The sequence below is a fragment of the Amphibalanus amphitrite genome, unplaced genomic scaffold (assembly GCF_019059575.1).
Source record: "Amphibalanus amphitrite isolate SeventyFive unplaced genomic scaffold, NRLGWU_Aamphi_draft 000444F_arrow, whole genome shotgun sequence".
In the NCBI taxonomy this organism is placed as follows: Eukaryota; Metazoa; Arthropoda; class Thecostraca; order Balanomorpha; family Balanidae; genus Amphibalanus; species Amphibalanus amphitrite.
In genome coordinates this window covers 396624-527667 of record NW_024881938.1, presented here as the reverse complement: position 1 = coordinate 527667, position 131044 = coordinate 396624, and the positions used below count along the sequence as shown (strand labels likewise).

Sequence of the window (131044 nt, the reverse complement as noted above, 5' to 3'; positions counted from 1 at the left end):
GAGAGATGAGAGAGAGAGGAGAGAGAGCGGAGGAGAGAGAGAGGAGAGAGCGAGAGAGAGAGAGAGAGAGAGAGAGAATTCCTTTATTGGCAGACTCTGGGCCCTAACTAAGTACACTCAATGAGAAGACGTGACAATCATATGATGATGACGGTATGAAGATGACATGTGTAAATGACCAACATCAGCAGCGCTCAACAACCACATAATTCTGCAGTCCACACTTCACGCATAGGAGATTGTGGGCGATATCACTGTAATACAGTGTAGACATTATTCGATTTTCTGACTTTTTCAAACGCGACATGAAATTCCCACAGCTCTACGGTAGGCCGCATCAAAGCCATCTATGGTAGTTACCCGGTCAATTTTATCATTTCTATTCGGCCAGGACCTCACCAGAATGACTACCTCATTCAATCCATTCATTAACCTTTCCGGTGATCCAGATAGTCCAAATGCATGTTGAGGCGGTAGATACGATTGAACGCTTTTCATTTTATCAGAACACGTCACATTGGCAGTCCTGTAGGCGGCTGTTCAGTTTGTAGAGAATATCGGACCTCCGTTGGTGATACTGCGAATCCAAGTCGCTTCAGCGCTCGATGCAGAGACACGTGACGACTGACGGAGATGGATTGTGGCTGGTGGGAGGAGTTGCCGTCAGCTGAATTCAGCGATGGAGATATACTGTATCCAGTTGTGTGGACACCCTAAACTGACTTATGCTTTATCTAGACGATTTAGAGGCAGAATTCTATAATCAGATGGTCGGTTCACGACTTGTAAAATTTGAAAATAGCCGCATGAATGACGTTGTTTTGGTTTTGTTGATCTGCCTGGTCAAAAATTGATTAGTGGAAGAAAAATAAAAGAGCTACTGCCACTGCCCTCCCTATTTCCTAAGACGCAGTCATCGCACAGTGACCCATCCAGTGACTAAGGCAATAGGCACGGCCGTTGTTGTTTTGCCTCATACCTGCCGTCCACGGTCCAGTAAATCAGCCGCAGCTGCTGATCTATCCAGAGCCCGGTCAGCAGGCTAGCTGACCGTCTCCACATGCTATGGCATCATATCCGTTGGCGTTGACAGAGAGCCATAGTGACGTCACCAATGACGTCATTGTCACAGTGACGTCACTTCCGACGTGTGGTGGTGTCCCGACTGTCCGAGGCTGTCGACGTGATGCCGAGAGAAACCAATGTCAAACAAGGGCTACAAAGCACAGCAAACACTTGGTTCGTATCCACTAATAGCTTTCCAGAAATTTGACCTTTACATACATAATCGCTACGACCACAAAAGTATTCTAGCACCCGCACATCTATATGCGTTGCTTTCAACTTTCACACCGACGCGGGTCCTGGGCAATCTTGGACTGATAAGATCAGATTCACTCTTCAGATCTGGAAAATTATTTTTAGACCGGAAATGCAACAAGAAGCATCCGTGGACATTAAAAAAAAGGTTAAAGAAAAGTACGCGCTTGAGTTTAGCACTAAACTACAGTTTAGCAATGTGGTTATGTGGAAAGCTAAAAGCTTGCCACGCCTCAGCTACCTATAGGTAGCTGAGGCGTGGCAAGGCACGCCTCAGCACGAGCCAAGGCACGACTGTATACAGTCGTGCCTTGGCTCGTGCCCCACCTGGTGCTATCTGCCTACCTATAGATAGTCGGCCCCTTTGTGGGTGGCCAGTCGCCGGCTCTGGCCCAGCTGAGCGGGCGCTCTGGCGTGCCAGGCCGCAGCGGCCGCCGTCAACACGGGCTCCATTCAGCGCCGCTGAATGAAATCAATGGCAGCCGTGTCGGCCGGCGGCTATTTTCAACCGGACCATGACCGGTGGGAAATTTGTATTCCTCGGCCGGCGGGCGGCGCCGTTCTGCGAGCCCTTCGCGCCGGATGAGGCGGAACGGCTGGCGGCCTGCCCGCCGAATCCGCCACCACCACAGCCGCCGCAGTCGGCGATCGGCTCCAAACGCGACAAATGTGACACCCTGTGCGACTTTTGTGGCGCATCCGCCTCAAACGGAGCTCAATGCGATGGGGTGACAGCGGCAAAGGTCAGTGAGTTGACTGAAAAGAGCGGATCCGATGTGTGGGACACGGTGGAACAAAAAGGCTCGGAACGGGCCACCAGGCGTGTCGGACAGTTGCTTGGGGCAATATATATCGATTGAGCTGTTACAAAGAAACCGACCTTTCGCAAGGAGGCCACAGAAAATCATCGCTGATAACCCCGACCTTTGAACATTCATTTTCTTTTTTCAGTTTTATTCCCTGTCTAGCCCTTTTCCGTTCGTTTGGAGAGAGCTATAAAATGTTTTTAGATTATTTCATATAGCCACCTAAAGGAAAAGGTATGCATAATTGCATATCGCATAAGACTTGCGACATGCGAGAGTGACTTCTCCTGAAGACGTAACAGCAGAGTATTACCGAGCAGGACATGAAGTGGATATGTCCTCCATGCCGTGAAGATTTGACGAAGCCATTAGCCGTTTTCACGACGGCCATCTGGTACACATTTGGTGCACATCCGGTGCAGATTAGGTGCAGATTTGGTCAAATTAGGTTCAGTGTGTCTCTTAGTAGCTATCACTGAGGTTGCACTAATTGCTTATATGTCTGCTTTGTCATTTTATCAGAGTATCATCGATTAAAACACTGAAATAAATTCATAAAATAAAGATATTTGCTGTAAACGAGATTAGGTGCGGATTTGGTCAAATAAAATTGCACTCGCCGGATAGCCCGTCGTGAAAACGGCTATTATCACATGATTCATCAAAGGCACAGACAAGTGATAGCCAAGCACGGCTAATTTTGTATCTAAAAAGTTATGGTCATTGCATGCTCTCTATGATTGCATGTCTTTGCTATTGCTTCTGCTTGCTGTTGCTAGGATGAATTCTTTTTTTTTTACCCATGCATGAAATCTTGAGAAGAACCGCTGTTTGTCTTGTTCCTGTCCCACCCACGGGTTTCTCAACTCACTTCGTTAGTCTTATGCATAGGCGGCGGAACGGGGAGGGCACCGGGGCACCGTGCCCCCCTTTGATTTTGGCATTTTAACATTAGCCCTATGGGCGTTGCATGGAAAGAATGGGACCAAAAGTCGGCAGTGTCCCCCCCCCCCCCTTAATTGAAGGTGTTCCGCCGCTACTGGTCTATATGCTCACATTCTGTGAGGCTCAGCTGAATCAGTATCCCCACCCAGCTATATTTGGTCTGTCGCGAGGTAATTTTCGACGCATAAATATAAACTGCAAAGTTCGTGTGCTCTATCAAGTTAAAAGAGCTGATGAAGGGCAACTTTACGATAATCGGGTTTCAATGTAATCTCAACACAGGAGGAGCGGGTCTGGCTGTAGTTTCCATTTAAGCAAAACTTGGAAGAAATTAGCTTTTCGAAGCTACACTTTTAGGCGTCTCTCGCACTCGCTTCTTTTACGGCAGTTTCAATTTCGAAACAGCATGAAAACTTTTATCTTCTTTTCACATCGTCTTCATCGCTTGATTGTGTAAAATATACCCCTGCTTTGTTCAAGGATTCGTGAATTCGGAAAAGAGAAACACGATAACGTTAACGAGTCTGCAACAAAAATAAGAGACTGCAAACGGTGTGAAAAGAGTGTGCTCATCTTGACCGTCTCGAACAGCATTGTCATACATTACATAACTGCACAAAACAAAGGCGCATAGCAGAAGCAATACCTCCGTACTGATTGGAAACACCTGAATAACCATTTCGAAAACCCTTATTTGCGGTATGTAGGCATTTGCTAACGTTTTGCTTAGGTACTGCTAGCGTACTTAGAAAACTGAATAAAGTGAGACAAAGCCGTTCAGCTCGTGTTATTGGGTCTGTTCCAGTCGCACTTCCTAATACCTTTAGACTCCTCCAAGAGCAAGATAGAGAAGGTTGGAGCAGGGCCCTCCTTGGCTTTGTAGGGGCTAGAGCTGCCACTGGAACAGGGAAGCTATCTTGGAGGGGTTCAGCGGTGTTAGGCAGTGCGACTGGAACAGACCCATAGTTTCGCAACGCATCCAAAAATACATGACTAATAACACTCTTAATGTCTAAATCATAATAACACTTGGTGGTTATGAGATATAGATATATGTACATATGACATGTATTACTATAGTCCTGCTCTACAAGGTCGTCCTCCAGTCCTCAGTCATGTATGCTCTGAGCAAGGCTATCGCTGACAGTCCCGTTATTGGTGGCCATCAGCACTAACACGTTAGTTGTATCATGTATGGGGGCTTAGGCTTCAAAATCTATGCGTCATGCTTAAGTACATTTCGTTTTTACAAAACACAGTAAAAGTAGAACACCATTAACAAATAAAGGTCCATGTTACAGCATTTACATGCAGTAGCGGCGGAACACCTTCAATTAGGGGGGGGGGGGCACCGCCGACTTTTGGTCCCATTCTGTCCATGCAACGCCCATAGGGCTAATGTTAAAATGCCAAAATCAAAGGGGGGTACGGTGCCCCGGTACCCCCCCCCCCCGTTCCGCCGCCTATGTTTGCATAATGCGCCTTTTGCGCTTTGGCTTTGTCGAGCTTCGAATTCCATCAGCACTGCGGTGTCTCACCAGAGCGATTTGTGGGCCCAATGTTTTTCATGAGCGTCCAGCGCTGGCGAGATCTGGCAGATCCAGTGAAACGTCCGACCGAAATTCCCCGCTCGGTGTTCCAGTCCACAAGGCGCCCATGCAACGTACTGACCTCCGATCAGTCGACGTCGTCTTTAGGTCTCAACAGAAACCCTATGCATACGGCGTAGGTCACTGCCAATTCAGTGTGTGGTCGATAGTGCATGAAAGTTCACCCAGCCAAGGTTTATGCAGGGTCAAGAAATATGACGAGCCGGATCAATTGCTCCGCAAGCACGTCATCCAGGGAGTAGTGAATGATGCAGGATGCGTGCTTCTCGCCAGTGATACTGTCACTGCTTTATTCAGGACTCTGTGAATAATCGAGGTTATGCAGCCGTTTCCGGTGCTAAAGTTGTCGCGACTCATAATATGACGTCATAAGATTCCGTGAGCGACATTTTTTATTGATACTGAAACCGAATACATGCCTTTAATGTGAGACTAACTGCCAGGGGGAATGCAACGTGGTCACCACTTTCGCCTAGTTATTTGGTTTCCAGAACAACACTGGTTTCCCAAACCGGCAGGATTTGGGCACAAATAGGTAGACTATTGTCAATGATATTACTAGATGCCGGCAGCGCTCGTGCGTTGCCTTGGGCCAGAATTGGAAGATCCATAGCCCAATGAAATGTGCATTATTTTGGAGGCCTTGCCTGGGACTACCATTGAACCGATTTTGAGGTTGATAGCTTAAAATTTCTTTGAGCCAGAGGACCTCACGTCAAAACGGTTTTCCGACCCCAGCACGTGCAGCCTGCACCCCTCGCAGACGGTGACCCCCCTGGAAACTGGTTCAAGGTGTTACCGATGTGTCCCGCCAGTATGGCTTTGCCCGTGACCTCGGGTTGACCTGTAGCCTTGACAAAAAATTTCGTGTCACCGAAACTTTGAAGCGGAATAGCAAGTGCCACGAAGCACCGAGCAAACCGAGGCCAGCACCAAAAGTTTACCTCGCCGGAGACGAATCAAACGGTCCCACTTTCGTCCCGATCGGTCCACCCATTTTGACTCCAGGTCCAAAAAAAGCTTGGACAAACTCACTCACATAGGGGAAGCCGGGGGAAGCCCGGCATAGTAAGCTCTTTTTCATTTTTATTACATACCATACGTGCTGTATAAAATGTTGATATCCTGCTAGCTAGCTAAGTTCATTGGCCGTGTTTTCCCAAAAATTCGGTTTTGTGGAATAAGTATAAGGTTGAGAAAATCGAGTTTTAAAAAAGTGTTGATTTTTCTGGGGTAAGCCCGGCATAGGGGTAACGCCGGCCACCTCCCCAGCGCTTTACAACGAGTTGATGAAACCATTATGTGTTTTCCAAATATTAACGGAAAGTGAAATATTAAGGTACTGATTAGCTCTGGACATCTTAGAGTTTATGCCACTACTGGTATTTTAGCTAGCGTCTACTACATATACAGTACAGGTCGATGCAAATCGTGATGCAAAATTGACAAAAAAATGTGTATTTCAAAATTCCTTAAAATTTCTTTTTCTTTTTACCTTAATGCATCATATTGCATATCATTCGACTCGGCTGATGAAGAAGAACACAACGACACCATTTTTGAAGCTCTAGCTTCATTGTCTGTCGCGTTATCTGCAAAAACGTAGTTTGACCCTAGTTGACCTTAAGTGACATGACTGGCTTTGTCTATGATAACATGTTTATTTTCGAAATTTATCTTTGATCTAGGTGTAAACCAAACCTGCTCAGTACCTATTATCTCATGGAAAACAGTGGTTTAGTGGCATTGCTCTCGGTTGGGGGTAAGCTTGGCCACTCGCCCGGGGTTACCCCAATGTGCTAATTTTTATTTTAGAACAGCGATATTCGAAAAAAATGTCATACGTAAGCCAGCCTGCCTCGTCACCCCTCACTACAAACTCTTAAACGGTACCTACATAACATTCGTATAAATATTAGTACTGTATGGTATAATATTAACAGTGCAACATATCTCACTTTTTAGCTAAAAACCCTTAAAATATCATTTTTGCGCTATAACTTAAACAATATGCAATTTTTGTCAGCCTTAACTTTTTTGCTGGCGTTACCTTAGCTGCCACGCTGAAAGGACAAACAGTTGAGCATTTTATTGTGAATAATTTAGCCGGAAACGGGGTGGCCGGGGTGGCCGGGCTTCCCCCGCGCCCGGGCTTCCCCCGGCTTCCCCTACTCACTCACTCACTGACAAACAGGTTCAGCCGAACTTTTTTTTCAGCGACCCACCAATGGGAATTTCCGGATGCAAAAGCATGCTATCGCATGCTTTTGATCCTCCAATTCTGGATGATCTCGTATCTCGATGAAATTGTTGATCAAAGGTTAACATGTGTCGGGTTACCATATCTATCGGTCGCATAAACTGTGTGCCACACATAACCGAGCTGATCAGTTTCCCGCCGTTCGTCCTAGACAGATTGCCGTCGCTCAGTCACACTTTCCAGAACAGACTAGGATAGTCATGATATGAGATCAGAGATCATGCCAATATATGACGAGCTATATGAACTCAAGTGACTGATCCACTACGGCAGCGTTTCCGTTACATGGAGGAGAGTTGCTGGCAAATTTACCACAATGCAACTGTTCAGACACCGAACCGAGCTACCTAGATATTCTGCCGAGTACCTGCAAAATAACATTATGAGAAAGTATACTATTACTTTCTCATAATAACGTTATTTTGCAAAAGAGAATAAAAGAGAATTCACCACCGTGATAGCTATCTACGAAAATATGTGGGTAGTATGCCGATTTTACCTAGCTTGAGCTAGGGATTTGGGTTTATGATGCCTTTGGCCGGCAGCGCAGCCGCACACTGAGGTGGTATACTGTCCCGCAGTGCACCCCCGCACGGCGGCACAGCATGGCAGCGCTGAAAACGGACGGCCCCACAACAGACCCGACACTTCAGAAATGGCATGTTTGGCGGCTAGCGCCTTGTTACGGCTGAGCACATATTTAATAACAGATTCGACACAAAATACCCTTTCAGAGACGAGCATTCGAATACAAAAGGCTCCTCATGGAGGTTATCCCATATCCACTCTATACAGCCTGAGCCCTCAGCCCTGAGCCGTCGGAGCCTGAGCCAACTCCGAAGGAAAATCGCAACGACTTTGCGGGAGGTCCACCCCCAGAGTTGAGTTCGTGCTTAACCTCATATGATTGTCCTGTTCTTTGTTTCTGTTCATTTTGGCTGCCGACCGTGTCGACGCGAGTCTTATGCATCCTCGGTCCTGCTCATGCCTCGCAACACTCAGTGCTGTAGTTATTTTTATCAGATAAGGGCCCTCGCTTATCAGCGGCATTAGCCGAGTTTGGGGACCACTCTGTTCAGGTGATCCGTCACAAAGCCTATTACACGTCCCCAAATAACCCACGATAGCACTTTCTCTCTTTCTTACATCCCGGCCTTACGAGCGCCTGACGTGCTTTTGTCCAAGGTTAATGTTAAGCAAAAACAGTAGGGGCTGAGCAATTAACATAATGCAAATGTTTCAAATGTATTGCATGTGGTATGATGATGATGTAAATAATACCTAAGCAAACTATTACAAATGCATTCAAATACCTATCTAATTATGCTGTTACAGAATTGAATGAGCGAGGTGAAACCGCCAGGCGCCAACTTTCACTTAAGAGGGGAAATGAAAAACCGCGTACGGCATGCCCTTCAAAAATGCAATTTTTGGGAAACAGCAATTCTGGGCCACGTTGGATGTTAGATTTTCTTGGCTAATTTTATCGCACTAGCCAGCCACGATAGCTCATTGATAACGCGTGTTATCCATACTGAAAGGGCCCAAAACAAAGCTCTTTTGACATCGTCACACTACAGCGCACCAGCTTGGCGAATCGAAACAGAATTCGCCTAATCTGAATTCAAACGCCAGATTGGATAACCCAGTTAGAGCCGACGAACGGTCGTTCTGTCGGCTGTTGAGTGACGTACGCGACTAGCATGGGCCGCACAATCGTGCATCAACAGCACAGAGATGACATTCTAGGGTTTTGGCGTGAGACAGACGCAGAGTGGAACAAAGCCAAGCTACCTTTCGTAAGCTGTAAGTTAGAGTGTCTAACCGCTAGCTGTCTTAGCAATGCGCGTGGTGCTTTCAGGCGAGTGCAATTTACGTATCCCAAGTAAGGCGTATTTTTCCTCTCAGTAAATCAGTTACCTGCAAATCAAAATAACGCCAACGACGGGCTCGTTTGCACTCCATGACCAACGGTTTGGTAGTGACTAGTGACCACTGACCACCACATTATTCATAATGCATCATAAATGGCGATAAAATTGCATTGCCTTGTGGCTCATACAACGCACCATTTTATCCACCCCCCCCCCCTAAAAGTCACAATGCAGCTGGCAATACCATCTTAAAGGGACTATCCCACCTTTAACATGGCGTTTGAGTTGAGATAGCCAAGTTTGCGGCGAGGTTCAGAAACCACTATCTATCTAGGTTGCAACCCCCGCGGCCTCTTGGTGTTGAAGAAATTCGTTCCCTTCATTTGAAAATGGGCCTTGTACAAGGCCCTATCTTCAACATGGAGCGACCGTTAGTGTGACGTCACCTCGTTTAGTCATTCTGATTTAAATGGGTTTGTTCGTTGAAATATCGCTTAAAACTTGGTCTGAACTTTGTTGTGGTGTCTACAGAGTAAAAAGAATCAGCTTTATGACAGTAATGTGGCCTGGGGAAGGAGGTAATTTTGGGCTGTGACGTCACATATTTGAAAGTTTGTGTTTGGAATATGGGAAGCCTAAGATGTTTAATGAAAAATAAATGCCAGAACCGTGTTCCTGGTCATCCAATCTATAAAGTCTGGCACAATTTAACTGGTTTTAACAACATTTTAGAAGGTGGGATAGTCCCTTTAACAAAATGCGTGGGAACTCCACTCAAATATGCTGCAGCACAAAGACACATAACCATGTCAGACATACATATATTATTTGAGAACTAATACATAGGGCCGGCATTCGTACAAGATGAGACCGTTAACTCATGGAACATAATATTAGCAGAGTTGCTTCGTATAACGCTACCGAGGATCACAAACACAATAAATACCAAGCCAAAGGCCACAGGCTACCAAATGTGTAGTAAAATCTGACTACGCGGCTACCGTACCAAGTAAGACTGCGACGCAGTATAATAAACCCACGTTTATCGTCGCTACACTTTGAGCACAGCAAAGCCTTTAAATATTCGCGAAAAATCGATCACAATCCAGCGTCACTGGAAGCAAATGTTAACATCACAATTGCATTGGCGCATGCATAATATAAACGAGCATGCTCCGAGCAGCATCCGACGCAACACGACGCGGCAGACCAGATCTTACTTCCGATTCCCCAATAAAGCTTTGATCACTCGAATGTTGTCCAGCGTGTGGACTTTGGCGGCAGTGGCGGCGGCGGTTTGCTGGGCGCCGGGAACCCGCCCGGGGCGGGGGCGGGGGCGGGGGCGGGGGCGGGGGCGGGCGGCTGCGGTGCCGCCGGGTCCCTGTGCGGTTCGTTCACAGCCAGCCGGCTGAAGTCGAGCCCGTACTCCCTGAGCAGTTCCTCGCTACTCTGGCTGGGCTGGCGGACCGGCTGGCGGCGTGGTGCCGGCGCGGGTGCCGCCGGGGCGGGGGCGGGGGCGGGGGCGGGGGCGGGGGCGGCCGAGAGCACGCTGGCCGCCGAGCGACTGCCGGAGAGCGGGTAGCCGCCGGCGCCGGCCACCAGCGGTACGCCCACCGTCTGGAGACGCGGCTGACAGAACGGATAGACGGGGTTGTGCACGGCCCCATTGGCCGGCCGCACGCCGTTGAAGGGGCCGAGGCCGAGCAGGGGTGCCGGGCAGGGTAGGGGGGCCGGCGGCACGGCGGCCGGACCCGCCAGGGAGCTCGCGCGATCTCGGGCCCGCAGCGGGTCAAACACCAGCTCGTCCTCGGCCGAGTCGAGTCGGATCAGGTCGGTCTCCTTGTTCTGTGGACACAGAGGTAAGGCAGCAGAGGTCAGCTCAGTACACTGTGTGCTGTGTGTGCGTGCGTCTAAGTGAGGGGGGGGGGGGTAGCAAAGATGAGAGGGTATTGATTCAGAAGCTTAACCCCGTCTGAACAGCGGCGAAAAAGAGAGAAGTAGATAGCACCGACTTCAATTTAAACGAAACGGAGAGATGAGCTCGGCAGTTTTCGTCAAGTGATTAGCGATACTCAGAAAAGATAACCAACCTGATGTAATGCAGCAGAAGAAGAAACCGATAGAAAAGGCCAGAAGTGCTTGATTTGCTATTCACACTACATCAAAACATCAGCACCTCTAATCACACAGCAGAAATACTTGATCACCAAACACCTCGTATTGCACACGGCAAGAATATAAGATCTATAAGATCAAAGCCTTGCCACTGTACCGAGAAACTACTACATCGCACACAACACGCAGGCATTCACTAAACACCACCAAAAATATCTGCACCTTAGAGCCGACGGAGAGCAGAAATGGCCTTTCACAAGCGAGACAAAGGCGCACAGTAAGGTGGTAAGGCAGAAAGCTAGTCGACAGAAAGATCCGGCTACACACCAAGTAGGTACAAGTAGCAAAAATAGCATGCCGAGCACCACGAAAGGAACAATGAAATCAGCGAGACAGCCTGCAAGGAGCTTTCAGCCATTAGCTTAGGCTGAAAAGGAGCTCAACGCGACCGTTATCCAGCTGGATCGCTCTCGAAACCCTTAAATAGCTATGATAATGTATCTTAGTATTTGATATTTGATAATGTTATGGTATCAATACAGTCGTTAAATGGCAGGTAACTTAGTTACTGAAGTAAGCATATACTGACTGTGAACTCATTGCCTAACCAATACCTAACCATTGCATGGATTGCCCAAACGCACCCGGCACTTTTCGAGGTCTTTCTGAGCACTTCTACCTAAATGTTTCGATAGTGGGCGACGGAATAGGAATTGTCAAATGCTCGGCTAGTGTAAAACGACCAGCATTGTGTCGTCTTTGGTGAGTTGGTCATCTAAGCATTGCGGAAAGGACACTCGTTTCATTTGGAAAGCACAAAAAGCGGAAGACAGCATCATGCACATTGAACACCTGCGTAGTCATAACGCGAACATGCAGGTGTGATCGATCGGAAACCTGCGTGCAGCCCTAGATGCTCCCTTCGCAATGACCCATACAATACTCAAAATTGAATATAATCAGCATGACGACAGTGACACATTGGCACTGAGTCCGTAATATCAACTTTTTGTCACTTTCAATCATTTAGATGAAACGCTTGGGTGTATAAAATCATCATCTGTTCTTACGAATAGCAAACGAATAACCTGACCGGTATATCTGTTCTGTTGGCTGCTGTTGAAACTTGAAAGGTCTAGGCCCTGGAGGTGTGTCAAACGATATCAAACGACTCGCAGGTCCCTTTGTCTCACACAGTTCTGTTTTCAGACTGGTCTCGGCGACCTGTTGGTACAGCACCGCCTGGGGAGCCAATGGCAAACACAGAACGGCGTATATTTCCCACTGGACGTGTGTCTGGTACACCGGAGTCCCAGTGACGCAGGTATCGCAAAAAGGAGCGAGCCTCCAGCAGCAGGCTGCACCGACAGGGTTCACTGACCGATGCCGGTGATACTAAACTAGCCAAAAGGCTCTTCACACAGCGCGGGTTAGGAAAGGTGCAGCATGGCAATGCACACAACAGCTTCGGCGTGGCATTCACAGAGTGTAGCAGACCGTTATCTGAGCGCGCGTGGTCCTCGGACAGACCGACGGACCAAGCTCGTAGCGGACCACAGCGGGCAGCGGAGAGCGCAAAACGCCCGGCCGCCGACTTCAACCAACCGAGAGCGTCACAAACCACCGAGACAGGGAGCTGTGGCCGCTGTGCACGTTAGCTGCCAGCCGGGTGTTGGTGCCGCGGGCGGGGGCGGGGGCGGGGGCGGCATGCGACACGGTACCTCGTCTCGGCGCCGCCGGAGTCGCGGCGGCGGCACGGGCGGGGGCGGCACGCTGGGCCGGGCGGGGGCGGCGCGCGGGGTGCGCGGACGATCGTCGGACGAGGCACGCCGCTCGCTGGCTCGCTGCCGGACGGCGAGCGTCAGACATAGACGTAGAGACATAGAGACATAGACGTCAGACATAGAGACAGACATAATACTGGAGCCGTCAGACACAGGGACAGACACAATACTGGAACCATCAAACATAGACAGACACAATACTGGAACCGTCAGACATAGAGACAGACAATACTGGAGCCGTCAGACATAGAGACAGACACAGTACTGGAACCGTCAGACATAGAGACAGACACAGTACTGGAACCGTCAGACATAGAGACGGACAATACTGGAGCCGTCAGACAAAGGGACGGACACGAGGACTGATAATACTGCACTGGAGCCGTCAGACAAAGGGACGGACACGAGGACTGATAATGCTGCACTGGAGCCGTAAGACATGAGGACGGACGATAGAGTCGTCGGCCATAGAGATGGACAATATTGGAGTCGACAGACTGGACAAGGTGCTGGAGCGGTCAGACCCAGAGACGAATACAATACACAATACTGTAGACATAAAACTGAGGTCAGAGTGTTGGAGCCGTCATCCAGGATAAACAGTGCACTCAGGAAAAATGTCATGTTCTTGCAGCGTATTGGGCGGCATTGGACATAACGGGTAATGAATGCCTCACTGCAAAACTGACAATAGATCGGGAAACTCTCACTTGAACCGCATTTTAATATCGTTCAGGAGCTGTATCTCATACGCTTATGATTCCTTGCATGCAGCAGTTTATCAATTCATTCACCAGGATGGCCTTACAAGTACTTTACAAATTCCCTTCATAACTTCTGTCGCCACCAGATCACAGCATTAATGGGACCAAAGAGCGATAAATTCACACATTAATTCACTCTGTTCGCTATGAGGTCAGTGTGTCCAGTGCCACAATCGCGACGAGGCTTTGGTGTCATCGTCTCGTTAAAACAGATTCATTTCGTTTTACATCGGCTGCGAGATGAATTATTAAGGCTTCATTGTTACGCGTATTGCATGCTAGCAGATGCTACTGGTCGCTGTAGCACAGCCTCCAGATATTTTCATCGCGCAGTGTTCTATGAACTCAAGAGAAAACACCATTACAATAAAAAGAAAATGTCATAATCTGGGCCCGCCTGCACATAACCTGAGAAAACACAATGGTTGAATAGAGAAACCGAGAGCAATCTTATACATACAGCTGAACATAATCACAGAAATGAAATATAAACATAAATATAATGCAAAATAAACAACCGAAAAAAATCCACAGACCCAGACATCTCGCTAGCAATGCCTACTCCATTCATATCATATGAGCTGCTGTGACTATTGCGAGTTCTTGCACGTTCCCTAGCACAGCCGAGGGCGGCTTTAGAGTCCGGTTAGGGTCGCCGGATGCAGCAGGGTGACCTGCCGGGCTGGGCCGGGCCGCTGATGAGATTGCAGCCACACCCGCGACTGTGGAGACGACACGCTTCCTACCGGAGTTACTCGTGTATGACAGCCCCGAGCTGGGGCCGGCAATAGCCTACCCGCTTTTCTCGGTCGGAGCAAAACAGACACGACATGCATCACAAAACAGACCTGATTAAATTTGCAGCATGTGAGATAGCGTGCTTGAGCGGTAGGTAATTACTTAAAATTGAATGCTTATTCGAAATCCTCGAGAAAGACAAATGCCTTGTTTGGCGGTCTTCGTGACAGTAGTATTCGTGCCTTGAATTTCAATTTTAAAATGAATCAACATTACGACCCTTCTATATCGGGCACATAGTCGACCTTTGACATCAGACAGAACAATCAACATAATCACACAACACTTATAGCACGGTCCTCAGCAAATCAGACCTTTTTCATACGGCTCACACTCAGCTTAGCACACGAAACACTACACTGCCTTCCACAAACACCAAAACAACGGTGACAGCGCACCACAAGTCTGAAAAAAAAACACAGATACCAGCCACAGATAACCTTATGCATACAAGCAGCGCTTGTCAAACGTCGGGCTTCTCGTCCTACATCTCTCCTTTCCGGTGACGCCTTTCTTTGTCGTAATTCCCGAACATTGCACTGTTTGCTGCCTGTCACCGCTGCTGCCGTTACAAATAAATATAGAGCGCGGGTACAGACAGTTTCTCTCTTCCTGTGCGTAAGGAAACTTGGAAATACGATAAGCGGGTTAGTTTTGTACGCCTTTTCGAAAAAAAATGAACATTTTTTCCAGAGTGCCTTAAGTACTTGATGTAATAATTAAGACTGCTAGGACAGTGGCAGCGAAGGAAGACCTCAGAAGCCATAACCTACATAAAAACGCTCGTGCTTTATCCAGAATACGGGTATTAGGAAAACTCGGGAGTTTCGATGGATTCCAGAAAGGTCGAATCATCTGCCTGGGCAGCTGTAACACTGATGGCCACCACACCCTATTCCGGGAGGCTCGCCAACATGACCTTTACCCCGCTCCCACCAGACAAAGACATAGCGATCAGTCGCACGGAAAGAGAAGGGGAGGACAGATAAGAGGCAGCAGCTGGCGTGTGAAGAGGAAGCAGAGACGTCCATTCGACAATCGACAGTAGCGGTCAGCTATACAGCGTGACGTTTATCATGGATGCTGAAGGCAGCAAGCTCACTACGATGCTTGGAAAACAGTGGGCGTCGTACGTTGGAAAATGCAATAGTGTATGTAGCAAACTGACAGCCGGCCGATCCCGATTGCCATTTAGCTGTAATAACTAATTATGATGAAATACCAAATTGTCATTATTTCATTTGTTAATTTACGAGTGAAAAGTACAAGTTCGGAAAAGAAATTACTACCAAAAACAGCATTTCTCTTAAAATTTGGCACTCGGCCGGCTAAAGCTTTATCCCAGGATGCTAGTTGTCCCAGAAAAAGAAGGAGAGCATACACTGCGTCACACCCGAAGCTGACCATTGGAATCCGCTCACACATACATACCTCCTCGATGCGTTCGAGCACCTGGTTGACCTCATCCAGAAGGCTGGGTCCGCTGGCTGGAGGAAACAGATTCTCTTCGGTGGATCCCGGCGCTGGTGGGTCAATTACGTGGTATTTGATCGTTCTGAAACAATGATATCGGCTGGGTCAGGGGCTTTGGGAGGTCAGGTCAAGGGGCGGGCACAGAACAGCGGCTTCGGACACGTCAGAGGCTGAGGCTGAGGTGGCTTAGAAGGGTAGACTGGTCTTAGCGGGGCTAACGAGATGCAGCACGACTGGGATGGGGTAGCTGTGTGAGAGCGCATTTTTGTGAGGGGATAGACAGATCTGTTTATGTATGGCTAAGGAAACAATAAGAATGGCTACAAGCAAACCAACGAGTAAAGTGAATATTGTAAAGTGAATATTCGACACACGATATAAGAAAAGCCGCTTAAAGCAGCGCCTGGACATAATCCATAATAATGGGATTATTACATAAGTAGATTGATTGGCCTGAGATTTAAATGCCATCAAGACTGAATACATTGACCATTTGGGGTGAAACATTGATCCGCAAGGCCAAGAAACGAAACAGCGAAAACCAACGGAACCGCACACTGCCAAACTAGGCGCCTAACCTCCACAGAAATTGATAGCAGTGTCACTTCCAGCGCATTCACTGCCCATACATAGCCATTGTGACCCACACAAACGCCAAACTGTCACTGCCAGAATAGAAAATCAAGCAGAATAAAGTGACCGCGTTTCCCTTCAACGTCAAACGGGAATAATTATAGGCCAAATTCAGTAGCGATCACCCAGTATGGTCGTAAGCCTTTTGCCTCCCACACGCTGCCATAAAAGAGGTTAATGAGCCCGCGGCTTAAGTGACTGTGCAGGACACCAACATGAAAAGTGAGGTGTAAATTTTAATGAAGTCCGGGTCGGCGCCGCCCACGGCGTGTGCTGGCCCAGGTGCCACAGCGGGAGTTCCGCTATAGACGGAAACCCCGGGGACAAAGCCGGATGGCGAGCGATTCTGTCCGTGTCTGCCTCCTTGAGCTTCGGCGTGTCTGCGTGTCTGTACCTTTTGCATATGTCTTAACCTCTCTGTTTGTTTGTTAGCCTATCTGTATCTTTCCATCTCTATCTGTTTGTCCGATTGTCTGTCAGTCTCTTCCTTCCTAACTCGCTAGTTGTCGGTCTCCTCGTACTCCTTTCCGTCTTGCTCTTTCTCCAGTGCAATTCTTCCCATTTACCTTTGCTCAGGTCAGGCCCCTGCAGAGCGCTTCTGAAAATACGGCCAGTCGATTGATTTAAGTCGTTTATGTCATACCCTTGGAATGGACAGGACTTATCCATCAATTGAATGACTTAACTACTGCACTTCATCGAAAATTACTTTACTACTGCTTGATCCTATCTATTTACTACTGCCTGATCCTAGGACTGGATATATCTAGGCATAAGACCGGAATGTATTGGGTAAAATAAACTTAATGATGACAGTGGATACTTATGCTAGTTGCGACCACAACAAACTGGCACTAACAATACTATCCATACGACAGCCTCGTAAACTACAATCCAACAAAATGTTATGCTTCAAGAATATGTGGATGAGGTTTGCCATTGAAATTAAACCTCCCAGTTATGTATCATTCATTTAGTGCTATCCCTACGCACCAAAACATGCCCAACTCCTTCAACCCACCACCGTTGCGCACATCCGCTCCAGTCTGCCGTTCCCTCCGTTCACACCCGACTGAGCCGCGCCCATCAGTGTGGTACAGCCACCATCCCGGGTGTCGACCGGGGGCCGGCGGCCGCCCCCGCGCGCCCGCCGCCGGCCATTACACAAATTAAAACGAATCACCGCCACGGCGTACACAGAGGGAGCCCCGCTGGAGAGAGCCGCCAAATGGTGGCGATGAATCAATCCGCGGCGTCCGGCATGGTGTGTGGAGTTGGTCCGACACACCGACAACACTACCACCACACCGCGGGAGGAGGAGGAGGAGCGTGAGAAAGAGAGAGAGAGAGAGAGAGAGAGAGAGAGAGAGAGAGAGAGGGAGAGAGAGAGGGAGAGAGAGAGGGAGAGGGGGGGGAGAGGGAGAGAGAGGGAGAGAGAGGGAGAGAGAGGGAGAGAGAGGGAGAGGGGGAGAGGGAGCGAAAGCGAGAGAGAGAGAGAGAGAGAGAGAGAGAGAGAGAGAGAGAGAGAGAGAGAGAGACAGACAGAGAGGGGAGGGAGAGAGAGAGAGGGAGAGGGAGAGGGAGGGAGAGAGAGAAAAAGAGCAGAGAAAAGATAGAAGAGAGATTGAGAGAGGGAGAGGGAGAGATAAACTGAGAGAGAAAGAGAGGGAATGAGATACGGAGAGCGGAAGAGGGAAAGGAAGGGGGAAAGGAAGAGGGAAAGGAAGAGCGAGATACCAGAAGAGGGAGCGAGAGCCAGATGCCGAGGCGGAGGCGGATGCAGAGGCAGATGCAGTGAGAGCGCGTACCCTCCTCAGCGGTGCGTCACTGCACCGGTCGGTCGCCGGAAGCCGGCCCAATAAAGCGACACAGAGCAGCATCCGTCTCTGCTGAACCGCCGCCGGTTCCAAACGGACCGTCCGATAGGCCACGGCCGGCAGCGACGGCGCTACGTGTGCCCCGCAGAGCGCCGCCGATATGGGGAAACCGCGCCCTGATTGGGGGCATTCGATTGAAGCATGGCCCATTCCGCAGGGCTTGCGTTTTTCTTATTTCGGACAGGCCGTCGAAAGTTTACCGAGGCCGGATTTAGCCGCGGCCCGCCGGCTAAGAATAGCGTGTTGCGAGCGGTCGGCCGGCATCGGTGACGCATTGCCACCGTCGCTCCGGTGATTTATATTTATTCGAACTGTTCGTAAATCGGCCTGAATGATCCGGGTAATATCGAAATACGATCACTCCATCGCAATAGGCCGCGACGATAAAGCTAAGCTGCCTCCTCACAAAATGGATCGCGGCCGTCGGTCGAATCGAGGGACGCAACAAGGCGTCCCCGTATGGGTCAGTGCCGGTGCAGCAAATGACCAGTGGAGGCTAATACCCATACGATGGCCACAGACCACGCCGTAGTGGATGCCGTAAACGGAAGTGATTGCATAGCAAATAGGTCCTTTAACGCAGCATGCATGCAGCTGATTTGTCGCAATTGTAAAGTGGCGGAAATGTTACATGTTACAGAAATGCCGCCAAAACCCGATTTAGAAAAGTTGTACATATATGCCACTGTTTTGGGGTACAAGATGACTTGCCGATGTGATAAAAGTTCCACTCAAAATAGACACAAACTGATTAGTGATAACTGACCATAAAAACATGGCACAATTGTCAATTATGGCATTACTTGTTTTGGCAAAGTGATGCTATTGCTACATTGCCGTATTGTCAAGTAGCAAATTCACGGCATTGCCCGCATGACCAAGCTATCAGCTCATTGAGACACACAGATATCTGAAGACTTTAAGTTTATACCTAGACTAAATTCATTGTCAGGTAGGTATATTTTTCTCTCCTTTTTTAAAAACGCCGGGCGAGCCAGTCTAGGCGGGGATGAATATAACTATATTATCTCCTGCACGCCAAATTAAATTGTGTACGCTAGACGTTCCTGTGTTGTTAAAACGGCTGTCATACTCGTGTAGCGGATTATACAATATACAATGATATTCTAATTCAATTGTGTTCGATGAATGTTTAACGATGACAAACACTCTAGGCTGATTAATGAAGCAAAATAAGATATATAGACAAACCCATGAATAAGTTTTATAAATGGCAAGAGGAAAATCCGCATCATATGCGATTGTTTGATGAACAAATAAACCGACTCGAATGTTAGTTTCCGCTTTTCACGGAAACAGCCTCCGCAGAGCAGCCTTACACATAGGTCATGGCTGCCCCCGCGGTCCCCCACGGGCAACGCAACAGCAATTTGGAAGACTTCCTTAATCATCGTAGAGTCAGCTACGAGACTAGGCCAGTTCGCAGTCGTGTAATGTCTTCCCGGCAGGTAACATTTACCGGCTTCCGTCTTGCAGAATACAAACCAATTTGTGAAGCCCACTCCCCGGAAATGTTGAAAATTTGACAAAGCTGAAGAGGAGAAGTGCGTTTTGTCCTAAAATCTTAAAAGGAGCGCCATTCAATTAGATAATTTAGAACATCCACTCAGTTGATTTCATTTATAACTGATATCAGGCACACAATCTACAGATGACAACCATAGATCAACGTCATGGACAGTACCTTGTTCCCACGCTAGTCTATGGAATGGAGTTCGTATGCCTCTGCCAATCAAACTATCCAAAAGCAACTGTGAACTGATCCAGCAGTGGGACGTATATGCTCTCTGCTGAAAACTGCGCTCAAACTCATTCTGTCGGCGAAAGATTGAATCGCCCGACTGAAGGCGGGGACGGGGGCGGCGGGGGCGGCGGAGGCTGGCCGTAACAGCAGCCGGTAATAGGGACGTTAAAGCTGCCGTAACAGCAGCCGGTAATACCGACCGGTAGCCGGTAACGGCGCCCGGCGATTGAGGGTGTTACGGGAACCGCGGTCGTCCCGCAGAGTGCAGCCGCTCGTAGAGCACCCCCAGACAGGCCAACGACGTAGTGTCGCCCCGAATAGACCCCAGGCGCCGGCTTAACGCGCCGCCCAACGAGCGGCCACTTTGTGCCGACGTGACCCGACAAACAAACAAACAAACAAACAAACAAACAAAACAGACATGCAGAGAAAGAAACGAACAAATACCGAAAATATTTTCCTCTCGAGAAGGAAATTCATGTCTCACGCCAGACTTGTCTATATAAATAGAAGTCTGTGCTCATGCAAAAAAGCAGTTCCTGTAATGCAAATGCAATGATGACTTTTATTAGATACGCTTCACAAACTAGTACCCTGTACCCTGATACACAAATTACCCTGACAAGGAATCATTCTTCTTGTCTTTTTCATCAGACGCAGAGCACTTGAAGAGAGTACCACATATCCCAGAGGAGAGCATTTACTAAGCATGCGACGTTGTGTGCCATATACACATTATCTTGGAAAACAATTACTTAAAATGGGGAGCGCGGTACATATTGAACCAAGCTTGTTGATGCTGATGGTATGATGACGATGGTGATAATGATATGCTGATGGTGAATGCACTATGTTCTTTCTCTCCCTCCCCTCCCACTCCCTCCACTCACTGTGCGCTCTGCGTCGCGGCGGCCGCCCGTCCTCCCACTCTGGCCAGCGGCTCGGTGGGCTGACGGCGGTAGGTGACCGCACTGGAGCCTCTGCTGATGCCGCGGCGGCGCCGGGCGGAACCCGGAGAGCTCGGAGCGGACCGCGGCTGGGACTCAGCGGGATCCTCGTCTAGCCGGCCGCCAGGCGCGCCCTCCGGTGTCTGCTGGATGTCCTTCAGACGTGACCTGAGGGACGGGGGGCGGGAGGTCAAATGGCAGACTCTGGGAGAGACGTAAGGATAGTCAGAGCGGAGATACGTGGGTGATGTCGGACGAAACCTGAATATACGCGAGGTCCGTCCTACCATTGCTTGCTACATACAGGGGTCCGTCATACCATTGGGATGTTGAAAATGATACACACTTAAACGATCTCGTAACACGTCGGCCTGGCGTCGAACAAGTCGCTCCAGGGGATCTCCAAATTAGCGTGCTTCATCTTTTTGGCGAGTATGACGAGTCATCCGAAGATAGTTACTCTGTCACCGATTAAACACGTGACTGGTCTCCCTATGTATCAAAATCAAGCTTGAACTATGACAAAAGAACCATCGAATACCTGTTGACCATCCCATGCCAACACGCCTTTTACATCAATCCCGATTCATTCAGATCCCGCCCCAGACGGTTATATGCACGAAAACATTTCCCGCCGATCAGAACACATCTCGAGTTCAAACCAGACCCGAGCATCAGCTGCGGGCCTGCCCAGTGATCAGGTGTCAAGGTAGTGCCATATATACCTCTGAAATTAGCAGGCCGAACCCCGGGAAACCCAGCCGCCAACGCTGATGTAACACCATCCCAAAGCGGGCTCCCGAACGTGGTCTCATTATTATCAAACACCCATAAATCCTAAGGCGGATATCGGTCCGACCAGCACACCGCTAAAGGTTAGCCTGATGGTCCTACGGGCGGCCCCGATCCGTCGCTGGGCCGGCAATGGGCTATCAGGGGTGCCGTGGAGCTGATATCACCTACCGGACCGAATGGAGTAGAGCGACAGGGCGGAGCACGGGAGACGGAAGAATGCGGGAGATGTTAGGGGACACTACACATGAACCAAACCAACGCAGACCTGGAAAACCAAGCATGGATACATGATACTGATATAACACCAAGATTGAACTGCCATAAATGCCATATTTAATGATCACGTGTCAGGTTAGATTTCAACTAAATCCATTCATTCAGCACAAAAACAGTTCCATATACAAGCACAAAAAACTGATACTCAAACAGCCAAAAAGGCTATACTCGATAATTTGATGCTCTACTGATAAAAGGGCCCTAAAACCCATCTAACCCATCTCGTCAATCTAAAACCCAACATCCATTCAACTCGCAACTCACTTGATATTTTTGTAGGCCGACCTCATTTGCTTGCTGCCGCTCTTGCCCGTTTCTTTGACGCCTTTGACAGCGCTCTTGAGTGCCGGGTTGGTCTTGCTGCGTACTGTCTTTATGAAGGCACCACCCTCTTTCCGCACGTTGCTCGCCCAGTCCTTGTACTGCTGTGTGAGCCGTGAGCTCGACTTCTCGCTGTAGAGGCACGCTTCCAGTTCAAATTCGTCCGAGAAGCCCTGACCCGAGTTGAGCATCTCCAGACGTTCCGTTATGAACTGGGGAAGACGGAGAGCAAGGTTAGCCATAGAACAATGGCGGAGGTAGGGACGGGTAAAAATAAAAGCCTCAGTGTGGAGAGTCAACGAAGCACACAGGAGCACAATCGGTCTGATAAAAAAGCGAGAGGGAGGAGAGAGAGAGAGAGAGAGAGAGAGAGAGAGAGAGAGAGAGAGAGAGAGAGAGAGAGAGAGAGAGAGAGAGAGAGAGAGAGAGATCCAAACCGGATACAGACCGGATTAGATGCAAACTGGTAGCGCGATCGCCCAGTTCCCATCAGACTTTTTCAAACTTAGGCAACTCGTCCGGAAGGAGTGGGATCAAAAGAAGATAGACGCAGCGAGAAGTGCTCCTTGAGTTTCGGCAAACGAACGATGCTTTACGACAGGATTAAACTTGTTAATAGTATAGCGATGACACATACTAATGAGAAGGTTTAGCTCGGACGACGCGAGCAAGTTCTTTGAAATTTTCTTTCAATGTTTTTTTTTTTATAAAGCCATCTGTGTTTAGGATCGATTAACGAAGTTCAAACGAGATAAACCTTACTGAACTACGTTGAGCATCAGAAATTCAGCAAATGATTTCAATCTCAATGAACAGAAAAAATCGCTTATGACCAATCAAGTATTGAATCTGTAAACCGATTTCCCGCTATCTGCGGTAATTTGATTGGCTACCCTAAACACGTTTCTCAAATACACAAACACATCATCGCTAAGAAAACATCCGACCGAGATGGCAAAGGCTAAGCTAAACCTTGGCTCTGCGCTCACGTCCGGCAGCATTGAAATATGGCCGGCCTCACCTTTTGGCCTCGGTACGTGGGCCACATGAGAACGGCTTTGGCGGCCGCCCGCCGCCGTCGGCTTCCGACCGAAATAGGATGGCGATGTGGGGACAGAAAAAATGGGGGAAAGCACCGACGCCATTCAAATAATGACAAAATATTCAGTCATTATCGATATCCCAAATACGGAAGGAATATCAGAATTGAGATCTGCGGTAACCGATGTTTTATGAGAGGAATTTATTTAGAGGAGAAGCATGTCATTTCCCAAGAAATTCCAATGAATGAACTGAATGAATGGTAGAAATTTCTCAGTCAGCGCCCACGCAGGGTGGAACGTGCCTAGTTGGCCTTTGAGCTCTGACCGTCCAGTCGAAAAAGCGGACAGAATGTGGAATTTGGTGTTCAACGCTGAAACATGTCAACCTAGCCCAACGCATTACGCGATGGCCACCAGCATCGTCTATTCTATTACTATTTCATGTTCACTGGCACTGAACATAGGCTGTTCCTGCAAACAGCATCTACCGGGCGCCGAAACGGTTCAAAACGGACTCTTGTCACGCACGTCCGGTCGAGTTACAAGGCGCTCTCGCTAATGACGTACTATGACAATGATTAACTGAGTGAGAAACAGTCTTTGCACCCCATAGGACGAACACACCTTCCGTGATTTAGAACTAAATTTAGAACAAATCTGGTCAATAAAAAATGTTGGTCTTTGCGATACACCTTTGTTCCCAGTCTTGAAACAAACATCGTTTGGGTATCAACACGATGAACTTCATCGTGAGCTTGAGATTTTGTGACATGAAAATCGGCTCCGAAAACAACCTATGGTGCAGTTGTGAAGATGAGCCTGCTCTAGTAAATTCCGTTTTATGATGAGTATTAGGTCAACCTGAAAATCTCCTTCACTTGATTGCAACCTTAAGATGAAAAGATCCGACGCTGCCCTTCTGGAACACGCATGAAAGACTTACATAGGTACTTTGATATTAATTTTCATATTTTTTGTATGGTGCTCTCGTAATTATCAAACGCTCCATTATACATCAAAGCGATGCACATACCTGTAAGGCACGGGGAACTAAGAAACCATCACTCACAGCCACCCAGGATTAGCTCGTGGCTGGCGGCGGACGCCCACCCACCTGATGGAATATTTGCAGATTTAGCATCTCCTTCAGAAACGGCTGTATGTGCGCCGGCCGGCTCTGGATGAACGCATCCTTGTCAAATGTGATCTTGGCACAGTCCTGAGGGAACCTGAAACGACGCCCACAATAATGACTTCACGGCTCTTTGGTAATGCAAAAGCACTTCAGGAATTAATTCCAAACTAGAAGTTCAAAGAAGCTTGCTCGATTCATCTTTCTCCGCAACGAGCAGTGAATAAAACATATTTCAAAATAAAAATAAAACAGAAAGAAACATTATTGTTATCTCGATTTATCTTTATCAATTCCGAGAAGTTATACACCTCACAATTTATTAACCTTTTGATGACTGACTATCCCGCCCAATCAGCCTCGATCCCGTTTGATCTGTAAAGGCCACACTAGTTCATCAGAAAATCAGTCAGTCGTGGCCATTTACATTGATCATGTTCTGAGTCCTATAGCCTCGCGGCGGACAGCACAGGGTGTGTTACCTGAGGGCGTCTCTGTAGCCGCCAATCAGCTGAACGAGCGCGCGCAGGAAGGAGCGGGCCACACCGTCCCCGAGCATGTTGTTGGGGTTCTTCAGCTGCCGCTTCAGTGTGGACACCTGGTGGCGGATGGGAACGATCCGGAGTCAGGGCAACATTGCAACCGGTGGTCGCAATGCAGGTCTACGTTTCATTCTGTTGGGGGTCTCGCCAGGGTGGTCACAAAATGCAGTACTTCGAATCGAGACGACCAATATTGCAAGGAAGAAACACGATAGGCATTGAGCCTGAATAACTCAGGCACGTGTCGGTGAGTCCAACCTATCAAATCATATGCCTAGGAGAGCGGAAGCTTGCGGCAAAGCTCGCAAAAAAATGACGCACATGATCCAAACGTGAACTAAAATGTCATTCAGGAAACATAGCAATGTATGTATCAACCAGTGAGATCCACCGCCTTTTATCAAACGTCTATAGTATACGCTGGCATCAACCAAATTCCTCCAGCTGACATGCTGCCACGTATTCCGAACTGAACAGCACAGGGACTGCCACCTACCGTTCAGGAGCAGAGCCCTCCCTATACGCTCCACCAGAAGCCTTTTCACAGTTGACTCGGGGCAAGGACCACGCCGCGGGACTATGACTCATTGACTCATAGAAATGTTTGATAAAATACCCATCACTAAGCTACTATCTAATACAAAAATTTATTAGATACCTATCCTATGAGATGCTCATCTATGATAGACTTACCTGAAATACCCATCAGTGAGATTGCTATCAATGAAATGCCTATGTATCGATATACCCATTTACGAGATCGCTATCTACGAGATATCTTTCTATGATATACCTATCTACTATCTAGGCATCTGTATCATCACTCACTACTTCCTGCGGGAGCGTCTCCAGGTCGTTGAACGGCGAGTCTATGCGGTTGTTGTCTGCGTCTAGGATCACCGCGTCCCCGATATCAGCCAGCTTGGTGCGCTGCATCACCGAAGTTGTGGCGCCGATCACGAACGGCATCGGCGCCGACAGGTAGTCCAGCAGGCTGGCCGGCAGCACCGGAATGAAAATGTGCTGCCACGACATCGGGTAGATGACCGCGTTTGCTGCCTGCGGGTAAATCGGGGACGGTGTCAGTGGTTAGAGGGTCATCAGGGGCTCGATGAGATAAAGCTAGAGGCTAGTGGTGCGGTGATGGGCGAGGGTTCAAACTGCGCAAAACGGATAAAGGTTGACACATGTTGCTGGCATATGTGCGACAATGACAAGTGTGTATCTATGAGACAGGGGAATAACCCACAGACGCGATTCACAAACATTCGGCATTTCTAGAATTCAGAAAATTCGCTCGCGGACGTTCGGAATGACAGTGACACTTGGTCACATGGGTATGCATTACGATCGGAAACAAAGCCGCCAATGGCGGAAACCACCAGCATGTCACGGATATGGCACGGCCACAACCATATATGACGTCACTTGTTGCTATCTATCGACATTGATGACGTCACACTAGCATTGCGACCGCCGCGCGGCGCCACGCTCGCCAGCGTTACATCCCGCCAAGATTTTACGTACGAGCCAATGAATTAATCCCCAGTCGGAATATTTATAGCCGTCAGCCGGACTCGCTGTGACTGATTTGTACCATAGAATGACGTCATATCCGACTCGTGACGTCACAGCGGCACCCACCTGCACGCAGGCGCTGAGTCGCGACAGCTTGCGTGACGTCACGACGATGCGTCGCTCGTACAGCATCGAGGCGAACATGATCATCATGTTGTTGGTGTCCACGGCGTTGAAGTATTCGGTCAGGTTACGCTGATGGTGAAAAAATAATTACATTATTAGCTGACGCACGTAAGTACAGTTGCTACTTGCTAGGCAGCAGTTGATCAACTAACGAAGATACAAAGTGACCGCGCCCATGCGAGGAGCATTTCTGATTTTCAGTTACACTGTTGATGCGTAACATGAACCTACAAAAAAGAAGAAGATGGAAATGTGATGATACCAGTAAAAACAAACTAAATCGAGCTTTTACCCAAGGTACTTCAATTGAATGTGTAACAGCAAAAACGAATTTTTGAAAAGAAGAAATTCGTCCAATATATCTATTGACTTACGTCCTGAGGTATGCATGGAAGACTAAGGTGATCTGTGGAAGCCACTGAAAAGCTCTGAAATGAAAGAAACGCACGCTAATGTCAAACCTGCAACAGGTAAGCTAGATCGAGCTGCTAAAACGACATCCACCACACAACACCGAGGCCGGTCCCGGGACCATACGATAGCGGCATCCCTCTCGAGAAAGGAAGTGGAACTCGGCTGTAGTATAGACAGCGAAAATATGTTCCGCGACCAGGCAGAGCGCGAAACACAAACAGGAAACGGAGGCAGCGGTAAGGAGAGGCGCCGGTGAACTGAGCAGCTCGTATCAGCACTGAATGATGAAACATCCTGTGTCTTTTAGAAGACCTATGTCTGTTATGTACGCCAAGGAATATAAAACCAATGCGCGCACTTTAAGTGGTTACAATAAGAGGTGAACTCAACATTGAATCAACAGCAGCAAAGAAGTAGGCGGAAAAGCTGCTAGGCAATCACGGTTTGGGATGAAATACAATTTATTCGGGAAGATGTCTTTTTAACTTTAAATCATGTCTATCTACACTTTATAATGGGTCAATATAGAGAGTATCTTTACCTCTGAAAGAATCCCACGCTGGACCTCTTAATCCAGTACCATTAAGGACTTACCTTGCCCTCAGGTAGAGGAACTACGACGGGCCCGCCCCGGTCGGGGACGGGGCTCCGGTGTAACGCCTGTAGACAGGTCCATAGCTGCCCCTGGTCGTCGGATGCCGTCAGGTCCGACAGACAGTTTAGCAGTCTGACGAGGGACAAATAGTGAAAACATGGTCAAATTCGGTCGGGCCAGATAGTTTCATAGCATGCCGATGGGCATACACAGTGAACATTGTCGTAAGATCACGTCTGTATGTTCAGTAGTCTGTTGAAGAGCAATGCAACGGTGACAGACGGTCCTCGATCAGATCATTGCAGACGGACTCCTTGATCAGATCATTTCAGACACTTCAGTCCGTCGAGGAGCAAAACAACAGCGCCAAGGGTTCAGGCGCATTTTGACCGAAGGCACACGTTTCCTAGTGAAAACACTTGGAATACAGCGAGCCTCCTGACACTAATCACAGCGCCGCAAGACACCTGACGACATCGCTCTAACTCACTTGAAGAACGTGTCGTGCCAGGGGAAGGCGCTGAGGAGCACCAGCGCCGTCTGTTTCTGAGGCGCGTGTCGGCAGAAGCCGAACGTCCACTTTGAGTCGATGCTGGTCAGCACGAACGAGAAATGCTGTACGGTCGTGCTACGGGCGAACGAGGGACGAGTTAGGTCTAGGCCATCAGTTGAGGCAGGGAGGGCAGTTGGCATTGGGCTGGTCAAGCGCGTGTGATCATTCCAGTGCTTCTGGGAAAAGTAAGGTTGGCTAACGCTTGGTCAAGCCAGAATGCGTACACCGAAGCTAAGTGAGATAAATAGGCAGAAATATACAGAAGAATGGAAAGGAAGGGCAAGGGCTCGATTTCGCATTTGTTCAGTTCGAACTAGACAATTTAAAATAAGTCACTTGGACTTCAATGATCTTTAACAAATGTCCAGAAAGAGGTTCAAATGGCTAATCCAGATAATACTACCTACACATCCAACAACACTTCGGGGGAAAATTGGAGAAAACCCAGGGATTACAATGCAAGCCAAGTGAGCCAATCATGCAGCGTACTGCGTAGTGTTCGTGGGGAAAATTAATGTTCGCACAAACCCCACAAGAATGGCTCCTGGAAACTACGACATCACTAGAAGCGTAAAAATTCGAAGTAGAATAAAATGGATTCACAAACACCACCCAATGAAGCATCATATGGAAAACGTCATCCAATAAGCCATGACTTGTTTTAGGACGGAGTCAATTCGGAAACACAGCACCGGAAAACCCATCGGGTGCGATTCACTCCACCCTCCGAGCCGGCCAGATATGTGTCAGGCAAGTGACACTGACTGAGTAGAATACGGCTACCGGGCCGCAACAGGTGTTCCCCGTCCGCTCGCCCCATCGCGGAGTGTCTCCTCCCTCCCCATACGCCAATCACACACGCCAGTTCCACGCCAATGCTGCAGTGACGGTACAGACTCCCCACACCCTCCTAGCCCCCATAACCCTAAACACGGAGGCGCCACGGAACAGTCACGCTCGTGAGTCGTGACGTGAGTGTCCACACGTCGCTACAGTCGAGCACTTCTGTATGTGTAGTGGGTCAACACAGTCACAGCCACCGCCCGCCCGCGCCGCGGCGCCGAGCGAGCGGTGGCGGGGCGGTGGTGGCGGTGGCGGCGGTGGGCAGAGGAAAGTTCCTGCCCTCTCCCACGCTCCACCAGACCGCAGGGACCGCACGCCGAGGGCGGGGTTACACCGTGTGGGTCAGTGAACCCAGAGGACTTGTCCAGTGGACGGTGTGAGTGGTCTGACAGCTCTGTCAACAACTGAGTGGTGGTGGTGCTACTGTTGCTTTTGTTGTTGATGATGATGATAACATTCATTATTTACATTCGGAGCGCACATAACATTTCCTCACACACCTTAAAATATTGCGACAATTATAGGCTCGGTTTCGTAAAGGACAGGTCATCAGGTCACGTTGAGCGGCCTCACCTGTACGCCAAATGCTCTTCCTTTCGCTGCACCATCTGCACAATTGTTTTGATATTTTCAGCGACTGATCAAATGACGGAATGTACGACATTGCATATAACTAATATTTTCGATATGTGTGGCCGGGCATCATGTAAAGCGATCAATTAAAACGACGCTTTTCGAAGTCACTTTACTCTAGTGAATTGGCACGACTCATGAATCATTTCCATCGAATGCACCCGGAAAAGGCATCTCCACCCGGCAGCACCGTTACACATTTCCGCAGCATCGCGTGCCCGCAGTGGACCCATTCACACTCCCCCCCCCCCTCCCCCGAGTGCACGGCCGTCGTCACGACATCCCTCGCCCGGAGGTCCACTATCCAATGTGTCGCTTGTTCACACTTCTCAGAACACCGGGCGAATACGATACTATCGGCGCGGTGGTGACTGGACCAGCTGTCACAGCCCCAGGGCGCGGCGACAGGCCACTCGAGACTGGATCCAAATACTCAGCCGATCAGACGTCGAAACAGCAGAATTTGCGCCGTCAGTGGTCATTTCGAGGTGCGAGACAGCCCGGGAGGAGACGGGGGGGGGGGGGGCGAGAGCGCTATCCAGGGGCTGTCACTGTCGGGACTGACCCATTGAGTTGATGATATTTTATGGGAGCTGACGCATGTCATACTGAGGGTTACTACCAGACTTAATAAAACGGTATGTAAGACCAGTATACGTACATACGCTGATCTGAGAGGTTATATTAGGTTGAACAATGTGTTTCCAACAGCTACACAAATGTCAAAGAGTATGAAAGAGTCCCCTCCCCCAAAAAGGTGCATGAGGGATTTTTTTTTCGCGAGCATGCACGTGTTGTTAAAACGTCAATAAAAAACACACACACACATACGGACTTCACCATTCCCCAGATATCATTACAGAAAATTGGAAAGCAATATAGCTGAAACGAAATGAAGAGCCCTGCCAGTCGCGATTGAAAGAGCGCAATACACTCGAGCGAATTACTCCACCAGCAAACAGAGCGGGACTTCCATATATGCCCTGGGCGCACCAGATTACGCTGGAAACCAATACAGTTAGGGTTCATATGGAGGAGCAACAGAGCCCTGTGCCCACATACTGTCCAAAATGACAGCATGGATCGATCAGATAAAATATAGGGCAAAATCAAGCTCCGGAGACGTGAGCAAAATGCATAGATACCGGATAGGTTACTGTTTTTTTTTTTTTGAACAAGCCGAATAAATATATCACATGACTATGCTTTCATCGTAAAAAATGCACCATCGGTGGAAACACATCAACTCTGCCGATAAAGCAATAAAACTCATCACAATGCGAACGAAAGTGATCGTGCAAACAATCATCCTAAGTTGTACCACGACACATGCCCCGACGGTCTGCTGCAGCGCAGGCTCCAGCGCCGGCTCACTGGCCTGGCTGCTGCGGTGAAATGGGACTGATTACAAGTGGCTGACACTGCACTCCAGCCTCGTACAGTGCAGACGGTGATGTCAGCTCGCACCGGGGTCAGTCATGCTAGGAGGGATCCCCATCAGGCCAGATCATGACCTTGATCCTCGCCGGGGATCTTAATGCGGCGTTAAAGAACCGGTGAACGAAGCTTCTCCACACTAACCGATAACTATACTAGTAATGTTTCAGAAAAATAAAATATGCATTTAAATAAACATAGGTTTCAAAATGGAGGGACTTTTGAAGGAAATATATTTTAAAGTTTGAAAGGGAAGGAAGTTCCGTAGCACATAAAATCGTGTTCATATTCAAATTTTCCGTTCAACGCCGACAAGAACTTATCCATTTTACCCGACAATAACTTATCTCGAAATAAAGGCAAAGCTGATGTTTAGTTTTTGGGCGGGTTGTAACAACATGTCTTTAACCTGGTGCCGCACAACAATGACGATTTGACCCATCTCTTATGCCTGCGGAACGGCGCGGGTTCCAGTGGCTGGCGACGGCGGCGGCCCGGCCCGGCGCTCGGCACTAAAAGCCTGACGTCGCGGGATGGCCCGAATGAGTTGGTGCCAGCTGCCACGACTTTTCTATCCATACACATGGGGCAGCAGGTTGTGATATTCAGATTAAAAGTATGTAGATGTTGATTTGTCCGGGATTGTTTCATATTATTGACATCGTGTCATGTAATGCATCAGGATAGACGCATGCGCATGCAATGACACGCACAGAAAATTAAGAATAAAGAGTATGAACAAAAAATAAAGGACAAAAGCATATGAGCAACCGTTCCCGTAAAAAATGACGCTGTCATCTATAACAAAAGAACGAAAGCATAACGATTCATAGATTCATATTAATTGCTGCCAATGTTTGCTAACAAAATACAAGTCCAACTCCAGCAATTCAACGTCTCTTATTGGTCGGCTAAGTTGAGAAACAAGACACACCTCTTGTTCCTAGCATTGTTGACGAGGGCCCATTCCAGCAATGTTCAACGTTCAACTTCAGTCCCTTCTGACCGGTGCAGAATCCTTGGGGCACCACTTGGGCCACTTGAGTTCAATTCTCGTTCGGAGCAGGCGTTTTATCGCCGGCGCAAATAATCAGTGCCAGGTGATAACGGGCATCCAAGGGCCCAAACTACCGTGAGAGGTCACACTTGCGGCCAAGTTCACGTGCTGCGTCTCTGTGTGTATGCGATGCACTGATAGGTCGGCAAATTAAGAATGGAGTAACATCGTGTAAGAGTCCGGTCCTAAAAGGCGAAAAAGCCTTCGAGACCCGCACGCCTCCCCCTCCCTCTCTTTTCCATTCAGTGGTAATAAACATGGCAAGATCTGAGCCATTCCCGAGCGGACAAAAAAGAAGCATCCAATCCTTCAGGAAATCGCCAAGGGTGAGAAGGGTCGCTTTATTTGTCGCAAGCTAAAGCACCTTATGCACCTTATGCCATTCACCCGATAGCAGCTCTGGGATGATCGCCCGAATTCCTTGAGAAGCCAAAGCTTCAGCAGGAGCGACAGTGTACGAATCCGCCCATATTGTCTAATCATGATCGGTCAGACAACACGATCACTGACGATAACCAAGTCGCTGACCCGATACAAGATAATTATCCGATATCGCGGGCAGCGTACAAGACCGGTAGCAAATGAGCGTCATAATAAAAAACATGCTAAGAGCATTTATTACAAAGCAATGTCGATTGCGACTCGAAAGCTCACTCCAGAAAATGTCCGATGCCTCCGACATCGGAAAGAACTGTCAGTCGGCTTAGACTGACTCCGCTCCAACTAAACTGTTGGCTTAGACTGACTCTGACTCCAACTGTAATGTCTGCTTAGACCGACTCCGACTGCAACTGCGGCTCCGCAGTCTCAGATAACTATCAGATATAGCATTGCTCAAAATAAAACTTCAGCGATACCGAGTCTCATCCCGGTGAATACTGACATCTATTTATTCACAATACTTTATGGTGGGCTGACAGGTAGGCAGTTGATGAGTCATCATAATTTACCGGAAGAATCGGGAGGTATTGCTAGGTCGCTGGGGTGATTTCAATTTACCATAGCAAAATATCAAAGCAAACATTTTCGTTCATCGGAAACCGAAAAAAAAAAACACGGCGGCATACCGTTCGAAGTCGCAGGGAAACGTGAACTGGGGCACCATCTTCAGCGTCTCTTCATTCTGGTACGAATCGGGGAACTTCTGCACGATCCATGGCTTTTCGTCGGCCTTGGTCGGAATGACCACCTCGCAGAAACAGTCAAACACATGCTGAGGGTTGTCCCTGCAAAGAAGCAAATCATCAAAATGGTGCAGCAAATGGATTCCAATAAAATAGGTGCATGCCATTGCAAGATAGAATGCTAAGCTTTAACATTTTGATGAAAAACTACCTATCTGAGCACAACCCAACGGCCAACACAATTGGCAAAATGATGTACACAATCAAAATTCATCAAGATGTTTGTGCTCAAAATACCTACATGTGATGGCAATAAAGATCCAACAACAAAACCAGGGTATACTAGTTCATTTCATTGGAACTGAAACAACCTTTAAAGAAAACTTAACCTATATTGGTCTTCATTTATGATTTAATTGTAACTAAGATGGATTTTCACCATACATAATTCCCTGTAATGTCAGTGATCTATGTCTTCCAAAAGAAATCAGCATGAAAAGGTATGGATGAGCTAATGGAAGAGCAACTCACCTAATTCTGGACAGCATCACCCCAGAGCTGCTCAGCAGTACCTGAAAACATGACATGGATAGTCAATAGTTAATACAGGGTGGAAAGTAATTACGCGAACATACTTTTTCGTCTTCTAGTAATGAAAAAAAAAACGGCGGTGACATAAACAATATATGTTTTACTTTATCCTTATCTAGTTGCGATGCATTGACATAGGCGTTCCGGCATGATTTACATCAGCATGTGAAGATCTGTTGGCTAAAGCTCAGCCCACACCTTATGGAGCTGTCCAGTGAGGTAATTGGTATTGGTGGCTCCTTGCAGCTTTTAGACGGTCTCCTGAGGAGTCATCTGGAGATTTTTAATCGAATTGAGGCCCAGGCGTTTCCCAGATCAGCTTTTATATGTCCTGAAGAAAAACAGGTTCTCACAGCACCAGTATTGCGTTTTGTTGGCCGTGAAAGTAAGGATTTCACCAATCACGAAGAGCAGTTTCTTTGCGTCAGGCACAAAAGTGCGCTCAGTCATTTTGCCCCTTTCGTTGCACGGTGGATTAGACAGAGACACTCGTCTTGGAGGATGTTCCACCGGTTGTATACTTTATTTTTAGTGACCTTTTTTAGCGCTACACGCAATTCTGACACCACCCGGGGGCTCGTGACCCACTGATGTGTTCCTTTGCCGGATGTTTGAAGGTTGGGACGGACGGGACATAGGACGCAACAGCAGCCCTCAGAGCAGTTGTTCTGCAGGTTTGACGGATGAAACAGTTTCACAGATGTCTCACCCAACCACAAATCCAGCTGCCTGTCCTCCTCTGTCCATCTTTGATTGTCTTTGAAAAGCTTCAATTAACAATTCTGCTGTTAATTCGTGAATTTTGGTCATCCCGAGGGTTTGTACGACTTAATTTTCGATTTTTTTGCGTAATGTGCGAATCGTGATATCCTAGATCGGGTACCCGGCCAGAGTAAGCTATTTTGCCAGTTTTCGGGTCGACTGGCGTCGTTTTGTCGCCGACATGGTGACCACCCGCCCGGCGACAGAATTCGCCGAGAGGTTGCTGCCGCGGACGGCTTTGCTTTTTAAGTCCTCTCAAGTGTTATTATGTTTAAAAAAAAAGTATGATTGTGCAATGCTGGTGCTGAGACCGCTACGAATCCCTTCTCCGCCAGTCCAGCGAAAATAATCACAAACGCTTTCCCTGGCAGCTCCAAATTGAGCTCTTTGCCCATTTCGGTCTTGTGCAGCGTATGGTGTCTGCACCATTTTAAGTCGAGAGGTGTTTAAGACTTTCCAGGTCATTGTTCAAAGTTAGGTCACTTTTGGTAGATGAGGCGACAACAAACACGACCAAATATGTTCCGTGACAGCCCGTACTCATAAAAATGCTCCACTGACGGTCAAAATTGTAAGAAAATACATGTTCGCGTAATTAGTTTCCACCCTGTACATATAGGTATAAAAAGCATGCCAAGCTCACATAGCCAAATTCAAGCCCTTCAATACACTCCACTTTTTTCATTTACATGAAGGATATAAAGTGAATAAGCATCATGATCAGTGACAAATATTTTTTCATAACTAAATCCTGATGTTTGAGATGCCTCTGCTTAATGTCTACCTAGAAACCTGACCATTTAGTAGGTACCTGTTCACACATACTTTATATTTCATTCATTTTTAAGTATCAATTTTTAACCAAAAGAGCACATGCACTTCCTTTGTCCAGGTCTTTTCTGAATAAGCGAACGGAACATAACAAGGTGAGATAATTAATGAGGAAAAGTGGGTTAACTTGGAGGCAAGAGTCAAACAATAGGTCGGTAACTTACACACTTCAACAGACTGAATAAAACACTGATAAACACAATACCTTCTAAAAATGACTCTTATACTTAAACTTGAATGGTGTGTTATACCTACTCCCTATGACAGCCAGCATGATCAAATTAAGCACAAGAATTATTAGGAGACAAGACTAAAGACTCCATTACTGCGCTGCACGAGCCTGCTTTGAAGAACTTCTAATCACACTTTAATGACACATGGTATGGTATTCTGGTTTCTTCCCACATCCCTTGCCACCTTGTGTACTTCAAGATTCTTATGAGTACACTCAAGAAGGGAAAACAAGAGAGTTGCACACAGGTTGCAAGGATACGTGACCTGTCCTTAAAGGGACTATCCCACCTTTAACACGGGGTTTGAGTTGAGATAGCCAAGCTTGCGGCGAGCCGCGAGGTTCAGAAACCACTATCTATCTAGGTTGCAACCCCCGCGGCCTCTTGGTGTTGAAGAAATTCGTTCCCTTCATTTGAAAATGGGACTTGTACAAGGCCCTATCTTCAACATGGAGCGACCGTTAGTGTGACGTCACCTCGTTTAGTCATTCTGATTTAAATGGGTTTGTTCGTTGAAAAATTGCTTAAAACTTGGTCTGAACTTTGTTGTGGTGCCTACAGAGTAAAAAGAATCAGCTTTATGACAGTAATGTGGCCTGGGGAAGGAGGTAATTTTGGGCTGTGACGTCACATATTTGAAAGTTTGTGTTTGGAATATGGGAAGCCTAAGATGTTTAATTAAAAATAAATGCCAGAACCGTGTTCCTGGTCATCCAATCTATAAAGTCGGGCACAATTTAACTGGTTTTAACAACGTTTAGAAGGTGGGATACCTAGTCCCTTTAACCATCAGTGACAACAGTCTTACAACAGCTAGTCAGTAGTAGTCGGTCATAGAGTGGGACATTTTCTAGGTTTTCCTTGTTCAATGTTAAAGCAGGAAGGGGGTGGAACAGGCGATTGGTGTCTGGTACCTAACTGAGCATTTTTACGTTGGCCGCTGGTAGGACAAAACTAGTCACTGGAAACAAAAACAAACAATTGACAAGTATCTTACAAATATACTTACAGACTGAGACCAACCTCAATGTACCCCACAAAATTTTCAAATTAATCCCAACAAAGCCGTTCAACCCCCACCCAACCAGACAACACAAATAACCCTTATTGTTGATTTGGGTCACTAATGAATTTCGCTGAAATCCGCAAAGAGAGAACGAATCTGTCACGCTATGATTGTCGCAAATATTGCTACCATATCAAAGAAAGAGTTTTTATTGAAAAAAAAATTCACGCCGCAACAAAATTTTAGTTCGATTTTTCAGGTAGAATTTGGTTAATACTTCTCATTGATAATTAAGAATTGCACAAAAATTAATTTCAGGATAAAATAATTGCAATGGTAATATTTAAAACATATTTTTGGGAAGTTATGATGAAGGTATTAAACCTCAAATTACATCCTGCTTTTGATTGGACATTTTCATGGCTTCCATATCTGGTTGCCCCTAGTTACCGGTGAATCAAGCAGCGAGGAAACAAGCGACAGTTGAGACGTTTGTGGAGGAGATGCATTATAGAGTTCAGTGGTGTGATATTTTTTGAAATTCATTGGTGAAATTGAGTGGACATAATTCCTCGTTTCCATCAAAAGGTGAACTTTTTCAGTATGCTACTTGGTTTCCATTAGACATGGTTATGGATTTGATGAATCAGATTTTAGAGCCTGGACTCTGCCTTGGGTTGGAGTGGTGATGTAGCTCAGGTTCTATCTGACTCTATGCATTTCAGCTTGATGTACCTATAGTTGACTGTTGAGTGTTGAGTGCCATTTCTAATGCATGCTGATGTGTATTGCAGTTTGGTTTGTTTTCTTAATGCTTGATAATATATTCAATAATCTCTGAATTATAAATATTCACGTCTAGCCCTGGGACCGAAATTATGGTCGTATTTTCTCTTTCTGTTGGTTGTTTGCCGTGAGATGGTCAGTTAAAAGATGAACTGTCACTAGTCATGCACCGAATCACATTCTGCTGATTCCCACCTTGGTAGGTAACACCACACAGGATGTCATGTTTGCTAATCATCAAAACCTCTTCATTTGAGAATGTTTTAGATCTGTACCTAGGTCTTGTTTTTGTTTGCATACTGTAATCAGCATGCATGATAATTGATAAATGTAATGATTTTTCAGCAGTCCTGGGGCCCTGAACCTTTATTACCACTTCCTATTACTATAAGAGGAAATGAAGCTACCAAGCTTCCTAAGCATTTGTATTAGATAGGTTGGAACTACTAAAGCAGAACAGAACTCTGAAGGTATCTTAATTCTGACGAAGCTGTAAATGTATCTGTAAACATAATTTGATTTTTGGCCTTAGATGTTAGGTATTGTACCAATTCCTTTGTAAGTTGTATCATATCACATATTTTTATCTTTATCTATATGATCATGGCGATGACTTCTTGTCTATGCTATTGAGTGTGCCTATTCAGAAACTCAGCTGTCATCCCCTTACCAAGTAATAACTATTTTCACCATCCTTATGTTCAGATCGTGCAGTCAGTGTGCAGCCATGGAGCCTGCTACGGCCCGGCAACGGGACCATCTCAGCAATGTAATCGCCCAGTGGAATGCCAACCGGCTGGACCTGTTTGAACTGTCCGAGCCCAATGATCAGCTGGAGTTCCATGGTGTCATGAGGTGAGTGTTGGGCAGACGCCCATCCATACATTTGCTAGTGTCTGTCACATGGTGAAGCTGTGTTCGTACTGTGCACAGGATGTGATGTTCTAATGTCAGAAGGGACATAATGACATCATGTCAGAAGGCTGCAGTCCATCCTGAATATCATGTCTCTTGAAAAGGAATGTGGGATGAATAAGGATAATAGGATGAAATGGGACAAATAAGGATGATATCATTGTCGATGTTGGTGTTTGATCGAATATGTTACATTTCTCTTCCCACATCTACTCTGTAGTGTCAGTGTAATGACTGTGCCTTGGTGCCTCATCATCCAGTTATGAGCACAACAGTAATACAGGCGGTGGTGGCGGAAAAGTGACGCTTTGTGCTGTGTCAGTAAGCCGGATGACCCAATCTTGTCGTTGTAGAGGCTTTGTAGAACAGTGATACGGTGGTTGGTGCGAGTGTTTCCGAAAGCGATATTTTAACTTTAAATTTAATTATAATCAGGAATGCGGAGCCGTGGAAATTTCAGACGGCTCCGGCTCCGGCTCCGGAGAAAAAAATCGGCTCCGGCTTTGGCTCCGGGTGAAATGCCATGGCGGCTTCGGCTCCGACTCCTCCGGCTCTGAGTGAAATGGTCCGGCTCCGGCGGTTCCCGCTTCGGTTCCGGCTCCGGCTCCAATACTCAGTGCATCCCCTATGCAATTAAATGCGGGTGGAAGAAAAAAGAGGATGGGATTGGTTCACATTACTTCTGTATTTGCATAACAAGGCTATTTTCATATTTTGAATATTGCATGTTTTACTGCCTTGAACTATCAAACCAAACTAGGTCAATAACTTTTCCTCTTCAAAAAAAAAGAAGAAGAAAGGAGCCGGAGTCGCCCCCTTTTTTACGGCTCCGGCTCCGGCTCCGGGCAAAATATGCCGACTCCGGCGGCTCCGGCTCCAGCTCTGGCTCCGGCTCCGCACCCCTGATTACGAGCGAGCGAGCGCAGCGAGCGAAGCGAAGTCTTTTCAATATCTACTATTATAAATCTTAAAAAGTTCCACGCCGCCCACGCCGTCGGGGTTACTCCCTAAAAGGCTTCTTACGGCGCCGTCGATTGACGCAGGAGGGTGAAATTTTCACGACTCGTGGGTCACGTCATTCAACAGGTCGTATTAAATTTTGGGCACGATGCGGCCGGGGGTGCGCCCGTGGCGCGTGCTCATGTGCGCCATAGGGTTAGCATTAGAATCGGCATAAACACTTATTAAACAGGCTATTGCTCGGAAACGGTAAGGGCTACGGGGGTGAAATTTTCACGCCAAGTCGGTCGCGTGCACTAATTTGTCGTATTAAATTTTCGAGGGGGTGGGTTCAGCGGTGTGCACGTGGTGGGGCCGCGACCGGTGCCGAGCAGAAGGCACGTGCTTTAGGCTCAGTTGTTCGCTTAAAAACTGACTGGAAATAATCAGAGCCGGCAGGTCATTGACCTTTGACAACGAAGGCCGACACAAGGCACCCCTCGCCAAGGGGATTCGCCAGTAAATACGATAAATTTGTTTTTGCAATATCTCAGCCGTTTCTGGGCCGATTTAGCTGAAACTTGGACTGTCGGTGGTAGTGTAGTTTAGGGTAGGGTAGGGTAGGGTAGGGTAGGGTAGGGTAGGGTAGGGTAGGGTAGGGTAGGGTAGGGTAGGGTAGGGTAGGGTAGGGTATGGGTAGGGGTAGGGTAGGGTAGGGTAGGGTAGGGGTAGGGTAGTGTAGGGGTAGGGTAGGGTAGTGGAGGGGTAGGGTAGGGTAGGGTAGGGTAGGGTATGGTAGGGTAGGGTAGTGTAGGGTAGGGTATGGTAGGGTAGGGTAGGGTAGGGTAGGGTAGGGTAGGGTAAGGGTAGGGTAGGGTAGAGTAGAGTAGTGTAGGGTAGGGTAAGGTAGGGTAGGGTAGGGTAGGGTAGGGTAGGGTAGGGTAGGGTAGGGTAGGGCAGTAGGGTAGGGTATGGTAGGGTAGGGTAGGGTAGGGTAGGGTAGAGTTAGGTAGGGTAGAGTTAGGTAGGGTAGGGTAGGATAGGGTAGGGTAGGGTAGGTTAGGGTAGTAGGGTAGGGTATGGTAAGGTAGGGTAGGGTAGGGTAGGGTAGGGTAGAGTAGGGTAGGGTAGGGTAGGGTGGTAGGGTAGTAGGGTAGGGTAGGGTAGGGTATGGTAGGGTAGTAGGGTAGGATAGGGTAGGGTAGTAGGGTAGGATAGGGTAGGTGGTAGGGTAGGGGTAGGGTATTGGTAGGGTAGGGGTAGGGTAGGGGTAGGGGTAGGGTAGGGGTAGGGTTGAGTTCAAAAAGGCCCAACATACAAAACACTTGAACACCCCGCAAGTATCACCATCCCCTACAGGGGTACAGCTACCCAAATCTACCCAAATAATACAGCTAAAAATACAAGTCAATCACCCAAACTAATGCACCCGTAACATAACATAAATCAAAACATACAGTTATCGCGTAGACCTGTACCTCTAGTAACGGAAAAATCTCAGTATGAGCGGCCCGGCCCGGCCTGTAACGCTTTTGAGAGGCTTATATCTCAGCAACCGCTGGACCGATTGGCCTGCGGTCTTTTTTGTTGGGTAGCCCCATCCCTTCTACCCCGTAATTGACTACTTTTGATACATCTCAGTGACCGTCGTGGCACGTGCCACGTGAAAAGTCAAGGGTGTTCCTGTTCAAGCTTTTTTGCAAAAGTAGTGATATTGAGAGGCTCATATCTCAGCAGCCGCTAGGGCGATTGTCTTGCGGTAATTTTTGTAGGGAAGCTGCATCCCTTCTACCAAAAAAGGATACTCTCGATGCATGTGGGTCACCCCCAGTGCACGTGCAAAATACAACAATAAGAGGTATCAAATTTGTTCCCATTTTAATTACTCGGTAATTACTTGGGCGATTTCGCCATCGGAGTCCCGATGCTCTACCAACTGAGCTACTATGCATTTCAGACCCCATGAGACCCTGTTTTTTAGCGATAATTTATTCAATGTTTGTCCAATTTGCTTCAAATTTTCACAATGGACATTTCAGCTCAAGCGCCAATTTTCGTCAATATGGTCTCTTAACAAAATATTAAATTTAAAGGTACTTGTCGTTGCCTCGTAATGTTAAAATCGGCTCCGTAAATCCGTCAGTGGAGTAGAGGCTATCCATGCGTACGCATGACGTCACAAACACGTGACCATTTAGCTCCGCCCTCCCGGCGGACGGGGCGGTGACCTTGGCCGGTCAGTCGGCTGCATGGAGCGGGCGGCGGTGGCTGCCGGACCGGGGCGGCTCGCATGGAGCGTAGCTGCCGTGCAGTTGTTGCAGCCGTAACTTCATCGAATGAGCAAAAAAAAGCGCGCATAAGTAACGCACTAGCTGAGACCCTTGACTTCGTATTTATCACAAATGTAGGTACGTACTTCCTGTTCAGTCACAAAAATACAAATTCCACACAAGATTCGGGGCTTGTGAAAAACGCACATAAAAGACGCTGTTGATTTCAAGTGGTTTCGTAAAATTATGCATCAGGTCAGACTACGTCCAAATTACAAAAAAATGTGTTTCTTAATTCTACACCTTTCATGTCGGAACATTTTTATGTTTCTAGAGCTCTGTAGGCCTGACAGCTCTTCCTGCGAAACCTTTCCCGTATAGTGCTGACCGTTCCCGTATAGTGCTCAACGCCCGCCTGCCACATTCCTATTTCTTTTTGTGCACGTCTTAACAATATACCACGTACAGCGATAAAGGACAATTCGACCACACGATACATCACGCTTCTGCTCCACCCGGCGCCCCGCACCGCTTTACGAATCATGAATACGGTCGTCTCGCTGGAGTGATGCCCCAGGCAATCGGCCGCGCCCGCGACATTAGTCTTCATTCTACTTTGTTGCTTTGTGTGCCTTCCTCAGAAACATTTATTGAAGCTGCCAAATATATCAATATTTTTGGGTCACGTGGAGGCTTACGCATAATATCACAGGTAATCGGGTATAGTGACCTGACCCGACCTGACGATCAGATAGGTGCAACTCCGGCGTAAATAAGTTCATCTATCTTTTCTCTTACGGCCGGTTCGATCCTATAATTGATCCTACTCTGATTCTGAGGCCAGTTTTACCAACTGAAAAATAGCCGCCTGCCGGAATTTTTTGCCTAAAGACCGCTTCACATACGGAGCGTAAACGCGATGGGCACGTAATCAGATAGGGCTTTGCTTTTTACGCTCCGTATCTGAAGCGGTCTCCACAAAAAAAAATCGGCAGGCAGCTATTGTTCTGTTGGTAAAACAGGCCTCTGATCATTATGAATATTATGAGCTGGTTCGACGTTAAAATACCAAAATATGGAGAAGAGGACACCACTGCCATCGAACGGATAATTTTTTGGCTTTCGTCCCGAAACAACTTTGCCAGCTCCATTGTCTACAGTATGCGGTCCTGATGCGACCTCTCCGCGGTGCTGACGCCGACTGAAACGGCATAGACCCATCGCGGTCACGGCCAGTGGGCGGAGTTAAGTTGGGCCCGGCGTAACGTGATTGGTCAGCGCTCTTATCCAATCCGGTGCGGCAGCGAGCGAGCCTCTATCCGGGCGCAAAAACTGATTAACATTACGAGCCAACGACAAGTGCTCTAAATATTGATATTTTGTTAAGAGACCATATTGACAAAAATTGGCGCTTGAGCTGAAATATCGTATGCCAAAATTTCAAGCAGATTGGACAAAAATTGGAGAAATTATCGCCGAAAAACAGGGTCTCATGGGGTCTGAAATGCATAGTAGGAGACAATATGATACGGCTTAATACTTTGTTGTAGGTAATGACAAGAACATTTTTTTTTTTTAATCATTTTAACAAACTGCTCTTTTTCAGTGATAATTGTATTAACTATTAAATGTTTTTGTTCCATTGATTAAACATGTAACAAATACCAATTTTCCATATAATATCATCGTAGCATATTTTGAGTAAGTTGACATCAACATTACTACAACTAGCATATTCCATTTACGCGATGCCCAATTTATGAGCCGTGTTTGAGTTACGGAGTGACGTTGTTGTGACCAACGCAGTTCCGAAGCGTTCACCGAGAGTGGATTATGTTACCTATCTCATGACTCATACACAGATGTTTGTCCAATGCCACCCGGTCCATATTTTATCTTTTGGCTGTGTCTGTGACGGAGATAGTCACTATTCCGAGTACTTGGATGTGACGGATTCGCTCCCCTGCTTGGTCGTGTAGGTTCACTGTCGGTCGGCTTGTTTAGCCGACCCGCTCGGGCGGCTCCATTCACAGAACTGTGGGCAGCTATCCGGCCGTGGCGGGCCGCATGCTCCCGGCGACCGACTTAGGCGCCAGTGCATGCAATGTGTTTAACGACACACGAAAAGGGCCGATCGGGCGCATTGTCAGGCGCCTGGCGTGTTACACCGTCCTGTCTGTGGTCGTCGTGAGGCGCCCCCGTCCCTGGCCGGGTCGTCGGCTGTCCATCCCGTGCCGCTGCCCGTGAGCCGTGCATGGCGAGACGGTCATTTGCATCCGTCTCTCCCACGAGCCGCCCAGTGGAATGTGCGGTACGGACGGACAGCGCCTCGGCTGCGTCAGACATGGCCGGCCATGCGTGTCGCAGAATCACTGGCTCCGCTGCTCACGGGCCGGGCTGGGAACGTGCCGACACGCGGATCGGAGCCAGCCGATGTATTCAAGACTGCTAGTGCTGACCGTTGAAGGATGTGGATTAATGCAGTGACCCAACGAATACGGCGGTTTAACAATGCGCAAGTTAGATTACATGCTAATTTAGACCCGTGCGAGACCTATTTAAGATAGGAATTACTTAGCATTCTTATGTCAATGAAATCCAGTCGCTAAGGTGCGTCTCATCAAGACTGGCTCAGATCGAAGCTCACTCCCTCCCACCGAGAGCACTGTTCCGGTCTTCCCTGATTTCACCGCTAACAGGACGCTTTTTGGCCATTTTTATGTGTTCGCGCCGCGCTTTAGCGTGTAACCTTGGAGGCGCTCACAATGCTAATCGCCCCCAATTTGACAGTCGGAAGTGTCGTTTTTGTTCTGGCTGTCTGCGTGTCCGCCTCGTTGCGCCGGTACGTCCCGTGACCTGCCAGCGGTGTATTGTGGGCCGGTCTGTCGCCCCCTCATTATGGTCCCGCTCGGTTCTAATAGTGCGGCGGTCTGCGTTCAAGCTAGGACGGGTGTGTGTGTGGGGGGGGGGGGGGGGAGGAAGGGGAGTACCTACCTACACTGAAACAATACTGTCATTGAGTGTTTATGGTGAACGCTGTTAGTTCGTTTAGTTTACAATGATAAACGTGCTCGGTTTTGAAGCTTAATTTTGCTTCGTTAAATTTATAATCACGTGCTTAATAGTTATATTTGATCAAGTGTATTCTTGTTTGCACTTTCTTCTCATATTTTACCACTTACAACCAGTCTCCCACCACTCGTCTTCGAGTACTTGGCAACCATTTACCATTCTGACTGCAAATTGACTGTAATTAGTGTAATTACGCACATTGAAAACCTATGAGTTTTGTCAGTGCAAACCCGATGACGAAACGATACCCATCCTTCTCTTAGGTTTTACTACCAGGACTCTGGTCAGAAGGTGTGCACTAAATGTATACGGGTGTCCTCCACGGCCACCGCCCGAGACGTGATCGCGGCGCTGGCCGAAAAGTTCCGGCCCGACATGAGAATGCTCTCCACTCCCCGCTTTGCCGTCTACGAGATCCACGAGAGCGGAGGTGGGTGTTTCTGTAGGGTGGCGGCAGGTGCCTGTTTAGTAGCCGTTGATGTGGATACAGTATAGTTGGCGTCTTCTAGTTGGGTATGATTCTAGTTGGGTACAGTATAGTTGGGTATGATATTGTCTTATATTATCTTGCTATTAAAACGTATAACCTCACTGTTGGCGACGCTTTCGTTCGAATCTCCTTTCATGGTGTGGACTGTATTTAATCGCGCATCGCACAGCATTTGGTTGTTTGGTGACCGAGATCCAGGAGGAAAATGGTTTAATTGGAAAATTGGAAAAATAAATGTTATAACCTATCACGTTAGCCTAGTTAAGATACAACTAAATATTGGATACAGGATAGAGCGCCGGATGCCGACGACTAAGGAACCTCCTTAGGAAGTATATTTGGACCTAATAAAAGAGCGCCGGATACCGACGGCAAAGGAACCCCCTTCTTAGGGCGTATGTTAGGGCCTAAATAAGAGAGCGCCGGATACCGACGTCAAAGGAATCCCCTTCTTAGGGAGTATGTTAGGGCCTAAAATATGAGAGCGCCGGATACCGACGTCAAAGGAATTCCCCTCTCAGGGAGTATGTTAGGGCCTAAATAAGAGAGCGCCGGATACCGACGACAAAGGAACCCCCTTCTCTGGGCGTATGTTAGGGCCTAAAATATGAGAGCGCCGGATACCGACGTCAAAGGAAACCCCCTTCTCAGGGCGTTTTAGGAATGTTTTAGGATAACAAAGGATAGTCAGTAGACCTGGTCACCGGAACCGATACGCCTACCGCATCTCCGTCGAATATCTCATCTGTGTGTAGACCGCGCACTGTTTCACTTCTCACTCGGGCTTCTCACACACTTTGTCTTCTAGTTCACTATATTTGGCGGACAAGGCAGCGAAACGTACCGGGAAGAGAGCCAGGGGCAGCGCAGTGTCCCCGTCGAAGTCGAAAGGTGAAGTGAGGGCCGGGGGTGTTTACAACTAGTTTATATACAGCGACAGGGGGTGAAAACAAGACGCGTTGAGGACGGTCAGAGCACACAGAAAAGGCTAAAAATGGCCCTGGCGTCCAGCGCTCCACCCGGAAGACACACACGCCGGGCGCGCACGTGCGTGCCCCACACAATGGCCCGGACCTGGGCCGGTCCTACGCAAACAGGGAGCCGCCCTGCCGCGCCGGCCGGCCAGCCGGGTCAGAGGGGACGCCAGCGTCCCGCGACCGCGGACGGCGCTCGGCTCGGCGGCGCGGCGGCGGTTCGGCTCAGCAGCGCTGAGTCTTTCGCCCGTACCGCCTTGCATAGGTGCAATTTGTCGGTAACATCACTCCCCCCTGTGTTCGGCTTCACTGCGAACGTCGAACACAAACATTTGACCGACAAATTGAACAGCGCAAACGAACAGTCAAGAAAGGTGATAACCGAAACGGGCGCGGGTAACTATCATTTCCAAGCTCCATACAAGTAAAACACGCACAGCATTCCAGAAAGGTGCGGAGCGAGGTAAAGCGGGCCTAACACTCGCGCGCGGAGACGGGTTACCTTTACACAGCCCTGAACTCAGACTCAGGTCCCTGTCAGGAAGGCACAAAAAAATACCAGAGCCGTCGCGAACGGTCAGTGGTCAGGGGGCGTCAAGTCACACGCACAATGGAAATGACGGACGACTGCTGAATACCCTCGCCGAGAAAAAACACAGATGGACAGGGTAGCACCGGCCATGGGGGGCTGGACGGTTGGTACACTCGGGGGTGGGACCGCAGCAGGCAGTGATCAGTTGTCCACGGGACGCAGCCATGAGCGCTGCGTGTTCAGCTCCTCCCGGGCGGCGCTCAGTTCGCGCACCACGGACAGCAGCTCCTGGTTGCGCGCCTGGAGCCTCTCTTTGTCCCGGAAGGTGACCAGACGCTGGGCGATCAGCCGTCCGGCGGAGAAGGTGTCCAGCTCGAGCTCGTACCGGGGCGTGGCGACGAACCCGCCGCGCGCCTCCTCCACCTTCTTCAGCGGCACACAAAACTGCGCCAGGTCCGCTGTCTGGGCGGCCAGCCGATCCCTCTCGTGTTGTACGATACGCAGTCGCCGGCGGGCGCCGTCAGGCTTGGCGCGTGCTGTCTCCAGCTCCCGTAATGCCTCGTCATTGTTGCCTGTGGGAGAGTCGATCGTCTGCACCGCCGCCTCATAATCCTCGCGCTGTCTCTGGATGGCCGGCGTCCACTTATCAATGTCCTTCAGGATCTGGTCGAGGCACAGTTTGAACTGCTTGCTCTCGACCTCTGTGGCCGTCAGCTGCTCCTTGGCCTGACTGAACCCGGTGAAGATCTGTGTGAGCGTTATGCCCTGCCACAGGAGCCTGCTGATGTTGGCGGCGGACGGTGACATGGCCTCCACCGCCTCGTCTGACAGGTTGGTTACATTTGCGGGTGATCGCCTGCATCTGCTCCTCGCAAGTCTCCAGCTGGTTGCGCAGCTGGAGGATCACCTTGTCGCGCTCTACCAGGTGCTGGCCGTGCTGGGTGTGCGTCTCGTCTAGGTGCGCCTTCAACTGGCTTTGCTGCTTGCTGGTCGAGCTCAGCAGTGACCGCAGGTCGTCCATCGAGCGCAGCATCTCATTCGACTTGGCCTCCGCCTTCTCAACGCCCTCTTTGTAGGGCTGCGCCAGCCGCTCCTGTGACCGCAGCTGCTGTCGATAGTTTTCCTCCTGCTCGATCTCGGCCTCACGCTGCAGCCGGGGCTTCTCCACCAGTTCGGTGAACCGCTGCTCCAGGTCGACCGCCTGCTGTGTCAGCCGTTCTTTTTCCGCCTGCTCCGTCCCCAGCTGGTCCATCTTGTTGGCAAGGTCGGCCTGCAGCTGGAGGATCCGCGAGCTGTGCTGGCGGCGCAGCGTGGACAGCTCCTCTGCTTGCGACTTCAGGCTCTCCAGCAGCAGAGACATCTGCTTCTCCAGCACCTCCTTCTCACTCGCCATCTTCCTCTCTCTGTACTGGAAACTGATCTCCTTGGCGACAATTTCCCCCACCTGTGCCAACGCCTGACACTTGGCCGCATTAGCTGCAGCCAGTTCAGCTCCCCGGTCTTCAAGCTCAGCCGTCAGCCGGGCCACCTCAGCAGCGTGCCGCTCCAGCTGCTGTTCCAGGCTCGCCTTGTCCGAAAGCACCTGGTCGCGCTCCCGACAGGCGGCCAGCTCAGCGGCCAACGCCCTGGTGAGGCCGGCATCTGCCTTCCTGTAGTCTGCGGTGGCCGTGGTCCGCTGCTCCTGGGGTCTGGCAGCTGCCTGCTGCTGCTCCTCCAACTGGCTGGACTGCTTCTGCAGCTCCTGCTGAGCCCCATGTAGCTGCTGGCCCAGCTCAAACTCATTCTGTTCTGTGAGTGCATCTGCTGAGACAGCAGCGACCGATACATATCTCTCGGCGACGTAGGAGTTGATGATGACCTGGTACTTCCCTGCGACCTCTGGAAGCTTCTCGAGCTTTCTCTCCGTTGCCTGTAGTCGCTGAATAGCCTGTCGCTTGTTGTTGGGAAGTGTAGGACTTGTCTCCTTCCACAGCAGACCGGTCTCGTATCGCTCTCCACTTTTGGTCGGGTTTCTTTCCAGCATCTGTAGTGCTTTCTTATCCTCCTTCGATCGTGACGTCGTTTCACTGTACTTTGCTCCAGATGCTTCTGTAGACCACCATTTGTTGACGCCAGCGCACAGCTCCACTTCGCTCTCACTCGATTGACGTCTCAGAAACATGACCCGGCGCATGCTGCTGGGCACGATGTCAGACACGCAGCCCGTCAGTGTCCACCCTAGGTCTGTCTTCACAGCGGCCGGTTGATTCGGACGTCCCACACGCACCTCCCGTTGCAGCACTGCTTCAAGGACGTTTGCACCGATCAACAGCTTCACCTGCCCGCCATTATATTGCGGGAACTCCAGATCACGAAGGTGCTCAAACCTCTGAAGCTGACTCTTCGTCATTGAAGTCGCAGTCACATTCAGCGCTGGCACAGACCACACTTCAGGAATGTTGATGCACTTCTTTGCCCCTGTGCCAAGGGGGCTGATCTTCAGTTTCACTCTCTCGGACGGACGCTGAGTGCCACTGGTCTCCACGTTTTGTATGCAGAGCGGGTGTCGCTCCCCGGCAACGCCCAGCTCCTCCAGAACATCCTCACGACACAGTGATGTCTGAGCTCCAGCATCCAGGAGTGCCAGAACGTCTGTCGAACCACGGGGCCCGTGAACCCGCACAGCAACAATCTGTAGCAGTGTGTCTGTGTCCGTTTTTACCGAGGCCGCTACAAACGGCTGGTTCCCGGAACTACCTTCAGCTGAAGATTCAGGCGCTCCCGTGGTTGTCCCTGCTGACGACTGATCCCTCCTCGAGTTGCTCTGATCGGTTCCTGACCGACTTGATCCGCGGTGGAGAAGCGGATGGTGCGTGAGCTTGCATCCCTTCACATTGCACCGCCGAGACACTTTGCAGCTTCTGCTCCAGTGGCCCTTCTTGAGGCATGAAAAGCAAAGACCTTCTTCATAGGCAACAGCGCTTCTTGCGTCTGGGGTCTTGGCCTTGAATTCTGAGCAGTCGCTCAGCCTGTGGTTACTGCTGCACACCACGCACACTGGCAGAGAGCGGGCCTCTGGTTCGGTTTCACCATTAGCTCCTGTCGCCAGCGCTGTTCGCCGAACAGGGCCGTCCCTTGAAGCAACTGTTGCACGTTTCAGTTCCGATGTTGAAGTCCCGGACTGGACAGCAGAGAAGCTCAGGATGCTGACTTGGACTTGGAGCCACTCGGTGAACGTCTCCAGAGTCGGTCTCGTCGGTCGCAGCCGGAACACTTCACGGCCCCACTCTCGGGCTAGCTCGCTCGGCAGCTTTTCGACCACTCTTCTCAAGTTTTCACTGCTTGACAGGTCACTCGCATAGCCGAGATTTCGCAGGACGGTGACTGTGTTATGGACGACCGCATAAAACTTCTCCATCGCTGGGAGGTCCATTACTGACGGTGGCGAGGTCATGAACACATTTCGCAGGTGGGCCTGGATGATGTCTTCCTCTCGTCCGAACCTATCTTGCAAAGTTTTCAAGGCCTCGTGATACAAGTCACCGTTGAATAACATGCCGTCAATGGCCTGGGCCGCGGGCCCTTCCACCGCGTTTTGAAGGTGAGCCATGCGCTCAGCATCCGACAGGGACGGCTGATCATGCACCAAGGCTTTGAAAAGACCAATCCAGCGCGGCCACTCACGTGCATTTCCACGGAACGTTGGCAGTGTCAGTCGCGGTATGCTCTTTACGAACGCTGATGGTCCTGCCAGGTCATTACGTCGGGGTGAGGCCGGCGTTGCGATCCAGCTGGCACGAGCCAGTCCGTCATTCTTGAGCACCCCATTCTCACCTTGAGGAACACCGACAGCTCTGGGTGATGACGAGATGCAGCGAGAAACTTCGCCACCATTGGATGCCGGCCGCTGCTCACCTGACGTATCACGGACGGCTCTCGATATATCGCATTGCTCAGGCTCCACCTCCACTGGGATTTCGTCATCAAAGTCGTTTCTCCGCTCCCATTCAAGGTCATTTTCTGCAGCCCTCAGAAGTCTTGCCCTCTGCTGCGCTCGTTCCACCTCCTCTTCTAACTCCTTTTCCTCCATCATCCTCTTCTCTTCTTCCATCCTTTCTTCTTCTCTTCTCCTCTGAGCTGTTCTTTCTTCCTCCTGTTTTCTCAGCTGTCTTTCTCTTTCTTGCCTGGCTTTCAAATGCTTCAGCTCCAGGCTCTTCATTTCTGCCGTTATTGCAGCTTCCCTGGACGCCGCTCTGGAGACTCCTGAAACACGGGATCCATTTACTCTACTCCCCCCGTGATGCCACTTTGATGGTGGTGGTCTGTCATCTGCTTGCGACGCCGCGCAGCAGCTCATTGGTCGGTGCGTAGTCGCCTCTTCAATTCTTTTCACCGTCTCGGCGTGCCGTGCCGTCAGTCGGGTGGCGTACTCTTCCGCTTCTTCCAGTTCGCAGACCTCCTGCACCTTCTCAACATAGGTGTCATTGGCCTCCATGAAACCATCCAGTGTCGCATTCAGGGTTTCGAGCCGCTTCTTTAGTTCTTCCTCGCTAGCTCGGCGCGCGATCTGAGCCTCCGCCGTGTTACAGGCACGAGTAAACGCGGCGGCCTTGCGCCCGCGCTGAAGTTTCAGGTGCTTCAACACGCATGCAGTGTCTCCAGCTTCCTCACCGGCAGTGTCCTGACTCACCGTCGCCGTCTCTGTGTTCTCCGCCTGAGTCGAATCTTCCATCATCGGAACTTTCTTCTCGATCCGACTGGCACACACGAGGCACAGCTTGTAACCTACAATCAATCAGTAAGTCGGCGACGGGCAGCCACAACGGACTTCAGTTCTCACTTCAGGCCCGGACCATCCGGCCCGGAGGACCAGAAAATGTTGGCGACGCTTTCGTTCGAATCTCCTTTCATGGTGTGGACTGTATTTAATCGCGCATCGCACAGCATTTGGTTGTTTGGTGACCGAGATCCAGGAGGAAAATGGTTTAATTGGAAAATTGGAAAAATAAATGTTATAACCTATCACGTTAGCCTAGTTAAGATACAACTAAATATTGGATACAGGATAGAGCGCCGGATGCCGACGACTAAGGAACCTCCTTCTTAGGAAGTATATTTGGACCTTATAAAAGAGCGCCGGATACCGACGGCAAAGGAACCCCCTTCTTAGGGCGTATGTTAGGGCCTAAATAAGAGAGCGCCGGATACCGACGTCAAAGGAACCCCCTTCTTAGGGAGTATGTTAGGGCCTAAAATATGAGAGCGCCGGATACCGACGTCAAAGGAATTCCCCTCTCAGGGAGTATGTTAGGGCCTAAATAAGAGAGCGCCGGATACCGACGACAAAGGAACCCCCTTCTCTGGGCGTATGTTAGGGCCTAAAATATGAGAGCGCCGGATACCGACGTCAAAGGAAACCCCCTTCTCAGGGCGTATTAGGAATGTTTTAGGATAACAAAGGATAGTCAGTAGACCTGGTCACCGGAACCGATACGCCTACCGCATCTCCTTCGAATATCTCATCTGTGTGTACACTGTAAACCAAATCTACAAGTTGGCTCCTTGTTACAAGTTTGGTTCCAATTCGCATAGGCGTCACCTTGTCGATTCACCAGCCCCAGGCTTGTTGGCTAACAAACTAACAGTTTGTCTACAAGTTTGGTTCCAATTCGCATAGGCGTCACCTTGTCGATTCACCAGCCCCAGGCTTGTTGGCCAACAAACTAACAGTTTGTCTACAAGTTTGGTTCCAATTCGCATAGGCGTCACCTTGTCGATTCACCAACCCCAGGCGTGTTGGCCAACAAACTAACAGTTTGTCTACAAGTTTGGTTCCAATTCGCATAGGCGTCACCTTGTTGAGTACTAGTCTGGGCCTTGTGCACCTACCAACTTCTGGATAGGCATATAGCCGTTTCCTTGTCGGTTCAACAACCCCTAGTTTACAAATTGTCAACAAGTAAGTGTACTAACGCTCAGTTCGAACTTGTTCTTCCACACAATCGCTTTGTTTGCGTTGATAACCTTAAGAACTTACGATTCGCGTTCGTTTTCAATTGCCACGATACTGATTCAGGAAATATTTTCTATACGGACAGGTCATTTTTTTGCTGGAAGTGGTGCACAAAATCATGACTGGCATCAGTTATTGCTCAAAGGCTTGCGCTGACAAGAAACGAAATACTGATGGGTTATATAATCGATGAATGCATACACCACATCCATTCGGAAGTTTCTGGAATCATTAGTATTTATTACGGTCACGTACCTACATCACGTAGTATGTAATTTGTTGTGAAATGTGGACCATATTTAGTGCCGGCCGCCCCCCAGCGCTACCTGGTGCTTGTTTGGTCACCTCCCCAGCGCCACCTATTGGCTCTGTTTTAGGATGGAGCAGATTGCGGGTCAGATTCTGTGGACGGTGGCGCGCCTCTGGTGAGGAAGGTGTGAACCACAGGGCACACGTGGCACACTGACCCAGTTTTGCATCAGCTGATCGCCGCAATAAACTAGTTGACGGTCATCGTGTTTGGGCCGTGGAGGTGCGCCGATTTAGCCGCATGATTTTGAAACTCGCAGATATAGCTCAATTTATTGTAACCAGAGCAGCATTCAGAGTGACTAAACCAATCAGGCGAATTAACCCTCGCCCTGGCAGGGCATTTTTCATAACACGGCCTGGCAGGGGGGGGTCGATGCGACCCCCCCCCTCGCGATTGGCTCCTATGGCACCTAGAAACACCAAATTTGGTAGGTAGGTGGGCCTCCTGGAGTTCTCGCCCCTGTGCAAATTTGGTTGCTCTAGGTCAATATTTAGGGGGGTTTTGGGGGGTATAAATGTAAAAATTTCGCTAAAAACAGGTCAAAAGTTTTTCGCTTATAACTTTTGATCTAATTAAGATAGAGCAAAAAGAAAAGCACAAGTGAACTCAGCACGTCAAGGCGCGTCGAATGATATACTTTTTAGATTGCTTACGTGTACTAAAAGTTTTTCTTAAATTTTAAGTAAACTTAAATTAATAAATTAAGTTAAAGTTAACTAAATTGCATCATATCGCATATCATTCGATTCGGCTGATCACCAGGAACACAATGATACCATTGTTTAAGCTCTAGCGTCATTGTGTGCCAAGTTATTGGCAAAAACGTCATTTGACCTCAGTTGACCTCATTCGACCTGACCCATGGATAAGTACACCAAACAAAGAAGCACCAAGTGACCTGCTGTTAAGTGCTGTGGTTTCAAAGCACAAAATTGATAGAACGAAGCGGATATCTCCAGTATTTTCCGAATTTAGTATTTTCCCATAGGCTTAACATTACGACGTTATGACCTCTAACTGACCTCAGGTCAGTGACCTCAAAAAACCCGAAATATATGTTATACAACTCGGTGACCTTAGCACATCCTGAAAGTTTGAAGGAAATCAGTGCAAAACTGTGAGTTGGACAGGTGCAAAAAGAAAATTGAAATTTGACCATGACCTTGTACCGTTTTTTCTGACCTGGTGACCTGACCCAAGGTCACCCGGACCTGAAATTTACAGGTCATATGTAAAAAGGTTGCCCCATAGGCTGTGCCAAATTTGGCGGCGCTGCGCGCCGCCGTTTTTACGCTATCCTCGAAAAACCTTAGGGGGGGGTCGCATCGACCCCCCCCCTGCCAGGGCGAGGGTTATAGTCCGTTTTTCTTAAGTTCGACCCTCACTCAAAGCATCTTTTTGAACAGAGCACGAGAATTGCTGAGTGAATGACTGGGAAATCTGGCCGGCGCACAATGTATTCAAAGAATGAATACTATTTGCAAAATGTGTTATAAACACCGGTAAAGTAGCATAGTGTTAAACTCCATGCGTTGAATTGATGAGCTCAGTTATAATTCCCGACAGCTCGTGTATTGCTAAGGAATTTGAAATGTAGGCAGATTCACATTGCGAGTCGGGAAAACAGAGTTCAATTGCTAATAATTTTGGTCAAGTCAATCATATGTGAAAAGCAATGTGCGCCGACCAGTTTTCCCAGTTATTCACTCAGCAATTCTCGTGCTGTGTTCAAAAAGATGCTTTGAGTGAGGGTCGAACTTAAGAAAAATGGACTATAGTTTCGTAACATAATTATTACTATTGACTGGAGACAATTCCAAGTGCATATTTTCGAATGGATGTGGTAAATGCATGAGGTATAAGGTATACCTATCGTGCACCGTCAGCATATAAGTCTTTGAAGCAAGAACTGCTGCGTATGTGGAAGAACATGGTTTTGTGCATCGCATCAAGCCAGAAGTATAACATGCCCGTATGACGGATATTTCCACATTGACCATAACAATCATGGCAGTTGCACGATCACGCAGATAATTCGAATAAAGCATGATCGCCAACCAGATTAGCTTTTACAGCCCATATATGTCCATCAGTTAAGTTAAAAATATAAAGAGTTGAATTAAAGGCAAATAAATGTATTTATATAAAAAAAAACACCGACCGCAAAACATCTGCTCACATGTGCATGCAAAGGTCTGGCCCACTTACATTGCGCGCGCAGGGGAAGGGAGGCGTCTCGACCGCGGGTATAGGCACGATTAGTGCGTCCCGCAGGCCAGAGCGGGCCTCACTCACAGCACGAACACCACAGTTCACAGATTTCACTTTTTACTGCACAAATGCTGGAACAGCCCTCGTCGCTGATCCATGCTGCACGGCGGCCGCGCGACAACTGCTGGTTTGAACGGTTTGAAACCGCCGCGCCGGGGCCGGACGGCGACCGCTGATTGGTCCGCCAAGTCTGACGTCACGGGCGCAGCTGACCATGTGTATGCTGACCAGCTGACCAGTACAAGTTAGGCGCCGGTTAAATAACCATGCGGCAACAAGTTTCCAAAACTGGTTAAGAAACAAACGTTGAAACAAATGTAGAGTTGGTCTGGATACTGAGAAGTTGGTGTGCATAGTAACTATTGACTCGTAGTTGTCATCTGACAAGCAATGCACCAGACAACGGCTTGTTTGAAAAGTATCAGTTGGTAAACATACCAAGAGATGATTGGTTATATTACACAAGACTTGTCAATTTGGTTTACAGTGTACAGGGTGTCTCAAAAGTTCGCTTACAGGTACCAGCCATGCTTTTTTGTCAATAATTCTGAATCAACATGAAATTAACAGTCGAAATTTTGCATGGGCATTGGTAACAACCTTTCTCAAGCAGCTTCATTGTTTTCAAGCGCATTCGACCCTTCATGAGCACACAAAAAGGGTTCACCTCTGACCATGGATCAGGCATGAAAATGGAGGTCGCATACTCGGGTCGGCTGAGAAACTCTCTGCTTCACGAGTAATGGGAATGGTTAGGTCGGAAATGACACATGGCAAAGTGTCGGCGAGGATGAGTACAACATGATGGTCATCTAATAAAAACGGTGGCTAAAATTTTTGAAGGACAAAACCATGCGAGACTAACAGCGCTTTGAACGACCCTTGTACCGCAGCAGACTCGTGCTCCGGAAAGCAGCTGAAAATGCAGTCCTAACTATTGAAAACTGACTAGAAGCTCACAGACAGAGGTTACCCAGTTTCAAAAATTGCAGGTCATCATAAAATAAAGACAAAATATCATTTAAAATTGTTTATAATATCTATAACGCTAAATTTTGAGGGAAAATAATGCGAAAATCGTCAATGCTGAGGATAAATGACCCTCCAAAAGTGTTAATTAATGTAAAGTTTTATCTAACGAAGTTTCAAGAGGCAGATCTGGAGCAAATAGCTTTCTTTTACACACAAAATCCGGACAAAACCGCACGATGGACAGGTTTTGGCCGTTTACAAAGCAGAACCTCTCCTGAGGAAAACACTCCGGAACCCAGCGAAGGTCTTGGCATTGGGAATGACGAGCGTTCGGGATTTGCAAATTTTGCAAAATGTGTCTAAAAAACAGATGGCCGACACATTCTGCTACGATATGCTGCGAAAAATTTGCCCCTGGCTTTTCCCATTTGTTCAGGAATGGGGTTGTTTTGAAAAGGAAAATGGTGCTTGGGAGGTCGGCGCCAGTCATTCATGAAGGAGTTAGCGCCAGAGAAGACCTACAAAATACTCACGGATGGTGTCGATGCAAGCTATCGGCTTTCAGGGAGAAGCGGATGTTGCCGGGGAGCTCGTCAAACCTAAATCCGACGCAGAAACTGCGGGGGATTCCCCTACAAGAGCTTGAAAGCTGGTAACCTTTTATCAGCCTCCGGCAGCTGACGGAGTGACGAAAATCAGTATGGGCAAATATTTTTGGAGATACAGCAAAGGGTTTGGTTTCCAACCTTCCGAATCAGTTGTCAAAGCATGCATATTTGTCTAGTGTACACACGGACACCAAAACCTTAGATTTTTGGCCGGTTCTTATATGCTTTATTGACATGGGAAATGTGTAAGCGAACTTTTGAGACACCCTGTAGACCGCGCACTGTTTCACTTCTCACTCGGGCTTCTCACACACTTTGTCTTCTAGTTCACTATATTTGGCGGACAAGGCAGCGAAACGTACCGGGAAGAGAGCCAGGGGCAGCGCAGTGTCCCCGTCGAAGTCGAAAGGTGAAGTGAGGGCCGGGGGTGTTTACAACTAGTTTATATACAGCGACAGGGGGTGAAAACAAGACGCGTTGAGGACGGTCAGAGCACACAGAAAAGGCTAAAAATGGCCCTGGCGTCCAGCGCTCCACCCGGAAGACACACACGCCGGGCGCGCACGTGCGTGCCCCACACAATGGCCCGGACCTGGGCCGGTCCTACGCAAACAGGGAGCCGCCCTGCCGCGCCGGCCGGCCAGCCGGGTCAGAGGGGACGCCAGCGTCCCGCGACCGCGGACGGCGCTCGGCTCGGCGGCGCGGCGGCGGCTCGGCTCAGCAGCGCTGAGTCTTTCGCCCGTACCGCCTTGCATAGGTGCAATTTGTCGGTAACACTCACAATAGTCTTCGAAAGCTTATGCGGTGTTTTTTTTTTTTTAATTCTTCGCTGTGATTTATACGGCTCTTGATGATAAGTTTATCTATGGTTTATCTCATTAGATCCACCGTTCCACCCTACAGCCTCACGTCCGAGTCAATGCCAGTTTGAACGCTTATCTCTTTTAAGTGTGACTTCATTTCAATCTAGAAGTAGCATTTCTGCGTTAAATGGATTGTCTTTGTATAGGAGCAACGACCTCCGAGACATTAAATTTGATGGATCTCGTGCTCGCCTCGTGGCTTGGTGACATTTGACCGTAAATTTCTCAGAGGAGCGTCAGCTGGATATGGATGAGCGACCACTGCACGTGCAGCTCAACTGGAACCAGGACGACCGCGAGGGCCGCTTCTTGCTCAGAAACCTCGACGAAAAACCCTGGGTGAGCGCACATAAGATAATTATTGAGTTACGGTGCGGCAATTTTATTGTTGTTTGCTGGATTTATTATGTATGATATTGGCTGCTGAACACATGAATTCGATTGTTGTCCATGATGATATACTATCAGATGAATGGTGTTTTGACACATTGTGATCTTCACAGCCGCGTCGGGGTAAGGTGAGCAAATGACATTCACCCAAACACTGCTGTTATTTCCCGGTATAATGAATATCCGGATGCTGGCTGCTGGTGTTTAAATTGTTTTGCTCACGGCCTTCGTTGCCTATTTGCTTTCATAGGATATTTGAGCTGTCATCGATTTGTATCGAAGCCGCCCTCACTGGTTTGCATGTTTGTCATTTCACGATACCGGATACTGCGAGCCTGTTTTTTTCTCCCCATAAAGCTTAACTGTGTCTGCGCTTGAAGTTTTCCGTCCAAAACAGTAGAAATCGTAGCGAGTGATAAATCCTGTTCAATTCTGCATGGTTATTCGTCAATTTGTTTGGTGGGATTTGCTTATTTACTTTGATATTTTATCAAGCGCTTAGTTATCGGCCTGTGTTAGTGCTTGTTTAGGTCATTTTTTTTCGAACATTCAGATTGATGATTTGCTTAACATGTTTCTCATCACCATACTTATTGCTTTCAGTCATGTCTGTTCAGTGTGTTGCAAGTGCAAGCCCTGCTTGTCTAAAATTGCCGTTTTTTCTTAGAATTCAAAGATGACCGCCCATGTACTGTAAACCACTCATGGGTCATATTCTGACCGCTGTCACGCCACCGCCGGTTTCCCAGTCCCTGAATCCGACCAGAGAGCCGACTGGCGGCGGCGGCGTTGACAGCAACTTCAAGCGGAAACTGAGCCGCAGGGAGAAGAAGCAGATGAAGAAACAGGACAAGCTGCGACGCATGCAAAGCAGCAACGAAAACGACCCGGGCGTCGCCGAGAAACTCTATACCGGTAAGGAGGGGTCTTGGCTATCTCCGATTCTTCATTGCTACAATTGCCGGTGTCCTGTGCTTTTCGTAGGAATTGGTGGTCCAAGCTGAAAACTCATATCTTGAATAAGTTGTAGGCAGCTGCTTTTTGTCGTGTTTTGGGCAAGTGATAATATAGCATGGAATGCTCAGTCATACAGGGACGTAGCCTAGTTTCTGACTTGTAATGTGTCTCAGTCACTCGTGATTTTTTCTCTTTTATCAGCCCTATTGCGTAAGATGCTTTTTTCGTTACCTCCTATCAATGGCTTTTGCGATTGCGGCTTTCCGCTGGCCGGCTGGCTGGTTTATTCACTGACTGGTCGATGGTCATTGCTCGTCATTGACCGGCTTCACAATAGACCAGTGTGACCCGCGGCTGTGTGGGGAGGCTCAAACAACAAGAGCCAAATGAACAGTTCGAGTCGAAATTACTGCAGTCAGACATCGAGTGGGTTGAAATAGTGCCGTTATATTGCAGTGAGATTAGAATTGTAATTGTAGAGTTGCCGATATTGGTGACGGCATGCTTTGCTCATGTTGTGCAATGCAAAAAGAATTAAAATGGGGCTCACCTATGTCCCATCCCACCCAGCTTCATCATTCTCACTAATTGACTCTCACATCTCTCCGTGTCGTTCTTACAGAGCTGCCGGAGACGAGTTTCACTCGCTCCATCAGTAACCCGGAGGCGGTGATGCGCCGCCGGCGGCAGCAGAAGCTTGAGAAGAAGCTACATGAGTTCCGCAGCCGAGACGGAGGACCCGACACGGGCGGCACGCTCAAGGTATGTACCGCTGAGGGATGGAGGCTTGGGTCCCTGTATAATGGCACATCGCTTCCAGCTGCTTACAGGTATTGGCGCTCGGTTTCCATGAAAATGTAAGCAAAGTTGACATGCTTGCTTACGTGTTTATGGAAGCGTGGCGGCTGGCGCCAACACCTGGTAGCGACGTGCCGTGAAACTGGGCCCCGACGGTTACATCTGATAAAGCGCAGGGTGTCCCGCTGCAGCTATTGTTCATGGTATCCAGTAACGACTCGCTTCTGCTGCATTTAACGAGAAGTTCATGGTTCGGACTCAAAGTTTTTTTTTAAGTTGTGAAGCCCAATCCTAAAAACTGTGTTCTGTGTAGTTTACTTGCCAGTGATGCAAGCATAAATCGTCGATCAATGGACAGAAAACCGCGAGTAGCTTAAGATCGCTTGTTTTTGCCATGTGTTAAAACCTTCCTAACCTATCGCACCTTTCTGTTTTGCTCAGATCTACGGCGAGAGTCTGTGCAGCGAGGTTCCGTACAAGACGCTGCTGCTGTCTGTGACGGACACGGCCGCTGTCGTGGTGGCTGAGATGCTGCAAAAGTACGGGCGACACTCAGAGGATCCCAACAACTACGCTCTGGTTCAGGTGAGTGGATGGTTTAGGATCTCAACAGCAGCCTGTTTTCAGTTGCAACAATTGGAAATATGCCGAAGGGATTAGTGGCCGGGGATACTAGTGTTGTCAAATATCGAGTATTCGAGGTGGATTAAATGGAATACGTTGTTGATATGTGACAACTTAGGCTAACTTCACGGTTACCTGTTTAGATGACCTGTTTAAGTAATTATTAGCGTGGGACCTTGTGTTCACCGATAGGTGGCGACACCTGTGTTTGCAGAGACGACGTTATCGGTTAGATAATGCTTGTATAAAATTATGCATTGCTTTATGTGTGTGTTTTTTTTTTTTTTTTACTCTGCATGTCCAGACTCCAGAGTCATTATGTCACAAAAGGCTAGACCGCATGTGGCCCTATCTCTACATAAACAATGCCTAGCGTATGGTGACGACGGGCGACTGATAATAATAGCCACTTGCCCGAAAAGTGTGTGCATTGTGCTGGATTGGCAGTCTGTACGGATGATGCACAAATGGCATTGTGACTCGCACTGCTGTTGGCTCTGGAGTCGTTGACACTTATCAAAAAGTAGTTGGTGTATATTTTGATAAGTCGTGGCAGCTGACCATAGAATGAGTTCCAACATGGCTGCGTTGGTTATTGGGCCAGCTCAGCTGTGGTGTAGTTAAGTTTGCAGATATCCTGACTGATCGGTCTTTTTTCTTATGCCGCGATGCACTGATTCTCATTTCTCTTTTCCGTTTTTGGTCCGCCAGTGTTCTTCAATTCGGTCCGTTATGCATTACCGATATTGGTTCGTGTGTGTGTGTTTTTTTTTTTGCTTAATATTTTTTTTGTCTCTAAAGCTATCACCACGATGTTGTCAGAAATCGGTGGCTAGAATTCAATCGGCAGTGTTTTGAAGAGAAGTAAGCCAACGTAGTCATGCAGCGCCATTCGGAGTTGTTTTATTACTCTCTGTGTTTTCATTCGGTGCAGACTCAACGACACCCAGTCTGGACCGATATGCTATGCCACACAGACTAGGGGATATTGTCCTGTAGTGGATTTCGCCGACAATTCCGTGGAATTGGATATTATGTGGATTGCTGGGTACACAAGGACAGTTGGTACACTTGTAGGATAGGTGCCTGTGATCAGTGTTTATTCTGCTACGCTGATACCACCTTACCGTTCGTAGTGTCACTCATATCACGTGTTTGGTGGCCGGTGACCATATGGTAACCGTGTGGTGACGCGCCATGATGTGTTGAATGGTGAGTGAATTAGCCGTGTGGTGACACAGCTCTGGTTAATGTGTGGTTACAGCGGTGTCGTGTGGTGACCGTTGGTGACCGCCTTTGCTCATCACTGTGCGATCACCGTCGTATGCTGACCGCTGAGTGTTCTATAGCCGTCTGATCGTTGACCCATGCCTCCATCTGCCCAGGTGGTGACCCAGGACCCGCAGCCCGAGTCGGCCGAGTATGTGTAACTGTCCGATCGTTGACCCGAGTCTCCGTCTGCCCAGGTGGTGACTCAGGACCCTCAGCCCGAGTCGGCCGAGTATGTGTAACCTTACAACCGTTGACCTATGTCTCCGTCTGCCCAGGTGGTGACCCAGGACCCGCAGCCCGAGTCGGCCGAGTACCGCCAGCCGACCGGGCCGTTTAACGAGTTTGTACTGGACGACGACGACTGTCCGCTGGCCATCCTCATGAACCAGCCGCCGATGAGAGGTCAGTCAGACGGGCAGGGGATAATGTGGAAGCACAGGGTGCGGGTTCGGGTACTGAATCCTGGGCCTCGTTTCATAAAGCGAGTCCGTAACTTACGGCGGTTTTTGGTCTTGTATTGCAAGCGCATGTGAAGCGATGACGATAGTGTGAATCGTTCAATTTAATTATCTTGCAAGCAAGAACAGAAGAGAGAAGGGGATATAAATTTATCGCTTCACATGCGCTTGCAATACAAGCCCAAAAAACGGCGTAACCTACGGATTCGCTTTATGAAACGGGGCCCTGGTCTCGTAGATTTAGTGCAACTCACAGCCACTTCTTGAGGACCATTGACGAGCCGCTCGATATTATAATGGAGGCGTCCGGCTTTATGCGCACACCAGTCCGGCGTTAACGCAACGCATGTGTGGCGCACTAAGCCGATATATGCGCAGGTGTAGCATTGCATGTCTACCCACAACTGATCAATCCCATTGGCTGATCTAACGATCGCTGTACAATGCACGTCCAAACGCCGTAGCTAACGCACACGATAATCGACTACCTGAAGAATATACCCCATTGATGCCAGCGTCTTTCCATTCGGTAGCCTCAGCCATTGAGTTGCCTTGAGAGATGGGGCTGGTTTTCCTTATGGATGGTTGTATCGAACGCTCTGAATACTAGGAAGACGCTCTGTGAGCTAGACAAACATCCTGCCTGGTGCTGCAGCGGACGTGCTGGGAGCATTATTTCATTGTCCTGTGTGGTGTGCGGCTTTGTCGTGGACAGCTAACTTTGACGGATATTAATTATAAGGAAAACTAGCTTTAGTGCTTTTTAGTAGACCAAAAGCCGAGCTGGCTGATAATATTGGTGGGTGGTTCTGAAAGCATGCTGTCGCCTTTGGCGCGAAGTTCGTCATACGACGCTAATCTATTAGGCGTCTACGAACTTTGGCTTTAAGGCGAACGGGGTAACAACTCGGGTGGACTGTGGGCCCGTAGTCCGTTCTGTGTTTTCATTAACTACCCGACTGATTCTCACGCGCTCGGGTCACTTAATTGATCGCACGCGAAACTTTGCATTAGGGTTGTATGCTGCACCACTCTTTATAGTTTGAACTTCATGAATGGTCTCCCACATAATTATCAGGCTGTAATTTCCTATCGAAGGTCGTTGATTTACTCTCATTTTACACAAAATGGACGGAATTCTTGAAGGCATTTGTCGTCGCCCACACTAGTTGCATTTTCGGAGATTGGCGTCGGTAAACCTATTTCACCAACGCACTGCCCTCGGACCGCTATACACTATGTGTGTCGGGTTTTGCTCGCTGTCTTAGACAGCAGAGATTAATCTACCCCGTGGGGCCCAGTCCTTTAAGAGGCTTAAAACTAAGTAATTGTTATCATAAGTGTTTCTTGGTGTTTCACTTGTCCCACTGATGTTAGCGGGAGTGCACCAAATGAACTCCTTTCCCTCGTTTGAGCTGCTAAAAGCTCTCAGCGAGGCATAACAGCCTCCGACTGCCCAGCAAAGGTCAAGGACGCGCCAAGCACTTAGCGGCTGCCTGCGCCGGTTTCCTCCATTTCGCCAGTCGCGTTTGAGGTTAGACGGAGTTCCTTTACGGCCGCCGACGTCTGGCGCGGTGCTCGCGGCTCGTAAGTAGCGCACAAGACCGAGAGTTGCGGTTTGGGACGGGTAGTAGAGGCTGGGCGGTGGTAGACCATGAACAGCATCCAATACTGAAACTGATGTTATGGTGTCTAGTGGTAGTTGACAGTTCGACAGCAAACTGGACTGCGGCTAGGAAGTTTTTGGCGGCTGCTTAGGACGGGGTTTAGATGTGGGTAACCCACGGTCGACATCCGGCACGAAGGTTTGGTGCTGTTGGCTTCTGACCGCCACCTAGGGTTTCCATAGCCTGTGGCGGTGTCCATAGCGAGGCAATCGGCTAATGGAGGCACCCGGCGTCCTGATCTCGTGTGTTATATGAGCTGCTGTCGACGCGTGACGACTTCGTCCGGGTACATCAGGCACGTAGCGTTTGAATGGCCGCTCCGTGGCCGTGGTACAGAGCCACATGCTGGTTTATATAATACAGGGTGGGGCAGAAAGATTTACCTCTTGATTTTCTTAAATATTTCGGCCCTGAACAAAGATATCAAATTGATTTCTGGCACATATATGCAGTAACATGTACACATCTCAGCGACGGCATAATGACTCAATATGGTCACCTTTGTCCTTCGCCACTGCTTCGAAACGTCCCTCTGCGGAGGGGCACGAGCGCCGCACTGTGTCCCCGCCAAGATTCGACGGTGCCGTCTCGAGGGCCAGCTTCAGGGCGGCGATTCTGCTGTGTGGCACTGCACACACCCTCCTCTCTAAGATGGCCCAGATTGCGAAGTCCATCGGGTTCAGGTCTGGACTTGATGATGGCCGAATGTCTTTGTCCCAGAACCCACGCATGTGGGTCTTCCACCACGGTTGAGCGATGTTGGCCGTTTGCGGCGGCGCACCGTCCTGGACGAAGACGTATCCGTCTCAGAACGACTGAGTGACCCAAGACAAAGCATGTTCCTCCAGCAGATGGACTTGAACCTCTGAGTTCACTTTCACAGCCTCCTTGATGAAGACCAAGGCTCCTTTTGAGCCGTCGGATGCGACGGTAGCCCAAACCATGACACCACCAGGCTTCAAGCAACAAAAAATGGTGCGAATAGCAGGATCAATGCTGGATGGACCATCTGCCAAAATGTTGACGCTTTGGGAGTGTCTCTGGGGCTCAGGCATGAACATGTTGTCATTGGACCAGCAGAATGCCTTGTTACCGGCGCTCCTGATCTCCTCCAATGTCTTTTGGATCCTGTGTAGCCGGTTTTCCCTGGATGCCGCCGAAATTAGGTGTCGACGTTGCATCCTGTATGACATAAAGCCTAAGCCGTCGTTTATGATTCTCTTGGCGGTTCTGGGCTAAACAACGAGTTCCCTTGGCAGTTTGCGCATGCTTCGCCTAGGAATTGAAACACCTTCTTGTGCACGATATCAACTAGCTTTTTGAAGCGGAAATCCCTTGTTCTGCCTGGCATGTACTTCGACGACACTAACACTGTCTTTTGAAGTCATTTAATTATACTGCAAACAGTTTTTACGGCAACACCGAGCTGTTTGGCAACGCTTCGGGAGCTGTGGCCAGTCTACTTCAGCGCCGCGATTTGGGCTCACTTAGTCATCTTCGCCATAGCTCACCAACAACTATCACAAAATGTAAAAACGATCTTAAAGTTGATACATGAGTCAGTTGGGAAGCTGCATGCAAAATTTTATCAAAATCCGTTCATAACTTTTTAAGCAATGGACTGAAAACAAACAGGTAAATCTTTCTGCCCCACCCTGTAGAGCCGCTGGCTGTTCGTTTCCTCCCATGGCCGACACCCTGTCCCACCTGTTGCCCATTCGCCGCGGGCTGCCTTTTTCTCTCGTCGTGCCAGCTCCACGATTGACAGGATCGTCGGGAGCGGTCACTTTGGGCATGTCAGGGTCAGCGGGTGCGTTGTTATCGACTGTTGTTGCTCCGCGACTTTGCCCATCGATTGATTGGTCGACACAGAGCCGCCGCCGCCGCCGTCCCGGCACACTCTCGGTGCCGGCTGCGCACCCGCGTCGGCGGCGACGACGGCAGCGACGGCTCAGTCGGCGCGCGCGGCGCGTGCTGGTGGCCGACGCGGGGCGCGCGCTCTTGCCGGTCTAGAGGGCCTCCGGGGGGTGGCGGGGCGCCACGATGGTCTTCGGTGAGTGGGCCGACGGCTGAGCGCTCGGCTCTCTCTGTTGTCTCACTAGCTTACGTAGGCTCGGCACTAACGTTAACAATGTCAAGTAAGTGATATGGGAGGGTGGCGTCCCACCCCGAGTGATATTTAGGTTTGGTTTGGTTTTATTTGCAATTTTGTTGGTTTTATTTGCAATTTTGTTGTTTACCCTCCAGTTTGATATTTGAAATTGGGTTGTGCTGTAGAGGGTATTTCGGTTATTGGATGGCGCTTTGCTCGTTTTTTTTTTTTTTTGTCTAATTTTCTGTATACTCGTTTGCTTTGCTGTAGGTTTCTGTCGTTACCTTTCCTCTAGTCTGTGTGTATTGTGTATTGTGTAGTGGGCTGTCGTCTCGTTGGTAGACCCATACGGCCAGTGGTGTCGACTGCGACCGACTCACACCTGTTGCCGTGGACCGAGCCGGCCTGTCGGTCCGCAGCTAACCCCGTCCTTAACCCGCGCCCCGTAGGGGGGGGGGGCCGAAACGGCCCCCCTGTCCTTTTCGGTCGATATCTCCTAAACGGCTGGAGATATCGCCACCAAACTTTCAGGACCCCTCCGGGCATCAATTTTACACATTGTGACCAAAAATTTTTCCAGAGGCTATGATAGGTTGGCCACAAATGACGTCAAAGTGACGTCATGTTCTGTCATTTTCGACCGAAAAAAGACCTTCGCGAGAAGACCTGTCAGGACTACAGCTTTGAAGATACAGAAAAATGATCAAGGTATAAAAGGTGTAGAATTGACAGGGCTACAAAACTGCTATCTCGAATTTTTGAAATTTTTGAGTTTTGACCCCCAAAAATCAAAAAAGCATTTTTTTGGATATCTTCGCCAAAAAATCCAAAAAGTTTTTTGAGTTTCGAAAAAAACGGAATATATGTGATAGTGCCTACCGTCTTCTATCTACATACCAAATTTCAGATCGATACCTCGTTTTTTGGCCAAGTTATAGCGAAAAAACTGTTCAAAAATGATGACGTCAAATTTTCAAACTCAATTTTTGGCAATTCCAGAACTCGTAGAGCAAAACGAAGACCACCATTAGACTCCCCGTGACGAGCTGCATCGAATCGATACCCATTTTATGCAAAAATATCAACTTTTAAATTTGACCTAATTTGACCTGACCTTGACCTGACCTTAACAACAACGTGACCTAGGCTGGCCCCAAAGGCTGCCTAACCCACATAATCGCATTTGTCATGTAAAATGGACCATAAAACATGTATCACACGACACATTCATATTGTGACCCCCGGTGACCTGACCTCGCTGTGACCTGACCTGGTATCAGTGACCTCAGATAGCAAAGTATGTGTTTGACGAACAATGTACCATCGATGGTTTTCAATAAATTACCAATTTACTCGCTTTCACAGCACATTTCTTGAATTGCCTGTGAACGGTGAAAATCTGACCTTTGACCTGACCTGTGACGTCATCGGTTTGACCTAGGTCAATGAAATTTGGTCACAAGGTAGTTCCCGGGTGGGGCTATCGAACGCCGTTTGAATTTTGAAAATCGGCCGGTAACTTTCCGAGATCTTAGGGGGGGGGCCGAAACGCCCCCCCCCTCCCCTACGGGTGGTAGGGTCCGCTGGTAGCCCTACGGGGCGCGGGTTAACCCGCGCCCTGCTGGGGGTCCTGGATTTCCACGCCCTGCTGGGGGGGGGGTGTTTGAACACCCCCCCTTGTAACTCGGCTCCTGGGCCACGTAGCGATACGCGGAAGGCGGCGTTCGAAAGAGCGTAAAAAATAATGACGAAATCACTTCGGTCAATTTTTTGGTCAGGTCAAAGGTCAGGTCACCAGAGGTCATTGAAGGCAAAATTTCGCCGATTTCCAGGTCGAATGTCGAAAATTTCCAAGAAGCCAACGCATAACTCGGGAACCAATAGAGCTACAGCGCCGCGGAAAAGCGCATTCGATAGCCCTATTAACGCCCTTTCTGAGTAATTCTCTCAGATTTGACCTAACGTCAACGGTTTTGCCTGCAGGGGGCAAAAACTGCAAAAATAACCGATTTTTTCGAAAACAGTTTTTCTGCAATAACTTTTGACTCAAGCCTTGTACGAGCTTACTTTTACCGGCATCGTGTTCCTCTCGTCAAGACGCATCGAATGAACTATAAATTGACCTTGAAAGGTCAACTTGAAAATTTGACCTCAGGTCAAGATCATGACCTGACCGGAAAGGGTCATGTTGCATATCAGTCGATCCGTATCGTCGAGCTGAACACATCTAAGGAGTTTTCATCGCTCTAGCATGCCTCTATCAAAAGTTATTTGCGAAAAACTGTTAGATACCATTCGTGACCTAAGATGACCTCAGGGCATAAACAAGGGTCACGGACACCATTTTCAAGTTCAGTGTGTCTAAACCACTTGTAATTCGGTGTTTGGGAGTGTTTATAATGTCTTTCATCCAAAAGAGGCGCATTTCAATTTTCTCCCATTGACTTATAATGGGGAGGTCGCAAAATTGACCTGACCTTAGGTCATCGATATCAAAATTCTGAGATATACATTTTGTACATGCTATTGCTCTTAGCAATCGCTGAAAGTTTCAAAGCGATCGGTCACTCGGTGTAGCTATGACAGACATTGAAAGTTTTTATGAGGTGAGGTCACTTCAAGTGACCTGGTGACCTGACCTTGAATGACCTTGGTCTGAAATTTTCACAACATGTGTAGAATTGATGTATGATAAGGTGTACCAAAAACGGCGGCGCTCCGCGCCGCCGTTTTTGAGATATTCGCGAAAAACCACAAGGGGGGTGTTCAAACACCCCCCCCAGCAGGGCGCGGGTTAACCGGCTATGTGACACGACTATCGTGCGAGGCCATGGGTGAAAGGTGGTCCACGCCAAGATTACTTTACTACTCAGGTTGGTTCACTAGGGAAATAAAGGCGCCGTGGTGACGTCACGGATTTGGTAGCAATCTGGTAGCAATTTTTGCAGACATCAATGGCGCACGTGTTGTTTGATCGTCGCCAATACTATTTTACTGCACTATTTTGTTATTTCACTGCAATGTATTGTACATTACATTTGAAAATTACAATAAAGAAATATTCGTAACCCAGCAAGTCAGTTAGTCTTTGAGGCAGCACTCTGTCAGCATTGAGCCTTCAGAATGTGTTATTTGATAGACTTTCCCACATTTTCTACTCTTGTGGAAAACTTTCTTAGTCATCAAAAATGTATGCACATATGAATAATTAGAACTTCATTTTCAAAGTTTTATAGAAATAAGATTTCACATTAATGAAGGCTACCTGTCCATTTCGTCCAACCAATTAAATATTCATCCAGCAGAAGGCAGGTACCTCTCACTCTGAGAAGGTACTACTGTACACCAATATTTCAGGAAAATGACAGAGACTGAGAAGCTATTAAAACTTCAGCGTATGAAAGGGATGTTATGGCTTATGCACATTGAAAAACATCAGATAATGCTTTTGAACCATCTCATTTACCAGCACACATCAATCCGGCTCCTGGCTTCTGTCAAGGAAACATTCCAAAATAATGCATTATTTTATTTCATTGACCACCTTGCAAAAGACAACAAACAGCAAACACATCACCACCAAAAACAAAAATAGTCAACAGGTAGGTACCAGCTGATCTAGCCGTGCTGTGTCATGTGCCTTTGAAAAACTTGAGCAGTCGGGGTTGAATAAACACCCCAAACTTAGCCATTCATGCATGAACAAGTGCAAATTCTGGTCGAGCATTTAAATAAAAATGAAACTAACAGCATTGTAGGTTACAATTATAAAAAAGACAATTACAAAAAAACAGCAGAGCTTACTCTACAAGGCATAACCATTAATTTTATAACTGACATCCAAATTCGCATCTCCGAAGTTTAACCCACCTACCAGCCACCTGCACATTTCTGCGCACATGTGCTGCGCAGTGTGCACAGTCACTACACATTACACAATTGAGAATTAAAATAGTTTTAAACAATCAAGCAAGTCAGGACTGGTATGCAGATTCACAAGTTCTCTCAACATCTTCAATTACCAACAATAAAGAGCACCTTGTGATCTCAGTAACTCCGCAGATCCATCTTCTGTTTTCCATTTTCAGTTTTTAATTGAAATATAAGTTCCATCTGGGAGACACATGTTGCATCATTATGTTTAAACAATTATTATGCTTGAACTTTTGATTTTTCATGTGAACTTCACTTCAAAAGTTGATTCAATTTTTAAAGTTGATATAGGTAATTTGTATAATGCTACGATCACGGCGCACCAAATCACAGATAACTCGAAAATAACCAAGCAAAAGCCACATTCTTCAACAAACTATGAGAGCTATCTGATCCATGCTGCGTTGAAATAATTGAAAATCGCCAAAATAAGTCGAAATATGACAATTAAATTAATATAAACTTCACAAAACTCTGATTTGTGAGGCAATGCGCAACAGAAATGCGAGGGAATATGGTAGTAATCTGGTAGCAATTATGAAGGATTTCCCCTGTAGCTGATAAAAATCACAAGAAACAATTTTTTTAACGCAGAGGAAATCGTTCATTATGAGTTGCAAGGACCATTTGATAGGCCTATTTTAGTCAAATATAGGCCGATTTTTTCGATTTCAACTCCATTTATCGTAATGAGACGAATCCATTGGCTTAGTGGTACGTCTTTTGAACACATGTAGGCCTTAGATTTCTCCTTAGCCCGCCTGAAACACACCATGCTTTGTATGCATTTCTATGGTTGAAGGAAAATTCATGCGCCGTGATGACGTCACGGTAAAGGAATTCTGAAGCTCGTGAACGGGGGCTGGTCCACGCCGCTCTGTCAACTTTCCTTACTAAGCAGTGCACTAAACTTGCCTGCATTATGTCTGGCTAGAATTACGTTTATCAGCTGAAATTTACCCAATTGCATGTATTCAGACACAGCACACTTACATACATTAAATGCATTCACGTTGTCGTCAGTTTATTTGATTAATCCCTGATTATTTTTGTCTGTTTTTTTTTTTGTTACAACCCAAGGTATTACAGGCTGTCGATAATCTTATGTATGATGATCATAGTTCATGGGCAAGGGAATGAGACAAAGTTTCGATCTGTCTCTGCTGTTGTTGACTAGCTTCAATGTTACCCTGTCCTTTTCCCTTGTCGATCAAGAGCAGAATAATGTAGCATTCTGTCTCATCATACATATAATGGCATGTTTTCTGTCTCTGCTGAGGATATCGTATCCCGCAGTAATGTCTTTTCGTCATATTACGGGCCATTACCTTTCTGCGCGAGATATGGCTGATGATTCCCTGCGGTCCCTTATCCCACTTACTTCCCACATCTACTCGTGCCTGAATCATATATAATCCTTGATTGTACTTTATTGATCTCACGAACATCGATAACTGAGCTGAATGATATTCAGAATGTTGGTTGATATAATGGAAGGTTCGAAGCTGCCCTTGCAGGATTAGGTGTTTTCATAGTCACAACGCTACCAAACGGTGTCAGAAGATAATGTTAAATTCTAAAGTCACAGGCCAAAACCAGTTGGAGCCACTGTTGATTTGCTTGCATTTATGAATGTTGCACTTATGAAATGGCGTAGTATCAGTCGCTGCTGGTTTCTTCGGACTTATGAAATAGTGTGCCAGTCGCTGCTGGTTTCCTTGGCCCTGGCCATCCCAGCAGGTTGACCGGCCCCGGCACTCGGGCTATATGATGCGTCTAACACTAACGACACCCCGACTAGCTTTGACTCTCACAGGTCACTCTCACGCTGCAGATAATCCCACGGGTTACACCTTTGTATATTGGCGCCAAAGTGTCTTTCCTAGAGTGACCGATAGCATAATCTTACGGATCATGAAAGACTGCAGAAGCCGTTCGGTGTATCATTTGTCAACCAAGTTGAAGTATTGTTGAGGACTCCGACCAGTAGTCTTGATTGACCCGTAATGAACATTCGTAAATGGGTATGCAAAACAAGTAGAGGATTCGTACGGTTTCAATTCGTGCACTCGTAGCTAAGTATGTAGTCCATGTCGGTCATGTCTATGTGATCCACTGCAACTTAACATGATTTTCTTTTTATTATGTTGCCTCCGTTGGGAATTTAAGGACTTCCCTTTCCTCAGAACCTTTGTCGTAAGTTTTCCGTTCTGAGAAAATGCTCTCGATGTTTTCCATTCTGTCAAGCTGAGCACTTTTTCTGTTGATATCGATTGTTGTGTCGCATCGGCAGCACAATGCTGCAGATTCGGCGCGTTATGACTATAAGAATATAAAAAGGAATAAGAATTATGACAATAAGAACATGTAAAAAGATCTGAGAGCTGGGGCGGCCGAGCCGCCCGCGCGCCGTTCTATCCGGTGTACCTGTAATGGTAGACTGTCCCGGAGGGCACTCCTGTATTCCGGCGCAGTCTGCCTGCCACTGCTGCGGTCCGGAACTCCAGACATCGGCTCCAGTCCTGCATCACTCGTCATAAAAGACGAAGTAATAAATGAGGAAGATGAATGGAATTATATAGCAGTTTATTAGCTTGAGCTTGAAGCGATATCCAGAAGCTTTCACCGTCCACCTAGCAACGAAATATAATTGAGTTCTGGAACGCAATATTTCCCACACGCAGGGATACTTCCCTTATCAAGATGTATGGACTATGGATGCCTAAGTCAGTGGCTAAACGGTCAATCAACAGACATTAGTTCAGTAGTGTTTACCCTATGTGTTGCACTTCTTCGTCAGTCTGCATGTTCTGATGCTTACAAAGCAATGCGTGAGAACATGCATTCATCATAGTTTTTTTTTTTGTCTACGACCACGTTTTACGACGCGGATGTATCCCCAATGGCTGAAGAGGGTTTTCAAGTAGCTCTCAAATCCTTTTCAGTCCATCTCTTTTACGCCCTCCGGCTTGGAAATTACTCTTCGGCAGTCTGGCAGCGATATATGCTCCAAGGCTTGGTAATGGACTGCATTGTCATCGGCTAGTTTTTAATGGCATATCCAGGGACCAGGGCCTCGTTTCATAAAACGAGTCCGTAACTTACGCCGGTTTTTGGTCTTTTATTGCAAGTGCATGTGAAGCGATCACGGTGGTTTGAATCGTTGAATTTATTTATCTTGCAAGCAAGAACAGAAGGGAGAAGGGGAAATAAATTTATCGCTTCACATGCGCTTGCAATACAAGCCCAAAAACCGGCGTAAGTTACGGAATAGCTTTATGAAACGAGGCTCAGATTCCAGTTTACGTCGGACGGAAACTTAATATTTTTTATTTATACTATCCTTCCTTATTAATTAATTTGTATGGCTGGACCGCTGCATTTCGTTTGGAATTCCGTGTAATTGTTAATCTCGAAGCTCATCGTCTCGCGGTGGCGGCAGTTTCCAGTTTGCCGTCAATGGCCGTCTGTCGTGTGCCGCCCGCCCGCCGGGCTCCACCGCTGGGCCTGGGCCCGGGCCCGGCAACAGCTCCGTCTGGGCGGCCCCGAGGGGCGGCTGGCGCTAATCGCTCGCTGTGATTATCAGGTCGGTCTCGGCGCAGTGCGGCGTGCGACACGACGCTTGGTGACCCGACCTAGGCGGGTTGGCTGGGACAGCGTCCGAAGTTCAGAGTTCGCTGGAAGTTGGGGCATTCCACGATAGATCGTACCACTTTTTTCCAATTTGACATCCTCATCTCTCGGATTTTGACGAAAATTGGTCTCAGGGGTAATCAGGGGCTCTGAATCTACCTGTAACAATTTCAGGCTAATCAGATAAGTACGAGGGGGTATCGGAAAGTTCTGATCATCACATAGAAGATGTAGACCGAATTTGATGATTTTTGGTTGGTATTATATTTGGTTCTTAAGAACAATGTTCCCGCAAAGAGCATCCTGAGAAGTGGTTTTATCTTATGTAGGAGAGACTTAGAAGTAAAAAAGATGGGTATTGGGCCCATTGAGGACCGAACCGTCATCCAGCTAATGCATTTGAAACGGTATTACACTGGGAAAATACATCAAGAACGTGAAATCAGTTTATGGCGAGGAAAGCCCATCTCATGCACTTACCGAAAATGAAGAAATAATTTTCAACTTGGTTGCATGGCCCTTGCAGGGCAGTCAAGAAGTGAGTGGCTACCAGTGACTGACAAGGTGGTGACTGTGAAGGAAGTGGAGGACCTCATCCTTACAGATTGTCGTGTGACCTTTCAGATGATTGTGCAACAGAAAGGTCTCAATGCTGGCAGTGCCTAAAAATATTATCAGCGAAGAACTACAGACGATAAAGGAGTCAGCCCGCTTAGAAGTTCGTGTGTCTACTTTGTTCAAGAGAAAAATGCGTCTTGGCCCTTGGAAATCAAAACTAGGCCTTTTTTAGGAAATTGAAGACATCTTCGATAATTTGATGATTTGTGACGAATGCTGGGTCTATGTGCATGATCCAGAGACAAAAAGATGATCAAGAAGTTTAAGCACGGCACATCTGTCCTTCTTAAAAGGCGAAGATGCAGAAGCCGATATGGAAGGTCAATGCTATCAGTGTTCTGGATCTGGCGTAGGATAGTCATTACCGACTGTCTTGATGATGGTCGGATAATGATAAGCAAGCACCACTGCACACTTTTGAAAAAGTTGCGAGATGGCCTCAAGCAGAATCGCCGCAAAAAAGCCCAAGAAAGATGTTTTATCCGCACCGACAGCGCTCCCGCCCATTCGTCCTGAGCTGCGATTGAAGAAAGAACATGATGTGGACATTAAATCCTACCGCATCTAAGAAATTCACCTGACCGGGTATTAACTGACTCTCGATTGCTACGGGGGATGAAGAATCCACAATATGGCCGGTGATTTAACCCGCGCACCGACGGGGGGGGGGCGGATATCCGCCCCCCTGAGGTTTTTCGCGGATAGCGGGAAAGAAATTTGGTATGACTATTCTCTCATCAATTTTACACATGGTGTGCAAGTTTGAACCTCCTAACTTTTAAGGTCAGGTCACCAGGTCACTTTGAATGACCCAACCTCAAGTCACTTTTTTGCAACTTTGTCACCGTGCCAGAGCTACAGTAGATGTCGGAGGCCTTTGAAAGTCGCAGGATGTTATTAGGTCATTAGTAGCTACAATTTGTATATCTCGGAATTTTGATGTCGGTGACCTAAGGTCAGGTCAATTTCGCGACCTCCCCATTATAAGTCAATGGGGGAAAAATCAACTCCCTGTTTTTACCACTAAAACGGGTCGGAATGGCCCCATATACCATACATGACTTCACATACGATCAACCTTCACTACCTTGAGGTCTGTTTTGCTGTTGGGCAGCTGTAAGGTCATGTGACGTCATCAAAGGTCACCAAAGGTTTTTTGCCAATAACTCCTTACAGGAACAAGATACAGCCGCGCGGATGGTCTCATTGTGTTCAGCTCGTCAAGACGCATCGAATGATATACATGATGACCTCGAGGTCACGTGACCTGAGGTCAACCTTTGACCTTGACCTTTCGAGGTCAACATATATATCATTCGATGCGGATTGACGAGAGGATCACGATGATGCCCTTAGTTTGTTCCTATCTTGACTACTTTGAAAGTTATTCGAGAAAAACCCTCTCCATATCTAGCGCCGCCATTTTGACTTTTTCGACCCCTGTGACGTCATCTTTGACCTGACCTGAAAATGACCTTAGTAAAAATTGTAGACCTTGTCCGTGCGTATCCGATGCCGTTTACCGCTTGTCGCTATCTTGCTTCGTTCTCGAGATCTCAGGGGGGGGGGCGGTCATCCGCCCCCCCCCCCCCCCCGTCGGTACTAAGTTGGCGCAGACCCCCGTCGGTGCGCGGGTTAAGGACAAAAATGACGTCATTGATGAGATGGAGCAGTAATTTACGGGACAGTGCGAAGGTCCTACAATGACCGCCTGAGGCAGCTCAAGAAACGATGCAATAAGTTTGCGGTCGTGTGTGGTGACTTGTAAAGGAGTAATGAACATCATGTAAAAAACTCGAATTTCTATCACATCTCATTCGTGGTGATGATCAGAACTTTTCGATACCCCCTCGTATTTTTTGAGTTATGGCGTATAACATTTTTGGATCTTGCTTTGCAGCGCTAAGTTTGGCGGGCTGTAACTCTAAGACGGATTATTCAAATGCCAAATGTTAGATAACATTGAACTTGCAATGAAACAGATTAATATGTATCTTTGAAATTTCAAAAAATACGCTATTTTTGATATATGACATATCGAGTTTTCTTTCACTTGTATTTTTTTGACTTTGGGACCAAATTTTTTTGAATTTTTATTTCTTTAAAAAAATATTGAGCTCATTGTTAAGAAGTGTGCAAAAAATTAGGAAGGTGTTCTTTCTATAAATGTATTTATTTTACGTCACGATAACGGTTTCGAATAGTGATTTTGGGAGGGGAGCTTACAAATGGCGTGGTAAAGCTGCCTAGTGACATCACGGGTTACTGAAATTTCAATTGAAGTCTTAGTCATCTGAAAAAAATGAAAAGAGGGTTCATCCAACCCTCTTTCCTATAAGTGCGAGAGTGAAAAAGGCTGTTTGGTTCTGACATTGTTTTGGACGCCAATGACCATAGCTGTCCGAGATAAAAGTTACAGGACGCATACATGGTGTCCTCCAGAGGTATCACAACTTATATATCTGGGAATTTTTGAAGGTCACATGAGTCACGTGACATCACTGTTATAAGTCAATGGGGAAATATAAAATCTGTTATTTTGGCGCCGATAATGATCTAAAACTATCTCACGTACATGGTATCGTGATTTCATGCACTCCTTGCAAAGTCTAATGCTTCACTTTTGCATTGTTAACCTTGCGTGACGTCATTTATGACGTCACTAGGGTCGTACGAGTTTTTCGTCAATAACTCCCGATCAAATTGAGCTAGAGAGTCGGGAAAGCCACCAATGGACTCGGGAAGACCTTCCGAATCGAGTGATATGCCATATGATACCCTTTGCCCAGCTTCGTGACCTGAGGGGCTCTGACCTGACCTTGACCCGAGGTCAACTACTTAAGTTGACCTCACCCTAACAAAAAGTATACCATTCGACGCACCTGAGCTAGGCGAACACAATGATGCCAAAATCGCGGCTCTGCGGCCATTTTTTGCGAAGTTATTTACTAAAAACCGAACCCGTAACTTCAGTCACTTGACCTGACCTCAGACGCTACCGGTTAACCTGAGACCTTAAAATTGGGTACAAATCGCTGCGACTTGTAACGGCACACACGCTCGTTTTTTCCGCGAGGCTCTACCTCTATTAGAAGCAAAACGGCGTGCTGGGGTCGTATCAACCCCTCCGAAACCCATTTTGTTTGCGGGAAAATGAGGATCTTATAGAAAGAACACCTTTCTAATTTTTTGCATGTCGATTTGCAATGACATGAAATTTATTTTGAAAAAAATAAAAATGTGAAAAATTTTGGTCCCAAAAGTCATTAGAGGCAAATGAAAAAAGATTAAGGTTTTTGTTCAACAATCAAAATTTTTCTTTAGAATTTTTAAAAAGTAATATCAATTTTTGGTTCATCGCAAGCTTAGTGTTGTTTCCCGTTTGTTGGTTGCATAACCCGTTCTTGAGTTATAGGCCATCAAACTCACCGTTACAAACCGAAGTTAAAAAAATGTAATGCAATATAACTCCAAAAGTTTTGATCTGAGAAGTCTGATATTTTGCCAGTCGTCTTTGGGGCCTATGATTACCCCTAGGACCGATTTTCATTAAAATCTGAGAGATGAGGGTGACGGGCCTGGTACGATCTATCGTGGAATGCCCCAGTTGTCACTTGTCTGCAATAGTTTCGGGTTTAAAAAGTTAAATTGTCACCACGCCTTAAAGGTTGCGATTGTTGGGCTTCAGATACATTCGTTATCGGCAGCAATTTGGATTGTTTGCTGCTGTATCGTCCGCGCAGGCTTCTTGTGCCCGGTGAGCCCGGCGGAGGCTGATCAATACCTCATACGCTCGATGGCCGTGTCCCCAGCGCTAACGAGGTCGGCACTTCTCATCGGAGCGAGCCCTCCTGCTGTGTCGCAGTTCTGATGAGAGCACGTCCATTTCCTGTGAGATGAGCTGCCCGTCCATGACGGCGACACGTCCATCTCTGGATCTGTCCTGAAAGTAACGCTTTCTCGCCAACTCCATTCAAATGAAGTCATGAACGTTGCCGGGAGGCGGAACGGTGAATGCATGATTTGGTGATTCGATTAACATGTTGCTCTCTTGTGCACTTTTTACTGCCGGTAGATAACCAGCAGCGAACACATTACGCCCCAATTTGTGGTTTCGACAATACCTTCATTGGATATTTCAGCAGGCAAGTTGAGGGAAGATTTCGTCATTATTTATCTTTGGGATATCCTGTTGGTAAGGACCGCAATATGTACGGCCCTCCAGGTATTTAGTGGTTGGTTGCCAACATCACAATAAGCGATCTCCATTGATGAATACGTCTAATGGCTGTTGAAAACCATTGCCGATGTGTGCGCACGAACCCTCTTCTCATTTCTATTGAGTCATATTACAGGTGTGTCTCTGTCATTCAAAGTTATTACACCAAAAACACATAGGCTAACCAACCACTCTTTTGCTGGAGGGCCGTACTTCATCGCATCTACACTACCTGCTAGCCGCTGCTCCGCTGCTCGGCTGATGGCGTAGCTTACATACAGTGTGTCCGCTCGACGGCTAGGTAGGCGTCGCTCTCCTCTGATAACGCAGCAGGCCAATTAGGGGCGCCGGCACGGTGGGACATTGATTAAAGGCTCCACGGCGGACAGGACGGCACAACAGGCGAGCGGCAGTGGCACTGACAGGACTTTGTCAGTCACACTGGGAACACAGACGGTGTGTCTGAGTCTGCTCACGGTGGGAAAAAGCCTGTCGATGCTCGACCCTACCGATCGGTGATCGAAACGGGTGCGGTGTTATTTATCACGAAACTTGTTCGACATGGAAAGGAGAGTAAACATGTAGGTTGTTCAGTGCTTGGAGCCCTTACGCCATTTGCACAGCTATCAACAGCTTTTATTGTCGGTCAATGATCGGTGCTTAAGAATGATTATTTCAATGATGATCATAACCTCACAAAGAATCGGCGGATCAAACACTACTGAGCTAACCCATCAGTGGTGAAAACATTATCGGACGTTCTGTGGGTTATCAACAGTTTTTTCTTCAAAAAGTCGTTTCTTACGTCCCCGATCGCAAGCTATATCGCAGATTACCAAATATATGGATAGTCAGCAAGCAGTTCTGTCACGAACGCTATCACGGCCAGTAGACAACGACAAATGGTGTGTCATAGAGCAAGGAACGATCAAGTCGTCCCTCCTTGTGCACACGTTAGCCAGTGAAATGAGAAAAGGCTCGAGGTGCCGCACTGACTGGGCCCGGACTCTAAGTCTTAGTTTTAGTCTCCAATCTCTCGGCTCAATCTAATTGGTCCTTGTCTTCGGTTTATCGCCAGATCAGATAAGACTTAACCATATTTATAGCATGTTTCGCGTAAGATCCTACGAGATTGTAGTTCTTAGTATGTAGTTTACGAGACGTCTACTGAGGTCATTCCTCCAATGAAATGGTCCTCATGAGGTAGCGTTCATCAATCAATTACTGCGCAAATCAAACTGATCCAAAATGCATCGGCCGGGAATCGAACCCGGGCCGCCCGCGTGGCAGGCGAGCATTCTACCACTGAACCACCGATGCGGCCGAGGTGTGGCTGTGTGTCTGTTCTGCGGCGCACGGGGCTGAGTGACTGTGTCACGACTCCTTCTAACGTCATGACCGGTGTAGCCATTGACCTGGTCAATGGGTGTAGCTGCTGCCTGCTGGGCCAGTTTTTAGACATAGGTACAGATTACAGACAAAATCAGCTTCATGTTAAAATCAGTACTATATGCGATCCCAGTAGTGGGTAAGTAGATCCTCGACAAAGTCATGGCCGGATCTCTCTACAAAATGGAAGAGCTGGAATTGGATCCAGTCGATGATCCCATTAGGTAGGTATATCCCAAATTGAGACTCTGTGATCGGATCCCGGAATTCTGGATTTGATCCGGGAAGACCCGGGAATCAGATTTAGGTTATCGGATCCCACACGTCTAACACTATGTAGATTCAAGCGGGCCAACCAATGTCTGTTGAAAGCTGGCAGATCATTTTTTTTTTCGCCTGAGATGTTTTGACTGCATACCTTATTCGATGAAATGAGTCAATAGTTAATGAACAGGACAAGCACATGGGCCGGCACTAAATGTGGGCGAGATTTAGGGCCTTCAAGCAAGGCCCTAAATACACCTTCAAGGATCAAGTGTTCCTAGCCCAGACGTTTTTGTTGGCGTTTGTAAAACAAAACAAAAAAACTGGCCTGGCCTAACTGCGCCTCCACCGGTCGTGACGTAAGAAGGCAAGTCGCACTCGCGACAACGTCGCTCAACCCTTTCCGCCGCAAAACAGACACACATACATGTAATTGTGGCATCGGTGGTTCAGTGGTAGAATGCTCGCCTGCCACGCGGGCGGCCCGGGTTCGATTCCCGGCCGATGCATTTTGGAATTGGTGCGCTTTGCACATGTTTATTGTTCAGGTTATGAATGCTGCTTCATTTGAGGGTTTCAATTTGACGAATGGAAAATGCACCTCAAAGCCCACAACAGCGATGCCCTGAGTGGATCTCTCCATGAAATTCATGGTAAAATTTATTTGAAGATAATTCCTCGTCAAAAACATGGTTAGATCCTTATAATAATATTGGATCTTTCGGCAACTTCGCTCTAAAGAGATCAGTGATCACCCATCTTGGACGTGAGTTTTGCTCAGACAGTCATCATTATCATTATTCATCCCATTCCCTTGCTAAAATTTGGAATGAATGGTTGCTCTGATCAAAGTTCATAATTCGCAGACATGTGACACTAATTGGTGTGTAATCGATCCTTATTAAGTTATTATGTTTGCATGGGTCGCTGGTCGCATCTTATTGGATCCACAGTCCACACCAGTTTTTGATTGTTGTTCTTCCTGTAGCGCGAGGTCCAGTGTGATCAAAGGTGCAGCATATACAGGGTGTCCCAGAAGTCTTGAAGCTTTTTTATTTTTGTCGTGTGACCTTGCTATGTCACCGATTAAGGCGAATCATGCCTCAAACGAAAGAGAATGAACTGAAATTTTGTATTTTCATGCGTAGAGCACCACTTTAGTCAGGTGGCCCCCGTTGTGAGTCGCACAAGAACGAGCGCGAGAGATCACGTCTTTTGCTGCCGCCAAGATCTCCCGGTTTGCGAAACACGGGTGTCGCCATGCCCGTTTCTTGTCAGCTTCAGAGTCTTATTCGCTGAAGCGAGCGACATAATATTAGCGACATATATTTGCGACGGGTTGATATTTGTTTAAGCACCATAATAATCCGACGAATCAAAGGATTACAACGGGCTGTTGCTTAGCGCGCTCAAGCAGCTGAGCCTTATTTTCGTAATGGATGCGTGCAAACATGTCAGGAGACTTTCTTTCTGATCAGTAAATCATTATGTTGCTAATGTTTTCTCGGAGATCCAATACTCTGTTTCCTGGCTCGCTTCATGAAATAAGGCTCTGAAGCTGATCAGAAACGGGCATGGCGACACCGGTGTTTCGCAAACCGGGAGATCTTGGCGGCAGCGAAGAACGTGATCTCTCGTGCTCAATCTTGTGCGACTCACAACGGGGGCCATCTGACTTAAGTGGTGCTCTAGGCATGAAAATACAAAACTTCAGTTCATTCTCTTTCGTTTGAGGCGTCATTTGCCTTAATCAGTAGCATAGTAAGGTCACACGACAAATATAAAAAAGCTTCAAGACTTCTGGGACACCCTGTATTTTGCATACGAGTTGCAATGAGATCATAGATCCAAACTTGCAGTTTCCAGGTCCACTGAGATCATATCTCAAATTTTCTCAAGGTTTGTGCACTTGACTGGTGGATGCCAATATGTTGAATGCCGGAACCGATAGATTCTGCAGTCAGATAAACGCTCATGTTTTTTTTAGTTGACGCTCCCTGGTAAACCTGGCCAGACTGCAAAGTATGGCACGCAGGTCGACGAGGCGCACCGGCCCAAGTTCAAAATCCGCACCAACCCTTCAAACTAAGTCGGAAAATCCGCACCAAAGCGGACCGAGAGCCCAAAAAATCCGCACCGAAACGGGAACCCACAGGCAATTATAATGCAAGGGACTTAATTCATCTACTATAATTATTTCCCATCCACTTCCAGTTTCACTTATGGCTTGAGCAACGCTCACCACGGGACCGCGCTGCGCACTTGTACCGGAAGTTTGAAATAGAGCAAATAGACGGACGCCGGTGAAAATAGGGCGCCGGAGGGCATATTGGATCACATGACATTCGGAACTTCTCCCCCTCTGTGGGCCTTCTACATGCTAAAAGTCACGTGTGAATGTCACGAGCCTTGATCAAATCGCCCCAACAAACTTTCGTATGAGTAAAAACAATGATGTCATTCCAAAGTAGCGCGCTAATTGGGAATCCAAACCAGCTGCTCGCAAATGTGACATATACGAGGGGGTATCGAAAAGTTCTGATCATCACATAGAAGATATAGACCGATTTTGATGATTTTTGGTTGGTATTATATTTGGTTCTTAAGAACAATGTTCCCGCAAAGAGAATCCTGAGAAGTGGTTTTATCTTATGTAGGAGAGACTAAGAAGTAAAAAAGATGAGTATTGGGCCCATTGAGGACCGAACCGTCATCCAACTAATGCATTTGAAACGGTATCACACTGAGAAAAAACATCAAGAACGTGAAACTAGTTTATGGCGAGGAAAGGCCATCTCATGCACTTACCGAAAATGAAGAAATAATTTTCAATTTGGTTGCATGGCCATTGCAGGGGAATTAAGAAGTGAGTGACTACCAGTGACTGACAAGGTGGTGACTGTGAAGGAAGTGGAAGACCTCATCCTTACAGATCGTCGTGTGACCTTTCAGATGATTGTGCAACAGAAAGGTCTCAATGCTGGCAGTGCCTGAAAATATTATCAGCGAAGAACTACAGACGATAAAGGAGTCAGCCCGCTTAGAAGTTCGTGTGTCTACTTTGTTCAAGAGAAAAATGCGTCTTGGCCTTTCGAATCGAAAACTAGGCCTTTTTTAGGAAATTGAAGACACCTTCGATCATTTGATGACTTGCGACGAATGCTGGGTCTATGTGTATGATCCAGAGATAAAAAGATGATCAAGAAGTTAATGCACGGCACATCTGTCCTTCTTAAAAGGCGAAGATGCAGAAGCCGATATGGAAGGTCATTGCTATCAGTGTTCTGGATCTGGCGTAGGATAGTCATTACCGACTATCTTGATGATGGTCGGATAATGATAAGCAAGCACTACTGCACACTTTTGAAGAAATTGCGAGGCGGCCTCAAGCAGAATCGCCGCAAAAAAAGCCCAAGAAAGATGTTTTATCCGTACCGACAGCGCTCCCGCCCATTCGTCCTGAGCTGCGATTGAAGAAACAACATGATGTGGACATTTAATCCTACCGCATCTAAGAAATTCACCTGACCGGGTATTAAGTGACTCTTGATTGTTACGGGAGATGAAGAATCCACGTTATGGCCGGTGATTTAAGGACAGAAATGACGTCATTGATGAGGTGGAGCAGTGATTTACGGGACAGTGCGAAGGTCCTACAATGACCGCCTGAGGCAGCTCAAGAAACGATGCAATAAGTTTGCGGTCGTGTGTGGTAACTTGTAAAGGAGTAATGAACATCATGTAAAAAAATCAGATTTCTATCACATCTAATTCATGGTGATGATCAGAACTTTTCGATACCCCCTCGTATAGCACACAAATCACCAGTCACCACTGCAACGAGTCTTCGTTCTAATGACGTCGTCATCACGATAATTCCCGAGGCGAGAATGGATTTGTTCTGCCGCAAATGTTAGTTCGTAGAGTTAATTGAAAACCTTGGTCCGTCACCGTGCGTCACCGTGGCTGGCACGCATTTGTAGGGCTTTCTAAAGAGCAGTCAGGGAACCTGACAGGGAACCCGGCCGGGTAAGAAGACCAAGCGAAGTCCGCACCGCAGCAAGGTCCAAGCCAAATCCGCACAGCATAGGCCAAATCCGCACCGCACAGGCCAAATCCGCACCGCACCACTCCAAAATCCGCACCAGCCGAACAAGCCCGCACCGACGAGATCTCGTCGAAATTGCCATACTTTGCAGTCTGGAAACCTGGTAGCTCCGCTGCATTTGTTTTACGTGTTTCTAAAATATCAATGAAAATTGTCCAATCCAAAATGCATCGGCCGGGAATCGAACCCGGGCCGCCCGCGTGGCAGGCGAGCATTCTACCACTGAACCACCGATGCTGTAATTGATTGCTCGTGTGTCTGTTTTGCGGCGCAAAGGGTTGAGGTGTCACGACTTGCCTTCTAACGTCATGGGTAGTGCATCCTTAAGGCCACTTTTTGCATGTTCCGACGTACGAGTACCTACATAATCCAGTTTCAGCGCTACTGAAATCGTCTGCGGAATCAGTTGACGGTTGTGCGACCATTTTTGGCGAAGTTATTTACTAAAAAGACGCAACCATACCTTAGCGCGCTTGACCTGACCTCAGAGGTCACCGGTTGACCTGAAACCTTAAAATCTAGTATCCATCACTGCGTCTCGTAACTGCGCTTCCGCTCGTTTCTTTTTCCACGAGGCTCTAGCTCAGTTAGGGGCGAACAGCGTGTGTGTGTGTGTGTGGGGGGGGGGGGGTGTTACGCCGCGGGGCGCCCCCTTAGGCGCCGGGGCGTACGTAGAAAACCAATAGGTCCGGTGGGGTTTAATTCAACATTTTCAGTGTACCGGCAGATCCTTTGCAGTCGTAAATAGAACCACAGTTTTTGTTTGGGATCCACTGAGCTTGCTTATTAATTTGTTTGAACGTGTATGTCTTCCCCCAAACAAATAATTTGAGATACGATTGAAATGACCGTTTGCTTCATTCCGAAAAAGAAAGGAACCAATTGAAAATGCATCGGCCGGGAATCGAACCCGGGCCGCCCGCGTGGCAGGCGAGCATTCTACCACTGAACCACCGATGCGACAGGATTGTGTGTGTGTGTCTGTTTTGCGCCGCATGGGGCGGAGAGACTGTGTCACGACTCGCCTTCTTACGTCACTCATGACCGGTGGAGCTGCAAGGCCAGTTTTACACATACCTACCGACATGCAAAATTGAGCTCTTTCGAAATCGTTTAGCTAAAGGAATTGGGCTCAAAGGTGTTTCGAGCGCAACTGCATCAGTCATTTTGAAATAAGAGCCGAGAAAAAAAGATTACCCTTTACTTACCTACCCACATTCCCTTAGCAAAGTTTGTGGACACCTAGAGCAAAGGTCAAGGCCGCCAGCCATGAACCCGTCGGCTGACATCGGCTAGCGCCCTTGAATCTGATCAGTGGATGATAGATATGTGCATTGGTTCGATAAAATGGATCCGGGATCCTATCCGTTAACCCTGATTTGGTTCAGCCTTTTCACTTTGCCGATAGATTCATGTGTGTAAGAAATCCAACCATGGTTATTGTTGACGATCCGTTCAGATCCTTCGTCATTTTTTAGGGGGGGGGGGGCGTAAATATGTTTTTGCTTTACAGAGATTAAATATTATCTCAGTTCACCGTTTACTGATTTGTTGCACTAATTGAGATGGAATTGTCTTGGATACATACCCAATGCTTTCATAACTTATGTGTGATGGAATCCCCACAGACCATTTGTCCTTGATTTTTAAATGAAAGATATCCATGAAATCGTAGATCCAGAACAAGCATTTCTTTTCAATGGTATGTGAAATTGGAATGGGATGACCGCTTGCTTCCCTCCGAAAACGAAACTGTCCGATTAATTCAAAATGCATCGGCCGGGAATCGAACCCGGGCCGCCCGCGTGGCAGGCGAGCATTCTACCACTGAACCACCGATGCCTCGGAATAGTTGTATGTGTGCATGTTTTCCGCCGCACGGGGCTGAGTGACGGTGTCACGACTCGCCTACTAACGTCATGACTGGTGGAGCTGCAGGGCCAGTTTTTACAGATACGGGCAGGCGCCAACGGCAGTGTCAGGGCTCTGGTTAGCAGCACTACAGACACTAGAACACACAAAAGACTCTGCGCCCATTAGTTTTTTTCAGGGAAAGGCTCGGGAAGCGGTCAAAGGCTCTTGATCCGCTCACTAGGTTTGTTTGTTTGTTTTGTTGGGTTAGGCCCTTTCGGTCCAATTAGACCATTTCAGAGCCGTAAGGATGATAGGAATTAGGGGGAGACATTGGTCTGGGCAGGCACCCTAGTGAGTCACCGGGGCTGAGCCCATGCCGAAGGACAGGCCGACCAGCCCCAAGGTACTCACTGCACCCGGCTACGGGGTGCGCTCCCTCGGGAGCAGCGGTGCCGCTCCAAGGGAGCAGCCCGCATGAGATAAAGTTGCCTGTCCAGCCCGGAGGGGGGTTGCGGCGTGGAGGAGAAGGATTTCCGTATCCTGAGGATAGAAACATGGAACGGTGTTCACTAGGTCTGTTGGATTCCTTTTAAATTTTTCCCTCTCCATGAATCTTTATCCGCGCGCATTAATTCAACCGTGAGCCCTAAAAAGGTTATCAGCGGCCAGGCCACGCCACCCTTGGCCCGACCGTCTTCGGACCCGGTCAGGTGATTGCCCGTCGACGGAAACGACTCGGCCAAGTTGTGACGCCGTCACGGCCCCGGTGCCGCCCTGGCAAAGGTCAGCTGCAAAAGTCGGAAACGGGTGTAAGCTTCTTGCTCCACATCGCCGCTCAGCCTCGCAGAGCGTATAAGCGCGTGGTGTCACAAGGCGGCCAACTTGGCGATCGGAAAAGGTCGTTGAGCGTCGAATCTTTGATGGACTTGCATCGAATGGCTCCCATCTTGGCTTGGGCCGTTTACTTACATCACAATTAACTTTGTATTATACCAGTAATAAAACGCCTTTTGGGCGAAGAACGAGCGAGCGAGATAATGAGCCCTGCACGTGCGGAAAGGCGAGAGGGTACTTCCAACGGGCTTGTGCAAAGCACCCTTCTAACCGGTCGCTAGCGGTGTGCCAAATTTGAACGCAATCGGCCCAGCTGTTCCTGAGATCTGGAAGCGGCATTCTGCACGTGCGCACGTGCAAACGGGGTCCAAACTGACTTTTGCACGGCACCCTACTAACCGGTCCCCAACCGTGTAACAAATTTGAGCGCAATCGGCCCAGCCGTTCTCGAGATCTGGGAGCGCCCCCTGCACGTGCGCACGTGCAGCAGCACCCTAACCGCAACACATGGGATGCCATGGTGGGTGCCTACCTGTATGCCAAGTTTCAGCGAAATCGCCCCAGTAATTACCGAGTTATTGAAATGGGAACAAATTTGGCACCTCTTATTGTTGTATTTTGCACGTGCACTGGGGGTCACTCACATAGATCAAGAGTATCGGACCTTTTGTATAAGGAATGCAGCTACCCTACAAAAATTACCGCAAGACAATCGCCCAAGCGGCTGCTGAGATATGGGCCTCTGAAAATCACTACTTTTGCAAAACAGCTTGAACACCCTTGACTTTTCACGTGGCACGTGGGGCATTCCACGATAGATCGTACCACTTTTTTCCCATTTGACACCTACATCTCTCGGAATTTGACGAGAATTGGTCTCAGGGGTAATCAGGGGCTCTGAATCCACCTGTAACAATTTCAGGCTTATCAGATAAGTATTTTTTGAGTTATGGTGTAAAACATTTTTTTGGATCTTGCTTTGCAGCGCTAAGTTTGGCGGGCTATAACTCTAAGACGGATTATTCAAATGCCAAATGCACTGAAAAAAACAAAATGAGAATGGTTACGGATTGGGTTTCATGTGAAACCACGAGGTGGTCTATATAGTGAAATGGTGCTTGCTTGACCTCATTTATTGGGGCTGTCCGAGTCTCCTGTTTGACAAGCCTGATAGTTGGTCTCGTTTTGAACAGCGTTTGAAGCATCATGGGTGCGACTCTTTTTAGGACTAACCGTGAGAATGTTTGCCGGTCTCATCTCATATCCTGCGTCGGTGTGAGGCAGCGTGGTGGTTTCAGATAAGTGCAGTCTCTGGACTTGTTTACATACAGCGCATTGTCAGGCGCCATTTGCAAATTGTGTGCGTTGGTGTGCGCTGCGCTTGGAGTTATATTGTTATAAGTAGAGACATTCTTTAGCCATATATAAAATATTGTGCATGATAACAGAGGAAACAACACACTTGCTCATCAGTCATGGTCAGAAATCTTTTATTCTTTCGCTACAGTAAGATTTCGTTGAAATCAAGATTGGAAGGGCAGATGTCATAGTGACTTCGGCTTCTGAAGAAGGTAACGATCTTCCCGACCTCTACAAATTGAAGAACCAAGAGACAGTGGCAGCCGAGGAATTTCGCTCTCTAGGAGAAGACGTTTCGCACAACCGCGCGTTCACCACGGTGTAGCGGCGGCCGGGGTGAGTGACGAGTGTTCTTTGGTTGGGGACTGCAGAGCGGCACGACACGACTGCTTTCGCCGCGCCCATTGCTACTGCATGAACTAGCTTTGTGTTTGAGAGGGCTTGGGCCTTTTGTGACCCGGTCGGCAGCGCGTGGCACGACGGGACTGTCAATTGTCTCCGCATATATGCTACTGCACTGAAATTTGTGTTTGAGAGGGCCTGGGCCTGTGTCGACCGGGCCGGCAGCCCGCGGCACGACGCGACTAATACGAGACTAATACATTTTGAGAAGAAAACATGGTTGTATTTTGGGCGGCAATATGGCCGCGCGGCAGGGCGGAGCTGCGCGGCTACATTCGAGGGTCCAGAAAGAAGGCTCGTAACGAGAATGGCTTGAGTTCTTCTATGAGACCATTTTCTGGTCTAATCCAATGGTGGCTGATGTTGAGACAGTCCAGCGGTATTATCGTAAACCAGAACGTGGTTTCATCCAGCTCAGAGTTTCAAAAGAGAACACACTTTGAGCACTTTGGAGACCAGTTTTGTTTCTCCGTGAGACCACTGAATGGTTTCGCGAGACCGGTTTCTAAGCTCTCTAAAAGGGTTTCAGAAAGACCGCGCAGAATGGCTCAAAAAGTGTGGTCTGATTTGAATAGGGGAAAAAAGACCGCTTTCTGGTCTCTGAGACCAAAATTTGGCTGACTTTTTTCAGTGTGGTATATTACATTGAACTTGCAATGAAACAGAGATTAATATGTATTTTTGAAATTTCGAAAAATACGTTATTTTTGATATATGACATATCGAGTTTTCTTTCATTTGCATTTTTTGGACTTTGGGACCAAATTTTTTTGAATTTTTATTTCTTAAACAAAAATATTTGGTTCATTGTTAAGAAGTATGCAAAAAATTAGGAAGGTGTTCTTTCTATAAATGTATTTATTTTACGTCACGATAACGGGTTTGAATAGTGATTTCGGCAGGGGAGCTTACAAATGGCGTGGTAAAGCTGTCTACACTGAAAAAAAAGTCAGCCAAATTTTGGTCTCAGAGACCAGAAAGCGGTCTTTTTTCCCCTATTCAAATCAGACCACACTTTTTGAGCCATTCTGCGCGGTGCAGTGGCGGCGGAATAGGGGGTGCAGGGGGTGCAGCTGCACCCCCATCGAAAAACATGGGGGGTGCAAACATATCTTTTTGCACCCCCAAAATCCGTACAAGGGGCCCGCCGCACCATCCAATACCTACATTTTCTCCTGAAAACCAGTGATCGAGAAACGAACATTGATGTGGCATCATCCGGGATGTCCAATTATGGTCAGGGGCGCCCCATGCTAGTCTTTGGGGCCCCCACACCGACTAGAAGTGTTCCGAGCCGCGTTTGGTGCTCCATGCGGCATCTGAGGGCCCCCACGACGGCCTCAGAGAGCCCTTGTATGACGATCTCTGAGGGGCGAGGGCTCCCACGACGACCCCTGTCCCCTGGGCCCTACAACGGCCACTAAGGGCCCTCATGACGACCGCTTAGGGTCTCACAGAGACTCTAGGGCCCCAAGGAGACTCCAGAGGCCACGCTGGCTTCTGAGGGCCCTATGACGGCCTCTGAGGGCCCTATGACGGCACGGCCTCTGAAGGCCCATACGATCTCTGAGGGCTCTCACGACGACCTCTGTCCCCTGGGGCCCTATAACGACCACTAAGGGCCCTCATGACGACCGCTGAGGGTGCTACAGGACTCTAGGGGCCCTACTGGCCTCTGAGGGCTCTCGTGACGGCCCTAGACCCAACTTAAGTCTGAGGGCCCATTTGGCTTCAGACGGCCTAGCGACGGCCTCTGAGGGCCCCAACACGACCAGGCTGCAGGGGCTATGCTGGCATCTGAGGGCCCTGCAACGGTCTATTGAGGGCCCTAACGATGGCCTCTAGTGGTCTTACCAAGGCCTCTGAGAGCCCTGCAAATGTATCTGGGGGCCCATGAAAACCCTCACTACATATGGCCAAGGACCCTCATGACGACCTCTGATGATTCTCTCGAAGGCTTTTTTAAGGGCCCTCACAACAACTTCTGAGGACCCAAGGATGGTCCCTGAGGGTCAGAGGGCCCTGACGACGACCTCTCTGGGCCCTCACAATGGTCTCTAAGACCCAACGCAAGCTCCAAAGGCCCACGCTGGCGTCTGAGGGTTCCACGACGGCCTCTGAGGGCCTCGACGCAGGCAGGCTCCAGGGGCCATGCTGACCTCTGAGGGCCCTGTTGACGGCTTCTAGGGCCTAACGAAGGCTTCAAGGGCCAACGCTGGCCTCAAGAACCCTACGACGGCCTCGGAGGGTCTCACCTCAACGCAGGTAGGTGCCAGGAGACATGCTGGCCTCTGAGGGCCCCGCAGAATTCAGATTCAGAGGACCCAACGACCTTTGTGGACCTTACGAAATACGAAGGTCTCCGAAAGCTCACGCAGGCTCCTGGAATTCCACACTGATTCTCAGGCCCCATGCCGGCTTATTGCGGCACTTTATCTGCTCTTGGTGCCCCGTCGCTGGCCTCTGAGAGTCTCAATGTCGGAACTTATAGGGCCATGGGCCCTACACCGGCTTTTATGGCCCCTACATCGACTCTTGGGACTCATGACCCATGAAATGTGGGACTAGCGGCTTCTAAGTCCTCAGAATCCCCATGCTGGTTCTAGTAGCCGCCAGCCGAATATTTGGGCACCCACGCGAGCTCCTGGGACCCCGTGCATATCCCAGGAGTCTACCTGCCTCTAAGACCCCATACTTTTGGGGCTCAAACGCTTGCCCCTGAAGGCCCCACTGAGACCCCTTTCCTCTATTCAGTCCTCCATACAGGCTCCTTAGGCTAAACATCGGCTCCTGTGGCCTCCATCCCGGCTTTGGAGGGCCTCTATACAGGTTTTTTGGGGCCCGATGCCGGTTTCTGAGAGCCCTCAAAAGACTTTCGAGCCTATAATACCTTCTGAAACCTTTCAGCAACTTTCAAGGGACCGACCCTGATCGGAGGGCTCATTCAGTCTGGGGAGTCATGTAGGTCTCTGGAGGAGTCTCTATGTGGTCGGTTTCCAAGGGGCTTCTAAACACGGTCTTCTTGGAACGGTCTCGTAGGGCCCTCAATGGTCCACTGCGTATCCAGAAAAGTGGTTTGAGACGCTGCGGGTGGTGGCTAGACTCAAAGATAAGCCGATAAAAAACTATCTGCATTTGCTTCTTTATGCTTTCATTATTTGAGATAGGTATGTACATTGTACGGCCCTCCAGGTATTAAGTGGTTGGTTGCCAACATCACAATAATCGCTCTGCATTGATGAATACGTTTTATGGCTGTTGAAACCCACTGCCGAAATGTGTGCACGAACCCTCTTCTCATTTCTATTGAGTCATTTTACAGGAGTGTCTCCGCCATTTAAAGTTATTACACCAAAAGCACATAGGCTAACCAGTAACCAACCACTCTTTTGCTGGAGGGCCGTACGTACACTGCAATTTCAAACCTTTTACAGAACTTGTGTGTATGGGGATAATTTTCCAAAATCTTCGTTTTTCATCAATCAATAATAAACACTCAAAAAATGAAGGGGGGCCCAAAAATTCCGGAGGGGCCCCTTGAGAGAACTTTGCACCCCCATCCAAAATTACCTTCCGCCGCCACTGCGGTCTTTCTGAAACCCTTTTAGAGAGCTTAGAAACCGGTCTCGCGAAACCATTCAGTGGTCTCACGGAGAAACAAAACTGGTCTCCAAAATGCTCAAAGTGTGTTCTCTTTTGAAACTCTGAGCTGGATGAAACCACGTTCTGGTTTACGATAATACCGCTGGACTGTCTCAACATCAGCCACCATTGGATTAGACCAGAAAATGGTCTCATAGAAGAAATCCAGCCATTCTCGTTACGAGCCTTCTTTCTGGACCCTCGAATGTAGCCGCGCAGCCCCGCCCTGCCGCGCGGCCATATTGCCGCCCAAAATACAACCATGTTTTCTTCTCAAAATGTATTAGTCTCGTATTAGTCGCGTCGTGCTGCGCGCTGCCGGCCCGGTCGACACAGGCCCAGGCCCTCTCAAACACAAATTTCAGTGCAGTAGCATATATGCGGAGACAATTGGCAGTCCCGTCGTGCCACGCGCTGCCGACCGGGTCACAAAAGGCCCAAGCCCTCTCAAACACAAAGCTAGTTCATGCAGCAGCAATGGGCGCGGCGAAAGCAGTCGCGTCGTGCCGCGCTGCAGTCCCCAACCAAAGAACACTCGTCACTCACCCCGGCCGCCGCTACACCGTGGTGAACGCGCGGTTGTGCGAAACGTCTTCTCCTAGAGAGCGAAATTCCTCGGCCGCCACTGTCTCTTGGTTCTTCAATTTGTAGAGGTCGGGAAGATCGTTACCTTCTTCAGAAGCCGAAGTCACTATGACATCTGCCCTTCCAATCTTGATTTCAACGAAATCTTACTGTAGCGAAAGATTAAAAGATTTCTGACCATGACTGATGAGCAAGCGTGTTGTTTCCTCTGTTATCATGCACAATATTTTATATATGGCTAAAGAATGTCTCTACTTATAACAATATAACTCCAAGCGCAGCGCACACCAACGCACACAATTTGCAAATGGCGCCTGACAATGCGCTGTATGTAAACAAGTCCAGAGACTGCACTTATCTGAAACCACCACGCTGCCTCACACCGACGCAGGATATGAGATGAGACCGGCAAACATTCTCACGGTTAGTCCTAAAAAGAGTCGCACCCATGATGCTTCAAACGCTGTTCAAAACGAGACCAACTATCAGGCTTGTCAAACAGGAGACTCGGACAGCCCTAATAAATGAGGTCAAGCAAGCACCATTTCACTATATAGACCACCTCGTGGTTTCACATGAAACCCAATCCGTAACCATTCTCATTTTGTTTTTTCAGTGTAGTGACATCACGGGTTACTGAAATTTCAATTGAAGTCTGAGTCATCTGAAAAAAAATGAAAAGAGGGTCCATCCAACCTTCTTTCCTATAAGCGCGAGAGTGAAAAAGGCTGTTTGGTTCTGACATTGTTTTGGACGCCAATGACCATAGCTGCCCGAGATGAAAGTTACAGGACGCATACACGGTGTGCTCCAAAGGTCTCACAACTTGTATATCGGGTAATTTTTTAAGGTCACATGAGGTCAGGTCGGTCACGTGACATCACTGTTATAAGTCAATGGGGAAATATAAAAACTGTTATTTTGGCGCCGAGAATGATCTAAAACTATCTCACGTACATGGCATCGTGATTTCATGCACTCCTTGCAAAGTCCAATGCTTCACTTTTGCATTGTTAACCTCGCGTGACGTCATTTATGACGTCACTAGGGTCGTACGAGTTTTTCGTCAATAACTCCCGATCAAATTGAGCTAGAGAGTCGGGAAAGCCACCAATGGACTCGGAAAGACCTTCCGAATCGAATGATATGCCATATGATACCCTTTGCCCAGCTTCGTGACCTGAGGGGCTCTGACCTGACCTTGACCCGAGGTCAACTACTTAAGTTGACCTCACTCTAACAAAAAGTATACCATTCGACGCACCTGAGCTAGGCGAACACAATGATGCCAAAGTCGCGGCTCTGCGGCCATTTTTTGCGAAGTTATTTACTAAAAACCGAAACCGTAACTTCAGTCACTTGACCTGACCTCAGACGCCACCGGTTAACCTGAGACCTTAAAATCGGGTACAAATCGCTGCGACTTGTAACGGCACACACGCTCGCTTTTTCCCCGAGGCTCTAGCTCTATTAGAAGCGAAACGGCGTGCTGGGGTCGTATCAACCCCTCCGAAACCCATTTTGTTGGCGGGAAGATGAAGAACTTATAGAAAGAACACCTTTCTAATTTTTTGCATGTCGATTCGCAATGCCATGAAGTTTATTTTGTAAAAATTAAAATGTGAAAAAATTTTGGTCCCAAAAGTCATTAAAGGCAAATGAAAAAAGATTAAGACTTTTGTTCAACAATGAAAATTTTTCTTTGGAATTTTTTAAAAAGTAATATTAATTTTTGATTCATCGCAAGCTTAGCGTTGTTTACCGTTTGTTGGTTGCTTAACCCGTTCTTGAGTTATAGGCCATCAAACTCACCCTTACCAACCGAAGTTAAAAAAATGTATTGCTAATTCAAAAAGTTTTGATCTGAGAAGTCTGATATTTTGCCAGGCGTCTTTCGGGCCTATGATTACCCCTAGGACCGATTTTCATTAAAATCTGAGAGATGAGGGTGACGGGCCTGGTACGATCTATCGTGGAATGCCCCACGTGCCACGACGGTCACTGAGATGTATCAAAAGTAGTCAATTACGGGGTAGAAGGGATGGGGCTACCCAGCAAAAAAGACCGCAGGCCAATCGGTCCAGCGGTTGCTGAGATATAAGCCTCTCAAAAGCGTTACAGGCCGGGCTGGGCCGGGCCGGGCCGCTCATACTGAGATTTTTCCGTTATATTGAAAAGACTCACTTCGCTCGCTGCGCTCGCTCGCTCGTAATTACGGATGTCATGTCGGTATTGACTTTCTTTTTTGTAAGAAATGAACCTTCCTTGCACCATGCCATTGCTAATGGCGATTTGTGACTGGATAGTGGATACCACCTATCCGGATGTGCGACGTTATATTAGCAATTTCGAGCTCCGGGCTGATTTGGTATACATTATACAACCACGTATTCCCACTGCAGCGTGTGCCTCTGACGCTCACCTTTCTGTTCACTCTGGCTGCTTCTGGCCGTCTTTATTGACAATAAGTGTGTCACTGCGCATTTCCGAGCTGTATTGATACGGCCTGCTCCGTCCGGGACTGAGCATCTGTGAAGCTATTCGACGCGGGCTCGAGGGCGGACGCCCGGTCTCGAGGCAGTACCCCCGTGATATCCGAGAGATATCATCTCGGATAGGATTTATTGCTCAATAAATCCTATCCGAGATGGCTCGCGAGCTCCTGGATCTCCCGTCCTTGAATGAGCTGAGGCCTCTGGGTCTCGTACCTGTCGAGCGCTCGAGATCGTACTGAGCAGCGGCGGGACCTGTGATGGCAAATGCTGAACGCTGGAGGTCATCCCGAGCCGCGGTAGTGCAGACTGGACTCGACAGCGAATGTCGAGCGCTCTAGATTTATCAGCGACGCTCTGTTCTGTGTCCGGACAGCCTTGATCCGGACACAGCCGAGCGCAGCGTTCAGCCGACAGCCCCCTCGGGTGCAGTCTATCGCTGTGAGCTCAGTGATACGGCCGCCACTGATGACGTACTGTACAGACGGGCAGACAAATCGATAGTGAGCCCCGCGCCGCCTCCGCCGGCCCTTATCGTGCGATGTGTGCGTGTGGCGGACTGTGACGGTGCACCGGGAACTCATCGTATGATGGCTCAGGCCAGGTGCCGTGACAGAGATGTGGCTCAATTCGTGCCTGTTGAGTGTTGACACGCACTGTAGTGCAGTTTCATCACTCGACATGCGAATGAAAATGCTTACAAATACAAAGTTCTAATTTCATAATCAATTCGTCATAAACTCCTTTACCACTGGGTGACAGTGCAGCAAACAGTTATAAATGTTCATGTTGTTGGTGAAGGAAATAGGAATGCGACGCCCCCACGTCTCGGCATAGTGTTGGTCGGTGTAATATTTTTTTAATATACTTGTCCTACAGCTATATCACTTAGTTCGCCCGAGTTTACTGGTCCGGTATATTATGGGTACTGTCATGTGTGAACTCAACGTCAAGTAGCCTGTTCAGCGTCGTAGTCTGTTCAACGTCCCACTGGGCAACCCTATTCAGTTCACCTTATTGTCGTCGTTGGCTTGACAGTGACGTCATGTTGCCCAGCCGGCGGGCGCGTCGACACTTTATGACTGAAAGGCATCTGATGCGACCACGGAAGTTCTTGAATTGCAATTTTATTGAAGTTTTTATGGGCCTTCGGAATAGTCTGGCCAAGCCAAATATTTGCTTAGGCGTTGGGCGGTTGAGAGGCACTCCCCTTATAATATGAAATACCTGACATTCAACATTACTTGGCGACATTTAACAGTAGCCATATTTCTTCTGCTTGTTAAGCATAAAGGCGACAGGGTCATGCAATGAATTGTCAAGTAAATGTCCTTGGGTGCGAACTATGGTCCAATGTACCTTGCCGTCAAAGTGTGTACATATTTCAATGTGCGCACGTAGTTACTGGTCCCCATGGGTTGATACAGGATGTACATATGGTAGAAAAATTATCACACTTGTAATTTTTAGTTTTATTTTGTTTTGTTCACCAGTATGTTCAGTACACTCATCCGTTTTTTGTTCACGTGCCACACTATCGCATAATTTGTCAAATTAGGTAATTGCTGTAAAAATAAATCACAAAGCTGTTTTCTCTTCATGATTGGTGCGTCACTGAAAGGATAACATCATCGTGGTATGCTTGCATATGTAACTAGCCTCCGGCATACCGTATATTGAAAAATATCATATCCGTGTCTGCTGACAAGCTCTCTAACCTCCCTCCCACCTGTCTGCCAACAGCCTCCGTAACCTCTCACATTACCCTCGTCCGCCGACAAGCTCAATATGTATAAGCCCCACACCGCCAGTGTCCGAAGGCAGGCTCCACAACGCTCCAAACCAGCGGTGTCTACCGACAGGTGTCTATAACCACCCACGCCACTCGTGTTCGGACACACTTTCACTGAAAGGCATCTGATGCGATGCGACCACGGAAGTTCTTGAATTGCATTTTTGTCGAAGTTCTTATGGGCCTTCGGAATAGTCTAGCCGCGCCAAGTATAGTCGACTACAGAATGATATTCCACTTTTCACAGGCAATTATTTGCCTGGAGTGTTAGGCTGTGCCGCATCACACGGGCTGAGTTCACAAATTATAGCTTTGTCCCAATGCTCACAATCGACACGCTTAATTGCGTGATAAACGGCACAACTAAGCGCTCCGGTCAACTGATAGCTTCTGAGGAGTGGGACATCATTCTGTAGTCGACTATACATGCTTAGGCGTTGGGCGGTTGAGAGGCACTCCCCACATAATATGAAATACCCGACATTCAACATTGCTTGGCGACATTAAACAGTAGCCATATTTCTTTTTGTACTTGTTTAGCATAAAGGTGACAGTGTCGTGCAATACATTGTCAAGTAAACGCCCTTGGGTGCGAATTTTGGTCCAATGCCGGTCCAATGTCCAATTAATGTACCTTGCCGTCAACGCGTGTACATATTTCAATGTGTGCTTGTAGTTACTGGTCCCCATGGGTTCATACAGGATGTAAATATGGTAGAAAAACTATCACACTTGTAATTTTTAGTTTTATTTTGTTTTGTTCACCAGTATGTTCAGTACACTCATCCGTTTTTGTTCACGTGCCACACTATCGCATAATTTGTCAAATTAGGTAATTGCTGTAAAAATAAATCACAAAGCTGTTTTCTCTTCATGATTGGTGCGTCACTGAAAGGATAACATCATCGTGGTATGCTTGCATATGTAACTAGCCTCCGGCATACCGTATATTGAAAAATATCATATCCGTGTCTGCTGACAAGCTCTCTAACCTCCCTCCCACCTGTCTGCCAACAGCCTCCGTAACCTCTCACATTACCCTCGTCCGCCGACAAGCTCAATATGTATAAGCCCCACGCCGCCAGTGTCCGAAGACAGGTTCCATAACACTCCAAACCACCGGTGTCTACCGACAGTCTCTATAACTACCCACGTCACTCGTGTCCCACAGGTTCTATAATGTTCCACGTGCGCCGGCGCTCGGCCGACTACCAGCCGCGCAAGAGAAAGAAGAAACCGTCTACGCCGGCTAGTCTGTCGGAGGTGGACCACAGCTACCGCGGTCATGACGAGGCCAGCCTGCCGTTCCTGGTGGAGCTGAAAGCGGACGGAACAGACATCCGGTACACGGCACCCAGGTCCGTACGGCGGGGCCGTGATGGGGTGGCAGTTGTTAATAGTATGGGGAGGACTGAGCGTTGGAATGATTGAGATGTACCGGTTGACCTGGGTTTTATTATAACGTTTAAGATCTACATAAAGGTAATCATTTTGGATTAGTTTATTGAATGGCACCCAAGGTCCTCTGACGCCTGTTTTCTGTTTGCTTTTTCTTTGTATAAATAATCATTCAGGATTTATTTAATGGCAAACCAGTACTGAGTATACTGTTGATCCCATTCACTTCACTCACGTTATCAGGGTCTGACGTTCATACTGTTGCTCCTACTGACGCCGCACTGCCCTCTCAGGCGGTTCAGCCTCCACCTGAACGTCACAGAGGTCGGCTCGGAGCGTTCCAGTCAGGCGGGCGGCCAGTGTCTCCAGCTGGCGGGCCACAACGTGCACCCACGCCACTGCGTCATTGCCCACACGGAGGGTATAGTGACGGTGACTCCGTGTGGACGGGAGGCCGAGACGTACGTCAACGGACAGCGGGTGTACGAGACCACCATACTGCAGGTACGGGGGAGAGAGAGAGAGAGAGAGAGAGAGAGAGAGAGAGAGAGAGAGAGAGAGAGAGAGAGAGAGAGAGAGGGAGAGAGAGAGAGAGAGAGAGAGAGAGAGAGAGAGAGAGAGAGAGAGAGAGAGAGAGAGAGAGAGAGAGCACGGCAGAGCGTCCTAGCGTCATGTGAGAGGGACGCATATGTATGTACTCGACAAAATTATATTATTCGGCTGTCTCACGAAGAGGGTAAGTTGCGTTGAAAATGCATACAGACTTGCGCTGGTGATTGACTTGAGAAGCTGGTAATTAAGGCGCTTACTGCTTGCATAGTATGCATACTGCATAATGCAATATGCTGTTGTAGGCTGTTAGCAAGCCAGCACTGATGAGCTGCTGCTTCAGTCAGTCTCGAGCGTCGACAAGCCTCCGTGTCGTTCAATGTGACACCAGCTGCTGGTTGGTCCGGTTCTGAGGCATAAATGCAGCGTGGAGCGATAATGAAGGCAGGCATTGCGTCAGGGGGATGACGACTAATTATTGACATGAACATCTATAGACGCAGGGAACGAGACGGTCTCCCCGTAACTAACCCGGCGTTTGGCTTTTAATGATGTGTGGATGAGATCTTGATGTATTTTTGTCTTCATATTTGCCGTCTTCCTGCTATTTGTTTATATACTGCTGGGAAATAACGATCGCGTTCGTCTTTGCCAAGCAGTTCAAGAATATTGCTCTTTATTGCAGAGAAACTCGTGGGTTCGTTCTGGTGCGTATAACATAAATCTATTTTAGTTTATCCCGAGAGATAAGCGCAAACGTTTTCACGGCATGGCATAAATCAGCATATGAGGCTCCTTTGTACATAAAGCCTGATAACTGAATACTATTTTGGATCCGATAGTGATGTAAAAATACTATTCACAATGTCCATTACCAATAGATTTTCTCTGCCCATCATTTTTTTCCCATCGGAAGTTGTCAGCTAACTTCGTTCGCCAAGCCGTCGAGCCGTGTGGACTAGCCAAGTTCCAAATGGATGCCGAAGTTATTTTAGTAATGTGATCTGTTGGATGACAGGACATTGGGTTGGTATCCGCAATCTACTCAGTGACAAGCGGCACTGGCTTCTGTCCGATTATGTGTGTGTGTCCGGCCTCTCCACTGGTTCCTTCGGAGTATATTCGCTCTCAATGTTCATTTACTGCTGAAAAGTGCGTTTTTATTGCCCAACCGATAGGAAGTGCGTCTTTATTGCTATTGGCATTGCCACTGATGTTCCGGGACACCCCAGAGTATATTGTTTGCCGATATTGATTTGGACACTCTATGGTATCACCACCATGCCTCTGCAAATATCCGTACCCTGCGGCATTGCTGCAGTGCTTTGTCTCCTTAGGTCGATAAGTGGAGGCTGTCCAGATAAATGTCGTGATTGCTTCTCATGAGTCCTATTCGGTTAGTAGAGCTGATCGGCCGTCGTTGACTGCGTCCTGTTTCTGTGATGTTTTTCTCAGACCACTTTGTGTCTTCTTGGTTCGACAGCCCACGCACCGTTCGGTGTAGGCTTGAGTAGCGGCTGCGCCGCCGGGATCACTTTCTGAACGTCGCCGATGGGTAGCTCTAAGTTGCTTATTGATGAACATTAATTGTTTTTTTTTTACAATGTACATACAGGAACTGGATGTTGTACGCTTCTCCTGTAGCGTCCAACATTCGTTGCATTTTGGATCAAAATTCATAAGACATCGACTAGCATGACTTATCATCACGTAGCCAGTTCCCCATCCCAAAACTTCGATTGGCTTGGCTGCAGCCATTGCGTTCCGCCCCTGCCTCGCGCGAGTTCAGACGACTGTCCCCTCTGACTCTCACTGTGCCGTGACCTCTGGCGTCCTCATCGGCCGACTAACGGGCTCCACCGTCCGAATCACGACCCAACTTGGGCCGCTCCGAGGCCGGCAGTGGCGCCCGCGCTCCCCTCCAACGGGGTCACGGGCCAAACCTGTCCAAACTCGGGTGATCGGTGAGAATTAGACCGGACAAGATGCCGCCTGATGGTCTCTGATGCTGCAGTCTGAGGCGAGTTCAATTTCAGGCTGCGGAATTTTGGTTCTTATGGTCAGAGGCACTGACGCGTCAGGAATGACTGATGGGCATGTGGTATCGAATCTGGTTTTAGCAATGTGTTATGGGCCGGAGATATGTAAACCATATCCACTGATACCCATGGGAGAACTGGTATCCCAGCCCTGGACTTAAACGCCCTGCAAGATGCTTGAGCTCCCTACCCTTCCTATCTGTCCTGTTTGACTCACATATAGTTCCTCGACTCACGTATGTCACGTTGTCACGTAGTGACAACCACGAAAATCGATATTGCCTAAAATGTAAATGCTATTTCTTCATGACTTTAAAATAACGAAGGATGGAAGTGGTGATCTCACCATGGTTTTCTTTCTCAAGGTATGGCTTTCTTACATGCTCAGCGTCTTTCGTTGGGTTAATTATTATGAATATTGAATATTCAACACAACTCAGATCCAATGACAAATGACAAAATACCAAATCAAACAACCTAGATTGCGCGCTGTATTCACAAAATTACTCCACCCGAGCACTGTTCACTGTCCAGTCCAGCCCGGTGTCCGTCATGCCCATGGCCCAGTCGCAGTGTGCAGCGGCTCACTGTCTGCCGACCGGAACACACCCTTCCTCGGCACAGGCCAGTCGCCTAATGCTGCCGAACCCAATTGTCGTCCTACGGGTGGTCTCGGAGGATCCCCCGGGGCACTTTTGTGGAAGCGCTGGTAGCGATCCTCATCCAGAGGGACCCGGGAGACTGTTCTGTCGCTGTGGTGTGTGGGCGTACACGGCGAAGCGGAGAGTGTCGCGGCTCGGGTGAGGGTCCTGTCCAGCGGGTGGTTAACATGGGCACACCCACCGGCTGGCTGGAAGGAATGAGTGGAATGAGACGGAATGAAGAGAATGAAGGTGGGAATGAAGAGAATGAAGGTGGCGAGCCGAGAGCGAATGCATAGCAGACTGGCACGATAGACAGACTTGGTGCTGTCTTAGGCTGACTGATGAGACGGCTCAACTGTGTGTTGTTGAGTCCCGCCTACCGCGCTCAGATGTTTGACAGCGTCCCATGAGCTACGGTCGGCGTTAGTACGGGTTTGCCGTGTTCAATTCAATAATACAGCTTCGTTGATGTAATGGTAATCGGTGTGCGCGACTGTACGCTCATGTAAATGAGTACCTGAGAGGTTTAATGCATTAGTTACGATCGCGTTGGGGAGCGTTGCCGGTCTGTTGTGGGCTCAAGCTCTCCAAATATAGTCCACCAATCGATGGACTGTTACCTGTTGCCCGATAAGCCCGGTCCGTAGGGTGAGGAGCGTCACGGTACGGCCGCTTCATCGGCTGTAAGCTGTCAGCTGTCAGCTGCCAACTGTCAGTGACGTAACTGTCATCTGCAGTCTACTACTGACATACGGTAGCGTTTTTTGACGTCACATGCAGTGGTTCAGTCTGTCTGCGTTCCGTCTGCCCTTCCTCTGCCACTCCCGCTCCCGCCGCCGCCGCCCTCTCTCCCGGTACGATGAGCGATGGGGAATCGCGGCCGGCCGCAATCTAGGCGGGGACGGCTCCCCAGACGAGAGACACTCGACGCATCGATTGGCACCGCCCGAGCGGTCGGGATGGTCGGGCAGGTGGGGCTGGTTGTATCCAGCTGTATCCAGCTCTGTTGCTGAAAGAGAGACGTCAGGATAAAGGTGATGAGGCTTATGGTGGTCAACGTCATACAGGGCAATACAAGGGTACAGCGTGCTTTCGTCTCTCGTCAATGAAAGAGATATTTGGAGAACTCTGGGATGAGTCTGTCGGCGTTGAAAGTCACCCAGCATTCGAATCGGTCCCGTGAGTCCCCGCGGCTGTGGAAGCGAGACTGGTGGCGTCATCGCTGTCTGCTGTGCGAGATGAATTGAGGAGGCATTTATAGGCATGTACCGCGACCTCGTACTCCAAATGGTGACTGATATGCGATGTGATGTACCTGCGTCTCGTGATGGTTTTTCATAATTGATGATGTCAAAAAATCCAAAGTTTTTCATCAGGGTTGTGATGGTTCAGAGCGTGCTGTGTGATGTCCCTCCACCAAGCTGTTGCCCGATATATCGCCTGGTGCCGCGGTGCGCTGACTTGTTACACTTCTGTCTGATCTGACGTCTGACCGCCACTCTCTGTTTCCAGCACGGCTCCGTGGTACAGTTCGGCCGCGTGTACAAGTTCCGCTTCTTGGACCCCAACCAAGAGGAGCGACTTCGCGGAGGTCGGCGGGACAGTCTTCGCGGACACGAGTCCTACATGGAGAGGTGAGCTGGCCACTTGACACCAAGGCTAAGACGAACGTAATACTGACACTAAGGCGGTCCGAGCTCCTCAGTATCGGCTCGGTAAGCTGATCCGGATCTAGCGAGACTTTTCAGGCACTTGTGCAGGGCTCTCTGCCGTGCTGCCGGTATCCGAGCAGCCAGAATCGCATACAGTGCGCTGAGACGGCTGAATTTCTGTAGCCGGGGCACGCTCAGCAGAATTTCCGTCTGCCCTGTCGCTGTTGCCGACCAGTATTGATCAGGCACAAAACACGGCGGGATGAGGAGGCCGGACCAGGTCACGAGCTGCCCAAGCCGGGGGACCCCGTCATCGACTGGACTCGTGTGGTGACCGATGTCTTCTCCCGGCGGCCGGGATGAGGTTTGGATTGTTACTGCTGCCTGGGGCCCAGTGTGGGCGGCTGAATGGCGTCCTGGTGGCGGTACAGACAGCTGTGGCCTGTGTTCTTGGAGCGAGTCTATTGTCACAGGGATAATGGGTTCAGTAGGTCTGGGTGGCAACGGTCAGTGCAAATGCTGCTGCTGAGTGAAGCAAAAACGGTCCGTTGCTACAAATAAGCACACTTCGAAAGTGTGTTTGGCAGCCTCTTAGCCTAATTTTTCTTCTTCTTTTTTTGTATTGTCATCCCTAAGACGAATTTTCGAATAACTTGCTGGTTCTAAAATTTACCGTATTCAACATTCACAATTTGTTTCCCTCACTTGTATCCTCCACTTTAGTGGATTAGCATAACAATGAATATGACCTCAAGCGAATAGCGCACGCTCGCTGCGGAGGCGTCTTTCCAGCAGGCATGGTCGTTTCGTAATGAGCGCTGCGTGCGAGCCGCACGTCCAGCAAAGGACCATTAGTTATGTGCTAACAGTAACAGCCTAATACCGAACCGGTTAGCCAAGTGCAATACGTCGTATACTGAAATACGCGTGCGTTAGTCCGGATGTTCTGTCCATCACCAAGAACATCATCAAACATATGTATCAGCTCGCGACCTTGATGCAGTATTGATTCCCGATTGACCAGCACTGGCAGCCGCTAAGCACAATACGAAAGATGGAGAATGGTTGGGGAAGGGGAAGAAAAACGGCAGTGTTTTGTCTGGTCACAAGACGGTCGAGACGCTGACATCGGACGTTTATCGCCAGTTGATGTGGCCTGTAGTTGCGTTGAACGTGGAGTGTTGGATGTTCTACAGCACTATCCAGTCTCAGTACTGGATGTGGGAGGACGGTGACTGAGAGGGCTAGACAGTATACGCAGGAGCAGGGCAGCCTCTGGGCTTGTGTCTGACGTCGCTGATAAATGATTAACGTCGGACCGCGAATGAGACTGTTGCGTGCTCACTGCTCAGACTACCATCTGTCTGAACATCTGAGAGCTCCCACTGCACGCCAAGATAAAAGGACAACGTAATTTTCCGTTGTCATTACAAAACCATGATGACGTACTTTGATCCTGCATCTTATTTTCCGAGTCAGCTCATTTGCTTAATTTGCTTACAAGTGGGGATACGAGTACATTATTGAATGTGTGTCCACACACAAATTTCCGGACTTGTTCGTGTTTAATATCACACACAATCTGAACATAGCTTTTCCAGCTGAGATGAGATTCTTGGATATTTTTCTGACGCATCTTAAGTTTTCTTCAAATGAACGCCCTTGTAAGACTGGCTCTAATGACACACGCTAAGGTTCTATTTAGTTTCCTCAGGGCAGTCTCGCTCCGTCCAATATCGTGGCAAGTTCAAAGAATGCTGTTAATATGCTACCGTCCCGTCGTTCTTCGTGCTGTGTGGGCGTGGGATACGGTATTATTGGATCAGGATAAGCGGAGGGAGCCCTCTACGTCAGAGCTTGTCGACCTATTGCCTGGTCGAATATGTATGACGGCTCTCGGGATTCTATTTTCTCACAGCAAATGCCATTTTCGCAAACATCAACATTGCGCGAGTGTCTGTAATCTGTATCTTCAGCACTACATAGATGCGCCTAATTACAGAATTTATACGTACATTGCATCCTATCACCGCACATAATGGTCCGTCGCTATCTCTGTCTAGGGTCCACCCATCACAATTCCAAGCCACTGTACTCTCCTAGCCGATACCCACGCGGTATCTACAGACTTGACTGGTTCCCATCCAACCCCACACAGCGTATGCGGTAACCACAGCTCCCCTGCAACCGTGTTGTCCGTCTCCTCCGAAACTGATCGTCTCGACCGGCACTGATCGTCTCCTCCCGGGCTGATCGCCTCCTCCACTGGCGTTTGTGCGTTCGACGGCTGACCTTTGCCCCGCTCCGTCGCCGCCGTCGCTGCCGGCACCGCTAACCTGGCGGGGACGTCGCCACCGACAACACAGCGACTGGGAGGGAGGGGGGAGGGGCGGCCGGATATCACGGGCAGTGCCGCCGGCGGCGGCGGCGGCGGCGGCGGCGGCCGGCGCCGAGATTTATTGAAATGGCCGACCTGCCCCGGGAACTGACTCCATGGTACTGTGACTACGGCAGCTGAGCCGTGCAGACGGACTGTGAGACCGCTGGGCTGGGCCCAGGAATGTTGTTAGGCTGCAGCAATGATCAGCGTTTGGGTTTGGTGTTCGTTCTTTCGCTCCTCTTGTGAAGATGCCTTAGAACATTCGACGCTCATCATGAATATTGTGACAGATAGTTCATGCTTATTGCTTACCTTTGTTCTCGTTCCATATTATTATGGGAGATAGCTGTGGCGCATTATTCCTCGGGCTAGCACTGGAATGCCTTACGGAATGTCCACGTCTCAATATCATGCTTCAATTATTTCCGCTTTTCCGCACCTGGCTTCGCCCCTTAATCGTATATATTGCATTCCTGGGAAGTTGTACAGTACGCTGATCATAGAAATCAATGTGTCATATGCGTGCTTTAGTAAACCCCTGAACGGCGAGCGGTCCGCTTCGGCAACGGGAAATCTGGTCGCTCGATCCGGAATATGAGAAGTTGGTCCCATTGTGTGTGGTGGTTGCTGGCTTGTTATCGGCCGGCGTCTGGCGATGTCCGGTCGTCCTGTTAGGCTCCCCACCGGTGTTAAATGCTCCATGGGACAGCCGCCGTCGACTGCTTGAAGCGTTCATTTCCGCCGCATCGAAAGGCTGAGCGTCGCCTGACGGTTATTTAACTCTTGGGAGCGCTGGCGGGCGGCGCCGACGGTTTGTGTCGAGCGGACGTCAGCGGAAATGGCGATATATGCGCTGTTCGGGGGATAATGGGATGGGCTGGGCGACTGTTGCATTCCGAATGTGTGCTATTTGTTGTCTAGGGATGTCTTGAATTGTACCGGTGGCTGCACTTTGCTGACTGCACAGTGCTCAGCAATTGTCATGATGTTTTGCGACATGTCGTAAGTGTTCTGTTCTTTCGCAACTGCCCATCAATATACCGACTGCACTGACCTTGGGAAGTAGATGAGCGCTTATCATGACTGATGCTGACCGACATCCGTGATGTGCCATCAGGTCGACCACATACGCCAGTTACGGGCGGGGCAGCGACGCCATTCTGCCAGCCGTGCTCGAGTTTAGGGAAGAGACGGAGGACGCGTTCCTGAGAGCTGTCATCTCCCAGCTGGATCCAAGCAGCCTGCAGTTCAAACTGGCGCCCACCTATACTCTCTACATGTCTGCGAGGTGAGTTACATTGGACAGTGTGCAGTTCAAACTGTCGCCCACCTATACTCTCTACATGTCGGCCAGGCAAGTTCTCCAGCCTCCTGAGAGGTTGACAGTGGCCAGGTCAAACTACCGTCCAAAATTAAATTGGCGTACACTGTAAGTTGACCATCACGCGTCGAACCATCGGTGTGGGAATGTAAACGATAGTCCTTAGTTCTTACGTAGTCTTCTTACAAAGTCATCTTACGTAGTGTCCTGCATAAATAATTTACATGCAAAATGCAACAGCGATTTGAGGGATAGCCATTCGCGTTGGAAGACTTGACCGGCGCTGCTATACATATATTATCCACCACATAGCCTGCGGGATAAGACCCTAAAAATTGAGCAACTGTTGTTCACGAGGAGCTTGTCTAATGCCAATATGAATAGTCCCGCCTTTCGCCATTCGGTGTTTCAGTGTGGATTGTCAAAGCAGTCTGGTTGAGTGCAAACAATCCAGACGAGATATGTTACAACACGACTCCGTTTTTAAGACTATGTTGACAAGCTATCTCCTTCCTGAATGAGAGCATTCGCCAACAAATCGAACCGATTCAGCCACTGATGCGACAGCGGTGACAACACCATCAGTTGCCGATCGGAGCGAACCGCTCCCTGGCGTGTGGCGATACGTTGTCATTTCCACAGACGTCTAGACGTCCGAGAGTGGGTTTTTTATGGGTTGTCAGACGGCCGCTTAGATCGCCACTTCTGTTCTGATAGAGGATGCCTGTTTTCCACGGATGACGCGCCGGTCGTGTGATTTGGAGTATTTGTTCCTGGTAAGACAGACGAAAAGCAACGGCAGTGTCATAACAAAATTATCAAAGATGTTCCAGGGAAGTAGTGTTATAGCTCTTACGGCTGATGTTGAGAAGGAGAAACACCGAAAAAAAATAGTAACCATCTTCTTCTTGTTTATAATTGCTGACACGCACGTTCGTTTCGTTGAAGGATAAACAACAAAACTGTTGGCATCACAGCGTTTTTCTCTCGCGCCGCTCTAGGACACTGGAGTTTTCGTTTCGCGACTGGACATTGGCTGGCGCTGCGCTGCTAAAACTCCTGCCATGTCCAGCGACGCTATCTCGCCGGCGAAGTGCCATCGTGCCCTCTCCTGGCCGGACGGGCCCGTATTAACTTCGTCCACGGCCGCTATAAAATGTCGCCTCCGCGAAATTAAATCGCACTTCAAGTCGGCACTTTCAGGAGGTCCGCCGTCTATGAGGTGCTCGACGTCAGCGACTTTGGAGGTGACGTTAGAATGAAGTGTGCTGTACGCTCTTCCATCAAAGGTCGACTTTTTATAGCGAAGATGGATGAGAGGTGTCAGGCCGGACACGGGTTACGAGGCTGGAGATAGGTCGCAAGGCTGCACACGGATCACAATTTTGCCTTTCAAGAGGAACCTATAATTCAAGGTATTGCGTACATTCGTTTGAAGGTCAGCTTACTGACGGCATTGCGTTGGAATATTCAATTGGACAAGCCCAATCAAATTGCGCAACGCACGAGGGATTTAGAATGCAGCTATATTATAGCACATGACATTTTCGCACAGTTCTCCAGGAATGAGGGCTGTTTTATGGGATGATGAATATTATATCTGCAGCATTTTAGTTTTAACTCGTGGAAGTCGGCGTGTTTTGAGGTATTGAATGACGGTACCAGCAGCATCGTTTGTAATTATCGCCACGGTGTTTACCGTATTGGCTGCATGTTGACAGTTTCGTTTAGTTACGGCCGGCCGCGGCCGTTCAGTGCAATATGAGCGCTCCACTTCATTATTCCCCCGGCGCCAGTGCCGTCGCAGCCGGTCCCCGCCGTCAATTTACCTGATTGTCCCGGCGCTCTGTTATTTGCAGAGTCGCCGAATGACCGTGCCATTGCGGCGGCATTTCTGGCGGTGCCGGTTGGCCGGACATTTCATTTGGGCCGGGCGCGGAATGGAGGCGGTATCGGGATGATCGCGTCGCTTTCATTTCCGCCGCGGGATGGTCGTTTATCATCGCTCTCATGAAGCGCGCAGTCGAGCTGTTGGCTGGGATGGTGCCACATATTTCTTGTTTGAATCCTCCATAGAAAGCCTTACATTTTCACCAAGACAGCTGCTATCGTGTTTCTATTCAACGCCAGATTCGACTCTTAAAGTACTGTTTTCATACACTGGCAGTTCGCCTTACTTCAAGCTTATCGTTCATTGTGTTCCATAATGTTTTGTACATGCGTCTCTCTGGGGCCTTGCTCTTTGAACGATTCGATGGTTTGCTGATTGTGCTATTAGCGCTGTCGGCGTCCGCATAGTGACAATGCTAAAGGCAAACAAAGGCAGTGTCAATAAATGTGTATTATCCCCTATATAATCATGTGAATAAGGTACTGCTGATATTGACATGTGCTGGATCATGGAATCAAACTCACCTTGTGTTGGCAGCGCTCGTGAAACACGTGCTAGTCTCTAGGACATGGTGAGAGCGTCGCTGATGACCTATGGGTTGTCATACCATATCCTACAAGAGCATGAAGACGTATGCTACGAATGTGTAGGCTGACAAAGTGTCTGAAGACGGCCACCTTTGAGCTATCCGTCATTCAGCGCATTGCTATGAACCGACCTATCTTGAGTGCGTATATCTGGTGGATGTTCCGTGTATGCATATAGGAGTGCGCGCGGCGTCTGACCGACTTCTCGTCACCCTCCGTGTCCGCCAGGTTCCGCGCCAGCACCCACTACCGGAGCGAGCTGACGCCCGACGAGCGGGCCACCAAGCTGACCGAGGTGCTGGCCAAGGTGTCGGCCATGGTCCAGGACGTCATTCAGGTGGGTTCCGATTGGCGCACTGGCGGCCAATGGGTTTCGTGTGATCTGTGAAACAGCTCGGTGGCAGGTGGCCGTGACCCAGACCCAGACCCAGACCCAGACCCAGACCCAGACCCACTCGCTCCTCTTTCGTTCTTTCTCCTTTATTTTCCGTTCTCGAATCCTTTTCTTTCCGGTCGGCTTATCCCATTTTCTTTCACAGTCGTATTTTCTCTCTCGTTTCCAATTGTCTCCTATCAGTTACATTATCTATCCTTTTCTTATTTCGTTTCAATCGACCCAAGCTATCCCGTTTCGATGGGGTTTCGGCTATCTAGCTGAAGCGCTCGCTTCTATCACTAAACTGGCGTTGGGGATGCACGGCGTTGCACGGCGTTCTTTACCAAACACCGCCATGTCTCCACCCGGGTGTCTCCTTCTCTATCCCGTCTTCATCCCAACCACCCGGAACCGGCTGTCTCCATCAATTCCGTCCTCTCAGACCGCTCTCTCCCCCGGCCAGCTATCCTGGCCAGCTCAGGCTACCACCCCAGCCAGCCCCGGTCGCCAGCTCAATTCCCTGCGCCTGACTGAGCTGCGTCAGTCGCCAGCCGGTCCGTCGTCCGGGACGGCGCACGGCTCCATCACCGAGACCCTTAGCGGGACAAAAACGCTCTGCGCAAGTGTCTGTGTCCGGCTAGCGGCAGGCAATCAATCCGCGCTCTCTCGGTTTTTGTCCAGAGGAGATGTTTCGACAGGTTTGCGATGTGCGTTGAAGGTAAAGTGATTGAATGTGATGCAAGGTAAGAATCCTGGTCCAGGGCGTTTTGTTAACAGCGCTTTGAAATATGTGAAGTCGATTTTCCACAGATCGTAATTACTAACCTTACCAATGTATGTGGATTATATTATTAAAACTGCTTCTTATTCTACCGTTGGTTGGGGCAAGTTAGTGAACTTAGTTGGTAAAGTGTTTTGTTGACTGCAAACAGCTGACGTGCCCGCCGTTTTCCTCAGACGCGGCGGCACGACGCCAACTCTCTGGCGTTCTGGATGGCTAACGCTTCTGAGTACCTGCACTTTCTGAAACAGGACCGGCACATCAGCCCATACAGCGTGCTGGCTCAGGATATCCTGGCGGAGAGTGTCCAGACCGCCTTCAGGTGAGTCAGTGACGGCCCGAGTAAAGACTATGAGAGTGCCCAGACCGCCTTCAGGTTAGTGGCGGCCCGGCGGACGGGAGGGGGCTGTTTCGTGTTATGACATACGTTTCGTGTTATGACATATGACATTAGTGAAAGAGTCATGGTTATTCCAGTCAGTGGTGAGATGGGTTCAGCGGTAGTTGATTCCCTCTAGCTAAAATCTCCGGCTGCAAAGGTATATTGTTTACCTGTATTTTCTGTCTTTGCTTACGATTCAGTGTGCGCTGTATGTACAGTCTTGTTGGCGTCTCCAAGCAACCGTGCTGTATATCAAATATTTAATAGCACCTTAACCCGCGCCCAGATGGGGTCTGCCGAGCAACGCGGTCTGATGGGGGGGGGGCATTTTGCCCCCCCCCCTCAGATCTCGAGAACCACGCAACATAGCGACAAGCGGTAAACGGTGTTGGATAGCCCCAACGGGGAACTACCTTGTGACCCAATTTCATTGACCTCGGTCAAACCGATGACGTCACAGGTCAGGTCAAAGGTCGAATTTTCACCGTTTACAGGCATTTCAAGAAATGCGTTGTAAAATCGTGTAAAATGCATTTCATTGAAAATCATCGATGGGAAAATGTTCTTCAAACACATATTTTGCTATTTGAGGTCACTGATACCAGGTCAGGTCACAGAGGTCAGGTCACTGGGGGGTCACAATATGAAAGTGTCGTGTGATACATGTTTTATGGTCCATTTTACATGACAAATGCGATTATGTGGGTCAGACAGACTTTAGGGCCAGCTTAGGTCACGTTTTGGTCAAGGTCAGGTCAAGGTCAGGTCAAATTAGGTCAAATTTCAAAGTTGATATTTTTGCATAAAATGGGTATCGATTCGATGCAGCTCGTCACGGGGAGTTCAATGGTGGTCTCCGTTTTGCGCTACGAGGTCTAGAATTGCTAAAAATTGAGTTCAAAAATTTGACGTCATCAATTTTTAACAGTTTTTTCGCTATAACTTGGCCAAAAAAAGAGGTATCGATCTAAAATTTGGTATGTATATTGAAGAGCGCAGGGACTATCACATATATTCCGGTTTTTTCGAAATTCGAAAAAATGGATTTTTTTAGTTTTTCTAAAAAAAATCATTTTTTTTATTTTTGGGGGTCAAAATCCCAAAATTTCGAAAATCCGAGATAGCAGTTTTGTAGCGCCGTTTTTTCTCTACACAACCACATACAGAACTTTAAAATTGCTTGTTAACTGTAGAATTGGTGAGCGTTTCAAGATGTCATGTTTTTTGCTCATTTTTACTCTAACATGACCTCAGTTTGACCTCAATAACTCTTGACCTGAGGTGACCTGTGACTTGAAATTTTGTGTGAAGGTGTCAAATTGATGTCCGGTAAGGTACCCAAAATTTGGCGGCGCTGCGCGCCGCCGTTTTCTCGCTATTTAAGAAAAACCACAGGGGGGGCCAAAATGGCCCCCCCCCCATCAGGGCGCGGGTTAAGCTGAGACAACCTCTCTCTACGAGTACACGGCCCACGTAGCAATTCGTGCATGTCCTCAGCGGAATGTCTTGCAATGCGATCCCGCGCCCACTCGTCTAGAGTATTGGCACGCATCGATCGGAGCCCACCAGCGGCCTCCCGGCCCAGGTGTCTCGGTCTGACGGTGTGTCTTTGCCTGATGCTATAAGCGGACGGTAGACCGGCGCTTTTCCTGTGAGACACAACCTTTGAACACGTCCCCAGAATTGCGGCGCTATCAGCGAACGGACGAACCGCGCTGATCGTCATTTAACGTCCCTTTCATGTTGCCTGCTCGAGCTCGTGTGGTTTCTGATGGGGTAGGGCCCGGCTGGGCTTGACGCGGGGTGAATGCGAATGCTCAGTCGAAGCTGCTCTGTTGCTGGGTTTGTTACGGAGCGAGCGAAGCGAGCGGAGTCTTACGTAGAATAACGGAAATTTCTGAGTATGAGCGGCCAGCCGGCCGGGGCCGGCCGTGGTCACGATTCTGCGACGCTTATATCTCAGCAACCACTTGACCGATTTACATGCGGTACTTTTTGTAGGGTATCTTCATTCCTTCTACCAAGTATTGGACTATTCCCGATGCATGTGGGTGACCCCTTATGCATGTGCCACGTGCAAAACGAAGAGGTGTCACTTTTGTAATTGTTGCAATATCTCGGTAACTACTTGGCCGATTGCGCTGAAAGTTGGCATGCAGGTAGGCACCCACTAGGCAATGCATATCCATGTGCCGGAGTTGGGGTGCTGCTGCACGTGCGCACGTGCAGGGGTCGATTCCAGATCTCGAGAACGGCTGGACCGATGGCGCTCAAATTTGGTACATGGCTAGGGACCGGTTAGTAGGGTGCCGTGCAAAAGTCAGTTGGGACCCATTTTGCACGTGCGCACGTGCAGGGTGCCGCTTCCAGATCTCGAGAACGGCTGGGACGATTGTGCTCAAATTTGGCACATCGTTAGAGACCGGTTAGTAGGGTGCCGTGCACAAGTCAGCTGGAGGTACCCCCTCGAAATTTCGCACGTGCAAGGCTCACCCTCTCGCTCGCTCCGTTAGTCGCCCCAAAAGGCGTTATACTGGTGGTAATGTGTTTGTGTTAGACTGAGTTTGACACATTCCCACGGTCGAGCTGTTCTGTTGTCGAGAACCCGGTGTGTCTGGGCTGGGTTTGACGTGGCTGTTGTCCCTCTCTTGCCACTGCTAGATAGGTACCTTGGGAATTTTATTGTCAGACTGAGTTTGACATGGAGTTTCACGGTTGCGTTGTTCTGTTGTCGGAACCCGGTGTCCTTCGACTGCGCTTGACGTGTCTGATGACCCTCCCAGTCGCCAGGTACTTGGTGGAGTGTGTGTGTGTCTTTACTGGGCTGTGTTTGACGCTTTGTCTCTGTTGCTGGGTCCCCGCGGGTGGCTGGTTTTGACGTGGAGTCTCGCGGGTGGGTGCTACTCTGTTACCGTTCACTCGGCTAGGGTTGACATGGCCCGCGCCTCTCTGTTTCCAGGCATCTCGTGGAGTGTGTTCAGGGCGAGCTGGTCAACTCAATCAGCCTGTTCCTGGAGGATAGAGACGATGCCAATGAGGAGGAAGGAACCACGGCAGAGGTGAGGAGGACGGGGAGAGAGGATGGGAGGGGGTGACGAGCCGTGATTGAATATCCTAACTCTGTACCCTCGGCTGTCACTAACACGACTCCAACTATGTAGACGTCCGAGCTAGCTGCTGTTGTCTGAAGCTATGATTGATTACTGGCTGATCCCGATGGAATTCAGTTGATCAATGAGAGCGCTAAGAGCATTAGTCCTGAGCTTCTGGGGCGTCCCCAGCTTCCAAATCAACGCACCTGGGGCCCACGGCTGTTGCTAAGGTCATTGGTCATTGATCAGCACGGCTAAGCATGTTAACATTGAAAGCTAGGCATGCCTTGAGCAGACATTAGCCTTGAATTCTCCCTTGGCACCCGGGCTTCCAGCTTACTCTTACCTACGTTGAACGACCAAAAGCACGGCGCCGTATTTCTCACTTACCTGTCAGGCAAATAGCCATTCACTTTGTTTACGAGTATCACCGGAAAACTTCCCTATTCCGCGCTCGTCCGACTTGCTTCGCTTTCCTGTCATAAATCAAATGCGGCAATCACCCTCCCAGTGTTCTGTTCGGCTGTTATTCATGAAAGTAGCTCGGCAGCCGCTCCCCTGCCTTACGCCATGCGTCTCGGTGTTTGACGGCTCCTCCCCCTTCGACAGGTACTCGGTTTCCTAGTGTTTGACATCTTAGTGTTAGTCCTAGTGTTTTACATCGGTTTCCTAGTGTTCCCAGTCTGCAGATACTCAGTATCCTAGTGGCTGACGCCTCCTTCCCCTTCGGCTGATACTCAGGATCCTCAGTATCCTAGTGGCTGACATCTCTTCCCCTTGTCTGCAGATACTCAGTATCCTGGGTAACACGATGGCACTGCTGTGCCGCTGTCGGGTGAACGCCGCTCTCACCATCCAGCTGTTCTCACAGCTCTTCCACTACATCAACATGAGCGTGTTTAACCGGGTAGTGACGAACGGACCGGTCAACTACTGCAGCAGGTGGGTGACTGCGTTTGGGCCGTGAGACAGCGTTAGGGTGTGAATATGAGGTGGGAAGGAAGCCTGGAAGAGCGTAAGGAGAAAAGGGCATTTAGTGATAGTCGTCGTCACAAATCATGATTAACCACAGGATGCTTGGATGAATTCACTCACTCGCCGGAAAGGCATAGGGAAGCTGTCGGTCGGTGTATGCTTTCAGATGATATTTTCTTCAGTTTGTAACTCCAACCCCAGTGTAGGCTGATAATTTCGCAAAATTACTTCAATGTAAAGAATATCATCAACTTGCATCGTTTTTTGTGCTATCATATTATCATATTTTATCAGATCACCATAAAAAGTTGTAAGTGCACTTGCCTGCCGTCCCTGTCATCGGCCACGCCGGCCAGCTCGCTACTTGGAAGCCGCACTAGTGCCGTGCAGCCAGCCGCCGTATCGGTTTACCAGCGGTAAGCCGCTTTGGCTCGCCGGCCGGCCGGACGGCCCGGCGACGCGATACGAAGTGGGCTTGGTGGACGGTCGACGTCGCTGCGGATATGAACAGAGAGACTGGGGATGAATGGTGCCTGGGAGGGTAGCTAGTGTTGAGCTGTGGAGCGGGAGAATAGTATGGGTATTAGGTATGGATTGAGGACCTTTCGAATTCAGGCAGACAGCACAGTGCAGCCTGAATAGACTCAAAGTGCAAAATGATGTTCCACATTACATTTGGATGCCAAGTAGCAGGCAGCTGAGTTAGACTTCAGATAGCGCCCTATCAGCGTTTGAGAAGGCATCAAAAAGTAAAACTGTATTAGCACGTATTGGTTATAGTATTGCATAATACGTATGTAAGCGTCCTTGTCAGACTGAAAACCTCTGACTGAAAAAGACTGGTATCAGTTCTCCAATGAGCCGTTCAAATGATTAAAAAAAAGCTAAATAAGAACGACGGTCGCCAGATATTTTGTTAGCGGAGTTATGACAGCCACTGCAAATATTTCCCTCCCACCTTATGAACTTACTGGCGCGGTGGCCCAGTCACGTGTTGCTGCCGCTACGTGCGGGGGCAGCTGAGCGTGTCTGCCATGTACTCAGGGGAACCGCCGCCTCACGCTCGGGCCTTGGTAGGTCAGCCGGTTGAGCTGCGATCAGCCGGTCGGCTGGTCGGTCGGTCTGCCAGGCCACGGTCGGTATGACTCCGATCGGTCGGTCGGTCGTTCGGTGGTTCGTTAGGTCGTGGTCGAGCTCCAATCTGCCAGTGGTCGGCCGGTCGGTCGGCTGCTAGCAGGCTCCTATCGGTCGTGGTCGGCTAGTCGCGGTCGAGCTCCAATCTGCCGGTCGGTCGGTATCGAGCCGTCTCGTCTCCGAATTATTCACCGCAGAGAACCCTGTTTGTCGGGCAGACCGACTGTTTGTCCAGCTCGCCGGCGGGCGCGCGGCCACGATCAGGTTCGATCGAGGGCACCGAATTGATCCAAGGTCGACCAGAGGTCAGGTCATTGTGCGGGAACGGGAGCGGACCTGGAACATAACGGGAACACACGCCACAGCCAGAGGCTGTGTGAGAGACCATGGCAGTATGGCAGTATGACAATGATAATGGTTCTAAAGTCAAGAAACTGACTTCATAAAAGGCCTCTCACATTAGCTACGTTTCAAGGCATTTCATTTCAAGCACTTTTCGTGTGTCTAGGAAAGTTGCAGCAATGTTAGTCATGCGTGGGAAGTTTCATTATACCGCTATGTTCAGGGTGGCCTGTAGATCGAGCGACTTCTCAGTGCGCTTCGATCGGTATGACTCTATTCTCGGGGCGGGATTAAATCGTCATGCCACCAGCTGAATCATTTGGTCATTCTTTATAACGCTAGGGACAATAGTGCATACCACTGCCAGCTCGCTAACCTCCAATGCTCTCACGCTAAACCTGTCCCGGCGGCTCCGCACGCAGCCGATAATACCCTGATTTCATAGCCTCCGACCCCCAATTCCCCGATGTGGGCCGGGACTGGCGTGGGGCGGCGCCGTCGGTCGCGCGGCACGTCTGCTCTGCGCTGCTGGTCGGGTCCCTAGCGCACCGCCGTGCTCCGGAATTGGGTAATGGCTGGATTGGGTGGCTCCTAACTCGGTTATTGGCGAGCTAGCAGTCGTGTGTGCGGCGTTAATAGTAGTTATAATGTTATGCCGTTTGGTGTTGTGACTTTTATAGGCGTAACCTTGTTTTGTGGCTCTGTAATGGGCTGAAAAAGAGTATTATGGTCCATTGGCTGTGGGGTGGTGAATTATATTGAGTCAAACGATCCAAAACAACATCGACGCGAGCCGGGACTGCGATGCCTTGCCAAAAGAGGCTCTCACTTTTGTTTTGCTCGTGATGGCATTTGCTAAGCTAACAGAGAGAAATAAGAAATTGAGGCGTATGTTTTTAGCTTTTTTATGTTTTAGAGCCTTGGTTTTCAGAGTTTTTTTTTTTACTTTTACATTTGTAGTGATGATATCTGCTTAGTTCAGCAATGAGATGTATTCATTGAATATTTGCATCCAATGACTGACTGCTTCTTCCGTCCACAGGCTATGCAAAGTGCGTTGAAGCGTGTTTTCCTCCAGTGACTGACTTCACATATCTGTCCACAGGCTGTGGGGAGTGCGTTTGAAGCGTGTTTCATCCAGTGACGAGTGGTGTATACGTCCACAGACTATGGGGAGTTCGTTTGAAGCGTCGTCTGAGTCGCATCGAGCTGTGGGCCGACCGCCAGGGGCTGGAGCTGGCGGCCGACTGCCACCTGGGCCGGGTGGTGCAGGCCGCTCATCTACTGACGGTGAGATGCATAGAGGGGAGGTTAGATAGGGGACAGAGGGGTGAGATAGGAGCTGGCCGCCGACTGCCACCTGGGCAGGGTGGTGCAGGCCGCTCATTTATTGACTGTGAGATATTGAATGAGTGGTGAGCTTCAGGGGGAGTTAGAGGGCTGTTGTACTTTACAGGCATCTCATTTCCCACGTTGTGACGTGATTTTAGTCCGAGAATAGCAAAATATTAGCAGTCTTATTGAAAAGCAAAACTATTAGGCGCGTCTTAGTGCTCACAGTACAGGCATTTGCGTTTGATTCAGCCGACTTCTTCCGGTATGTCGGCGTATGCTACTCTTATGTCCACCTTCCCCGAAGTCGAAAGGGCATCGGAGCCAGGCTGATCGGGCTCACACAAATTGGCATCGCTGCCTCTTGTAAATCGATACTTCCGCGGTGTAATTAACTTCATTCGTAAGTGTGTAGATGCACATACGTGTGTCGTTGCGCTAGCAAACGCTCTTCCACCCGTCAATATTGGCGCTAAAATAAGAATACTTGCTGCAACATAATAATATGGGTGATATGCACTCAAATAGCTCCAATCGGCTCACCACTTGTTCTTTTATTAGGAATGGATCGTGCAATGCACATTTATGTGGTGGTCAATGTCGGACATTCATTGCCAATTGATGCCAACAATTCGTTCATAAATCATTGCATCTGATTCTGTATGCACATGAAGGTCTTGGGCACTTAATAATATCACAGTTGATTGAGCCTAAAGCATAATTTGCCTACCATAATTGTTAATGCAAACGTTTAGCGTACGTGTCTGTAGACCCCTCTATTTGTGTATGCTTGTGCTCTTGTCGCAGGCGCCGAAAGCCACAGTGGATGAACTGAGTGTGGTGAGCAGCTCGTGCTACCGACTCAACTCACTGCAGCTCAGGGCGATACTGAGTCGCTATCGCCCGGCCCGCGACGAGCCGGCCATATCGCCCGACCTCGTGGAAAACATCGTCCGGGTGAGTCTCGCTGGGCTGGGAGTTGAGTGTAGCTGGGCCGAGCTGAGCGGAGTGGGTGGGCGCCGGGCGGTAATTTATTGTGTTGGACTCGAAACTGGCGGCAGGTGGCTTTCGTGAAGGACACTCAAAGTGAGCAATTACTAAGAGTGAGAGCATTTCTCCGTAGAAAATATTCCGACTGATCAATCTTCATTCAGGAGCACTCAGCTTCAGTACTCGTATGTGGTAAACACTCCGTAGTGAGCACTCACTCTGTCAGGAAACACTCAGGAACTAATTTTGAGGGACTGGAGTGCCTACTCGTCTTTCAGCGAACACTCAGAATAGAGTATGGACACTCATCTGTGGGGAACACTCGTAATGAGCACTGGTCTTTTGTGAAGGTGCGAAGTGTTATAGGCGGTCTGTCGGGACGGGACGAACTGGCATAATAAATGCAGCAATATTACAGCAGTATTTCTGGAAATCCGGTGGTCTATTTTGGTTCTAGCACTGACGCCATTCAAGATCTACAGCGCCCCTCGCTTGGGGAATAAAAACACCATTTTAGCCCAGGATGAACAGCTCGAACGGGCACCTTTTTGTTGTTATTCTCAGTCAGTTGGCATGATTGATTGCAGGAGGCACTATGCTGTTACGGTGCGGCCCAATGTAATCTCTCGGCCGGTTGAACTGCAATAGGGTGATGTGCCCATTTCGCCGAGAGCTCGGCCCATTAGGAATGAATTTAATCTTCGGAGGAAACCAATTAGTTGGGATGGGCCACGTTCTGGCGATCGGGCCGCAGAGGCGCGCCGTGAGCAGAGAGATAGAGCGAAGGAGCAGAGAGATAAAGCGGAGGAGCAGAGAGAGAGAGGGCGGGAGGAGCAGGGGTCAGAAGATATGAGTTAGCAGCATCATACAGTCGCCTTGCTTGTTAGTGTTCGCATATTATCCTGTAATAGTGTATAGACCAGTTGGGTAGACGACCGTGGAAGCAATGCATGGCGACTGTTAATTGTTGTTGAGTATGCGCTGATTACCAACCTACGAGTATTGTGTCACCTTGAAGACTGCTGCCATCGCGATCAAATTGTATACCTGTAACGTGAATCATTTGATCTCTCGCTTTATTCGGGATAAGTGTGATGTGGTGTTTAATAAAAAGAATACTTACCGTCCTTTGTAGCTCGTGGATAACACTTCTGAGTGATCTCCACCGGCGACCTTTTACACCGGTGGCAAAGGGCATTTCTGAACGATACTTCTGTCTCTTGTCCCATCCTCAGCTCATGGAGGGCGCTTCTTACACTACCACTACCCTTCAGCATTTCTGAGTGCATTTCTGACTAATACCTCTCCACCGTACCCTTGAATGACAGAGAATTTCTTACTCCCCCCCCCCCCCCCATTCTCAGATGGCGGAGGGCACCTCGGACGAGCTGGCGCGCCAGGACGGCCGCCAGGTCCGACTCGAGGAGGACAGAGACCTGCAGCTGCCGTTCCTCCTACCCGAGGACGGATACTCGTGTGATATTGTCCGAGGCATCCCCAACGGTACGTGTGCAAAGAGGTCTGACTGCTCATAGAAGCGTTGGTAGAATGCGATGGGATGAGTCGCTGAGGAGGGGTACTCGTGTGATATCGTCCGAGGCATTCCCAACGGTACGTGCAGACGGTGGCTTGCCGTTCGTAATAGCGCTGATAGAATGAGATGGAGGAATTCACTGAGCCATGGCTATGTTAGTATTTGCTATGATCTAATGCTTATTGTAATGAGGAGCAGTTGTAAGTGTTGTCTTCTAACGTAACGGTTTCTTGCTGGTGACTGCTCAAGTTTTTTGGAGATCCTTCACGGGCTGGGCTATGGCAGTTCCCAATGCTAATGTTTGGGCCTTTGTAACCCTTACGGCGGCAGTTTGAAGACGATGTGTCGTGTCCTGCGCGTCCGTTCCACATAACATGTCCTGACCAGGCTATAATTATTCCCTCTCCATACCCAGGTCTGGCCGAGTTCCTGGCGCCTCTGCAACACGCCGGCCTGGCTCGGATGAGCGAACAGCCCACCAGCTGGGGTTACTGGACCATCTACATGACCGACCAGGACCTCACCAAACTGCAGGTGGGCGCACGGTGACGGGAAATAGAGAGAGTGGTAGGTGAATGAAAGTCGTTTACGACGTAGCCTTCAGCTTGATGCCTTTTAGCTTGGTTGCAGTAAGTATTTCTGGTAAAGTTGCCATGTGAATTACTTATGTCATTTAATTGATTTTTCAGTAATGATATGTATAATTGAAATACATGACTGTTCTAGGTCTATCGATACCGCTGAGCAGTGATGGACGGTCGATCCTGCAGCGATTTTGGTCGACCTTCCTCCGTTCGATGAAGCCCTGCTAATGCCTACCATCCTGCCCAGCAACAGTCGATGGCCCTCCCGGTCGTATTGCGTGTCGAGCTGATGAGAAGTGGGACTGAGCATTGAGTCGAAAATAATTCGTACGACGACGGAATATCTTCTCTCTGCCGTATTATCAGTTTAACATGAAACGGCTATACATATGCAAAGCTCAAGCTCCACCTTCTCTGAAATACGGAGGGAAGAATTGTGATTCTAATCTCTTTTTGCTTTTTATGTTGTCTTTTCCATTATTCGTTGGCTTTTATTGGATTATTCTATTTACTGTCTCTAGGGGCAGAATAAAAACCCAACCGTTCCTCTGTCTGACCTTGCGTTTCGCTGTGTTGATTCCTCCGTGTTCCACGATCGAGTCGGACCTTTCCATACGCCGATGACCACTGTAGTCCGGGTGCCCCCCCCCCCCCCGGACCAGTTTCCATAGCAGCAGCAGACCAGTCGCGGTCAGTCATCCCCCTCAGTCCCTCACTTTATGCCCCTCATTGCAGCAGCAGCAGCAGACCAGTCGCAGCCAGTCGTCCCTCTCCGTTCGCTCCCTGGCCAGCGTCCCTCCGTTTGGCAACGAACAGCCGGTCATCCAACAGCTGCGACTGCACAAGACCAACACCGGCATGGGACTCAGCATCGTGGCGGCCAAGGTAAGGCACGACGAGCACAGGACGGCTGGTATAAGAATATTGTGAGCCAGACGTAGGACATGAGCTCGATGGCGTGCATTTGCTAACTCGTTGCAATTGTTGATCGACATGATTTTCCGCTGTTGGCTGGCTATTTGAGATGCAGGTTTTGTAGTCTTCTCGTTTGTGTATACTGCGACACATCTTGGTATACAAAGTTAAAATTGATGAATGAGAGAATCTTGTTAATGAGTATAAAGTCGCCGCCCACAGTCTCCTGATAATAATTGCTAAACTTTTGTCATTAAAGCTGGCAGTCAACTACAAGCTAACATCCATGGCTTCCAAGTATCGTTTGCCGTCGCATCACGCTCTAACCCTACCTCTAATGGCGCAGGGAGCGGGTATGGACCGGCCTGGCATCTACATCAAATCGGTGGTGCGAGGCGGCGCCGCAGACCTGGACGGGCGACTGTCGGCCGGCGACCAGCTGTGTGAGGTGGACGGACACAGCTTGATTGGCGTCTCACAGGAACAGTGAGTTGGGGAAGCTTAGACGGACACAGCCTGATCGGAGTGTCACAGGAAGAGTGAGTTTGGTGGGAAGGGGAAGGCGAGAGGGACGGACACAGCTTGATCGGCGTGTCACACTGAGCAGTGAGTCGGGGAAGGGAAGGGGAGACCTGACATACACAGTCTGATCGGAGTGTCACAGGAACAGTGAGTCGGGGCGAGGTGTGTGTGTGTGGGGGGGGGGGGAGGGCTATTCGGAGGGCTTAGGTGGGCGGACAAATCCTGATCTTGAGTTTCGCAACAAGACCTGTGAGTTTGGATGGAGAGGGGTAAGTTATGGGGAGGGTTGGCGTGAGGCAATGTAGTAGATTTTGGTGTGGTGTGTTAAATCAGCCTAGAACAATGATGTTTACGATTGGTGATGGGCTGTGCTGAACGCTGCAGGATCCCGATCGTCATACGAGTTGTTGATTTCTGTACCCACCCCTCTCTTCCAGGGCCGCCGAGTACATGACCCGCACCGGACCCGTGGTGAACCTGCTGGTGGCCAAACAGGCGGCCGCCTACCACGGGCTGACCACTCTGCTCTCTCAGCCATCGCCCGTCATGACCAGAGGTGGGTGAAGGCTGAGGTGGTAGGAGGCTTGGGTGCATGATGGTGAAGGGCATTGGTGAAACTCGGGCTCCATTTTGAGGTAGGGTGGTGCGGCTTCGTCTTAGCTGAGCGAAAACATGAAAGGGGTGGATCAGTCAATTTGCTTTAGGGATGGTTTGTATTGTGCGCAGAATACAATGGTGGATTGCCAGCTGACATTTAATCTTTCCTGGCACATGCCTATTGCATGTGAAGCTAACAGCTCGTATCTTCTTGCGTGCTTTGGTGGATGGACTAATTGCTCTGATGCCAATACTAATGTTGGGACTATCTGTATCGCTTGCTTTTACACTAACATGTCCATGTGACTCACAACATCCCCGTCTAACGGCGCCCCTGTCATTTCCACCTACGTCATCACAGGCCGCTCTCCGTCTCCCAACTCCCGTCGCCTGGACGCCGGCTGTGACCGTTTCGTCGGCCTGCCCGTCTCACCGCCGCCTTTCACCAACCCGAACGATCTGCGCGACCTCTCACCGGGCCGGGCGGGGCGTAATGGACGACGACTCTCGTACCCAGCGGCTCCGACCTCACCAGTGGCTGGAGGACGGCTGAGCAGACCGCGTGGAGGTCTCCGGTCCCCTACCGCCGACCGGCGAGCCTCGCAGCCGTGTACGAGCGTGACCTGTCAGTCGGAGGATGGATCTGTGTCGGAGTTGTTCGTCAGCCCGGCGCCGCGCGGCCAGCTGCCTCCGCCACGGTCCAAGAGGAGGGATGAGGTGTACCCGGCCGGTCCGCGGCTCCCGGCGGCGAAAGGAGCCCGCTCGGCCATGGAGCTGCGTGGTGATGCGGTGCCTCAGGGACTGAACCGACCGGTGTCAGCGGGGGAGGTGCGAGATCGTAGTGGTGACCCTACGACATCCCAGCAGCAGCAGCTGCTGCAACCACAGCAGCCAAAGACACGGTATGGGTCGCAGAATTCTGTCCAGTGCGGAGGCGAGCAGCAGTTTGGAGCCACCACGTCAAATCCGACACAGGGATACGAGCAGGATGCAAGTCGGGTAGTCGAATCTCAGACAGATACGAACTGCAACTACAAGCCGTCTGCTGCCTCTATTGATTCCTACAACACTAGCAGTCAGACTCGCTCCCAGGAACAGCAATATAACAATACCAGCTCCCGCCAGTCGTCTGGTGCCGGTCCCAGCTCGTCGTGGCACTATGACGAGCGGCAGCAGCGGCTGGTTGGCAGCAGCTCCAGCCCGGCTCTAACCTCAGCCAGCCCAGTGGACGGCGCCCGGCCGGGCTCTCCACCGGCCAGCCCGGGGGCGGCCGACTCGTCCTCTGCCAGTCCTGGCGAGCGGCGGCGGCGGCCGGGCCGGCGGCGAGCCGCGGCCAGTCTGCAGCGCGCCCGTCTGGCCCGCTCGTGCCCCGAACTGAGCGAGAGTGACGGCAGCCCGGAGCCACGCCGACGCTACCGGCCGCTACGGGGAATACTGAAGAACGGCCGACGACTCAGTGAGACAGCACTGCACGTTCTGCCTTATGAATGTGTCTATGTATTTGCCCTGCCCTCTCTGTGTCTGTGTTGTGAGGGGTGGTTGACGTTAGGCTGGGCTTCAGTTGGAATGAGGCATGCCAGCAATGTTTTGTTGATTTATTTGGGGGTCCAAGAACGTTTAAGTCGCGGTTCCATGTCGTAGATCTTCCTGCATTGCACATGTCTTTTTTGACGGATTGATGTTTATTTCGCAGAGTCGCTGTATGTTCTGCTTTTCATTGTTTTGAGACGGAATGACTGCAATTATTACTTTTGTATTTGATGTGACTGCGATGATAGATGAGCACTACGTTTTAATTGGTGTGTTTAGTTTGTTTATTTTGTCACTCTCTGCTTCATTTTTCCGATTCTCCGTCATCAGTTGTCGTTTTGCATACAATAGCTTGTAACGTCTCGCTTGGCATTTGCTGTTGCCCTTTTCTTGTTCCCTCGTGTCGACCTTTTTGATGTTTCAATTTGGATAACTTTTTTATTCGAGCTTGTGTGTTTCTTTTGTTCGTGTGTTTCATTCATGCCATCTCGAGAAAATGAGTAAAATTCTCTTCGTCGTTTGGCATCAAAATGGCATTACCATCAGCCCGATTAATCGCTGTTCTAGCTGCCTACGCAACGAAAGATATTATCCTATCGGATTCTGTTCTATGATTTTACCTCGCACGACTACCCTCGACTGCTGCAGCTGTCGTTACCCCGTGCTGACGAAGTCTGTCCGTGTTTCAGGCGGGCCTCGAGACAGCAGTAGGGACCCGGCGGCCATCCACCAGGCCAGGATACAGGCTTCCAAGTCGGTGCCTTCGCTCAACTGTGAGTACCGGCTGCGATGGAACAGTCATGAGTTTTCCCTTTGGTCAACATTTACACGGTGTTGAATATGACCAGTGCATTAGGGAGTCAGTATCTGGTCAATATATCCGTAAAATGATTTGCCTGCTTATCGGACTTTTCGAAAAGGAACTTTTGAATTCTTAACTATTCTGCTTAATAATTGTGTCCTGTTCAGCTTATTTCGTAGTTTATGTGGGCTTGTCTCAGCCGATAGTGATTTCTGCTGATACCACTTGCGGCCCACTGACCCCCAGCTGTGTATCAGCTGTGCGCCTCTGACCATCCGACACCCTCTATTTCAGCTGCGGCCGGCGGCGGCGGCGAGCTGTCCCCGGTACGGTCCGGCGCGGGCCCCGCGCGACCGGCCGCCCCCGCCGGACTGTCAGCCGCCGGGGCGGCACTGGTCACCCCGCCACGGCCGAGCCGGGCGCGCTCCGAGCAGAACCTGCACCAGTACCGGTACCAGCCGGCCGGTACCGCCGCAGGTACCGCAGGAGGTACCGCGCCGTACCGCCACCCGCCCACCGAGACCCCGCCTGGACAGCAGTCCCTGCGCTACCCGCCCTCGCCGGCCCGACACCAGCACCACGGCTCGCTCCACCAGCTGCCGGAGACACCGCCGCGGCACCAGCACCACGGCTCGCTGCACCAGCTGCCGGAGACGCCGCCGCGGCACCAGCACCAGTCGTCGCTGCACCAGCCGGAGCCGGTGTCACCGCTGGTGCACTACCAGTACCAGCCGCCCGGGGCGCCACCACAGGTGGGTTTGGTTACTAGAAGTATGTGGTCAAGGAGCTATGTTGTTCACGCGGCTGGCTGTGGTGCGATCTACTTTTGTTTTATGTCAGTTGCTTAGGGTGGCGGGCTAAGAGCTGAAACAGGTGATATATCCCAGGGTAGCTGAATATTCGCCATTGGCGTTGTTCCTTGGCACAACGATCACCCTTGATCCCTCCCCTTACCTTTCTCTCCCAGATGGCGATGGCTCGCTCAGTGTCGGAGCACGACCACCTGCGCTACCTGCCGATGGACAACACGAGCTCCAACAACCTCCTGCTGCGCCACTCGACAGTCGGCGGGACGCCGGAGAGGCACTGGCAGCCTCAGGTCTCCTCGCCGGGGCCCACGCCGGCACCGGCCGACCGGGTCAATGGACGGATCAATGGGGTGAGAGGGCGGAGACGGGTGGGGTGTGGGAGGGTGGACGTCTCAACACTGGATGAGAAGACCGAGACGGGACGTTTTGGAGGCAGTTACTGCATAACGCTGTGCTTATTTGTGGCAGAGGTCATATCGGTTCGAAGCTGCTATGCGCATGCAATGTGTAAAACATGCAGCTGACTGGTTATAGGGGTGGGTAATACTATTGACTGGCAGCTTCCTCGCTACCCTTGTTTGGGTATCATTTATTTCGTTCTGCCCTTTGTCAGATTTGTGCGCGTTGGTATAATCATTCATTAAGAGTTGTTTTCGACTAAGTGTTTGGCCTGACGGTCTAACCTTCTATTCTTTCTCTTCCTTTCCCGCAGCTGTCGTCCAGTGACGGCGGCAGCAGCACGGGCGGCGGTACCGGCTCCGCTCCCGGCTCCGGTTCCGGCTCCGCGCTGGACGCCCGCCAGCAGGAGATCCGGCGCATGCAGCAGGAGCTCGAGGAGGCGCAGGCGGCCGAGCGGCGCATCCTGCAGGAGGCGCAGCGGCGCCAGGCGCAGGAGCAGGCCGGCCAGCGGCTGGACGCAGTGCTGGCTACCCCGCCGCCGCCGCCGCCGCCCGTCCGCTCTGTGTCGTATTCTATCATGGCGGCGGCGGTGGGCGGCGGCAGTCCGGCGGGTCAGCAGAACGGTCAGCCAGCGGCCGCGCGCCGAGTGCAGTTTACGGAGCCGGAGTCACCGCCGTCACCGCAGCCAGAGGAGGAGACGGAGGCGGAGCGGCTGCCCGAGCAGCCGCCCGTGACGCTGAACGTGGTGTCCACACCGGGAGTCATCGGCGCTCAGGAGGTGTACAGGTGAGTGAATGGGGTTACACTAACGGTTCCTACATGGATGAGGGCGTTTGACAGCCTACACGAGTCCGCCCGAAAACTCCCAAAGTCCCAACAACACACCGCTATCTAAGTGAATGAGATGGCTTTAGGGGTGCTGCGAGACTTAATCGGCTGTCCTATTATACGCGTGCTTGACATAGTTAGGTGGTTTGACGTCTGCTCATGAGGATAAAGCAGTGGAGTGCTAGCAACCAGCGACAGTCTGATGCCTGGGTGACTGTGCGATGTTTAGGTGGAACACCGCTACATCACATTTGTTGAGCCTGTGTGTATCTTTATTGATCTTCCCGCCCCCCTCCCCGCGCCAGGGACCCTCGCACTCGCCGTCTGGCCCAGTTGGAGAACAGCCACCAGCGGCCGGCCGGCAGTCCGCTGCCTGAGCGGCTCTCATTCAAAGAGAAGATGAAGATGTTCGCTGTCGAGTCGGGCGAGCCGGGAACGCCCAATCAGCGCTCGACAAGCAGCAGCAGACAGCGAGAGATTGAACTGAAGGCAGGCGGCCGGGCGGCGCCCTGAGTCGCCGCTGTGGAGTTTCAGAGAGTCATGAGTGAGAGTGAGAGTGGAGTGAACCTCATCAACTGTCTATGCAGGACGGAGACTGCAGGATTAGTTCTTCTGTGACTGACTTTTTAGGGTGTGAGTGATGAGTTTTCCGGTCATGAGATGGTCCAACTGAGTGATTTGTGGTTCTCTGCGACCTTGTATGAACTGCAAGAACCGTGAGCGGTGGGACCGTCAACGCCGCTCGCAATCCGGACGCTGATGCAGTGTGTGAGAGGATCCCCGGGTTAAGACAACGGGGCCAGCCTGTGGTCAGTATACTGTAATACGTTTTGTTACGATGCTTTTTCGTGGTCTGTGCACTGTTTGATGCGGCGGTGAACTGTTTGTCGATGTCGGGATTCCTGTTTCTGACCGGAGTAGGACTATGATGCACTGAAAGCAGGTTCTAAGTTATTGTCCGTCTTGGGATCGTGTTTTTAGCAGTGTTGTCTCATCATGCGGTATGAAAGCATTGCTGCGGAGAATCTGGTTTTGTGTACCCCTTCCATTTGAGATTTGGTCCCTACCGACTGGACTGCCGACTTGGCTCGGTTGTAATTTCGCAGCTCTCGGCAGCACCGTTCCGCCGGCAATGGCAGTCTCTGTCTGCCCGGACTAGCCGCAATGTGTTCTCATTTTTACCCGAAGATCTGTCATTCCATGACAGTATCTAGGTCCGACATGTCATCTCGTTTCTCTGTCCGTCATATATCTGAGTGATCTGTCATAAGATCTCGTCCTATCGAACATATCTGTGGTCGACTGTGTGTCAACTCCGTCACACTAGTGGCAGCTTGTCTCGACTTGTGAACTCGCGGCAGCTGATGCGGTCCTTCTACGATATTCCCTCCTATGTGCCCCTGTGGCTGTGCTTGAGCCGTCTTGCCCTTGTCATTTTGTAGAGCCGAAACGACAATTCCAGTCGCTCTTGTTTTATTCCACTTACCTTAGATGACGTTTTGAGATTCCCTGTTGTGTAGCAATAGGATGCAGAGATTTGTCGCTTTTGCATGGTTATTTATTGCTGCCTGGCGATTTTGTCTCACTCACGGCCACGGCTTGTGATTGGGCTGTCAGTTCGTCCACTCCCAGTCTGATCATGTTGACAGTGACGCCGTCGGGATGACGTCACGTCACGCGGCAGTGGATTGGCTGCACGTCACACTCATATCACCCGCGCGCGCCTCACCTTCACCTCACGTCACTCGCGCGTCACACACGTCATCGTCATAGTGCACGTCCCGCGCACCCCGCGCCGCACCGACCGCGACGCGAATCGGGAGAGAGAATTGTTATTGCTGAGCAAATACACGAAAACACACGACATAGTTGAGTTTTAGACAAGAGGGATAGCGGGAAATGGTGATGTGGGCATAGCGAGCTTGTGGAGGTGAGACGCGAGGATGGCTTGGCTTGGCTGGCGAGAAATTCATGACGATTCGTGCTTGCTGGATAGTGTTTTTTTTTTTCTTTTTTCTTGATAGGTTAGCCCGTATCGGTTGTAGCGCAAGCCGTTTAGCGCCCTATGTGCGCCTCTGGGGCTGGTGGCTAGACCACGACTGCCCGCATAGTGCAGATGGCGCTGGGTTCACGTCAGCGAGCAGATTGTGCCGCTGTCCCCCGGTCGCCGCTCGTCGGTTTTTAATCTTTATCAGGTTGGCAAGGCGCGACATACCCCACGAACCAAAACGGATGGAACATCCACATTGCATTAATCTTTTACAGTTTTCTGTCATGTGACGTGTGACGTCGCACATCAATTGGTTATTTAACTGGAACTTCAGTTCGAACCCCGTCAGGCAAAAACGTCAAGATGGCGAGGTCATATTATAAAGCAGAATCTAACTGTGAATGACCTTTGAAATAGGTCAAACGGGTGCATTTTGTGAATATCTGTATGGCCTCGAACATGCAAATAATCCCTGTTGTATCTTCACAGTCTGGTCATTTTTTTCGAATGCTTTCCATTAGCAAGGAACACGGGACAAGCAATGTGAGCTAGTGAAGCTTGTGCCTGTTTTACACAAATGTCATTATGAACGCTCTGTTCTGTCTCTACCTGGCACGATAGGTTTCCGTTGAATGTTTTAACCCTCGCCGGCCGAGTGAGAGTGAGAGAAAAAAGTAAAAAGTAAGGGGCGGTTTAACCGCCTCTTACTTTTTTCGCGATTGCTCGGAACACTAACGATAGAGAGCTGAAACCTGGCCACCATTGATTCACGCAGGATTTCGTGACACCAGCTGCATTTTTCAGGTCACGTCACTGACCTATGACGTCATAACTGAGCGGTCCAAACCTGTTGCAAATTCGCAACGCCCTCAGTCTGCTGGAGAAGATTTCACAGAAAGATGAACCTTATACGACCTAGTATTTTCCAGAGGTCTCACAACCTGTATATCTCATATTTTTTTCTAAGGATCATATAAGGTCAGGTCGGTTACTTGACCTCGCCATTACAAGTCAATTGGGGGAAATATGAAAACTTATTTTGGCGCTGAAGGTGAGCTAAACCGCTTCAAGCAGATGGAATTGTGATTTCATGCACTTCTTGCAAGGTCCGATGTTTCACTTTTGCGTCGTTGACCTTGCGTGATGTCATTTACATATAACGTCACTATAGTTCATAAGAAGATCCTCCCGATTGAACAGGGCTAGCGATTGTTAAAGTATCAATGGACTCTGGAGTCGGGAAGGCCTTTCGAATCGAATAACATGCTATACATAAATCTTTCGACTAACTTCGTGACCTGAGTGGCTGTGACCTGACCTTGACCTGAAGTCAACTCTCTAAGTTAATCTCATCCAACCAAAATTATATGTATCATTCGACGCGCCTGAGTATGAAGAACGCGATGGTGCCGAAATCGCGGCGCTTC

General features: G+C 49.0%; 2 protein-coding genes and 5 non-coding genes across 7 annotated transcripts; 2 read left to right on the top strand and 5 right to left on the bottom strand.

Annotated features, from left to right (window-relative positions):
• Positions 1–9620: 9620 nt before the first annotated feature.
• On the bottom strand, positions 9621–36968 carry LOC122391558 (DENN domain-containing protein 1A-like). Its single transcript, XM_043385601.1, has 14 exons — positions 36867–36968; positions 33972–34012; positions 33384–33542; positions 28284–28421; positions 27793–27925; positions 27159–27212; positions 26725–26853; positions 25909–26139; positions 25021–25136; positions 24521–24635; positions 22307–22575; positions 20915–21139; positions 15708–15831; positions 9621–10660 (listed from the first exon to the last, which is right to left on the bottom strand). Exons 2-14 carry the CDS (start codon positions 33986–33988, stop codon positions 10061–10063), a joined length of 2310 nt encoding a protein of 769 aa, XP_043241536.1. The 5' UTR covers positions 33989–34012; positions 36867–36968; the 3' UTR covers positions 9621–10060.
• Positions 36969–37329: 361 nt separating this feature from the next.
• On the top strand, positions 37330–129493 carry LOC122391556 (afadin-like). The gene is made up of 28 exons (XM_043385597.1): positions 37330–37451; positions 38355–38504; positions 45109–45275; positions 58090–58199; positions 59000–59165; positions 59830–59969; positions 60447–60590; positions 62177–62303; positions 98414–98600; positions 98934–99144; positions 103385–103506; positions 107022–107192; positions 109932–110040; positions 111037–111182; positions 114202–114301; positions 115122–115276; positions 117952–118075; positions 118925–119074; positions 120472–120610; positions 121057–121175; positions 121961–122110; positions 122487–122626; positions 123100–123218; positions 125479–125562; positions 125886–126343; positions 126559–126750; positions 127113–127585; positions 127933–129493. The coding sequence occupies exons 2-28, from the start codon at positions 38377–38379 to the stop codon at positions 128138–128140; spliced, it is 4539 nt and encodes a 1512-aa protein (XP_043241532.1). The 5' UTR covers positions 37330–37451; positions 38355–38376; the 3' UTR covers positions 128141–129493.
• Positions 79771–79841, bottom strand: Trnag-gcc. Its single transcript has one exon. It is a non-coding gene; the product is annotated as a tRNA-Gly (tRNA).
• On the top strand, positions 80613–80683 carry Trnag-gcc. The gene has a single exon. It is a non-coding gene; the product is annotated as a tRNA-Gly (tRNA).
• On the bottom strand, positions 84449–84519 carry Trnag-gcc. Its single transcript has one exon. It is a non-coding gene; the product is annotated as a tRNA-Gly (tRNA).
• On the bottom strand, positions 85172–85242 carry Trnag-gcc. Its single transcript has one exon. It is a non-coding gene; the product is annotated as a tRNA-Gly (tRNA).
• Positions 86054–86124, bottom strand: Trnag-gcc. Its single transcript has one exon. It is a non-coding gene; the product is annotated as a tRNA-Gly (tRNA).
• Positions 129494–131044: the final 1551 nt, after the last annotated feature.

Excerpts from the sequence above, each read along its gene's own strand:
- LOC122391556 (XM_043385597.1), top strand. The coding sequence starts at position 38,377 with ATGGAGCCTGCTACGGCCCGGCAACGGGACCATCTCAGCAATGTAATC. Across the intron at positions 38,505-45,108 it reads GAGTTCCATGGTGTCATGAG|GTTTTACTACCAGGACTCTG; the intron begins GTGAGTGTTGGG and ends TCCTTCTCTTAG. Across the intron at positions 99,145-103,384 it reads ACGAGACCACCATACTGCAG|CACGGCTCCGTGGTACAGTT; the intron begins GTACGGGGGAGA and ends CTCTGTTTCCAG.
- LOC122391558 (XM_043385601.1), bottom strand. Across the intron at positions 27,213-27,792 it reads TTCCTCTACCTGAGGGCAAG|AGCTTTTCAGTGGCTTCCAC; the intron begins GTAAGTCCTTAA and ends CTTTCATTTCAG. Across the intron at positions 15,832-20,914 it reads GCCGCGACGCAGAGCGCACA|AACGATCAAATACCACGTAA; the intron begins GTGAGTGGAGGG and ends TCATTGTTTCAG.